Source organism: Zootoca vivipara, chromosome 3 (genome assembly GCF_965207765.1).
Source record: "Zootoca vivipara chromosome 3, rZooViv2.hap1.1, whole genome shotgun sequence".
In the NCBI taxonomy this organism is placed as follows: domain Eukaryota; kingdom Metazoa; phylum Chordata; class Lepidosauria; order Squamata; family Lacertidae; genus Zootoca; species Zootoca vivipara.
The window spans coordinates 31,116,339-31,260,517 of record NC_142586.1 but is presented as its reverse complement, the minus strand read 5'-3'; the positions used below and the strand labels follow the sequence as shown (position 1 = coordinate 31,260,517).

At 41.6% G+C, this 144,179-nt stretch overlaps 3 protein-coding genes across 17 annotated transcripts; 1 reads left to right on the top strand and 2 right to left on the bottom strand.

The window, feature by feature from the left end:
• Positions 1-47,225: 47,225 nt before the first annotated feature.
• On the bottom strand, positions 47,226-117,439 carry PRIM2 (DNA primase subunit 2). Of its 8 annotated transcripts, none has more exons than XM_088665812.1 (14): positions 116,308-117,439; positions 115,295-115,463; positions 114,909-115,012; positions 113,181-113,260; positions 110,880-111,000; positions 100,616-100,711; positions 99,589-99,726; positions 69,236-69,303; positions 68,015-68,087; positions 66,232-66,417; positions 60,706-60,832; positions 58,234-58,316; positions 52,247-52,315; positions 47,226-47,773 (listed from the first exon to the last, which is right to left on the bottom strand). In XM_088665812.1, exons 2-14 carry the CDS (start codon positions 115,446-115,448, stop codon positions 47,546-47,548), a joined length of 1,527 nt encoding a protein of 508 aa, XP_088521938.1. In that variant the 5' UTR covers positions 115,449-115,463; positions 116,308-117,439; the 3' UTR covers positions 47,226-47,545. The 8 variants fall into 8 exon arrangements, with proteins under 8 accessions (XP_088521938.1, XP_088521936.1, XP_088521937.1 ...); XM_088665810.1 differs by having other exon boundaries at positions 116,797-116,950; XM_088665811.1 differs by having other exon boundaries at positions 116,215-116,829.
• Positions 117,440-120,965: 3,526 nt separating this feature from the next.
• Positions 120,966-134,884, top strand: RAB23 (RAB23, member RAS oncogene family). 8 transcript variants are annotated; one of them, XM_088665818.1, is made up of 8 exons: positions 120,966-121,013; positions 122,400-122,489; positions 124,163-124,376; positions 125,604-125,689; positions 126,798-126,954; positions 128,558-128,640; positions 129,972-130,064; positions 131,451-134,884. In XM_088665818.1, exons 3-8 carry the CDS (start codon positions 124,222-124,224, stop codon positions 131,588-131,590), a joined length of 714 nt encoding a protein of 237 aa, XP_088521944.1. In that variant the 5' UTR covers positions 120,966-121,013; positions 122,400-122,489; positions 124,163-124,221; the 3' UTR covers positions 131,591-134,884. The 8 variants fall into 8 exon arrangements, with proteins under 8 accessions (XP_088521944.1, XP_034965601.2, XP_034965607.1 ...); XM_035109710.3 differs by having other exon boundaries at positions 120,966-121,134; XM_088665819.1 differs by lacking the exon at positions 120,966-121,013 and adding an exon at positions 121,188-121,350.
• A 912-nt stretch (positions 134,885-135,796) lies between these two features.
• Positions 135,797-143,899, bottom strand: BAG2 (BAG cochaperone 2). The gene is made up of 3 exons (XM_035109717.3): positions 143,117-143,899; positions 137,575-137,684; positions 135,797-137,016 (listed from the first exon to the last, which is right to left on the bottom strand). Exons 1-3 carry the CDS (start codon positions 143,482-143,484, stop codon positions 136,616-136,618), a joined length of 879 nt encoding a protein of 292 aa, XP_034965608.2. The 5' UTR covers positions 143,485-143,899; the 3' UTR covers positions 135,797-136,615.
• Between the last annotated feature and the right edge of the window lie 280 nt (positions 143,900-144,179).

Here is a 144,179-nt window from a genome sequence, read left to right as displayed (position 1 = left end):
CAGACACTTCAGGCAGACAATCTCAGCTGAGTTTCAAAGGAACTTATGCTCTTCGGTTCAGTCTGAAAGCCTTTATACAACTAAGAGGCAATTCCTAAGTGAATCACACAAGCCGTCTTAAACTGCCAGATTCTCACAATATGCACTCTGGTTGTTTATTTCCAATTCGTGGGTTTTTTTAAAAAAAAATGAATGTTTTAGTTCAATTTCTTATTAGGCAGTTTTTCAAAGACTGTCAAAACTTATTCAAGAGCTTCCTGTTTCTGGCGGTGAGAAATGGCTGACTCCCACACAATCAGACCTCAGCCATGCCGGTAATTCAGGGTTGATATGGGGGTAATTAGCCCTAGCAGACTCCCCAGGGTGGGGGAGGACTGTCTCATAGACCCACAGATCGTCCAAGATTGTCAGCTGGCATCAAAGTGCAAGCGGCAGGACGCTTGGGTCCCAGAGCACGGCATGGCTGGCACTCTCCAAAGTCACTCTCACAAGCCGGAAATATCTGTTTGATAAAATAATTAGATTTGGGCAATAAACAGACCTAGTCTGGACCGAAAAAGACTGAGAAAAAAATCTGCAGAATTGCAGTCCCTGGTGTTTAAGCTTGGACTTCAAGGAGATTCTCATCACGGTGTTTGGATTTACGGAGGTGATTGGTAGATTTCTACTTATAATTAAGTATTCAACTGTGCAGCTTTACTTAGACTTGATAAAGATAAAAGAAGAAACAAGATGGTGCTTGTTAGTATGACACAGCATGGAAAAATGAGAATTCCTTCCTTTTTCGAGGGAAGTGGGAAATACTTGCTAGCTGACTTTATAATGACTTGAGATAACAATTTGGGAAAACATACAGTGCATCTGTTTGCAGAATTTCTTCATTATGAGCGAGAGAGAAGGCTAAGTGGATGACTAGCAGCTCCCCTTCTAGGGCCTGGGGGGGTCTCCGGGAAAGCTGGTTGATCGCTAAATGACTTATATCTGTGGAATACAGTTCATTTACATTGCAATATTGCAAACAGTATGCTTGACAATTTAACATTGGGAAATTATCATGAACAGTTACAATTTAGCAACTTGGGAGTTACTGCGTCATTAAACTTCAGAGGACAGGCTTGGACAACAGCCCGGATTGGAAGATTGGAATGAAATCAGGAAAAGCTGCGCTGGCAAACAGACAGTTGAAAAAATATATATACACAAATAAAGCTGTACCCAATGGATGAAAGAATATATGATTTTTCACATGACTGAGAATTGCACAGCCAGGGACAGGGAACTTTAAAGTGTCAAAATCGGAATGCGGAAAATATGAGAACAACAAGAAGGCAGAAATGAAAATATTGGAGATATGCTTCAGAGGTCCAGACTATGGGAAGCCCAAAAAAAATTAATAACTTGGATTGTAATTTGGCTGTTTTTTATTTTATTTTATTATTTTTAATTGGATTATGATTTGATGGATTTGTTAATTGGATGTTTTTATTGGAAAACTAATAAAAATGATTTTTTTAAATAAAAATTTTTATTCAAAATTGAATTTTCTCTAGAACAATCCTGCACCTCTTTTGACCCACCAAGACAAATGCAAGCCACTAGCTAATTATCACAAAATATCCTGGCTTTGCTACCTTTCTGTGACTACAAAACCAGGTGAGCTGTCAAGCTTTGCACAAGTCAGAATATATTGCTGTTGTGCCCAGCCTGCTGGGATACAAACTGTGCAGGCCTGATTCAGGCAGAGGTTTTCAAACATTTTATCTCGAGGGGATCCTTCCCACAGATCCTCTGTGAGTCACAGAAGATTCAGAGTTTCAGAGGCATATTTTAAAACAGAGACTCTACTTTACACAGCAGGTTGGCCAAGCCACCTGGAACCTCACTGAGAAGATACTTTGCGTTTCCATGGAATAGTGGACAGCAGGACAGGTAGCATACTATTTGGTAGAAACAGAACTGCAGAAGAGTAGAACCAGCATTGATTGTAATGAATAAAAGTTGGAATAGAAATCACTGTCTTCCTACATCTGGGAATTCAAACTTTCTCAAGTAAAGTATAGTTCCACCCTAATAAATCAAGAATTTTTTCTCCAGAGGAGAAAAATAAGTTTTAAGAGTAACTCACCTTTCATGTAATGAGATATATTATTTATAATAACAATAATTTTTGTGTGCATATATGAAATAGGATAAATATCATCATATCAAATATGATAAGTATCAACATTAACTATGGGCTGCATAATCTTAATCCTTGGAGGGTTTAGCACATAAACATGAATTCCTTGGTGTGTGGTTTATTCATTTGTTTGCAGATTTACAACAGAAAGCTTCCAAAGCAATGTACAATAAAACAAAGTAAGATAAAATATAAAATACAAAAAAATTACACACTCAGTAAACTAAAGACAATAAAACAATTTCTACAATTATACAGTTATTATTCTATATAAAATGCCTGGGTCACACTTCAGGGAAAGCCTTCTTGGTAAAGGCTGTTATAACCAACTTCTGAAATCCAAACCATCCTGCCACTGTATTTCATATCCCCTTAGTCCCTTTTTACTCAAAACCAGAAAAACTGAAATAGCCAATGTATATAATATTACCCACTCTTCACAATGGTCCTTTCCTGATATAGTGCAGTTATTATTTCAACACGCACAATCATGCTGCACCCTCAGTGCTTTCAAAGACATTTCTGGCAGCAGAATTGGCCTTTAAATGACTGTTTAGATTGCAGGCTGTCCTATGTGAAATGCTTCAATTGTCTTTGCATAACTCAAAAAGTTTGCCTGCTGGCTATTCCTAGCAAAGAGTACACTGCAATATTCTTATTACCCTCAAAACTGGTAGGATTGGCGGGGCAGTCAATACCTACCCATTTTGGACATAAGCCTAAGGGGGGGGGGTGTATTGACTTGCTGTGATTATAGTGTGACTTTCCTTGTCAAGAACATCAAGGTTGCTTTGCTCTGTGCTGTCTGGTCATTCTGCAATGGTAAATACATGCACCTAGTAAGAATTGGCATTTCAGTTTATTCTTCTTAGAGACTTAGCCAAGAAAGACAGGAATTAAAATTTTGTGTGTGGTTTATTTTATAATCCTACGTCAGCTCTTGGAAACTGGATTTTATGGCAGCAATCTACAAGCTACCAGTCAGGGATAACTTTACTATGAAGTAGCATAAATGAGATTCCAATAGGGGACCATTTTTACTGCCTCAACTTATTCTCTCTCTCCCCCCCCCACACACACACACTCAAGCACTGAGACTCAACCTCACCCCCCAAATTTGGTGCAACATTAGGCATAAACAGTGTTGGACAAATATTCTTTATCTAGGCCACACACACACAAGTGGCATAGGAGCCTTTCCCCATGCAACAGTGGTAGCTGTGAGAATACTAGAGCCATGTGGCTGTGTCTAGTTGTCCTCACCCATGTATTTTCAGTATTCCTTCCTGTAGCCACTTTGGACTGCAACATGTGAAACTGCCTTCCATGCTGTCAAGGGGACTACAGAGTTGTAATTTTCGAAGGGTGTGTTGTGGGGGAGAGTCAGCAGCACAGCCCGGTATGGTATCTTAGCAAGCTATATATTGGGACCAGCAGACATTTTCTTGCAAATGGGACAGAGCAAAACATTACTGCCCTGCTTGTCATTTATAGCCGCACTTTTCACTGCAGGGGCATAATCTACTGGTTTCATTTCAGCAATAAAAGCTGATTAAATTATGTTGTTATGCAAAGCCTGCATGCCAACTGGACTCCCATCTATAGTACATATACTGTAGCAAGAAAACTTTGTCAGTCTTAGTTCTTCCATTGTGATGCATGGGTTTACAAATACAGTCATACCTTGGAAGTCAAACAGCCTGCTTCTCGAACGTTTTGGCTCCCGAACACAGCAAACCCGGAAGTGACTGTTACGGTTTGCGAACTATTTTTGGAAGCTGAACATTCGACGGGGCTTCCGATTGGCTGCGGAAGCTTCCTGCAGCCAATCAGAAACCGTGCTTTGGTTTTCAAACGTTTTGGAAGTCGAACAGACTACCAGAATGGATTCTGATTGACTTCCAAGGTACGACTGCATCCCAAGTATTTTTAGTTATTAGATCAAATGTAATTTACACTTCATGGTCCCAGTAGCATATTCCACAGTAAACGCCAGCTCTTAAATATGACTCTGCAGAGTAGGAGCTTATGTGGGAATTATGCTGACTCCTTGTTTCTTTTGTATTCGTTTTACTTTTCTGCTGATAAACTCATTAGGAAGGAAGGATCAAATTGAGGCTTTCTGTTGCAACTTTCCATACTGTTCATTATTCTGTAAATTGGAATAGCAATCCTTGTTGAAAAGAAATTAGCGGTGTTCAACATTATGAATTTCCTGGGAGCCTTTAATAGAATGCTACAATTGCTGCAGGTGGTTAGGCCAAAATAATATGGATTATTTCATAATTTTTAAAGTCCCCTTGCAACATTCCAGTAGATGATTCAGTGCTGAGAGCGGGTACAGAAGAAATACAATCAGTAACAGAGTATGTCCCCTTTCGACCCTATATTCTGTAGCTACAGATGTTCTCTTTTGACCCATGATGAAATAATGTACCACCAGGCTACTTGGGTCTGCTGTGCACAAAACAATCAGTGTGTGTGTGTTTTCCTACAGAAAGAGCAATATAGTCTTTAAGTGCAAAGAGCACATAAGCCAGAGTTAATTGAGCACATAACAATTCCCGAGCCATAAGGTTAAGTATAAAAAAATAGTAATACAAAGACAAACAAATCCCAGACAGTGCATGACATATTTTTACTGATGCAATACCCTGTTCAGTGTTTCCTTGGAATGAAAGAATGCCAGGAAGTGAAATGTGGCAAATAATGCAATATGCTACATGAAACAGGAGTGGGTGCTTTAATTTGATAAAGTACACTTGCAACAGCAGTGAGCAAAATAGCTAGCACAGAATTAATACATGAAATTGAAAACAATTGGCTTTACACAAGCACTACAGTACTACAAATACAGTAGTACCTCGCAAGACGAATTTATTTCTTTCCACGAGTCAATTCGTTTTGCGAAAAATTCGTCTTGCGGATTCCCATAGGAATGCATTAATTAAATTTCAATGCATTCCTATGGGAAACCGCGATTCGCAAGACTAATTTTTCGCAAAACGAATTCGTCTTGCGAGTCACCATCAGATCACAAGATAAATTTGTCTTGCGAAAAATTCGTCTTGCAGGGCATTCGTCTTGTGAGATACTACTGTAATAATTCTGCATGCAGGTGTCCATTTCTGCACTGAACTTTGGGATAGGATTTTGGTTTGTTTGTTTGTTTGTAACGAGAATGCGAGAGAGAATCAGAGAGAATAAGGACATCACCTCTCCCTCACTATACAGAAGTCCTTTTGTGTACAAGACAAGGCTTAGTGCAGCTGGGAGAGCATCATCAGGCTGTGCTTAGCCTCACTCATATGCTCCCAGGCCTGCAGCATACCAAAGGAGTACGTACTGCTATTATTGAACTAGAGTACTGCTACAATGAACTCTGCTCCTTGTATCAGAGGAAGCTGAACATGGGAGATGGGAGCAGTGCACTCCAGGAATACTGTACCACCAGCTACGCTATGCCAACTTTCCTTTTTCCTTCTGCAACAGGTCCCAGAACCCATCCAAAATGAACAAGCCCTGAGCCCATTCCAGAACTGCTTCCACATTGATTAGAACCTATAATTCTGTCCTAGATCCAGGATGGGATAAAACCTCACCCTATCCCTAGGAAGAATACAAATTTTCTATAAAATTAACACACAATATGATTACATTTATCATACCTACGTTATCTCTCAAGCTACTGATTCTATATGGAATCTAATACACATTATCCCACCCTTTTGCCATTTTTCACTCAGCTGCAAGATGAAACTAATTAGACATGCTTCTCAGGAATATTGCAATAAATTAATGAGCCTGCATTCAGGTTGTGTAGAGCAACAAGCATCTTCTGACAGTCTGTACAGACATCCAACAGCATACTAATTTATTAATTTCAGTACACATACACCATTAAACTTAGAAAAGACAACAACATCTTCTTAAAATTAAGAAAGATAGCCACAACAATAATTGAAAGATAAACATTAGAAATTAGTGCCTCATCTGTCCAGATTTATGTTGCTTATTCACTTAACTTTCAAACCATGGTTGAAGGAGGATCTGTGCTAGAGAGGATGTAAACTGAAAGGGACATTTTTTTCCACATGTGATGGGAATGTGAGAGTACAGGAATTATCTCCCTCCCCAGTTTTCTATATTGTATCAGTGGAGTAGCACTCATCTCTGGCTTCTCTCTTCTCAGTGATTCTTGGCAGCATTAATAAACTAGCTGTATCTGAAGAAGTGTGCATGCACACGAAAGCTCATATCAATGACAAACTTACTTGGTCTCTAAGGTGCTACTGGAAGGAATTTTTTTATTTTGTTTTAGCTGTGATGATGCAATTGACAGGCATGTTGTTGTTGTTGTTGTTGTTCTTTTGTAAATAGCCATGGGGGAGCCTAAATAGCATTGGGACCACAACGAGTGAGGAGAGAAAATTTAGTATTTCCCCACCACCACTCTCCAGGGCCCCAATGAAAATCCCTCCCCTGACTGCTGTTTGCCTCAAGAAGGAAGCCTCCATTGGTGCCTGCAAACCAAGAGAAGGAAAGGATTCTGATTTCATAGTAAAAGGCTTCTCCCCGCCCCACTGTTCACAGCCAAAAATTAATACCAATTTAAGAATTCAGCTAACCTATAATTAATATAGTTACAGGTAGGTAGCCGTGTTGGTCTGAGTCGAAGCAATTTTTTTATTTTGCTATAATTAATATGTTAACTGAGGTTAATGTATTGTCATTCTCTGTACTGAATGATCTCACTTCTGAGCACATGCTCAATGAAGAATGCTTACAAATGCTTACCTACAGTGGTACCTCTACTTACAAATGACTCGACAACCGAATTTTTCGACTTACGAATAGGGCAAATGGCGCTTACGAATGTCTCGACATCCAAAAGGAAACCGCGGCGGTTTTAGATAGGGATTTTTCGACTTACGAATTTTTAGATAGGGTTGCTTCAACTTACGAATTTTCCCGTTTCCAATGCATTCCTATGGAAAATTGCATTTCCAATGGCGCTTTCCGACTTACGATTTTTTCGACCTACGAAGATGCCTTCGGAACGAATTAAATTCGTAAGTCGAGGCACCACTGTATTATCAACCCCATAAGCAATATCAATGTTCCATCTATCTTACTTGTGCTTTCTGCTTACTATCAGCAAGCAACCTTCCTTTTTTATAGAATGGTACAGATTATGATTACCAAGAAACGAAACGAATAACAGTTGAACCACTCCATCAAAGTGAACAGTGTTTTAACTGATACAGCTGTAGCACCAATAACTACAGCAACAACAACAAAAATGTGATAGGGCCTGCAACTGGAGCAAAATGTATTTGCAAGACAATACTCAGCCTCCTGCATGCTAAAGTACCCACTTGAAGCAGATAAAGGGTGTACATGATTATTGCTTGGAGCATGTCACTGGTGAGATGGTATTACTGGGACCTCAACCCTGGATAGTAATTGAAAATGCCTGACTCATTCATAGTCTCTTTTGAGAGAGCCCAGCTGTGATATGCGTTCCAGTTATGCTGTTCGGAGCCAAGTCATTCTTCTCATTAGCTTCTCTAAACACCACCTGCCCTTGCTGAGAAATTATTCTGGAACAACCAAAACTGAAAAGTAACATGCGGAAAACTTGGGTTTAAAGGGTAGAGAAAAGCGGTGAGTGTGAGAAAAAGCTAGTGGCATTTCACAGCAGGATTATTTATTTATTTATTATTCTTATTATTTGTTGTTGTTATTGCTGTTACTACGACTACTATTGCTATTACATGCTCGCCATCCTGTTGTCTACTACCAGGTGAAACCCAACACAGTAGAAACAAATAGGTCATATAGTCAATTGTATTTGCAGGACACTTTGAAGACCACCACAAAAATAGATGCATAAAGTCTTTTCCAGAGCAGAAGCAAACCTCAATGGTGGTGGTGGTTGTTTTGCACTGCACAGGCAAAAGGAAAGCATTGCTAGCTTATTTCATGCCACTGATAAATTCTGCACAGTGTCTCAATGCTCCCGAACAATGGTTTCTCTATTCTTACTTCAAATCACACATTCATAAAGAAAAAAGCTACACCAGAGTATAAGGAGAGTTAAGTTGTGCCTACCAGTTGGCACAAAGTAAGAAATATAGGGATGTACAAAAAACAAGCAACTCCAAAAAAACCCCAACCCAGTAGCCTGGAATACAACTAAATTTAGAATGACCGCTTTTCTTGCATCACCTCAGTAAGAACTGTGGCATCACCTTCCAGCTATATATAATTGTATAATTATAAAACTTTATATAATTGTACCTCTCTGTCTTCATTCCAACGTGAGAGCAATTATTGTCTGAGAGGAAGTTTGTGAAAAATATATTTAGAAATAAGCTGAAAGGAATAATCAAGGAAAGTCGGTGTCAGGGATTATATAAAATCAAAGTAAGCAAAGGATATTAGAGCAAATAACATTTAGAGCGGTGGGTTACCTCATACGTTTCAAGGCAGCTGCAAATAAAATGCTGCTTTGAACAACTCAGGAGCAGTTGTGGTATAGTACTTGTGATGAACCTTGTTGACTGGCCACTTCATTCACCAAAGTAACATAATGCCATTTGTAAGTAAACACAAATGCATGTGGTCTCACAGCGCCACCACTACCACATTCTCCCCTCCTCCCATTATATGTTTTCATTCGTTTCCCCCCAAAAAATGAAACACAAATGAACAAATGAACAGTAACAAGGATAAAACACAAAAAAATATACAATTTTTTTTAAAATAGACCCAACTCTTCCTCACCTTGCTAAATTTATGTTCCAAAGGCTTAGGTGAATAATATTGTTTTTGCCTCACAATGGCGCCTCCCTGGGGAGAGCATTCCATAACCAGGAGGCCACCACTCAGAGGGGGAACATGGAGTGAGCAATAACTTCCTACTCAGTTGCCTTCTTCTGTGGAACTGTAGAACTACCGTAATAATAACCAGTAAGGAATTCAGACTTCGTGATCTGGTTATTGAGCCAATTCCAAAAACAAATGTGAAGGTGGAGACATGCAACTTATGAACCTCCATTATCAAAGGGAATATATCTGTGAACACTAATGAGGGACAAAAATCAGGGGAGGGCTATTGCCTTCATGTCTTGGTTGCTGCCAGAATAACGTGTCAGGCGACTGCTGGAAAACAGGATGTTGGATTAAGATGGGCTCTTACTCTGAGGCAGTAAAGGCCACGCTTATGTGCTCTCTGAAAGTTAATGTCACTTTAACTTTTGCAGACACTGGGGCTGCTAAATTAACACTGCAATGCTATCTGTAAAACATTCTTCCTGCAAAGAAAAGAGGCATCTTTCCATTGCCTGTTCTATCCCTATCAACTGATAGAAATGCAAAGTTAAACAACAGAACCCTCCTTTAATTTCACAGTCTGTGATTTCTTCATGAAACTTTTAAAGATCAATTATGTCCTATCAGTGTTGGATCCAGGCTGAACTAAGTGATTTATGCATAAATAGCCTCAACACACTACCCTACTGTAGATTGAGTAACTTATCTATATTAAATGTGAACTCAAAGGATTGTTATTTTTGGCACTGTTTAAGCCTTCATAGTTTCTGCCCATTTTTCTTTCCAACGTCCAACATTTCCTTCCATTAAAGGTAGGTCATAATATATGGCAGATGTGTGGTATTGTGAGACTTTCATAAAGAAAATGTGGCTAGAATCAATCTCTTTAATGACAGGGCCACTGCTACCTGGTGGGGTTAGTGAGGTAAGGGAAGGGGATGGACCTGCATTTTCTAAACCAGGCTCTGGTCGCAATCCTGAACTCAAGATCCACTTGCTTTTTAAAAGGGCATAGGATTTGGTAGAAGGCATGCTACATTGGCATAATGCAGGATACGTCTCCACTAAGAAAGAAAAAACTAGTGGGACGGCTAAAACAGGGTGGAGTTGTGAGCAGAACAGGGGAGGGGGCACATCCCTTGCTCTTCTCGACCGGGGGGGGGGGGTATGTTAGCCTTCAGATGTTGATGGACTACAACTCCCATCGTCCCTGACCATGTGGGCTGATGGGAGTTGGAGTTCGACATGTGGAGAGCCACTGGTTTCCCTCTCATGCTGTATGCTCTATCAGGCACAGTCTTTCACATTATCCACTATCTAATCCCTGATTTTGACTATGTCTAAGACCGTGCAACTTTATACCAGAGCCAAACCCAACACAATAAATTTCTCCCTAACTGACTTCAGGTAAAGGATGGGATTATAAAGCTGTTCCTACATCAGCAACCTCTCCACCCACGTCACCATGACAGGGCTTAAGACAAAATGTAATTCAACATCTCACTCACCACACACCACCACCAGTATATAAACTCCTCACAGTCAATCATAGCTCAGTATGATAGTGTTGCGGTAACTGGACATGAAAAGGGGTTAATTTCCTTCATGAGTGTAAATCACCCCATGGATGAACTAATTGCAAGTGCAATTTCAGCCAAGCCAGTTGCTATGGTAAAAACCTTGTGCCCCAACTATATCTGTGATTGAAGCATGTCCGCTCAGGGGTGAGTGTCTATTAGCCTGCAGTTAATATGTCAGTTAGCCATTCAGTGCTACTTGTCCAGTGTTATGTCTTGAATTGCTGAACTTATTTAGAGCAGCAATATACTGTACTTGTATGTACCTGAATACAGTGGAACCTCGGTTTTGGAACATATTCCGTTCCGGAAGACCGTTTGACTTCTGAAATGTTCGAAAACCGAAAACTGAAAGTGGAAGCCTCAGTACAATAGGGAAACTCAAAACAGAAGCCAAATTGTTCGAAGTTACTTCTGGGTTTTCGACGATCAAAAGCCGAAACGTACGACTACAGAAGCAATCGACAACTGAGGTTCCATAATATATCGGTATCAAAAGCCTACATGCTGTATATATATACATCGAGAACTGCTTTACTGAACCTTATCTTCTGCAACAGTAAACTACCAGAACCTTTCTCTGCTTCCATGTGATGACTGGTACTGAGAGCAACTTCCACTGCGTGGGTATCTCACCTGAAATTCCAAATAAATAGGGCATGCATCATGGGGTTCTACCTCTATGGCTACCCTTCAATAAAGCAAAAAGCCAATAAAACAGTAACAATGTATAACAATGACAACATAAAATATCCTTAAGACACACAAGATCAGCAGATGATGAACAATTTCAAACTGAGCAACTCATTACAGTACACACACACACACACGGTAGAGGGTGTGTCAACATAGAATTTTGTTAGGCAGTCTCCTACTTAAAAGGTTATTGGGAATCAGTCCAAACAATTTTGTATCTCTTTACTTCACGTGTAACAAGGTCCACATAGAAGCTGAAGCTGGTTGTCTGAACAGATCTGATGGGGAGCAGTTTCCCCTGCAATCACAAATCTAGCATGCCTTGCCTCTTGTGCTAGAGCCCATCTTATATGAAATCTATTCAGTGTAGAGCAATGGTTATGATTCACAAACTGTTTACTTGTGAATAATCCTTTCTGAAATCAAGACATATATTCATAAATATTTGCAGTGCTGAAGGAGAAGAAGAACCATTAAGTATGTTTTCCCCTTTGCCATGGAACAGACCATTGCCAGTCCTAACTCAAAGCAGCACAGTAGAAAGAAAAACCTTAAGCAACATAGAGAAATCGCATTAAAGCCAAGACGGATTGGGAAACAGCTAGCTAACCAACAACCAGCACTGTACGACATCTACATTCTTAAATCCTCCTAGAACTTAGCTCTGCTGTCATCCAGTGGCATAAATGACTTGAAGTATATCTCTAAAATCCTTGTGTAGAGACAAATCAGATTACTGAGAATGTACTGCTAGAGCACACAGCAGCAATAAGCTTACTGTTCATCTCCCCCTATTATCTGCAAGCACAAGGAGAAGCAGAAACAACATAGCAGCAATGAATAAAGCCACTCAGGAAGAGATGCAAAGTGGATAATGCCACCAGCTTTTAGGTGAGGTCACGGGTGACAGAAAGGCAAAATTAATTCCATTGCCATCGAAGAGGCAGCTATGTGCATTGTGCTAACATCAGACACTGGCCCTTATTCCTTACCACAAGTTTTCATGCAGAGTGAAAATACACATCTGCGTTACTACTTGTTGAAGTGTTTGTGCATGCTGTATTGCACTTGTGTTGTGTTGTTTGGTGCTTCATAGCATTTAGATGAGCACTGCTATGGAACAGAGGAAGCTTATTTAATTTGGTCCATATTCTAGTTCATTATTGCCTAGGCTAGCTGCCTCTCCAGAATTTTGGACAGATCTGTTTCCCCTGCTGTACCTGGAGATGCCTATGATTAAACCGGATTTTATTTTATTTTATTATTGTATGCAAAGCATCTGTTCTGCCACAGTGACAGGTTCATTGCTCTCATTTTATCCTATCACTTAGTTCTTCCATCTAAATGGGTAGTATCACTAGTACACATGACACTTTACAGCAGAGGTGATGATGATGATGATGATGATGATGATAATTTCTTATTTATATGCCACCCATATGACTGGGTTGCCCTAGCCACTCTGGATGGCTTCCAACAAATTAAAACAAATTTTAATGTAATGAAATGTAATGAAAACTTTTCTGTCTTCAAGTGTGCATGCTCCAGGGAACCCGTTTCCCCTCCAAATGATTGTATTTGCTATCCGCATGTCTGGTCTATTATCTGTAAAACACCAGCCAATGTGGTCACATGATCTGGTGGTGGGCACCACATTGACAACCCCTGCTTGACAGCGTACCGCCCCCAAAAATGGAGTCCATCAAGGCTGGGCATATAACATTTGAGGGAACACACTATGCAATCTCTATTGTATTGGGCGGTAGTAGGTGCACACATTTTCTTTTCGGTATATCACAGCCCCTTAGGCAACAAAGCAATGAACATTATGACAAAAGTGGGGAAACTGAGGGCCCACCCCTTTGTGAGCAGCCTTTTGATGGTTGCATGCTAATGGAGCAATGGATGTGACTCTTACCTTTATACAGTTGGGTCCATTCCAGCCACACATCAGAAATTCTCTCTCTCTCTCTCTCTCTCTCTCTCTCTCTCTCTCTCAAGCAGCTACCTTGGGCAGCAGAATCCATGGCAAGCAAGGCTTTGGGAGGGAGCGGGCAGCTTCCTGTTCCACCCTCAAGGCAGCGAAACAGGGCAGGCCGCCCCTGACTGCAGGTATGCCTTCTCACAAGTAAGGTGCAAGGACCACTACAGGAAACTCCTTTTCTCCCCCATCCCTGCAAGAATTCCCGAGAATGGTCCACAATCCCATAATCGACTGCAATAAAACTCTTGCTGACCTTGTTTCGCTACGATGCTATCCAACCTGAACCACTAAAAGAATTTATGCTCCCCAAATCCTACACTTCTGCCGAGGGGGCGGGGAGCCTTCTTGTCTTTGTAAAGGAATAGAACACTAAGCATCTCCTGGGGACTAAAAAAAAGAAAGAAAACTTTAAAACCCCGGAATTGAAAGGACCTCTGGGCCAGCTGCTTGGCTGCTGCAGGCTGCAAAAGATTTGATGCTATTGAATCACAATCTGCTGTGGCTGAGGGAGGCAGCAAGGGAAATGCCAAACTTGCAAGCTGATACCACCAGTTGCTGAAACATCCCTTTGCAGGTCTTTCATATCAACTCCCTCCCTACCTCACACACACTGAGAAAATTACAGTATAGCTAAATTAAGTAGATCAGGTGTTTTTTTTAAAAAAAATGCTTATTACATATATTATATTAACTTTATCTTAACTGGCATGTTGACCCTGGAAGGAATTGTGTATTTTAATTATATGTGCTTACAGTAATTGATTTTACACTTGGTAAGCAACATAGAAGCCACATTGGTAATGTGTGTGTGTGTGTGTGTGTGCGCGCGCGCGTATGTATATATGTATGTACAGTATGTATAAATAAATAAATGTTTACAACGAAGTGTTGTGGATGTGGTACAAAGTTCCAGTTCGCCAAGATAGAACATACATATGGAAATTCGTAAATAGACTGTGCCTAGGTGCAAGATGCATATTTGCTTAGTGACCAGTTTAACTGCTAGTAGCACTAGAAATGTGTAGGGGGCAGGCACAGAGGGGGCAAAACGCATTTCTGGGTAGGCAACCTATGTGCCGCATTAGTTCCTGAAAGAGAAATAGCGGTTGTTTAACCCTGTGAGATAAGCAAGACTGTGAGTGACCGGCCCAAATGAGTGGGAATCTGAACCCTGGTCTCTCAGGTCGTAGTCTGACACTCTGTCCACTACAGAAAACAACAGATTTGTAAAACTGGTGGTGAAATCTATACTTTTACCCAACTTCTCGGTAAAAAAGACGTCCAGGGGTACTTCAAGTTCAAATCTTTCATCATTGTGAGCAAACCAAAATGCTAATTACAGCTTCAGAATAGAATACCAATAGCGCATTGTGGGAGGAGGTTCATGATTCATTAACAATGGGCATTCTGCTTATGTAATGTTGGAAGGAAGGGTCTGAACTCTTAACTGCTCCTGTATTTGAGGATTTGTTGATTTGGTTTCCCTCGCCAATCAGTGTCAATCTCAGCAACAGTGGGAGGCCTCCCCCCCCCTTCCTGTGCTCTCTGAACTTTGCAATTATAAGCTGGCTGCAGCAACCTTTGTATTTTTCTTACCATGGTGCATTTGAGCAGCCAAAGCTTAAATAAAGAATGTGAAGTAGGGGAACTTGTGTTTTGCTGAGCCTGCATTAAAGTCCTCCTATATAATCAATCTACTTTTGTGTGCCTCAGTAACTTTTCTTTTCTCCAGCATTCCAAATTCATATTCCCCCCCCTCTCTCTCTTTATTTGCTCTGTATCTTTTAGGCCTTAACAACAGCACATTTTTAATCTTCCCCCATCCCGTTTTGTGAGGGCAGTTACAAAAAACAAGTAAACCTATTTTTAACCTGTGAACTCCATTGGTCACCAGTTCTGGGGACTCTCTCATTCTGCCTGTAAGAGACTTTACAAAACTGATGACTCTCTCAGGTTTATTACAGGGAGGGTCAGAGTCACTGAGTTAAGATCCAGATGGAGAAATATGAAGGTAACCAGAGCAAGGCAGAGGAGAGGCGAGGAGGAGGAAGAAGAAAGCATTTAGCAAAAACAGTGGCAAACTTTGGGCTTTAAAATTTCAGCAGTGTCCCATGCAACGCCAAAATTGGCTGCCAACTTCTCACCTTCCATTGTTTGTCACTGTTGCAGCGTCCCCTGCAATGCCTTCTTGTCTCGGCACCCAGTGCAGGTGAAGCGCTCACTCTCCCCTAAATCCACCTCTGAACACAAGTAGGAGAAGAGAAAGGAAAATGCAAGTTCATGCTACCACAAAGGGCTGCATCAGCTCCATAGCAGGTGACACATAACGCCACTATCTGATATATCCTTCCAATACCTGTTGATATTGCATTAGAGTGGAATTGTGAAAACTAAAATAAAAATAATTATTAGGAAGTAGTTTCTCTCCCACTTTCTTTTCAAAAGCAAGGAACTTACACACACACACACCCTTTGTGGTGTGGTGAGGCATTTTAGATTTAATGCAGAAAATAGTGCTTTTAGTCCGTACTGTGTGGAACCATCATTTTAATTCAGTTTCCAACACATCGTGGAACAGGAATTTATTTTCAGTGCTGAAAGGTCGTTATGGAAGCAGCCAAAGCCTTTGCTTTTCAAGTTGCTGAGGTAGAAAGGTTTTTATTCAGTAGTTTGATCTATACACGATTCTCATACACACAGGTGATCCTTTTACAAAGGACAAGTTCTTGAAATGATGTCACTCTTATACAATTAAACCGTGCATTTCACAACATGTCTCCCCCTCCCCTCCTTAAAATTTTAATCCTGTCTGTGGTATGCATAATATTATTTCGTGGTGTTAAGATGTCGGTGTTTCTTCCGTTTGAATCTGTAAGCCACTCTAACTGGATGGAAAAGATGCAGAACACAAGTGAAATATTATATGATTGATAAACAAAACCTCTGCTAAATGCCACTTATACGGTATATATATTGTTACTGACCAACCCAATCTCTACCAAGAGGTGCACAAGATTGCGAGGGGTCTTGGCACTTAACTAGGGTCTGTGTTCCTTTAGGGGAAAACGAGGCAGTGTGGAGTATACAGTGTCTTTGAAATATGATTTATTTACACATATTGATTTTCACAGAATTCACATCTCAGAGGGAGCCCGTAATTCACAGCAGCCCAGCATTAAATTCTCCCCCTCCTTCCCCAACCTCTAAATTTCAAAAGAATACATTTTTCCCCCGTGTGACGTCATGGTTCCTGTAACATCCCCTTCCCAACTCTTCTAATTACCCCATGCTTAGGCAGAGTGTCAACAAGTGACCATTGTCTGGTAATTACAAAATGGTGGTCCGCCTCTCCAGGCGATTTCCTGGTTTAGCCTGCATTTTAAACCTAACGCCTTGCATCTTGCCTTCAATACTTCAAATATTATCTAAATTCTACCATATTTATTCATTTCAAACACTCCCCAACTTTAGCAGTTATGGGTGCCCTTGCACTCCTAAACTCTGTTACCCTGGAGCTGCAATAATATATTGCCAAGCTCCCACCGCACCTTTGGTGCCAGATTACTAATTTCATTTCTGCACCACTTCATATTTTAAAGAAACATCTCCAAGTGGTTTACGACACATTGAAACATCAAATAAAACTTGACTTATATTGCTGCCCCATAACAGGAGAAAGACAGTGTGGTGCAGTGGTTACAGCAGGCTTCCTCAACCTCGGCCCTCCAGATTTTTTTGGCCTACAACTCCCATGATCCCTAGCTAGCAGGACCAGTGGTCAGGGATGATGGGAATTGTGGTCTCAAAACATCTGGAGGGCCGAGGCTGAGGAAGCCTGGGTTAGAGGGTCAGACTAGGACCTGTGAGATCAGGGTTTAATTACTGGACTAACACTTCAGCCAGCTGGCTGAATATGCCGCCTTATTTAAAACACTTCCTATACATATCATATTAGCACACCAGGAGGAAGGTTCTAGGGTAGCCTTCTCCTGACATGTTATTTTTCTGTGTGCAGAGGGGCTTGCTTAAAAAACACACACACACACACACCACAGAACGAAGTATGCAACAAATATTAAAACTCCCCAACCTGCTCTCGCAAATATCAGAATCCTATCAAATTAGTTTGCTGGTCATATGTTTCAGCAATAATGGTTTTTTTTTAAAAAAAAATGTAGACATGCCTTTAGGGGCAGATTTGGTAAATGCAGAATGGGAAAAACATTGCTGCTCCCAGAACTAAGTTCCAGCCCTAGTTCAACAGAGCAATAAAGAAATTCCTGTATCGCCTGCCAATGAATTAGGTTAAAGTCTGTACTGAGCACAGTTAGGAGGCACCAGGAAAAAAAGGCTGTTAAGTTTTAAGAACATAACAGAGTTCTCTGCTAACCAGCCAACTGTGCTGCAGTGAATGAGGCAGCCACCCTCCCACCCTGGCTGTTCTTCCCCGAAAGGGTGGCATCTTTGTCCTCAGATTCCACCCTTGCAAACAGATCCAGCACTTCTGCTCTAATGCCAGCTCCACTGGCCAGTTTTGTGAAGCGAGACACTTAATCCCTCCACCACTGTAATAAAGAACCCATCTAATACAGCCTGGCACATTCAATGCACTGCACGGAGTATTTTATTTGCCTCTGCATTGCCATCTAGTGTACTACTGTGGAAAAGCACTGAAGATTTCAAGAACCAACAATCATTTTAAAAAAAAATCATTTCTGAGCTGTCAAGAGATTAGAAGTTTCTTTTCACTAATTTTCTCTTTGTAAGGAGTTGGGAATCTTCAGCCTTGCAGATGTCATTGAAGTGTTGGCTCCAGACAATGCTACAAAATACCTAATGTTATGTTCCTTGTTGAAGAACACCCAATGGTGATTTGTGCAGCCTGAAAGCTTGAAATCACACACACACACACACACACACACACACACACACACACATGCTTTGCCAGTGTCATAACAGCCATTTCTATGCAGGATCGGGAAGCAAACCTCCCACTTGTATATAGAATCATAGAATTATAGAGCTGGAAGGGACCCCAAGAATCACCCGGCCCAACTCCCTGCAATGCAGGAATATGCAGCTGTCCCATACGGGGATCAAACCTGCAACCTTGGTGTTATCAGAACTACGCTCTAACCAACTGAGCTATCCAGACTCTTTAGCGTACACACCATGATAAAACTAGAGAGAGTTCCAGGACACTGCTTTCAGGACACTGCTACTTAAATTCAGAAAGTCCTCTCACTTTCCAGAAAAACTATTCCTCTTCAAATGGTCCTCGCACAAAGGCAACCCCCCCCCAAAAAAAACCCCACCACCACCTGTGAAATAATGGATTCGTCATTCTATATTTCTGATGTTGGTCTGTGTTTGGAGTAGGGAGGAAGCGTTTATGTAAAAGTGGACTAACACTGAGAAAGAAGGCGGTCTTTACATTTGCATTTGAGTTCCCTGGATTCGCTGATTTTCCTTGAACCTCTAAAATGGTTGAAATGTATTTTATATGTAATTCCTTTACCATACGCTGCATATGTGTGAGACTTACCTTGCAGCCTACAGCATGGTTCATTTTCTTGAGCTATCTGCTCTGCGTGGACTTCTAGTTCTGTCTTTCTGATTGTAGCAGAGTTGTGGACCAGATTGTGTCATGATCTGCGGGCAGGAAGAGGGGGCTGATAACATACGTAGGTGGTTTTGCTTAATGCCAAAGGACTTAAAAAGAAGATGCAACACTATGCAGCTTAGGTGAATAAACACACTTTTGTGCTAGGCTCTGAACCTCCTAGAAAATCACAGAGCTATGCTCACCTATCAACATTTTTTTATTTCACGTGTTAGTAATCTTCTAGTCAGCGTATCCTGCTATATGCCCTTACTTTGCAAAACAATACTATGTACTCTAGTACTTTATGAATACATATAAATCCCATCCAGGATTTGTCTCTACTGGTGGAGCACTTCCTCCTCCTACTATTACTTTAGACCAGGCATTCCCAAACTGCGGCCCTCCAGATGTTTTCGCCTACAACTCCCATGATCCCTAGCTAACAGGACCAGTGGTCGGGGAAGATGGGAATTGTAGTCCAAAACATCTGGAGGGCTGAAGTTTGAGGATGCCTGCTTTAGACCCAAATTTATCGTGTCATATATTATACATCTGCTCAGCAGGGAGTTGTGTGGGGAGAGACCACATTGCCTATGAGAAACTGGACTATGCCTTTGCTAATTGAGAGAGCCCCTTCAGACATTCGTTCATTGTAAAGTCTTTAGCACATCAAATCCGTGATTATTGCTCGCAAATCCGTGCGAGCAATGGTTACCTAAAGGAGGGGTGAGGAACCTGCGGTCCTCCAGATGTTTTCTGGATTCCAGTTTCCATCATCCCCAGCCAGCATGGGCAATAGTCAGAGATGATCGGAGCTGGAGTCCAGCAACATATGGAGATTGGAAAGTCACCTCTCAGGGATGCTACACTATTGGGTTTATCCTATTCCTGCATCACAGGAGGTTACATTAGAGGACCTTTGGGGGTCTCCTTGCAATGCTATGCTTCTTTGCTGAGATGTTTTTCTTATAGTTCCATCCTATATACCAGGTTTGCAAAAAAGATGCAGGTGGGGTGTGGGGCTAAATATATGAGCACACAGCTTCCTGGGGATGAACTCGTCATTCTCCCCTCTAATAGCATTGGTTTCCTATTCATTCTCACTGTTGAAGAAAAAGAGGGAACGGTAAATAGGAGAATAAATGCTACATCTACATTGGCAAACAGTGTTGAGTGGTCTGATAAAACATGAATGAAAAGCAAAGAGATTCTATTTTTGGAAAAATAGTAGCCAGCATGCCAAAGTGACTACACTTAACTTAGGAAGTTCAGATTCTCCTTTGCTTTGTCCCACAGTGCACTGCGGCCATCAGCTTGTGACACAAGACCCATAAGCAGCCAGCAAGTCTTTGCACCTCACTTCCAGGCCAGGAGTGGGCATCGATCCATTCTGGAGACAGAATTCCAGGGAATCACTGATTTGGTGAACAAGCAAAGTGTCAACACTCACAGCAGCTTATTAATAATTTGTGTTGTTTTGGTGCTTGTTTTACAGATCTAGAAACTAATGGAAATAAGCTTCCATGTTTTTAAAAAATTGATTATGTTTTTTCCCCTCATACAGAGGTTTGAAAATGCTAGGTGAATGTGCACACATGCACAAACAGTGTCACTTCACAACATTCAAATTATTGGAATTACACAAACAGTTGTAGTCCAGCAACACAGACTCCCCAACCCTATTTTAAAGAGAAATTAGTTTCATGACTTGCCTGTCATCAAATATTAGTCACGATAATTGAATTAAACCTTTCTGTACAGAAGCAATACCCCTCTGAAGATCAAATGCTGGAAATCAACTACAGAGATTTTTCAGTGTAGTAACTGCATCTAAGTTATACTGTATGATAAACAAAGAATGCCCAGAACCTTTGTGCCTGGTTTATGAGCTTCTAAAAACACCTGGCTGGCTTAAACTGTCCTAGGGTCATATTGCAAAAGGGTCAGAAGGCACAGTTTGGTCACCCCTATACTATAAAGCTGGTCAAGGCAAATACACGTAAGACAAGGTGAAGACAGCTACATTATTATTATTTTTTCATTTTGCCTGGCACATTTTCAAAATAATTTTTAGCACCCAGGAAGAAAGGGGCATTGGCAAGATAAACCTGCCGTTGTATGTAATGCTACTGCCCCCAAATAGTGGCAGAAAGAAAAATTCAAATACTGTACTTTTTCTTGGGGAAAATATTAACTTTCGTGTCTCAGAAGGAAACTTCTAGTTTTAGCAGAGTCATGAAAAACTTAACAATGAGGTTTTTTTAATGTACAGGGAGTCTTTTACAGACAGATATATGTTCTGAAGTCTAGCAGAATCCCCCCCTCCCCCCGGCAGTACTAACTGTGAAGAAATTCTTAATAAACACTTCTTCGTTCCATAATAAAACAAAGAAAATCTTAAAAGGCTGCAGAAACCCAAGGCAAATTTCCATCTTTCTTTCTTTTTGCTTTATTGAACCCAGCTGAAAATCTATTTGGATAAGTGGTTCAGAAGCCAATTGTGTCTCTTTTTAATAAAGCAATTGCCTTCCCAACCTTCTGAACAGTTGTTGCTAGTTACTTGTCATAAATTGTTTGTTCTCTGTGAAGACATCTTAATGGGATTTTTGAGTTGTGATAAATAAATAAAAAATGTTCCGGCGAGGACTGGCGTATTTTTGGCCTGCATAACAGCCAGAGCACTGTTATAGTCATGTTTTGCGAGTATAACCTCAGCAGTTCCCCAAGCTAGATTGTTGTGAAGTACCGGTAGATGGGCAATGCGGCTCAGCCTGTGTCTGATGTAGGGGCTTGGCCAAGACATTTTGGCACCTGAAGAGGACACCAAAATGGCATCCTCCCTCCCCACCAGGGAAGATGGGGTAAGGGAAGATCTACATCAGGAACAAAGGGAGAAACAAAGGTCAGCATGGTGATCTGCTGCCTCGCTGGACTGTGGTGCCTGAGGCTGTCGTCTCACTTGCCTCATGGGTAGACTGGCCCTGAGACCAGGGTGAGCAACCTTTTTTCTCTTGTGGGCATTCACACCAGCAGTGGGAAGAACTAGAGGAAAAAGTGTTGGGGACTTGCTAATTCAGGATAAAGTCTGTCTTGCTTCAGTCTTCAACATATCAACCTTGGGATTAGAATATCCCAGTCCTATGCAAGACTACTCTGAAGTAAGCTCCAACAAAGAGGACTTTTTAATTTCTTTAGTACAACAGACCAATACAGCTACTGTTCTGGAAAGCAAATAAAATTCCTTTCTGATTTAAGTGCCCTGCACACACACAAGTATTTCAACTTACATTGTTAATTTAATTTAGTTTAATATATTAGATTTATACACCGCCTCTCATCATAAGATCTCAGGGAGGTTCACAGAATAAAATACAGGATAAAAACAAGTAAATTAAAAACAAAACAGCAAAAAACAAGTAAATTAAAAACAAAACAGCAAAACAGTAGCTTTAAAAATAATAATTGTTTCTATTTAACATCCAGGGAGCCAGATGTTCAAATCCATTTCTTTACTGGCAGGCTTTCCTGCATCCATTCTTATAACAGGAAGAGGAGAGTGTAAGTTGAGTAGTGAATGTGCATGAATAACAACTGGCCACAGACCACTAGGCAGAGCTAACCCCAGGAGGAGCATCTCCTTCTGAAATGAGTGGATGCAACAACCTTTCCTCTACCTGGAGAAGCTCTGGTGGACAACACTGCAGGGGTGCAATGGTGGAGGCAAACAAGTAACCTCCTTGCCACCAACACTAGAGTTTAAAACTTTATTTCCCCCATAAACATTCTGAAATACATGTTACAAGTCAGTTCTGGCCTGTGAAACCAATAATCAAAGTGTCTGATAATAAGTACCACTTGGGAGGCTCTGAAGCAGAAATGCTTTATCAACTTGGAGGAAAAACCACCCACTTCCAGAAGGGAAACAGTAAGATGTTTGCTTCCACTTGTACAAAGGGCAAAGATACTGGACCATAAAACCGTGACATTTTAGGTATCCCACCAAAAATCCATTTTAGATCATTTTTAGATTAGTTCACCATTCCATCTGAAGTTAACTCTAAACAGGAGCAAAATGAAAAATAAACTCTCTTATGCTGCTAAACTACTTTGACTGGAAATCACCAAATGCTGGCCCCAGATGAAGAAGTAGTTTTAGAGACCTTTGTTTTATACGTTTTAAAAAATAGAATTTAATGAACTGTTTCTCAAGACAGCTTCAAACCAATCTATAGTCCTCAAACCATTCCTAATCCCACCTCTTGAACACCTTTCCAAAAGTCTTCACTTAAGCTGGAGGTGGTCCTACGTGGGTGATACCAACACGGGTGTGCCTCTATAGCTAGTTTTAATGTGTTTCTTTCCCTTGCTGAGCCTGCTTTGCTTGAACCCTGATTGGAGCTCAATTAACTCTGACTGCCTCCGCTGTCAGTTTACTGGTAATCAGTGTTTGACCAATCAGATTAATTTATTTCCAACAGTGAATGTCTGCTATTAACCAAGTCCCTTGCATTTACTACCTGATGCCATTTGAGTTGGGTAGGGGACCCTTTATGCACAACACCATTTGAGTCCTACACAAGTTAAACTGCTATGTTACCTGCATTTTCTGCAATTCATTGACTTGGCCCCTTCTTAATTACATGTGTTTTGAGCCATAAAGATTACCTGAAACCTGCCTCATTGGTGTTCTGAATCTAAGAGGTTTTTTCAATTCAAACACCATTTGAGTTCTGCCATTGTGTCCTACCTAATGTAGCCTTATTATGCCAACATAAACAATTTGCCTGACCCTACAAGTACACATCAAACACACAGGCTGTAAAGACATCCCTTCCCTCTCAACACTCCTGGTGTGAACACAAAGAGAAATGAAGCTATCACTCAGCCCAGACTCTGACATCAAGCACTGGGGGGCCTTCTGGTGGTTCCCTCACTGCGAGAAGCAAGGTTACAGGGAACCAGGCAGAGGGCCTTCTCGGTAGTGGTGCCCGCCCTGTGGAACGCCCTCCCATCAGATGTCGAGGAAATAAATACCGTAACTATCTGACTTTTAGAAGACATCTGAAGGCAGCCCTGTTTAGGGAAGTTACAGGTAGGTAGCCGTGTTGGTCTGACATAGTCAGTTTAGGGAAGTTTTTAATGTTTTATCATGTTTTTAATATTCTGTTGGGAGCCGCCCAGAGTGCCTGGGGCAACCTAATCAGATGAGTGGCATACAAATATCATCATCATCATCATCATCACACTAATTAAGTCATGTTGATGTGAACAGCTAGGGAAGGAAGCACAATCCCCCCCCCCAATAAATTTACAGTGCTCTAAGGTAGTTGGGACGCGGGTGACGCTGTGGGTTAAACCACAGAGCCTAGGGCTTGCTGATCAGAAGGTTGGCAGTTCGAATCCCCGCAACGGGGTGAGCTCCCATTGCTCGGTCCCAGCTCCTGCCAACCTAGCAGTTCGAAAGCACATCAAAGTGCAAGTAGATAAATAGGAACCGCTACAGTGGGAAGGTAAACGGCATCTCCATGTGCTGCTCTGGTTCGCCAGAAGCGGCTTAGTCATGCTGGCCACATGGCCTGGAAGCTGTACACCAGCTCCCTCGGCCAATAACGCGAGATAAGTGCCACAACCTCAGAGTCAGTCACAACTGGACCTAATAGTCAGGGGTCACTTTACCTTTTAAGGTTGTAATGTGGACACACACCTGGATTCAAATTGCCACTCAGCCACAGAGCTTACTCAGTGACAAGTCAGTCATTATCTCATGTCCTAGCCTACCTCAGAAGATTGTTATGGGGGGGGATTAATATACAAAATAGTGGTATTTTTATGTAAGGATTAAATGTTGTCTTTAAATTTAACAGTTTAAAATGATTTCTGCTTTGCACAACTAGAACCTGAATGCACTTGCTTGTGTACAGTAAATTATTTTTGAACAGATTTGTTCATTTTTCCAAAAAAATATATTATTTGACTCATTGGGGCAGAGGGGGCATAGACATGGCACCAATGTGACCACATTGCCCCACACAATTCAGTGCATATTTCATGGCTACAGATTTACCCATAAAAAAGGAAACATTGTAGTGGGGTTTCCACACACACACACACACACACACACGTGTGTGTGTGTGTGTGTGTGTGTGTGTGTGTGTGTGTGTGTGTAACAATACTTTAATCAAATAACCAGATGGTGAACATCCTCACAGCAAGAATAAAAACCTGTCACGTTAAGTGATCTACGTCACAGGGGCCTTCTATTACTACTACTTTTGATCCACAGGCTCCTGCAACAGTAAAAAGCATGATTGAAGTCAGAGTTTCTTTTGCTGTGGGAAAATAAGAGGTCTGAATTATTTAGCATACAAGACTGAAAGGGGAGCAGTGCAAAAGGCCAGCAAATGAGATCAATTACAATATTAAGCTGCAACACAAGCTGTCAAGGATCCCTCGTCCCTGGGGGCATGAATAAATCTGGTGGTCTCTTAGTTCATCAGGAATAAAGCGGCCTATGGTGTTGCTCTCCCGTTCTCACACCTAAATGCAGTGCTAGAAATAATCAAAAAGTGCAGGCAGTCATATTATAAAAATGATGTATGTCTCCCCCACGGTTTGAACACTTAATTCTGATGAAATGGTATTTCCTAAAAATGAGGGGGTTCAACAACATGGTCTTTCTGGGCAAAGCCCCCTCTACGTATTCCAAGTCGCTCTTGTGTGAATGAACCCGGCAGGGGAGGAATTCAACATCACGCTCTTCTGATTGTTCCAAGAGGGCAAGCGTTTTGACTTGCCAGGCAGTGTGAGCTCTTTCTCTCCCCCCCCCCTCTCACATGCACTATGGAGGGGATGTCCTCCTGATCTCCTCCACAGCCAATTTTAGGGGTCCATGGGGGGGGGGAGAAGTGAAGAGCCCTGTTGCACAAGCAGCAATATTTGCACAAAGCTTCCATTGACAGAATTCTACATTTGAATCTCCAGCTATGGAAATTATCGCCGTCATCATTAACCAGCCCTTCACCCTAAGGTCCCAGAGAAGGTCACAACATCAAAACACAGTTTAAAACAGTTTTAAACACCTTAAAAATCACAGATTGTGAGGATTTATACACAAAATGTAACCGTTCCAACCTTAATCAAACTTTACCGGCATGTCTCGCATCAAGCACCTGCTTCCATCCAAGCTGCTTGAATGCTCTGGGATTTTGGTTTGTTTGCTTGTTTTAAGCCTGACTAATCGTATGCAAAATTGTGTGCAGAAATATGCATGTGTTGTACATATAAAAAGAGTGTTACACCATGTGGTACTATATTTCTGCAGCAGAACTGTATAAATATTATCTGTTTAAGAAATCTGGAGTGTATATGCATCTAATATGGATAAATGTGCATATAATGTTATAGTGATACTAATAATAAAATATATAAAATGCAGAATTCGACCACACTTTCAATGGAATTAGTAAAATAAAATATGCTTCTGACCAAGATCAAGGAGTGAGATGAGCAGGCTGGATCCATCAGCCCAGGAGCACTGTAGACAGATCAGTGTCAAGGACACTGTCCTGAGCAACTGTCTAGGCTCCGACTCAAGAGGGACCAGTCCAATCCATCCATCGAACAGCCATGAAGGACAATCCAGTAGCAAAGTCTGAGAAAGTATGGCCAGCCCTGAGCTCTTGAGCCTTGTGCTTCTGTGAGTACACTGGTATGTCAGGTTAAGTACTTAATTGGTTCCGGAAGTCCGTACTTAACCTGAAGCAAACTTTCCCATTGAAAGTAATGGAAAGTGGATTAATCCATTCCGGATGATGAAAAACACCACCTAAAACAGCAATTTAACGCGAATTTTACTGTCTAATGAGACCATTGACCCATAAAATGAAGGCAATAATCAATGTACTGTACTATAAAAAAATAAGACAGTATTGTAGATGAAAAAAAATTAACATTTACAGTGGTACATCGGGTCAAGTACTTAATTGGTTCCGGGGTGCCATTCGCACCCCGAAAAGTACTTAACCAGAGTGGTGATAGTACGTGTGTGCGAAGCGCCGATAGAGCACTTCTGCGCATACGTGAAGTGCGCAGAACGCTTCTGAGCATGCATGAAGCGCGCAGATCGCTTCTGCACATGCGCGCGCGGCAGAACCCAGAAGTATACACTTCCGGGTCCACAAAGTACTTAACCTGAAAGTACTCAACCTGAAGCGTACTTAACCCAAGGTATGACTGTAGTATGAATTGACATGCTACTTTAAAAAAAAAACTAAAACTTAATTGTTTGTGTTTGTTACTTGTAATCACCGTAATTTGCATATATTTTCATGCAAGTAAAAACAACAGCTCTGAAGGAAAACAAAACAAAGCATAGATGATGCTTGCATGCATTATAGCAGGGCACCCTCAAATATGAGACATTCCTTCCTGTATGAGACAGAAAAGGTAATGCCTTTTAAGACGGTGCTTTCCAACTATACCAGGGTTTATCTGGATGGTTGGCAACAGTGAGAACGGTATGCCTTGCCCAGGGTTTATCGCACGATGGGGACTCTGTGACCCTCCAGATTTTTCGGGGCTACTGCTCCCATCATCCCCTGACCATTGAGTCATGCTGGCTAGGGCTAAGGGGAGTAGGATTCCAACAACATATGGGGGGTTGCAGGTTCTCTACCCATGCTTTAGTGGGTTCTTGCCGATCCTTTAACCTTACAGCCAATTGCAAATGTAGATTGGTATAGCTAAGCATCGGAAAAGATGCCAGCATGAGGGAAAAGTGTAGGTTTTATCACCTAAATTTCACCTTGAAGCGTTTAACTTTTCAAAACAATAAAAGTACAGACGGAGCTGCTCTTTTTGTACAGCACAGCATAAGGCCAGTGCTCTGGGAAGAAGAAAGGATAACTTGCACTCAATACAGATCAATATTCAACTGAACAATAAAAGGGGGGGAAACTGTCAAGGGGGGAAGGAGTGTGACATTTTACAGCATCAAATAAGCTAGCTGTAGAACAGTGGATATAAGTGGAAGAGAGATGTTGCAACCCACTACTAAAACTAGAAAGGTCACTAGAATAGCTGTAGAGAATATTCAAGGGGAACCTTGATTAATTATACTAATTAGGCATACTGAAAATCCTAATTTAATATAAAAATAAATATAAATAAACCGAGCCATAAAGCACCCTCTCTTTCAATTCTGAACTAATTTGCTTAGGGAATGTGAAAGCCCTATTGTTTCTAAATTGCGATTAAAAGCCTCAGAAGAATGAGGGAACTGATCCACCCGAGTTGGACAGAGAGGGAAAAGTGGGATATCCTTGTGGAAGGTTTCCCAATCACAAATTCTAGAGATTAGCTGCTTTCGCTTTTCTGGAATTCTTAAGAGTGGCTGCTGACAATGCTATTAATTCGATCTGTGCCCTAATTCAGCACTGTTTTTAAAATAATAAAAACACCATATGAAGAGATTCCCACACAGCCCCAGGAAAAAAATGTGGAAATGTAAGAAATGTACAAACAGTAACACCTTGACACACACACAAAAAGCTGTAATCCCACACACACATATACACCTGAGAGTAAGCCCCATTGGATTCAGTGGGGCTCACTTGAGGGTAGGCACACATGTGTAAGAATTGCAGGAAGGAGCACTGGTGCAGCCAAACCCTGGGAATGACTGATGGACCACATCATAATTACCCTTTCATGTCTGGTAGATTTTCTTGTGAATCATCCAATATTGTTCATAGACAGACAAAGGAATACAGCTTAGGGAGTCATTCATCTGACAGATTTACGGGACATTCTCCTCTCTGGTGTGTAAGTGGAAAGCCAGACCTGTTTTCTGCTTCTCTGTTCATTTTAAGTTAAACTGTTGTAATTGTCATTCACAAAGGAATAATAGCTTCTCATGCTTTGCTTAAAATGCATCCGCGCAAGGGAGCGGGTGAAGGAAAAAGCACAGCTACCAATATCATAGCACAGGGCGGCTCCATTATCACCCTCAATGCACTAGCCCATGTACAAGAGATTTTCATTGATTTGTCACTGAATACTCCCAGGGGCCCAATGAAGGCACAGATATTGTGACCATATGTTTCAAGCTTGCCCTTGGTTGGATAGCAAGTGACACTTCCTGTGCAAGCTTTGGAATATAGTCATACCTCAGTTTAAGTACGTCTCAGTTTGAGTATTTTCAGTTTAAGTACTCTGCGGACCTAATCCACTTTCCATTACTTTCAACGGGAAAGTTCGCTTCAGGTTAAGTACGCTTCAGGTTAAGTACAGACTTCCGGAACCAATTACACTCATACTTCGGGTTAAGTACGCTTCAGGTTGAGTACTCCGTGGACCCGTCTGGAACAGATTAATCCACTTTCCATTACTTTCAATGGGAAAGTTTGCTTCAGGTTAAGTACGCTTCAGTTTAAGTACTCCACGGACCGTCTGGAACGGATTAATCCACTTTCCATTACTTTCAATGGGAGAGTTCGCTTCAGGTTAAGTACAGACTTCCGGAACCAATTGTGTTTGTAAACTGAGGTATCACTGTACAGTACAGTGGTACCTTGGGTTACAGACGCTTCAGGTTACAGACGCCGCTAACCCAGAAATAGTACCTCGGGTTAAGAACTTTGCTTCAGGATGAGAACAGAAATTGTGTGGTGGAAGCGCGGCAGCAGTGGGAGGCCCCATTAGCTAAAGTGGTACCTCAGGTTAAGAACAGTTTCAGGTTAAGAACGGAGATCCAGAACGAATTAAGTTCTCAACCCAAGGTACCACTGTACAGACACAGAGAGAGAGAGACTGTATATGTCTCGAAGCCATAAATTGATTTAAAGTAATTGACTGAGATGGGCTCTGTCGTTAAGGAAAGGTGTGCTCTGCATATGTAGTCAGCCATAAACTAATGACATGTAAACACCTTTTATTTTTTTTACACTGCATTGGTAATATGCTATGAAATAGCGACTCTGTTATTATGACAAAGGAACAGAAGCAATGTATGTAAAGTAATTCTCTTTGAAACCATTTTACTTTGCTAATTAATTCCCACATCTTTGATCCTGCATTTTCTAAAATCCAGAAAAAGGCAGAGATTTGCAGATCACGGGCAAGTATCTGAATTTATTCTGTTACAGTCTGAAAGGCTGATCTCTTTTTCCTGTTGCATCAAATGTCATATCCAAAACTTGGATAAGCAGAGCAAAGCCACTGGAATTTCTTAACTCACTGAAATACATTGCAGTTTCTCTTTACCCTTTATAGTTTTTTTGATGCAAACAGTATCAAGGTTTCTTTTCCTAAGACTGTACCAATACAGGTGGGAGGCGAGGCTGGTGTTCATTGCTCACCAAGGTGATAAATCTGTATGTGGACTGTACTTTATACTGCAAATTAGACATCTTCTCCAAAGCATTCATTTTCTGTGTATATGTATGTTTTTGTGAGGAAGCATTTCAGCCTATAAGCTTCCATCTGCGGTCTGAAGTGATAAAGCAACCTGATGTCACTGTCCAAATAGAAATGGTTATACAAATCTTTCACTAGTCCAATGTGGCATCTCTGGCTGCAAGATCATGCTAGTGTACATCACCCTCTCCCAGAAAACAAATATAGATGCACAAGAGCTAGCTCCGAGGGCCTTCTAGCATTACCCTCACTGCAAGAAGTGAGGTTACAGGGAACCTAGCAGAGGGCCTCCTCAGTAGTGCTACCGATCCTGTAGAATGCCCCCCCCCCATCAGATGTCAAGGAGATAAATAACTACACAACCTTTAGAAGACATCTGAAGGCAGCCCTGTATCAGGTACAGTGGTACCTCGGGTTAAGAATTTAATTTGTTCCGGAGGTCCGTTCTTAACCTGAAACTGTTCTTAACCTGAGGTACCACTTTAGCTAATGGGGCCTCCCACTGCTGCCACCGCCGCACGATTTCTGTTCTCATCCTAAAGCAAAGTTCTTAACCTGAGGTACTATTTCTGGGTTAGCGGAGTGTGTAACCTGAAGCATCTGTAACCCGAGGTACCACTGTAGTTTTTTTAATGTGCAATGTTTTATTATGTTTTTATATATGCTGGAAGCCACCCAGAGTAGCTGGGGCAACCCAGTCAGATGAGCGGGGTACAAATATTTGTTGTTGTTGTTGTTGTTGTTGTTGTTGTTGTTGTTGTTGTTGTTGTGCTGCCTTATACCAAGTTACCTAGCTCAGTTTTGACTGGCAGCAATACCCAACATCTTGTGCATGCAAAGCAGATGTTCTGCCAATGAGTTATGACCCTTCCCTAGATATGCCCTAAAAATGTTCATGTTGCCATAGACCAAAAAAAATTAATATGGCATGCCTGCTGGTGGTGAGGCAAAACACTAGCAGATTCAACACAAACCAAGCACGAACTTATACAGGCCACAATCGACTGAGGTCCTCAGCATTTAGTATATTACTGAACAGCTTGCCTAGAGCAAGTGACCCAAATTCTAAATTGTACATTCTCTCTAGGCAGGATAGAAAATTATTCTGTTCAAGATAGGACATTTAATTCTATGCAAGGACTTTAAAATAAATAAGTAATAACACTCTCAATGTAAGACAGAAAAAGGTGGCTTTTTTTTTTTTACCTCCATCTCCTCCAGCTGAGAATCTGTTTAGGAACGAAAGAAGACACTGTCAATGGAGATCACTGATGTTCACACAAAGGTTTGCCAGTGTGCACAGGAATTGCTATCCTGCTGAGTCAAAATTGCATTGTTCTGGAAAATATAGGGCGGCAATATTAAAGCAGCTCACCTGGAAACAGGATGTAGCCTGGATACTAGCTAGAGAGTATTTCAACCTTCCTCTAAGAGGGTCACATGAACCATTTTAGGCGGTGATAAGTGCACTGATCAAATGCCATTTAGAGATTTCTCCACTCCCACCTCCCGGCACACTGTGATATGGTGGCAACTTATCACTTCACAATCACGTTTTACCATGCCATCCACTCAACCCATATTCCAGATTCTTTTTTTGGCAATGCAAGTCAAAGCCTGAAGTGGTTTATAATAATAATAATAATAATAATAATAATAATAATAATAATAATAATACCACAAAGGCAGAGAGAAACCTCTCTGCAGTTAGCCATAATAGTTCTCATCACCTAAAAAGAGCTAGATACCGGTAGCTAAGATCTGAGAGCTGCAGATCAAAACAAACATACCAAGGACCTACGTATTTGTTTATTAGGCTAGAGGCTGTCCCCCACCTGCCTGTTCTGCTTGCCAGCCCTGCCAACACTCCTTCACTTACACCTCTGTTAACACATTTTATATCCCAAGCCCTTTTCCTCACAGTTCACCACAACACCCACCTTATTTTAAAGGAAGGAGGAGGGTGGGCCATGGTTTGCCTGAGAGTGTAATGGCAGCCTAGTGTCAAGGCTCTGCTTACCCACAGGACAACTAAAAGATAAATGGCCCCAAACAATCTTTTTTCACCACAACAAGTGCTAAGGGGGCACATTTCTGGAACTCTGCTAAAATCCCTAGACTTCGTAATAACAAAGAAATAAGCTATAGTTCTTCTGAGTTTTCTGACAGTGAATTTCCAACCCAGCCAAGGCGGCAGGCAGTGGAAGGCGGAGGCCTCCTGACTATCCAACAAAGAGTTGCATACAATACTCGGGGATAATTTACCATTGGTTTGATCCATTATTGGGCAGTGCCACCAAGAAACCTTGAATGGTTTGTTAGTAAGGTAGCAAATAATATACAGTGGTACCTCGGTTTATGAACACAATTGGTTCCGGAAGTCTGTTCATAAACTGAAGCGTTCATAAACTGAAGCGAACTTTCCCATTGAAAGTAATGGAAAGTGGATTAATCCGTTCCAGACGGTCCGCGGAGTAACCGTTCATAAACTGAAGCGAACTTTTCCATTGAAAGTAATGGAAAGTGGATTAATCCGTTCCAGACGGGTCCGCAAAGTACTTAAACTGAAGCGTTCATAAACTGAAACATGGGTGTAATTGGTTCCGGAAGTCTGTTCATAAACTGAAGCGTTCATAAACTGAAGCGAACTTTCCCATTAAAAGTAATGGAAAGTGAATTAATCCGTTCCAGATAGGTCCGCGGCGTTCATAAACCGAAAATTCATAAACCGAGGTGTTCATAAACCGAGGTTCCACTGTAGAACAAAACAGGAAGCACTCTACACATCGTTTTACATGGGATTTGATGGGTGAAACAAACGGTGAAGAGAGTATGGGAATAGTGTTTCTTCTCTCAAGACAGTGGTTCCCAAAAGTATTTCAAGGTAAAATGACACATTTATCTTTGTTTGGGGCTCACCCACCCACATCTGGTGCCATTTTTGGTGCCTCACTGCCCCTGTACTACTTCCTGCCAACCTTGCAGTTCAAAAGCACGCCAGTGCAAGTAGATAAATAGGTACCGCTGTGGCAGGAAGTTAAACAACTACCAGACTTTTATAAGACACCTGAAGGCAGCCCTGTTCAGGGAGGCTTTTAATGTTTATTGTGTTTTATTTTTCTGTTGGAAGCCGCCCAGAGTGGCTGGGGAGACCCAGCCAGATGGGCGGGGTATAAAAATTATTATTATTATTATTATTATTATTATTATTATTATTATTATTCCTTGCGCTCTGGCATTTGTAACGGTGTTCCATTGCGCCAGTAGCAGTTTAGTCATGCTGGCCACATGACCCAGAAAGCTGTCTGTGGACAAACGCTGACTACCTCGGCCTGAAAGCGACATGAGCACCACACCCCATAGTCGCCGCTGACTGGAATTAATCGTCCAGGGGCCCTTTACCTTTTTCTTTTTTACTTTGCTGCTTCTTAAGCTTGCAGCTCCCAGTGGCACTAATGCACGCCCAATCACATACATACATGCATGCTTGAGGTTGATCCTGTGGGAGATGGATTTGAGGGTTAAATTTGTAGATTTGGCTCTAAACCTCCTACCCCACGTTGTGTGGGAGAGATACAAAAGTAATCTGACTGCGAAGCCTTTTTAGCAGAGTAAAGCGCTTATAAGTTTTGCAGCTTATTAAAGGTTAGGAATTAGGTAACTGCAACCTTCCACCCCTTTCATTTGTAGTCCGCTGACCTCCCCACTCTTCACCCCTACTGCAGAGAGCGAACCACACGTGTTTAGTAAGATAAACGAAGGGGGGGAGGGTAGTTTGCTTACATTTCAAAGCAGGAAGCTAATATAGCAAGGGCATAAAAATATTTCTAACTTACAGTAAAATAAAAGTTGGTAGTTGTAGCTAACATGGCTGAAGACCATGGTGAAAAGAGTGTCTCCTCACAGACAGAAGGACTTATAAAAGTTTGTTGCCTTTGTTACACAGTTCCTGGCTAGAGGTGGCAAAGGAAGTGACCTCGCAGAGTCCTCTCTAGGAAGTTCAAGAACTCTGTGTACTAGCCCTGCGCTTAGCTAAGCAAAGCACGCGTTTGTGATTTTGGCTGCAAACCTCACAGATCTAAGTATCAGAATGTATCTGTAGTTGGACCTGTGCTTTTAAAGTTCTTCCTAAACGATCTGGAACTTTGCCAGATTTGTTGTTGAAGGTGGTGAAAATGTAAGGGGATTGTGAGGAGCTATAAAAGAAGCTTACCCTAAAACTGGTAGGGTTGCCATATTTCAAAAACCAAGATTCCTGACACCCACAAAAAGTGAGCTTTTTGAGCTATTTTAAGGAAACCAACAAAGTTGTTGAGCTTTTGGGGGGGAACAAACCCAAATTGTTTGGGAGGAAAACCCAAAATAGTGATTTTAAGCTTTTGGAGCTGTTTCCGTTGCTTTTCCCACCACATGGGTTTCCCCCCAAACCAGGACATGTCAGGAATTTTTCTGACATATGGCAAGCCTAAAACAGGAAAATGCAATTTAATGATGTAAAGAAGTGTAAAGTGAGGCACGTGCAGCAAAAATAATAACAACATATGTGCCAATGGGATTTGAAATGGCAGGAAAGGAATCCGGTGTGTGTTGGCGCAATGTTTGGTAGCTGAAAAAAAGAATGAATCCCATGTTAGAGATAATTAGGAGAGGGATTGAAAATAAAACTGCCAGAACCACAATTCTGTTATACAAATATATGGTGCAGCCACACTTGAATACTGTGTACAGTCATACCTCATGTTACGTTCACTGCGGGATACGTTTTTTCAGGTTGCGAATGGGCCGAACCCGGAAGTCCCGGAACAGGTTACTTCCGGGTTTGGCATGCGCACATGCGCAGAACCGCTAAATTGGGCTTTGCGCATGCACAGAAGCGCCGAATTACGTCACGCGCCTGTGCAGACGCAGCGCTTCAGGATGCGGCCTTTTCAGGTTGCAAACGGGTCTCCGTAATGGATCCCGTTCGCAACCAGAGGTACCACTGTACAGCTTCTGGTTGCTGCATCTCAAAAAGGATACTACTGAACTGCAAATGGTGCAGAAAAAAGGCACCTGGAATGATAAAGGGGTTGCAACTCCCCTATGGGGAAAGGTTGCAACATTTGGGACTTTTCAGTTCAGGGGGTGGGAAAAATCAATTTCTTGTTTCTTTTCCCTTTGACTTCATTGTTAAAGTTTTTTTCTCTCTCTCTGCAATGCAGAAAACATGAAGAATAATTAAAATGAGTGTGCCCCTGAGTGTGTGCAGAGTTCCCTTCGTTGACAATGTACACCTTCCAGGCAGACCTGAGTCCTCCCACTACCTCTCATTTTGGCAATTAACATGGATTTTACGCACCCGGACGACAAGTTTACAGGATATGTTTAGCATACAATTTTAAAGAAAACGAGGCTCCTGCAAGAAAGCAAATCCCAGCTGAGAAACATTTCCTTGCTCAGCTTTTCCTCTGCTTCCAAATTTAAGATTTCTATTTCACTTCCCATTATATAGCATCAAGTATTGCTGAATACAAAACAAAAGGGATAGGGACACATACATACACCAAAAGAAAAAAAAGGGGGGTGGGGAGCTTGCATATAGCAATCTTGAAGGCCAGCATCTGACCACCACTTATCAAAGCATCAACCCAATGGGGCTTAATGATAGCAATACAGAAATATTACAGAGAGCAGAGGCCAATTGCTTCACTTTCATTCTGGAACAATTTGCAAATATTAGACATTGCATTTCACTTGCACTTGAAGCTTTCACATCTTCAATAAATAAAGAACATCACAGCTAAGAAATCCCCCCTGCCTTTCCCCCCTTTTGTAAAACACTGTAATTTCGACGCAAGGAAAAGAATTGTGTGGCCATTTGGAAGCAGACCATTGTATAAAGCTGTTAGCTTTCCCTGCAGCCCATCAAATTGCATGCTGCCCTAGAAAAAGTGTTTAACATTGAGCCAGTCCCATATTATCTCCTGCTTTCAAAGGCAGATGCTGAACTGGAATCATTTGTCAAACATTAAGAGACTCAGTTAAACTATCAAGACGTCAAGGGCTTTCTTACAATGTCAGCACAATATGTTCCTTTTTTAAACACACACAGTCTTTGCAATAAAGTTAAGGTGTTCATTCTGTATGCACTGGAGTGTTATGACCCATCTATGACATTTGTAAAAATATTTGTTTGCATTTGAAAGTGGGGGGGGGGGGGCGGCTGGCTATAAGGAATAATTGCTCTTCAGAGAGGACAGCCCACTGAACTTCAGAAGGGCAGCACCTGATATCCTTCAGCTTGGTCGATTTTTCTGTCTAACATGCATACCAACATCTTGCGGGATTCCTAGAACAGGTGGTTCATCATGGGCTCTGGGAATTAAACTGTTCAGTGGGAGGCAGAGGTCTTAATGAAGCACAACTGAGTGTACTGCAAAAAAAAAAACCTCTGAGGTGTATCCCCTTGGGCCAATGTTGGATGCATCTGTCCAACATTTTGACCTAGTAATATGGAGCAAACATGGCCCCAAGAACAATAGAACCCTTCTGGATCACACCAAAGGCTGATCTAAGTTCAGCATGCTGTTCTCATAGCCTATGGGAAGCTCACAAGCAGGACCTGAAAATGCAACACTGTTCTCCTCACTTGTGATACTCAGCAGCTGGTATCCTGAGGCATACTGCTTCCAACAAGTGGAGGTAGAATATTTTCTTAATATGCATAACATGGTTCTGTTGCTGAAGGTAAGAAGGTCTGACTTTGTGAAGCTTTCTGGGTGGGAATCACATGAAAGTTCTCTGGAAGTTGAAAGCAGACTTGGATCCAAAAGTGTTTTGCATGAGCAGAAAGGCTGTTCCTCTCGTGCAGGCAACGCAACCCTATCACATTCTTCCAGTTTCACCATCTCGTTTCAAAGGGTCCTTTGGTCCTCAGCAGTGGCTTTTGGAGGATACAGGAGACTGCAGTCATGGGGAGGAATTGAGAGACCTCCACCACATGTGTGGAGCTGTTTCCTCTTCTCTGGATTCCACCCATAACATTACAGAGGTGGCTCTACTGCTCTGTGGACAGACCTTTTAATTGGGGCACACACACACACCCACACACCCACACCGGTGCCCCCAAAATGTTTGCATAAATATCCTACAAAATTGACAATGCATGAGACTCTTTGATCTTTCTGCTCAGATCCTGTTTGCAGTGGTTCAGCCTCACCTATACTGAATATGCCCCTTAAAACATGCACACATTTCATTGGATGCCAGGACTGGGCAACCACCCTCCCTTCAATTCTGAGCAGAGAAGAGGAACAAAGAGCTGCTCTCTTTGAGCAAACACAGCAGTGGCTCATGTAGATGCCTTTTTGTGTTACACCGCACCCCCTGCGGCAGCCATTTTGTGAGTGGTCCAATTCCAATGGTGCCCCTGAACCCCAAAAGACTGGTATCTCCTAGAGTGCCTGTGTGATCATCAACACTCATTTTCTCCCTCACTCCCACCCCCAGCAATTTTGCATTTTGTGTGTGTGCATTAGGGGTGAGGATAGGGCAAGGCAAAGCATAAATAAGCACATAAACAAATGTATGTTGCTTTAAGAATGTAGGCTTTGTTTCACAAGGTCGAAAGCCTGCCAAATGCAGAAAGGGATAAGCGGCACAGCATATTGGGAGCCTGTCGAATACAAGCCACAAAGCTCAGCTTCTCTTAGGGACGACAAAGTGGCTGGAAATACTTTTAACATTTCACATCCTCTGAGGAGGATCTCAGGGTGAAGAACGTAGAAGCATAAGATATATTTTACTGGACTAATGTTATTGACAGTTTGGGATGGAGGGGACAAGTGGAGCAGAGCTTGTTCAGAAAGGTTCGAGCAAGGTTGTGAGAACGATAGGCAAACTGATGTGCACAGGGATTCCAAGACAGGCACAGAATCCAGAAGGGAAAGGGCAGAGCAAGTCACTGGACAGCCAAGGCAACACAACAATCGACCCAAAAGCAAAGAGCAGGCAAGGAATCCCTGTTCGTCCTCCCAGCAGCCTCTTCCATGTGCATTAATGTTCCACTGAGACAAAAAACAACAACCCAAAAACCCAAATGATGACTGTGTACATTACTGTGTGGGGAATTGCAGGCATTAGAGAAGCATTCCAAATGCAGTAATTTCCCCTGTGCCATACCACGGTAATCAATGAGCATGCTCAAGAAAACACAGATTCTAACTTTTTCAGGTTTTAAGTGCAGTTTTCAACCGTTTCTTCTTCTTTTCCCCCTATTAACTGAAACTAAAACTAAAACAAAAATATGGCTCAAAGCTGGTTCTGGATTTCTTCATTTTGGTACCTAATAAAATGTAGTCGGTAGGGAATTCGGGGGGGGGGGCTGGTATTCATTCATCTTATTCAAGAGGAAAAACTGTTTCTTGCAGCATGTGGGCAAGCAGGAATTAAAACACACTGTCTTCAGTCGGAGGGAGCCTGTGCTGTACTCACACGTTTCTAATTACAGTGTCTGGTTTACATCTATAATACAGTACTGTACAGGCATTCGCCCCCTTGGTGGCCAATTGAAGAGGACACATTCTACTAAACTGCAGCTTGGCGTCTCAAACCAGTTCACAGGCAGCTGGCTGCTCAAAATTGCTGACCCCAAGCTACTTTTCTCCCCAATCGATAAAAGAAAAAGGGACCAATATCTTTTATTCTCAAGGAGGAAAGCGGCTTTGGTGTGTGTGTGTGTGTGTGTGTGTGTGTGTGTGTGTGTGTGTAAAGAAATGGGTTAAATAGCCTCTTTCATCCACACACACACCAAGTCTTCAGCTCAACCTGAAGCCATCCAGTTATTTTCCATGGTAAAATAAAACCACGAGGGAAGGCCTAACATGGTACTGTACCTAATGGGTGGTGCCAGCCTTGAAGGCAGTGGAAGCCAGTGGCACCTTGATGGTCACTTGGGTGGTACTTTGCCTGAAAGAGGCATTCTTTTTCATTAGTCCTGCCACAGACGAGAACACCACAGAATCCAAGGGTAGCTCCAGACTATATTCTGCGGGACAGATTCAAATGCAGAAGGAACATTTCGTTTTCGGCAATTATAATGGATCAAAGCACTCGGTTGCCCCAACACAACAAATTCCAAAAGACCAGACTTTTTTGTGGTTTGGTTAAGTGACAGGGAAATGCGTGGGGAAAACATGAGGTGCACAAATGACTAACTGGAAAATGTAAAAACGCCCCTCAAGCAAATCAGGACACATGGCCATGGTCCTGTAAGCTTCCCACAAGCTAGCTAGAATCTCACCTCCATGTAAACTTTGTGTGCAAGCAAATCAGGATGAATGCCCCAAGTGACAGGCAGCAAATTTCTTCTTAGAAAGCTTGCCCACACCATCCAAACTAAGCACTGCAGAGGATGAAGCAGCTTTTGAAGCAAGAGTCCATTTAAGCACATTCTGTTTTTTAAGTAAAATCTAAATGAAGAAAATAAATCAGCCAGCAACGAGATGTGCAAGTTAGGAGAACCACATAAATGTCAATACTGAGCTTTGTTCTTCCAGGAGGGGCAATTAATTTCCTCCTCTAAAAACATGTCCCTCTAACAATAATGGAGAAAATTCTATTGTAATCTCTCTCTCTCAGTAAACTGCAGAGGTGACTGCAAGTTGCTGCAACTGGACTCAGCCTCCAAAAGGAGAAACCATTTGCAGCACAAAAGAACAAGGAGGGGAAATTGCATTGAAGCTGCTGGAAGTACCGTACCCCAGTTCCTGCACTGGTGTAAGAGTTCTAATTTCTTTTCATACTACAAATGTCAAGGGTGCTTCAGCCAATGGTGGTTCTCCAGACACCCAAACAATTGACAGAGATGGCTCGAAGAATGCCATTTACAAGGAAGAACACATTCTAGATGGCTAACATGTCAGTTTTAGCCCACTGATGTCCCCAGAAAAATAGAGCCTTGCCTTTTCCAGGGGTCGCTTCCTGCGCTCCTGGATGTGCGCTTTGTTCTTACCAGTTTGGCACAATTAGATGCATCACAGCAACTGTTTGGAGCGGTACAATAGGCAATTTCAGGGCAAGGTTGAAAAGTTGTTGCTATCAGAAGTTACAAAATAGCATCATAGCAGCGGGTAGTGCACACCAAACACTTTAAGGAGCTCAGGCAAAATTGGCCAAATCGCACTCTCCATTCATCAAAGCTCCCGTAGTTTTCCATTAGGGAAAGATGGATGATGATAAATGTTGTGCAAACCCATTACGTGCTGTTCAGGCCCTTTCCACCAGAGGGACCTGTGCCGACTTCATAGGAAAATGCAAGATCTGTTTAGGGGGGGGGGGGACCTTTTCCATTTCCAATAATTACAGTACACATGGGGGACTGATCAGGGAAAGTTAGGCACAGAATGCACTGGGATTTAAGTTCACAGCCATTTCTGGATAGCACCCATTTGATCTGCCGCTGAAGAGCTGAGAGGCATGCTTTATGCAATTAACTAAACTCAGAAGTTGAGAGCTAAGCTTTCCCTATGGATCTGTGCTAAATCCAACAATGTTGAACTTCTGTTGTACTGTATAGCTTGTGGAGCTGCCTGGGCAACTTCCTAGACTCTACATAACGGAGCAGGGGTAGGGAACCTCTATTGGCACCTTGTGGGTTAGCTCTGGCAGGGTGGGAGGACCACCCACCTGCCAATCACATGCAATCATTAAGGTGTCACTTGACTGGCAGGTTCACTGTCCCCACCTGTCATAAACCTTTGCGTAGGGTTCCCAAGCACCCTGCAGCCACTTGGCTGCCAGGCACTTGGGAACCACAGAGCAAGGGGCCAAACACGGGGCTGGAAAAGTGATTTTTCTTCCGCCACCCCCACCCCCCGAATCAGCTGGTGGGAATGGGAGAAAGAAGCCTGTGTTTTCCAAGCATTTGGTTGTGCGCGGGAGGAACCCACTTGTAACTAACGTTTGCAACACACACACACACACACAAAAACACCACCACCTCGGGGCTGCTTGCTTTGGCTGCATACTTCTGCACTTGGAAGTCAAAACTGAGCTGGATTTCACACGTGCACACGCTCATCAGATGAAAAGCAGGAGTTAAAATCCTGTTTTGGCTGCAAGCACCAGCTCCCTGATGGGAATAGGCAGGTGCGGCCAAAGTAAAATTGATATGTGCCCTCCCACCCATGAGTTGACATTGCACATGATGCCAACTGATTTACAGGTAAAATAGAAAAAAATTCCTTCAGTAGCACCTTAAAGACCAACTAAGTTTTTATTTCAGTATGAGCTTTCGTGTGCATGCACACTTCTTCAGATACACACAGGTGTTCATGGTTTTAGGGAAGACAGCCTCATGGGCCAAGTTCGACCTCTCGGTGGGCCAAGATTTGTCCTCAGGCCAGAGGTTCCCCAACCCTATTGTAGAGCAAGATTCTGCCACCATTTAGTGTGGATTTTTTTTCCCCCAGCCCAAGTGTTCCGTTCCTTTCTGGGTGATCTTCTGAGGGCCACATGTCAGTAGTGTGTATGGCCAGAGGTAAAGGAGCAGAATAACACACAATCCCACATCCCTCTGTATATTTTATTCTCCCTCTCGAAGAACCAAGAGGCATTATCAGAATTCAAAGACTCATTCCAGCAATTCCAGGGAAGCATGGGGCCTGGGGAGCATTCCAGAGGCCAGACAGAGAACCCTAGAGCAGGCATCCCCAAACTTCGGCCCTCCAGATGTTTTGGACTACAATTCCCATCATCCCTGACCTCTGGTCCTGTTAGCTAGGGATCATGGGAGTTGTAGGCCAAAACATCTGGAGGGCCGCAGTTTGGGGATGCCTGCCCTAGAGGGTCACATTCGGTTCTGAAGCCTGAGCTCCCCCTGCCTTTAATCAACTGAATCCTAGCTTATGGTTTCGATGCTGCTTTTTACCCGTTTGCAAAGTTCGGCTATTTTTATTCTGTTTTGACTTTGCAGAGGGGGTGCAGAGCACTGTGGGAAACTTGCTTGAAAGGCAATGGCACCATTTTTACAATTTGTAATAACTTTTTTAAAAAGATATTGTTAAAAATAGCATTCAACTGACAATTAACCAGGACTATAATGCTGCAGTTCATTAATTTGTGGTGTGTTATAATTGTTTTTGTTGTTGTCTACAACCCAGAATGAGAGAGAGAAAATGCACTAGCCTAATGTCAACACACCCATCCTTGTTATATCTTGGGTTGTAAGCAGCTGAAATAAATTCCAGGTGGAACTTTGTCTTCAAGGCAAGGGGTGGAGCTGGATGGGGAGTGACAGCCTCAGAGGATCGGTCAACACTCCAGAGTTGCAGCCCAGACTTGCCTATCAACCGATCGGCATTCTGTTGTAGGTAAGAAGTGCCAAGCAAGCCTTCTCTCGGGAGCAATTAACCTCAGGCTCTTCTATTTCCCCAAACACTGTTCTTCTAGTATCTCTCCTTCAGCTAATGGCTGCACAAGCATGAAATGTTAAGAGCCCAGACAAAAGGTAATGCCATTTCCAGCGTAACCATAGTATTTCCTCTTCAGCTGCCCGGCTGAAGTACAGCCAAAGACAAAAGATGCTCCTAAGGCAGCTTGTCAACAGAAAAGCTGAAAACATGACAACCCTTATAATCCCACTGTTTTCCTACTACATAGGCATTGAGGATGAGGAACAAGTGAGCTAACTACTCGAAGAGACAGCCAGGCAGCCCAAACTGTTCTCTAAAATTAGAAATTCTATCAAGCATCTGGAGACGTAGGGGTTTTGATTTCACAGGGGCCAGAGGATGAGAAATAGAAAGCCAACACTTTGAAGAATTGGACTTGCTTAACACGGCACTGAATTAAATATAGCAAGCATTAAATGCAGGCGTTAAATGCAATGTGATACTGCGCAAAAAAAAAAGTAGTTCTTACACGAATGAAAGAGGTCAGGCCCCTGCCCCAAAGAACTTAACACTGTAAAATCCGACAGTAGGGCATTCCATGGCAGAAATAAGCTTCAAAATCAAACTTAACTATAAACAGCTTAAAACTACAAAACCTTAAGACATTGACAGCAACCAAAACATACAAGATCCTCCATACATCTTACCTTTCCTGAAAGGCCTGAGCAACGAGATACACCTTCACCTGCACCTCCCTGTTGCCATAAGTGGATTTGCGGCTTCCGCTGCTTTTAGGGAAGCATCTTCATTGTGCCACCTTATGATTGGTGGGAGTCAGGGGTGTTGCCCTTGTAGTTGCGAGTGTCATTATGTTCTGTGAACGTAAGTATAGCCTGATAGATCAGGCCACTGGCCCATCTAGTCCAGCATCCTGTTCTCACAGTAGCCAACCAGATGCCTCTGGGAATCCTGCAAGCAGAACATGAGTACAAGAGCACTCTTCTCTCCTATGGTTTCCAGCAACTGGTATTCAGAAGCAACTGGTTTCTGGAGTGACGTTTTCCCCTTTGGTGCTTGAAATATATATGATACCAATGGGAGTTTCACCAACACTGCAGTGTTGCAAGTGACCAGCTAGCATAATGGTGCCAAGGACAATATGGGGACATCCCTAACTGAAGGATTGCAGTCCAAATTAATAGATGATTTTCTTAAGTTGTGTGTGCTTTACACTAAAGGGAAAGGGTAACTAAAAGGAGAATGATAAAGGACTCAGGCAGAGGGTATACAGAAGGGGATTAATTCTATTAAGCTTGCCTACCAAATCCACAAAGATTACCATAATCGTACAAAGATTACCATAATCAAGGACAAAAGTGGTAAGGACCTAACAGAAGCAGAAGACATCAAGAAGAGGTGGCAAGAATACACAGAGGAATTATACCAGAAAGATATGGAGGTCTCGTACACCTCAGGTAGTGTGGTTGCTGACCTTGAGCCAGACATCTTGGAGAGTGAAGTCAAATGGGCCTTAGAAAGCATTGCTAATAACAAGGCCAGTGGAAGTGATGATATTCCAGCTGAACTGTTTAAAATTTTAAAAGATGATGCTGTTAAGGTGCTACACCCAATATGCCAGCAAGTTTGGAAAACTCAGCAATGGCCAGAGGATTGGAGAAGATCAGTCTACATCCCAATTCCAAAGAAGGGCAGTGCCAAAGAATGCTGCAACTACCGCACAATTGCGCTCATTTCACACGCTAGCAAGGTTATGCTTAAAATTCTACAAGGCAGGCTTAGGCAGTATGTGGACCGAGAACTCCCAGAAGTGCAAGCTGGATTTCGAAAGGGCAGAGGAACCAGAGACCAAATAGCAAACATGGATTATGGAGAAAGCTAGAGAGTTCCAGAAAAATGTCTACTTCTGCTTCATTGACTATGCAAAAGCCTTTGACTGTGTCGACCACAGCAAACTATGGCAAGTTCTTAAAGAAATGGGAGTGCCTGATCACCTCATCTGTCTCCTGAGAAATCTCTATGTGGGACAAGAAGCTACAGTTAGAACTGGATATGGAACAACTGATTGGTTCAAAATTGGGAAAGGAGTACGACAAGGTTGTATATTGTCTCCCTGCTTATTTAACTTATATGCAGAATTCATCATGCGAAAGGCTGGACTAGATGAATCCCAAGCAGGAATTAAGATTGCTGGAAGAAATATCAACAACCTCAGATATGCAGATGACACAACCTTGATGGCAGAAAGCGAGGAGGAATTAAAGAACCTTTTAATGAGGGTGAAAGAGGAGAGCGCAAAATATGGTCTGAAGCTCAACATCAAAAAAACCAAGATCATGGCCACTGGTCCCATCACCTCCTGGCAAATAGAAGGGGAAGAAATGGAGGCAGTGAGAGATTTTACTTTCTTGGGCTCCTTGATCACTGCAGATGGTGACAGCAGTCACGAAATTAAAAGACGCCTGCTTCTTGGGAGAAAAGCAATGACAAACCTAGACAGCATCTTAAAAAGCAGAGACATCACCTTGCCGACAAAGGTCCGTATAGTTAAAGCTATGGTTTTCCCAGTAGTGATGTATGGAAGTGAGAGCTGGACCATAAAGAAGGCTGATCGCCGAAGAATTGATGCTTTTGAATTATGGTGCTGGAGGAGACTCTTGAGAGTCCCATGGACTGCAAGAAGATCAAACCTATCCATTCTTAAGGAAATCAGCCCTGAGTGCTCCCTGGAAGGACGGATCGTGAAGCTGAGGCTCCAATACTTTGGCCACCTCATGAGAAGAGAAGAATCCTTGGAAAAGACCCTGATGTTGGGAAAGATTGAGGGCACTAGGAGAAGGGGACGACAGAGGACAAGATGGTTGGACAGTGTTCTCGAAGCTACGAACATGAGTTTGACCAAACTGCGGGAGGCAGTGCAAGACAGGAGTGCCTGGCGTGCTATGGTCCATGGGGTCACGAAGAGTCGGACACGACTAAACGACTAAACAACAACCAAATCCACACTTTCTGAAGCAATTCGTGAACACAGCCATCCTTCAGAATCCAAATTTAGTGATGCACTTCTGCAGCTGAGTCATGTGCACAAGAACGCATTTAACATGGGTAGTGTGTATAAAAAATGAACACATTAGTGAAAGCAACATACAAAATGTAGAAAACACAACTATTCTAACTAAACTTAAGAATGGAAACAGAAGAAACAAAAATTGGTGGATTTGGTCATCCCTAATAGGAGATCGTCTGCAGACAAACACCAGCTCCCTTGGCCAGTAAAGCAAGATAAGCGCCACAACCCCAGTGTCGTTCACAACTGAACTGTCAGGGGTCCTTTACCTTTACCTTTAATAGGAGATCACACATCTTTGTTTGGCTGAGCTTGACTACCACCCCAAGTGAGCTGCAGTAGACTTTGGAGTTGCTGTACATGAGTCCTCTTACCGTAGTTCCTGTCTTTTCTGAGTGGCAGTAACAACTGCAGCTTAAATCAGGACTTCGCCCAGCCTGCCTATGTTGGGCTCAGCTAGTAGTGTATATGAGAACTGAAAAATAACAGCAGTATCAAAACGTAACAGGCCCAATGAGTTCTATAAATAAGCAAAATAAGCAAAATTTTGCATCCTAGTGCTGAAAGCGTGGGCCTGTCCACTTCTCAGTGGCACTGAGAATCCTGCAGGAGCAATATCTAAGCAGCATGAACCCAGTAACTGGGGCAGCTCTATAGGATTGTGCAGGTCATAAAAATATTCATAGAAAGAACGGCATATTGTTTAGCTTTGGTTCGAATTCAGTTCATAAGATGGGGTAATCTCCTTTTACACTCTCTGAATTTGTTATTAAACAATTTGTTCTATCAAAATACACAGACACAGAAATTGTCCCCCCTCAAAGCTGAGAGACGATGGAAGTCCATGACGTGAAATACTTTTGCGGCAGGTTAAGAATGGAGCTCCAGAACGAGTGGTACCTCTAGTTACAAACATAATTCGTTCCAGAGGTCTGTTCTTAACCTGAAACTGTTCTTAACTAGTTTCTGCTTTCACTAATGGGGCCTCTTGCTGCCGCTGTGCCGCCAGCACATGATTTCCGTTCTCATCCTGGGGCAAAGTTCTCAACTTGAGGTAACTCTTCCAGGTTAGCGGAGTTTGTAACCTGAAGCGTTTGTAACCTGAGGCGTTTGTAACTCGAGGTACCACTGTACATGTTTTTCATGCATAAATTTTGGTTGAAGTTTTATGGTTTCAGATACAAAACTTTCTTGCTACACATGAAGAGGAATCCTAGATAGAGCTTCCAGGGTGGATGTGAAGCTCTTCATTTTAATTATGGTGGCTATGACCAATCCACCCATTTAAGAGTAAATATATTTGGCATCATGCAGTTAAAACCTCGTTTCTTTTTCAAACAGCAGTCTTTGCTACTTTAGATCACAGCAAGACAGCTTTTGTATATTTCTACAAGCCATTCATAAGCTGTTATGGATTGCATGTAATGCTATCTAGCAGTTATCACCTAAAAAACGCAAGCAATGCATCCACTCATCTACATTTCAGAATCCGCTTTATTAAGAAAAATAGAGAGGGAAATAAGCTGCACGGTAACAGAGAGCCCAGGGAGGAGGTGGGAGGTTTAGCAACACAGAGGGCTTTGCTCACAGAAATGGAAATGCACAGTCGTTCGATCTTGCAAACGACTTTGCCATTTTCTTTTCAAAACTGATGCACGAGTTGGATGCTTGACAATACGTTTTCCTTTTTCTGTTTAAGGCAGCATTCAAGAGGCCTATGTACACCACAATGCCAGCTCCTGACCCTCAAAAGAGCTACTTCAAAATATATGTTGCAAAATGGAAACAGGTGCTTCTTAATCTTCAGCAAAGTAGTCATCCAGTCCCTCCAGTTCCATTTCCTCTGTTGTATTTACAGAAGAGGAAGTGGATGTTGTATTTGTACTTGTCTGGTTGCTGTGCTTTGGGTGGGAGCTTTCAGGCTGCCTTTGTTCTTTCTTGATATCCTTGATGCCACCGAGTAGCTGCTGACTCTCTGCAAAATACTGATTTGGGTGGTTCAAAGAAAACCCAGTATCATTGACCTGTGCAAAAAGAAGAAGGGAAAAACATGTTCTGTCACCGTACTTCACACACCCTTGAGTTGAAATGCACGCTAAAAACTTCACTTTGTTCAAGCTTTGAGATAGCCAGCGTTGAGAGGAAAGCTATGCATTAGTTCAGCCTCCGTGAAACATTGCTCGATAAAAGCTGCTAAGAGCCAAAACATGTTTTGATACTCAGTTTCCCTGTCTTGTTCAACAGCAACCTAAGAGGACAGGTTTGTTTGTTGTTGTTTTTTAAGAGACAAATACACAAGCCACAATCCAAAGGGGCAATTGCATAATAAACTGCAGGTAATGCTGAAGTTTCAGTTAGCTTTTTGGCTATGGGAACCACAAATATTCACTCCAGCTGTAAGTAATAATAAAAAAAACCAAGTATTTGCTCAGTTGAAGTAGCACACCAATGAAAGAAAAAGGAAAAGTCCTAAATGCACACTCACAGCACAAGCCTATGCATGTCTACTCAAAAGTAAGTGCCACTGAAATCAATGTGTCCTACTCCCAGGTAAGTGGATATAAGGTTGCAGAGTGGCACATCCAGAGAATGGCCTGTTAAGAGAACAACTTCTCTTAGTGTTAGGCTTGCATCTTCTTTCTACTCAATTGTATTTGAGCATGTCCAGGTTCAAATTCTACACTTCTCTGTGGGGAGACAACTAAATCACCAATACGGTAGTTTTACAGATCAAAACAGAGAATTCTTGCCAACAAGTCAAATGTGGAAGCCATTACAAACATCAGAGCTACCAAATTCTCATGGAAATAAATCTATATTCAGAACAGTTTTTACACACACACACACACACACACACACACGCAAAAACAAAACAAAAACAAAACAAAACACATTCAAGCTATGATTAAATTAGTTATCTTTGAAGGCAAGCCCTAGCTATTTTATTCAGAGAAGGCTACTTCTTCTGTGGAGAACCTATTTTCAAAAGATATTTTTTATTTATTTCACTGCATTTCCAAATATCTTCCTTTGAAACCTCTTGGTGATTTAACAAGTAGCAATAAAAATAAACTTCTGTTTATAACATGTTGCATAAAGCATTAGTGCTAAGATATTAAGTAAAAGCTCTACTTTAAAGATGATTGATGCTTGGGCATTTTTTTTTTGGTGGGGGAACAAAGTTTGCTAACTTATCCTACATACTTTTCAAAAACATTTTGACCTTAATTTCTCTCGAAAGAAAAACCTGAAAAGGCATTTAGTTTTAAATGGCTCCTTCCTCCTGCCCCACTCTAGCAAGTCAGTTCTAAGCATGACATCTGAGGTAGAATTCTTGCCAACAAGTCAAATGTGGAAGCCATTACAAATATCAGAGCTACCAAATACTCATGGAAATAAATCTATATTCAGAACAGTTTTTACACAGGGGGGAGGGGGGGTCCCACATCATTTATCACGCCCTGTAAAAAACAGCAACACCCCAGCAAAGCTTGTAATCTAAACTGACATGAGGTAAAGGACACTGGATTTAAAAACAATTCTCTCTATTTCATCTGGTCTGTATTTCATCTACTAAGGCCTCAAAGCTTTCCTCAGATTCTGTTCATTCTAAGCAGTGTCCTTCCTTCACACAAAGCCTGGATTCCTTTTGGTGTTGTATTGTGTGGTTTTACTAAGGATCTGAAGCAATGGTGTTGAACCTGTGTGATCTTGGGGTTTTAATCAAGAAGCGACAAAGTGGCAAGTGATAATGAGGCAAGCTGCTATTACAAAAAAAAATAAATCCCACAAAAAATATAAAGCCATATGGAATTATTTCAGATACTGTATGCTGCCTTGCTATTTACACGCTTTCTTTCTCTCTAATAACTTGCTCTTAACTAAATTTTGACCACCGAGAAATCAAAAAAGCAAATCAATCCTTTTGTCTATAAACATAAACAAGATGTGTATTTCCTGGAAAAGGAAAGCCATTAGAAAGACAACAATAACCACAATATCAAACGCATTGGTCTTTGTGAAGCTACATTTGCAAGTGGCAGTTTCATTTTAACCCAGGGATATGAGCATTGCCCATTTGAATGGAGTCGCTCTAATTATATTGTTTGCAACCAAATGAGCTTGACAGCTTACTTAAAAAAACGCTTCAGCACATCTGTTTTATTATCCTTATTAATAATGTTGGCTCAGCCAAATCACTCATGATAGCAAAACATTTATAGCTATCAAAGCACAAAGAGCACATTTATTTAGATATAAAAAGGTGCCAGTTTATTAGTTAGGACAAAGAAATAATTGACACACGAACAAACAAAAACCCGAATGGGAACAATTTGTTTGCCAACAGTTTGCCATAAGTAAGAATAACAATTCATTCCCTCCATTTGTCCCTACAAAAACTATGAATCCATTGGTCTCTGTGACTCACAGAGGGCACTAGAATTGCAAAGCCACCAATATTTTTTCCTTAACCATGTATTAAGCTATAAATTTAATCACTTATATTTTGTGTTGGTTATATCATTGTTCTGTCTCCTTTTAAGAACACCATATTGCTATAGCTGTAACAATACAAGTGATAACTTAAGTATTTCACCTTATAGTCTGACTTTTGGGGCTCAATTTTAATATTTTGGCACCAGAAACTAATTCCCTTATATTTAAATAAAACTTGAAGCTCAATGTGGCACCAACATTCCCAATTTCTCGATACCTTTCTAAGTAAAATAATAATATGCAAGTAACAAAGAATGTACTCTACATTAGAAAGCATAACCTGGAATTTTAATGCTTTGCTTAGCATTCTTCTATATTTAAATTCATTTTTTCCTCTTACTGTATTCATAAATATTTTCATTCATCACCAGGGGAGACAGATGACTGATTGGTTTTTGTGGCACAGGGCAACAGAAAAAGCCATCAAATTCTAGCATCCAGTGGACAGGAAGACTTAGAAGCATGCTTAGAATGTCTTCCTTTTCAGTAAGGCCAAAAAAAGCAGGTCTAATCAGGCCCATGGGCTAGAGCAGGCATCCCCAAACTTCGGCCCTCCAGATGTTTTGGACTATAATTCCCATCTTCCCCGACCACTGGTCCTGTTAGCTAGGGATCATGGGAGTTGTAGGCCAAAACATCTGGAGGGCCGCAGTTTGGGGGTGCCTGGGCTAGAGGTTCCCTACAAATGTTCTACGCAGATGAACTGACCATGGTTCAAATCCAAATGCAAAACCTACCAAGAAAGGCAGCAAACCTAAATCCAAAATGACCTCCAAAATGTTTGCTAACAAGGACAGCACTATTATCAAGATAGCAATTCGGGGGGGGGGGGCTACCACACCACACCCTTTCATGACGAACAAGGCTATTAGTGATTACAAGTCATGATGGCTATATGGTACCCTCCAGGTTCAGATACAGGAAGCCTCTGAATATCAGTTGCTATGGGAGGGCTATTGCCATTATGCTCTGCTTGTGGGCTTCCTAAGAAACAGCTTGTAAGCCACTGTGGAGAACAGAATGTAGGGTTATATAAATCTTTGGTATTGCCCAACAAGATGGAGAAGTTATTGGGTTTTTAACAATATGTTCTGTATCTTTAACATACAGAAATAAACTGATCATCTATGCTCACAAACATATTCAAAATCCCCTGCTCCCAGGGCAAATGAAGACAGACAAAGACGTGAAATCATCCCATTTTATAGTTTCTCCCAGTTGATGGGAAAGCGGCAGGGAAAAGGTGTGCAGGGTTTTTGCCCTGTAGATGGAGATGGACCCTTGCTACTTGTCCTTCAAGAGAAATAAGAAGGGAGGTGTAAATTACAAATAATTCCCCTTGGTTATGGTCAGGCAAATTGAAAACACACCACTTTGGACTTTTGAGAGGTGTATGACTTTTAAAATATGTAAACAGATATGGCTTTCTCCTTCACTCCAAGCCACTCTATGTGGAATAATGCAAACCACTCTAAAAATACAAGAGCTGGAATTAAAACATATGGATTGATGCTGTCTTTGGACAGAGGTGGAGTTTGGGGGGCGGGGGAGAGGTTTTCTGCTAGCAGTATATTTAATCAATCTTTATGTAATGTTTTTCAATGCAACTTGGAACTGTGTCTTCTTCCAACCTGTAAGAGGGGAAAAACTGGAAGGAAAAAATGTAGACATCAAGTGTTATTGCTTTATCTCCATTTCGTTTGCTAGGACCAGTGAAACACCACTCCATAAATGTAAACAGTTTTGCTACAAAATAAAACAGCATAACCTCATAACATATTTGTTGATTATGTATGCACTAAACAGTTAGCAAATGCAGAGTGTTGATCCATACATGAAATGAAAGACATCTGCTATATACTCATTAACTCAGCGTAATTAACAAGGATGGTGGCACGTGGTGAATGTGAACAGAATGTCTGAAGTTTCGCACAGGGTTTCTGCCGCCAGTCTTTCCAGTAATGAGACACATTATCGTCTGATAAATAAGCATCACTTACGTCATGGGTCAGCTCAAAGTATTTCTGACAGGCCAATTGATAGTGCATGCCCTTCACCAGTTCCAAAATCTAGAAAAAGGAAAGTGATCGATATATTTAAAGGGTTTTTAAAACAGCTGAAATGTTCTGCAATGTGAACATATGACCTTTACAATTTATGGCAGGGTTTGACATAATACAAGAATCTGTAGTCTTATAAGATACAATGCTGCTGACATTTTCCTCCCACTTAGAATTGAAGTCAGATTATCCATAGACAGAGAAGAGGGTCTGCCTTCACAACCAGAAATCAACAGTTTTACTTCACAAATGAGGAACGGTGTGCACTGTCAGAACATATTGCGCTGCAAAATCTCTTGCATTATTTCAAATAAGTATCTACCATTTGAGCAACTGAAATATGAACTAATCAAGTATATGGTTATAATTTATTTTGGATAAAACTTGCTCAGATGTGTGAGACATAATACAACTGTGCTCCCAACTACAAATTATGGTGGAACTAATCCAGAAGAGAAGTTGCAGAAAGAACTACATTTCTACCCTCTCTAAGATCAGCTCTCAACGTTAAGTTGTTTCTAGCAATGCCCCTCAGAACATGAAAGGGAAATCATCTGTTTTGAATTCCTATTAGAAAAATCTCTCTATCTCTTGTAAATACAATTTGCTTTCCAATTCTACCTCATGTAATCTCTTCTGTCCTGCATAAAACATTCATTCTTATCAGCAGAATGCAACGCCATTTGAAAATTTAAGTTGTATGTCATTTCCCCCCTCTGCTGCTATATAATTAAACTGTATATTCCCTGCTTATCAAGCTCAGGAAACCGCTGGAACTGAGAGATAGCCTCAGTCGAGAGAAAATTCTTGAGAAATGCAAATTCACACTCCTTTTCAAAAGTCTGACCTTTCCATGTCAAGCACAGAAATAAACTCCGGCACAAATCCCTACTGCCCTCATTATTGGAGGCTGCCTTATAGTTATTGACAGATGTACAAATATTTGCTGAATATATCAAGCTACAATGCTGCCAAAGAAGTGCTTACTGGGTTTGTTTTGCTGCTACAAGTGCAACTGATTAAATGTCTGCCTTTCCTGTCACATCCTGTTACATATCTTGTGAAAAACAAATCAACTAGCCAGAAGAGGCTAAAGTCTGACATGGTCTATGTGCTTTTGAAATGGAACAGATAATAAAATGCAATATATAAACAACTTGGCTGTGCTAATTAAAAGTGTTTGTTAATGCTGCTTTAAATGATACTGAAATGGTACCTAGCAGCAGCACATTTTGTAACAGTGCATCAAGTTTATGTTGTACATTTGATCATGTAAAAAACTTATTTTGGCTAAAGGATGGATGGATAACAGCACCTTTTTCTTTTTGCGGAATATTTTATTAAAATAACACTGATCAATTTCAATAAAACTTGTAGAGTGTTGCATGCTTACAGCAGTTACATTTGAGAAGAAAAATTGAGCAGGGATGCTGTAAAATAACTGAATCATTGAATGCATTGCCAAAGCTTCAAATGTATGTGACACAGCCTCTCCATCAGTAAGCACGAGTGTCTGGAGGTCTAACATTAATGCTACAGTCGTACCTTGGAAGTCGAATGGAATCCGTTCCGGAAGTCCTTTCGACTTCCAAAATGTTCGGAAACCAAAGTGCGGTTTCCAATTGGCTTCAGGAAGCTCCTGCAGCCAATCGGAAGCCACGGAAGCTCCGTCGGACGTCCGGCTTCCAAAAATAGTTCACAAACCAGAACAGTCACTTTTGGGTTTGCGGCGTTCGGCAGCCAAGATGTTCAAGAACTAAGCCGTTCGAAAACCAAGGTATGGAATGTACTTCTGTTTTCATAGCTGATATATGAGGACCATACCTTGTCAAAACGATCATGCCAATCTTGGCATCTTAACAACCCTTCTGTGTTGCCTCAGATACCCAGAAAAAGCCAGACCCCAAACCATCCCATCAGAGATGTACTTTTGGGGTACTTTCAATGGGTGGTGATCAGTGCTTTTCTTCTAGGAGAGAAAGGTGCAGGTACTCAGCATGTAACTCAGTTACAGTTAGTGCCACACTTAAAACCAGCGCTTTTCTTCTGGAAGAAAAGGTGACTAACCTTGAGTACCCCCAGAAAAAAAGCACTGGTTATGATCATATTACTCATTATTTCTATTTATTAAATTTGTATGCTGCCCTTCACCTGCAGATCTCAGGGTGGTTTGCAACATAAAATTACAATATTAAAAAACCCACACAATATACATAGTAAAAAGTAAAAAACGAAAACAAACCAATAATCCCCCCCCCACAACACATTTAAAAGGACATTGGATGTCAATCAGCCAAAGGCCTGGGTGAAGCGGAACATTTTTGCCTGGCACCTAACGGTGTATAATGAAGACTCCAGGCAAGCCTCCCTGGGGAGAGCATTCCACAAATGGGGAGCCATTGCAGAAAAGGCTTGTTCTCATGTTGTCAGACCTCTCATGGAGGAAGCACATTAAGAAGGATGATTGTGAGGTCCGGGTAGGTTCATAAATGGGCAGCAGTAAACAGCAGGGCAGTTGGGCCATTCTGTATAAGGAGAGGGTCTAGATTGGGGTCTACTGACTTAAGGGCCAAAGCAGGGATTGGGTTCAACGGCTGACCAATAATATTAGAAACTACACCAAAAATACTGTGCCCATACTCACACCATGAACGTATGAGTATGAGGGTTCCTCTCTTGTTACAATCCTGGCAGCATTGGGATGAAGTCACACAGGTGATATGAAATTTAAACTATAATCCCAAGTGGCATGGGGCTTGTTTTACATGTAGTACAGTGTTGTTTTTTTACCAAGAGCAGCTCACTCTTTCATTTCCATCTGCTTAAGAGGCCAACTCAGATGCCCAAGAGAATTTAAAATATAAATATCAGCCTGGGAAGCCACTGTTAGGAAATCCCCCCATCCCTCCAAAAAAAAGTGAAAGAAAAGAATACAGGATGCTCCTTTGCATGTGCAAATCTTTAAAGGGCTCTTTGCCTAGCAGCCTGGAACACCATCCTCAACGCAAAATGATTGCCAGGTTTTCCTCAGCCCCCGTAGGAAGCATCACAGCACAGGCCGAGTTCCCTGTGGCAGATTTTACCATGAAATTGGAAACCTCTCTAGCCAAACAAAACTTTTGTGATTATTGGCTTAGCTATGCAACAACCCTGAATCCCACCAAAGTTCATGTGCTTTTCATAATTAACACTGGGAAATATGGGCAGCAATGCTTTGAAATGTACCTAATCCCGTGGCCCAATTTTGTTTCAATGGCAGCTATGATCCTGGGAATCCCCAGATGTAGGAAGTGTGGTGATAGATATTCACACTGCGGGGGTGGAACAAACTGGTCCTCAATCCTCCGAAAAAGATTTGACATCTGAGCTGTTAAATGTTGCCTTCTCAGCATTGCCGAGGAGCATACCTTTTTTGTTAATCACTGTGTGATGCACTCTAGCACAAGGAAACTGTCTGTACCCAAGCAAATATAAAACCACTTTTAATTTGTGGCCAAATGAAAATATTGCTATAAATCACACCCCTACCCCCGTCCCTTTACTTACTGAAACATTGCATATTATTTCTCTTGTAGCAAAGGAAGCCAAGGCTTCTGTACCTTTAATAATTGCTCAGAAATTTGGCAAGTGCATCTTGTCAAGGAAGGAGAAAATATACATATACTGAAATTGTCTCTTCTAAAAAGCTAACAGAAATGCTGGAACCCTCACCTTTCCATTACTTGAGAGACTGCTAAACAATTTCTTAGCACTGTAACTCAAAAGATATTGAGATCAGATGATGGGGCACTACTGCCACACACAAGCTTAAAATAGTTAATTGGCTTCACCTTCCTAATCACTGATATTTTCAGGTATGCAAGGTCAGTTTGAAGCCATTTTCAAATGAAATAGTTCTTTCTGTTCTTAAAAGACTCAATCTTTGCAGCAAAGAATTTGTTGCATTTTATCTATTTCTAACCTTCATTTTTATTTCAAAGGTGACTTAAAATGTGATTGAGGTGCAGCTACTGGAACATGCTTAGCAATATTCCCCTAGTTCCAGGTCAATTCCGCAACACCTCAGCTTGTTCTCTTAGGGCTTTGCAAAAACCTTCATTTATTAGTTTATGTGAAGCAAGCCGCTAGTGTCTTTCTTTGTGCATTTTATTTCTAACATTTAACATGAAAGATCTACAGGAGCTCTACTTTTGATAGCCTATAGGGATTCAACTCACTTTTTTTACAAAAAAAAAAATCACCCCAAAATAAATTCATTTTTTGGCCAGCATGGGGCTGGGCAGAATTTATACATGTCTGGCTTCACACTCCTAAGGTACATAAAGGGAATAGAAGTTTTGGGGCTTAGTGATATCCAAGTGTTGTGAAATACTACATTACTCCATAGCCAAAGATCCTAAAATAGCTCTCCTGCAAATAAACCTGTAACCTTCCCCAACCCCCAAAGATCTGCTTTTCAAGCTCCTTCTGGCAGCAAGAATCATGAGGTCAATGAAATGCAAAGGAAGTATCAAAGCTTCTTATACGGACTGAATTAATAAAGTCTGGGTAATTATATTTACTTAGAAACCTCAATGTGTTCAATCAGACTTACTTCCTATAAGGCAAGCATAGGCAAACTCAACCCTCCATATGTTTTTGGGACTACAACTCCCATCATCCCTGGCCACTGGTCCTGTTAGCAGTTGTGAGAATCAGAATACCCTGATGGCAAGCCTTAGAGATGTATACTGATAAATCTCACAGCCTTCTGGGTCTGCATGACTGGGTGCTACTGGAAATTAGATCAACACTGCAATTCTAAAATGAAACAAGAGCTCCTTGAATTAAGCATGGTTTAGGGCAGTGGTTTTCAACCAGTGTGTTGTGATGGTCAGGGGTGCCACGGGCAACACTGGCCTCTGGCCTTCTTTCCTTCCTTCCCTCCTCTGATGCCCTCTTCCCAAAGGCTTGCACGGCAGTAAGAAGCAATAGCAGTAATGGTCCCACTCTATTCTGCCTTGGTCAGACCACAACTGCATCCAGACCTGGGTGCCACAATTTAAGAAGGATATTGACAAGCTGGAACGTGTACAAAAGAGGCCAACCAAAATGATCAAGGGTCTGGAAACCAAGCCCTCTGAGGAACAGTTGAGGAAGTTTGGTATGTTTAGCCTGATAAAGAGGAGACTAAGAGGAGATATGCTATCCATCTTCAAATAACTAAAGAGCTGTCAATACATCGAGAATGGAGCAAACTTGTTTTCTCATGCTCCGGAAGATAATAATAATAATAATAATAATAATAATAATAATAATTATTATTATTATTTATGTATACCCCACCTATCTGGCTGGGTTTCCCAAGCCACTCTGGGTGGCTTACAACACATAAAAATGCTAGGAACCGAACCAACGGATACAAGTTACAAGAAAGGGGATTCCGACTAAACGTCAGGAGGAACTTTCTGACAGTAAGAGTTGTCTGAATGTAAAATGGACTCCCTCAGAAAGTGGTGGAATCTCCTTCCTTGGAGGTTTTGAAGCAGAGGTTGGATGGTCATCTGTCATGGATGCTTTAGTTGAGATCCCTGCATTGCAGGGGGTTGGACTAGATGATCCTTAGTGTCCATTCCAACTCTACGATTCTATGGTTCTATGATTCTAAGCTGCATTAAACTAGACTGATCAACGCCCTTGATAAAATACAGGGGGGGATGGGGATGGATTACAATAACGAAAAACAAAACTCTCAATCTGCTTGTCAGCATTGTGAAAAGAACACTTTGGGGGTGGGGGAGAGCACCATTGAAGCAAATACTGCAACCTGGTTTAAAAGGCATTTTTGCATGCATTGTCAGTCACATATTATACATCAGTATTAAACTAAACTGAAAGGAAATACCCAATGCCACATTGCTGCTGTAACGGAAGAAAATATTCCCTACCTGAGAAATCCCAGAGGCAGGGATTTTATATGACTGCAGCTTCTGCTTCAGCAGCTCAGGATCACTGTGACGGAATGGGCACCCTAACAACAAAGAAGAGAGGCAAGCACACAGACAAGACTATTTACTCAGAAGTTAGTACAACAGCACACTTGAGAGCCTGGCTAAGCAGTCCTTAATTATCTAGCAGCAGCTTATTAATACAAAAGTTAATTGCCCCCCCATGTGTGCAATTGCTTCACGCTTCTTCCAAACGGCTAGTTCGCTGTATGGTATCATAGCACGAATAGGCACAAAAGTTTAAAGAATGTGTTACAAAAAAGTAGGCCAGGATTCTTATTCACTTGAACAGAAAGCTGCTTTAATTAGATTCCACACCAAATGAGTTTGAAAATTCACCCAAATATTATAGTAGAGCTATAATACCGTTTCTCCGAAAATAAGCCATACCCCGAAAATAAGCCATACCACGAAAATAAGCCATAGTGATAGGCAGTAGGTTAAACCAGGCATCCCCAAACTTCGGCCCTCCAGATGTTTTGGACTACAATTCCCATCATCTCCGACCACTGGTCCTGTTAGCTAGGGATCATGGGAGTTGTAGGCCAAAACATCTGGAGGGCCAAAGTTTGGGGATGCCTGGGTTAAACTGTACCATACTTAATATATAAAAAAAAATAAGACATCTCCTGAAAATAAGCCACTGTGTTTTGTTTTGTTTTTGAGGAAAAACTAAATATAAGACCACGGTACAAACAGAAAAGGCTGAAGGAGTTTAGGTGTAACAATTTTTTTTTAAAAAAACCAGATAACATGTGAGCTATATTATTAAACAGCATGAGAATGTCAACTTGAGGGTCAGTGGGGTGCTGTGAGTGTGAGAACCGCTGCTTACAAAAATAATTATGTTGTAGCGGTTGCATCTAAGTGTATTTTATTCCATTGATTTCACTGGTTAAGCCCAAATATCGTAGCTTAGCTACTATACAAAATAACAGCCACAGTTAAATTACTGATGGTTAAATCACATGGGAACATTTTAAGTAAATGCATAATCATTAGTGTGTAAAGAGATCAAACTCCTATTATATGTCCTTAGTTTTTATTGTACGTCCTTAGTTTTTCAAAAGAATTGCCTCCTGAACAATGCAGTACTCTGTCTGAAGGCATCCAAGCTGTACATTCCAAAATAAATGAGATTGCAGAATATGCACTGCAATTAAGATGGAGCTAGGGAATTGTTTATTTACCTTCTTTGCGTGTTGAGACCCCGTAACCACCCCCGCAAGGGGGAATAAAAACACAAAGACAGAGGAATGCAAGCCGAGAGGAAGCCTCTTGGCTCGCGCCTCAGTTTACATGGGTCCCGGCCACGCCACGCCAGCTAGCTGATTGGATGGCCAATGGATGACATGCCCGGGATCCCCCGGGTGGCGCGGAACAATGTCCCCGCCCCCAGAGGAGAGTGGGTGGCCACGCGGTTCACCGCGACTCCTCCCCACTGGGAAGTGGAGCAGAGTTACCACACAGAAAGCTCTCTCTCTCTCTCTCTCTCTCTCTCTCTCTCTCTCTCTCACACACACACACACACACACACACACACACATTCACTTTAACACAATTAACAAGGAACCTTTCACACAGAAGGGTATTGGACTTAATTGACTGTGAAGAATTGGAGGTGAGAGTAAACAAGTCTCTGTAACTGGCTGGTGACTTCTCTTGGAGCAGATTCCCCACTAGCCGCTCTCTGGGGGTGGGTGATGGTGGTGGATGTCTCTTAATTCGACCATGTCTACCAATTTTAAGGTCCCATTCCTCCAAAAGAGTCCCAGAGACTGGGGGCAACATTAATATTTTTAAATGAAACCAAAGGTTTCTGTGGAACATTACTTTTGATTCCTGCTTAAGAGGAAAAGCTGAATATGTGTAAAGAAACCTGCTTCAATGCCAAGTAACTTTCAGACAAGTCATAGAAATATGCTGCTTACCCAATTAGTGTTTTATTCTAGTGAGATCATAAGATTCTATATATGTCATACTATCCCAGAGAGTGTTAAGCTATTAGAAAAAGCCTATGATTTATTACTGTTTTAGAGCAAAGCAAGAGCATTGATTGCAAGCAAAGCAAAACACTGAGGAACTCTGTTGTTTGTCGAGAGACATATATTTTTGGGGGCGGGGCGGTCTGGGGAATAGAAAAGAAGCAGAAGAAGCAAGAAGAGAAATAAAAAAACTAAACAGCTTGGTGGAGTGCACGTTGAAACCCTGCTGAATGAATCTCTCTTGCTTGACCTAGTTCTGTAATAAGACAAATCACCAGAAGAGTAACCGCACACTAGGCTTGACAGTGATGACTGCCATAAGCCACAGAAAACTAGCTTCTGCCAGTAATACAGCCAGCCAATCAGCTGGCTTCCAAAGCAGTTTGGGTTCCCATGCATTGTGAACATGTCAGGTGCAAGCACTTACCGTGATAATCCCCTTGGCCTGGTGGGTTGGACATTATAATTTTCATGCAGCTGTATGGAGTATAGTCAGTTCTCTTGCCTTCTTTTCCATAGGAATGCCGGATGCTGTAGGCATATCCTTTGTCAAACTAAATAGAAATAAAAACAAAAACTGGGTGTCAAGAGATTTCAGCTACTATAAAGGATGAAACAATTGGATTTTGAGTGGTTGTATTTGACTACATTTCCTTGCTAAAAAAATTAAAGTTAAAAGGTTAAAATTGAAACGATGTTATCAGCCAACCATGTTGTAGCAGTTACGGAGGACTCTTTTCATGGCACGATAGGACTTGGAAATCATTTCTGAGTATGGCAAGTTGGTCCTGCAGATTTATTCCTCAATTTTCTACAATAATTACCTCTTCTACTGGGCTTATTAAAAATAATCAAATTAATCAAAGCTAAACTGACAGCCAATTTGAGAACAAGCTTTTAAAACATTATCACTCTTATTCACAAAATGTCAGTTTTTAAAGTCTAAGCTCAGGGCAATCCAGAAGGCCCACTGTACCAAAATTACTGTTTCAACGGAGAGGCAGGTATGAACTGCAACCTAAAAGTGCACAAATATTTTAATGCAAAGCAAACAAAAAATTGTTGAGCAATGGTGCGCTATGGAATAATCAATGTAAGGCTGCATTAGTCACGCTGAACAAGAAAACAGGTCAGAAGATTGGTGCTCTTTTAAAAATAAAAAAGCATATGCTATAGACATGATTGACTCCTGTCACACCCACATCAAAAGCCAATCACGGGAGAGATCGGGTAAAGGACCACATAGCCTATTTTTAGCAGCTAGTGTTGGACATTTTGGACACCTTCTGCTTGCCACTAGAGATAGGAGAGGAATTTGGTTTGATTAGGATCTTAATGCAAAGCTACCCAATTCACACTCGCAGCAACAATGCATGAGCAATGCATGATCCTTCAATAATTAAGCACACGCCATAACAATCTAATTCTGAAAGTAAAATAAATTCCCACTGCCTCTCCTCAAAATATAAAGAAAGGGTTTTGCCATCTTGTTCAACTCTCATTATTCTTTCCTACCAGTTCAGTCCAAGGAAGAGGGAACAGGCCCTTCAAGGATCAGATTGGCTGCTACGTCAATCATGCAGTTAATGAACCTGTCTATCAAACTGACAGACAGGACATCTCAAAATACTAACAGCCCATGACACAAACCAGCTACTCAAACCTTGCTACACACCAGCACCTATTTTTCCACTGCATTTCTATGATGCAGAGGTTTTACATGAGACAGAAGATGGAGTGTTCCAAAGAACTTTGCTTTATTCTATAGTTAACTAAGAGGTGAAAATGGTGCAATGGCTTTTATATTTAATGGCATATTTCACAATACATGTTCCTTCTCTAAGCAAAACAGTGGGAGAAAAGAGTGAACAAATCACACAGAATTTTCTAAAAATCATGGTACTTGCATTAAAATACTTTGTAGACTGCCTCACAGCCTAGTTCTTACAGAGATCAACTATTCAAACTTTGGAAATGAAAATTATACCTCTCAAGCAATTACCTGACATTTAGAAGACATCTGAAGGCAGCCCTGTTTAGGGAAGTTTTTAATGTGTGACATTTTAATGTATTTTTAATCTTTGTTGGAAGCCACCCAGAGTGGCTGGGTTACAAATAAATTATTATTATTATTATTATTATTATTATTATTATTATTATTATTAACAACAACAACAAAACAGTTGTGCCTGTCACTATCTTGGATCAGATGAATATCAGATACACATGGCAGAAAATTCAAATTAATTCTGATGGAAATGCTTTATTGCTTTAAATGGCAGTTTCCACAGTGTGCATTCAAACACACATTCTGATACATGAAATGTCTGTTATGAACTAATCAGAAGGGAACATACAGCAGTCTGCTTTGTTATGTAAGACAAGGAAAACTGATATTTTCATAACAGACTCTTTTTCTTTAAAGTAATTGAACTCAGGCTACAATGATACAATTATAAGCTTGCAAAACAGGCATTAATAAAAATTACAATGGAATCTATGTAATATTGCAGACATCTAGCAACAATAAAAGTTGGCAATCTAGATTAAGGGTACGGAAATGTTACATAACATTATGAATAACTTTTGACACACATTTGTGCTTGAATACTTTCTGGAAATAGTTTAAGTTTGCAAAAGTGCAAGTTCAAGACTGGACAAGAGGCTGACAGACTAATTAGCCAAACATCTTGAAAAGGATAAGACTCCAGTGGACTGATAAAAGTATTAAGGGTAGACTCAAATGAATACATCAATGTAGGCTGACATCTCGAAACGAAATACAAATTTAAAAAAAGGAAGTTTCTTATCTTGCTCTTTGGTACTTTGAAACCAACAGTTAAATCAGAAAAAGGAACTTAATTTTAGCACAACTAAATTTTATAAAAAATGACTTGCACCTGAGAGAAAACCCTGCATTTCATTTATTTGAAGTTACATACCTCAATAAGGCATTTAAATAATCCAGTATTTTCATATTCCACAGAAGTGTATCGTGCTGACATCATATAATTGCCTGGGGGAACTAAGCTTTATTCAAAACTGTGTTCCGCCAAGACCATTAAGTTCCCCAACTGATAGGACATTTTAGAAACACAACATAAAATCTGATCTGCCACTATTCCACTAGTTTACTTAACCTTGGGTGTGCACCAACGAGCTGATAACTAATTTAAAACCTGAGGGGGGGAAAGAAATTTCAGAGGGAAATGCACAGAGGCATGGTTTAGTTTAATATGCATCTACATTAGCTACAGGGCATAATTAAAAGTACATCACTTCCTTAAATCTACATAATTATATCCCAAAGACATTCTCATTAGTATCTTCTACTTTGCAGCTAAACCAGAAGAGGCCTCAGGTCTGCAAGGTCAGACTTCTTTATTTTAAATGTAATAATATAACGCTGAAAATAAAACGGCTGATGCAAAGTGGTGAGGTTGGCCTTTATCATCTATGCATTATTATTGTGAACACAAGAATTCCCAGACCTCCATAAAAAAATAATCAAGGAGCCGAAACCTTGTTTTTAAAAAAAGCTGAAATCCATCACTGATTAATGATCAGGGCTAATTCTGAATATATGGAGCAAACTGACAAGCTTTATTAATTTATGCATTGTTTCATGGTAATAGAACTGCAATATTTATTCAAAATAATTTTCTTTAACTAGCAACTTGGCTCTTAATTCAGTTAACAGATGGATGTTCTAGTTCCGACAGCACTAAACAATCCTTCATATTAATTACCGCATTGTCCTGAGAGTAAGTATGCAATACAAAGACAAAGGGAGGTGTCTTTTGAGTCAAATGCCTACAGACTAAATACTGCTATGACCAATTCCACAATCTGCGGTATGGTCTAAAGGCTCTGAATGTGAAACATGATTAGAGCTACACTCACTTGACCCAGTCCCTGGTAGCTGGAATCAAGGGACATAACCTCCACTTACTAAGCTTGCTCCCAGAGTTAATTGAAAGCTTCTACCAAACTGAAAGCTATGTTGTAATAGGAAGCCTTTTTGAACGGGGTGGATCACTTGTCTTGTGGACTACATGACCCTGGGGGTATTTATGAATGGTTGCAGCAGAAAAGTGACACGGCGAATGAGGAACACTTATTCCGCACCATCAAAATTCTTTCCCGAAGCTGAAAAATACTTATCAAAAACCTTGGTAAAGAATATGCCAAAAATAAAATACAACAAACAATATTTCTACTTAGACTGATGTCTATAATCAGAGGCACCCATTTCATTTTAACAACTGACCTATCTAAAACATAATTTAATCAAACCGATGCTTTAATCAAACACATGACTCGCTAGACTCTCGACGACTCGTGCGAAGAGGAACGATCTGTTCCAGCGAAATTTAAATGTACTAATTGCCATTCTAGGGTATTGTGAATTATTCTTCCTCTTTCCACAAATTTCACAGTAATAAAAATTAGCACTTTGGATATGCAGTACATTTAAAAGCTTAAGGAGAAAGAAAGCAGCTTCATGGTGCCCCAAATTTCAGGGGGGGGTGTGTGGCGGTGGCAGGGGAAGGTTTAGTGGAGCAGAGGGACTGACCACCACAGAGGGCGGAGGCCTGCTTCCAGTTTCAAACCTCCCACTCCTTCAGAAGTCTCTTAGAAGCCAATCCCGCACCTGGTGTTGGGCCAAAGAGACAAACTGGAGATGCTGCTGGTTTATTGACCACTCTGCTGACCAGCAACATCCCTGGCCAAGCTGGCTGGAGTGGTCTATGGCATGTTGCAGGAGAACAACACTATTACAGGCGCCACATAATGCTCATTCTGCATTGTTTTCTAAGCATGGCAGCATTTAAACTTTGGAAGTCCCTGTCTATTTTTGGCACCGACTTAAAGCATGCCTTTAGGAGGCACTGGAAATGTAAAAGAAAAACCAACTGCACATTGGCATGCAGTTGCTACAGCACCACAATACAGCAATTGTGTAGAAGACCTCCTTCTATGCCTTTTAGGCATTATCATCAAGGCTCAGAGAAATGGCAAGATGATCTGTTCTCTTATAGTATAACTTCTACATATACTTGGAAGCCTTTTGCAAAGGACTTTGAGTGCCTGTTGGATTTCCCCTGTTTTACATGCTTCTCAACACTCTCAAGAACTCCAAAGAATCTGCCTTTCTTGGTGGCGAAAGGCTTCCTTTGTAGAAGCCACACAAATGGTTGTTCTGCAAAACTTGTTATTCGGTACAGTAGTCCTCTTAGGGACTATTGGTAGCTGTGCAGAGGCCTCAGGACTGTGAAAGTCAGCTCTGGCCACTCCAACCTGGCCTTCCCACGCAACTTGGGAAGAACATGGTTCTAAAGCCCTTTCCAAGCACACATTTTATAATGCCCAAAGTGGGTATGTAAGGCTTTCTACCCAATTACGAAGCACAGACAGGCCTATATGCGCTTTCCTCCCTCCCTGTGGTCCCCATCAACCCCTCTTTTAAAATTAGCGTTATGTTGGCTACCTTTCAGTTGGTAAGGAGACAGAACAAGGACTTCATTCAACCATCCTCGAAACAGAAATGTATCAGCACTTTGGAAAATATTAAGGTTAAGCACTGGAGGACAATGTATGGAAATATTTATAGTGGAACTTGGTCCTTTTATTGATTTTGAAAGCAAATATTGATATCACTGTATATACGTGTTTATCAATATTGTAAACAAGTTTTCTGACTTCCTTCTGTGATTTCTGCAAACAACAAAGTAAGTTAAGCAATATAAATTTATGCTGAGAGCAGAATTGAGATGAATATCCTCTGTGAGGAAAGGATGGGAAAGCAGGTGTTTTTTGCTATTGCTATTTATGTTAGACTTGTTTTAGTCTAAGCAGCCGTCCACAGTGCACATGGACAACGTCTGCAGACTTCGCAAATGTTTAAAGAGAACTATTAAGAACTGAATAGTGCTCCAAACAAGTAATTTACCTTGTCTGCATCCACTTTTCCTCTGATGAATTCAGATTTCCAGAACTGTAGAGCTTGTTCTAGTGTTAAACCGATGCCTTTTAGGAACAAACCATATTGCATACGGCCTCCATGACGGAGATGATGGTTATCACGCAGAGCTTTGTACAGTTGGCGCATGCAGGGAGGAAATGATTTAACAGAAAGCTGCAACAGGAAAACATATTATTCAATAGATTGACTTACAGGCTGCATTTTGATCACCAATTAAATCCATTTAGAAAGGTGAACAGCTTGAGGAGAGAAGGATATGCAGGGGCTATAGGGACTATGCGTAAATCTATTTTACAACTTCAATATGCCTGTAAGCATTTGAATCTAATATTTTTTTCTATACAAGAGAAAAGAATAAATGCAGCACAGAAATACAGTTATTAAAAAAAGAAATGGTCTTTCCTAATTCTAGCCAAAAGCATTAATCAGTATGGTTAATTAGTTACCAGTTTAAAATATGGATTCTGATTGTATATTAATAGTGGTTTTGTCCCGCCACCCCCCCCCCAAAAAAGTGTACTCTATACTTTGATGGCACTGAGCTAATGGGAATTGCAGCCCAAGCGATCTGGAGGGCACTGTGCCGGGGAAGGCTGGTGCATTGGTATATCTTGAATTTGTTTAAAACATTTTATACTGCCTTTCATCCTATCACAATTTAGGTCAGTGTATAGCAGGCTTACCCAACCTGGTGCACTTGAGATGCTCTTGAACTACAACTCCCATCATTCCTGACAACTGGCTATGCTGGTTGGAGCTGATAGGAATTGCAGCCCAAGCAATCTGGGGGGCACTGTGCCGGGGAAGGCTGGTGCATTAACAGATGCAGAAAAACAGCAGAGTGGGGGTCAGATAATGCATTTAAAACAAACTTAAATATTTTCAGATACATTGCTGGATGAACTTTAATTAAGTTTATTTTCCCAACTACAGTAGTACCTCGCAAGACGAATGCCTCGCAAGACGAAAGCGTTTTGCGATCTTTTTGTTGACTCGCAAGACGAATTTTTCTATGGCCGTGCTTCGCAAGACAAATTTGTTTGCTTTTTTTGCTTTGATTTGTATACATTGGAAAACCGCAAGACGAAATTTTTGCAATACAAAATGACTCGCGGAACAAATTAATTTTGTCTTGCGAGGCACCACTATATTACTTGCTTTCATTTCTTAGATATGATATGCCCGCTTTAACAACAACAACAACAACAACAACAACAACAACAACAACAACCAGCAGTACAGGCAGTGACCATTTTGCCCACATCTAATTAACATGTGGGCACTGATGCGCGGGTCATTTGGGACCCAGAAGAGGACAGAATTGGGGCAGAACAGGGCTGGCTTATACGTGTGCGGGGGCCAGGAACAAAGCCCCCCCCATGTAAAATGGTTGCTGCCTGTACTAAGCTACCGTAATTGGTTAACAATAAGGTGTTAATAGTTACAGTAAGCCTCTAGATCCACTCCTTTATATCACTTTTAAAAAACAAGCAGGACTTTTCTGCCACTGGTTTCCTTGAGGCACTATAAATATATTGGAATGGATTCAAATGAGGTTAGTTGTGCATTAGTGCATCACTGATTTCATGTTAGTCATAACCTTGTCTCAGATTTCAACAGGACTAATGCATGGCCAACTTCCTCTGGATCCAACCTATTATTATATGTAAAGGGAAGTCAGTTTCTTCACACAAACTGCATGCTGGACAAGGGCAATATGGAGTACAGTTCAAAAGCATAAAATACTCACTGTATCAATCTGTTCTAATGAAATTTTCCCAATGTTTCTTTCAATGCTGTAATCTGGACCAACGTACGCATGACTGTGGGGTAGAGAAGAAACATTTTTATGGTATATGAAACCTTCAAAAATTCAATTCTTGTTACCATGGGAACTTAAATACGCATTTATACGCAAAAAATATTGTTTTTGTGGATTTTAGGAGGAAATCATTCCAACATAACAATCCAGCAAATATAACTTGAACACACTAAAGCACTTTGAAACTTTTTTTATCCAACACAGTTCTGACATTTCACCACATGAGCACCTTGACAGATTTTTTTCGTGGCATTTCTTCCTGAGAAACACGATCAAAATCATAGTCTGGGGTGAACATTATGTTCCAAGTATGAGCAAAATACCTGAAACCTGTCAAAGCAGCTGCCCAAAGAAAGTAGTTCTAGCCTTCAGTTATAGATCCTTTACATTTTTCACATTAAAGGAACTGCTAGAAAAAAGTGTGCCTTCTTAAAATTTATCAGAGAATTATGACAACATTTCTATTGAGATACCACAGAGCTCCATGAGGAGACAACCCCAGAAAGTAATAAAATCATGATTGTGGTTTTAAAAAAAGGGTGGACTGAGGGAAGGAGAATATTCTGCATGAATTTCAAGTAGATGGGATCTCCCCCCCCCAAAAGGACAGAACATGTTTGTTTTTGTTTTTCAAATATAACCTAAGGGATAAGCTTGAAGTGTTGACTGAGATGGTGCAGGTGAAATCATGGCAAGAACAGCAGATCTCTACTACCCACTTGAACCTACCACCTGCAGTGAAAGATGGTCCAGCAACTTTAAAGAACAGGTGTACTGAAGCTGAGGTCGAGAAAGGAGGGTCTACATGGCTCTCCTGTTCAAATCACTGTTGAAGTGCAAAGAACAGCCCCTCAATGGGCTGGTCGGGCCCTTTTACTTTTCTGGCACAGACGGGTCCATAAGTTAGCAGTCAGAATGTCAGTGGTCCCGCCTGCAATGTAGCGCTGCTTAGGAGCTGCACCATATCAGGACCAATTAAGGCAAATCTCAAATAGTTGCTTGCTCTAGGCTGCAGTAGCAGCTGCCTGGGCACACCTTTGGAGGCTGCATATCTATTCACCACCCACAACCATTTCCTGCTGCTCACTGGACCACCCAGTAATACTGCTCCCCGAGAACTATTATAGAAAAAATATATTGATACATTACCTGAGATGACTGAGCAGAGGCTGGAGTCTCTCATCTGTTTGTACAATGGGCAATGACCGTGCTGTGAGCTAAAAGGGATTTGGGGGGTGGGGGTGGGAGACAAGTCACAAAGAGCCAATGAAATGCTGCTCTCTCTCTCTTTTTTAAGTACAAACTTCAGTTACTAATAATACAAATAAAATTAACTTATTCACCAGTTAAGTCTTCAAAAAAAACCCACTGGAACATTTGTTGTCTCTCACACAGTCACTCTCTTGTTGAGTCAAATCTCCAGAAACAGAAACCAACAACTCTTGTCATCTCAAAGATGTCCATTTGTTTATCATCTTTCTACCTCTTCCTATCAAGCTTATAATTTTATCAGCCTTCCACATAAGCTTTAAATCTATCGATTCAATCTATTATTAGATCAACACAATGTAGTTATTTCAACAAGTTCTTCTCCAGACCCATTAACCATTGCATTTAAACTAAGTTCTGTTGATGGCAAGCAGCATTAATCCACTCCTCTGCCAAATCCACTCCTGATGAAGAGCTGAGGAAATCAATGTTTCAGTAACTGTTTCCACAGAAGGCTCTACTACAACGAGCTCTCCGTATAGTTAAGTCTCACAAAACAGACTCCTTTCCATCAATTATGGTTGTTTCCTTAGATGAACATCTTTTGTCTTCTTCTGTGCTGCGGAAGCATATTAGCTAAGGTTTAGCCACGGATCAAGAAAGTGCCCCGTTCAAATCTACAGTAACTTCTGCCACTAAATACAGGTAGGTAGCTGTGTTGGTCTGCCGTAATTGAAACAAAACAAAACAAAAAAATCCTTCCAGTAACACCTTAGAGACCAACTAAGTTTGTTATTGGTATGAGCTTTCGTGTGCATGGTATCTGAAGAAGTGTGCATGCACATGAAAGCTCATACCAATAACAAACTTAGTTGGTCTCTAAGGTGCTACTGGAAGGAATTTTTTTATTTTGTTTCTGCCACTAAAATCAACAAATGGCTTTAGACGAGCCATTTTCAAGCTCAAGTCTTGCTGGACCACCTGCAATACGGACCTAACAGTATCAACCTACCTTAAAGGGCTGCTACAAGGATTACAAGGTAATATAATTTAACAAAATTTATATGCCATTTACCAGAACAAAAGAACTCCCAGCTACTTACAACAGACAGCCTAAAGTATTAATTAAGAATACCAGTAAAAACAAGTTACATTAAAAAAGAAAGAAAGAATGTTAGTAATTCCAGAATACTTGTGCTTGCTAAAATCTTGCGTCAAAATTACATCCTTGGGCATGTAATAATACTCATCATCATGCCTAGCAATGTCAGTAAGTAACCTATACCCCCTTTACCCACTGGCTGCTTTTCATTCAGTCTTCATGGTTTCTCACACACATACTTTCCCAGCATCCATCTCTGCCTGCCTAACAATGGGAGACCCTCATGGCTGCCTCAAGCCTACAACAGATTGGAGGAGAGGAAAGGAAAAGGGACTCCGAGAACATAAACCCTTTAACAGAGGCTCCCCATGAATGTTGAACATTCTAAGCATTAAGTATTATTTCTCTAATCTCAGTTATTCACCCATCTTGCAGTTCGTTGTGCAAATTGTTGTTGCTGTTAGCCATGGCTGTTAGCCATAACAAGCAGGAAAGGACGGAGCAGGGAATTCTACTTCACTGTGTTTGGAAAAGCTAACAACCGCCTCCGTTCATACTGTTTCATTGTTCAGATCATACGCTAAGCCCATCTCTGGATATAGTTCCCTTGGCAAGTATGATAATTCTGTTGCCAAAGTATGAGAGCAGGGAAGCAACACAGGACGTCTGCATCACATACAGAAACATGAAGCTGCCTTCTATGGGTCAAATAATTAGTACATCAAGCTCAGGAGCTCAGGAATGTCTATTCCAACTGTCAACTGCTTCCTAAGGTATGAAGCAGAGCTCTCTTTCCCAGTCTGCTGCCCAAAGATCTTTTAAACAGAAATGCATGGTACTGGACTGAGGACCTTGTTAAGCATGCAAAGCATGTATGTGTCCTACACCTATGTTTTTGGTCATCCCATACGTTCAGAGAATTAAGGGGGGGGGAGTGATTTCTACAACAGTGAAAAATACCTAGGCAGCTACTTTAAACTTGATCAGAAACTAGCTTGCCAGCTGTCAGGGATGCTATAGTAGTCCATTTCTTGCATTAGCAGAGGGCTGGACTAGACAATCTTTGATGTCCTTTGCAGTTCCATGACTTTTAGGGTTCTATAATAGATAAGATTCCAAAATAGAGAATATAATCAGCAAAACCATAAATGATACGGTTAAATCTGATGCCACCGAAAAGATGAAGAAAATGTATATTGTTTTTAACAATCACATCTTTATTTCCATGCAATACCCTTTTGTAAGAAAATAACATGGGTACTCATGCTTAGATATTGGCACATAATTGCATATCTATTAGGAGCTCCTTCCTACTCATCGCTGCTCTAAAGATATATCTGGGACATGCATTTGATTGATTGGCTTTCAATGTAAGTATTTCATGCTTTTTGGTGCAGTGATAGTACCAAAAAGTCTGGTTTGCTTAATAACCAGACAAGCAACGCACAAGCTTAAAGCAGCGGTCACCAACTTTTACAATTGACAATTCTATGCTTTATTATGGATTTTCTTCCAAAGAGAAGCAAAAATGTAGTATGTTGAAACAACATTCCACAACTTTGCATTGTTCTTACCAACAGAATACACACACTGTGTCAGTTAGGCCCGTCAGAATTATAAGGGTCACAGAGTTTAACCTTATCATCACCAAAAAGCAGCATCTTGTTGAATGTAACATGTGAACACCTCTATAGTTGGATTAGATCCATGCTTGAGGTCACAAGTCTGCTACTAGGCTAGTTTGGACCTTAAACTGGGGAGATACAGATTCAACCAGGACTCTTATTGAGAGACATTGGCCCAGTCATTACCTCAAGTCTAATGTAAACTGAAAATTCATTTAAAAAGGACCAATATACCAATCTCTAATACAGATCACACAATAAACCCAACTTACTTTATTTATTTATTTATTTATTAAATTTATATACTGCCCTTCATCAGAGGGTCATAAGGCAGTTTACAGTATAAAAACACAAAAATACATAACGTATCATCAGGCAAAACAATATAATAATATTATATATACACTGAATGCAATAAATAGGATTGCATTCAATGTATAGGATTGCACTGCCAATATTGCTTTGCCAAGATACTGTATTTGGTAGTTAACATAACAGCAGTTTTATATAGCTTAAAATCTATGCTTGCAAACAGCATCTCTTTTAACACAGCACAATTCCTGCTCCGGGCTTACATTTATATGCACACATACCTATACTTTTGCTCGGTTGTTAATATGTAATTCCAAATAGGTCACGTTGAATACAGTTGTATGGTGTGTACTACCAAAAGTGATTGATCAAGAAACAAGCACTTCGCTAATGTTGCAGCAAAATGTCACAATGCAAATGTTATGCAGCCAGGGAAATCAATATTAGATCAGTGTTTGCATGCTGGTATGTTGCCACAACTAGACAGCTGACATTTCAATGCTGATCAATTTTGAAAAAAGTTTGGTTTTAACCTTTAACACATTGCAATTCTAAAGAAATACTCAAAGTATGCAATCTTAGCAAAGATGTAGATATTATATTTTAGCACTATGGACATCCAGAGACACTTTTTAAAAAAACCTATCAAAAGCACTAATTTCATGTGAATAGTTAGCTCCCCCACCCCATTAACAGCTATCCAGCATTTCTTCACGTTAAAATATATCAGGTGGCTGCTTACCACTGAGTATTCCCATGGATTTATATCCCTTGGGGGGGGGGGTTGCAAGTAAACAGTTTGTGGTAGATTTCTTGTATTTGGAGCCTGCCCTTTTCAATAGAAAAAAAATCAAAGCAAGTAATAAAGAGCAATACACAAAGAGGTCAACCAAGGAAACCCGCAGAAAGAACCTTGAGCCCCCCTATTCCACCCTACACACCACAAAGCTGGTCACTACTTCAAGAGTTTAAGAGAGGAGAGGCCATGATCTAAAGAAGGAACATTCTTACAAATAGGAATGCGCTACTTCATGTAGCAGTAGTTTTGATTCCCGTTTTTTTGCCACACCGGTTCATGGCACTGTTTAAAAAGCAAAGCTCTGTCATATTGTTTGATCCTGCCTTCTTTGATCTCCCCTACTACATCGGAAAACTAATCACTTGATATCTTTTGCAAATCCCATGTCTCATTTGTTTCAACAGAACCTACTTGTACAGTACTTCATACACTGAGCACCAGGGTGTTGGGCCATTCCTAATAGGGTTACTATCATTAGATGGAAAATGCTCTCTGCAAGAGAATCATCTCATAGCTTAACATTTTAGAGACAAATAGGGCACACAACAAAATGTTATAGTGGATTCCCAAGTGAATGAGCATATCTGATAGTGAAGGTTTCTCCCCATTGCTAGGTCAGCTGGCCATCATGTGTTAGATGAAAAAGTGAAGGGGGATTGTTGGGAGATGCCAGGGAAGCAAAAGGTGCTAGCATTAAAAAGGAGTAATGTGTATGCCCCCCCTTCATGGATCAATGCCTTGTCGTGGCGAAGGGGCTTGAATAACTCAGAGAAGCTATGAGCTATGCCATGCAGGGCCACCCAAGATGGACAGGTCATAGTGGAGAGTTTTGACTAAACGTGATCCACCTGGAGAAGGAACTGGCAAGCCACTCCAGTATCCCTGCCAAGAAAACTCCATGGACAAAGACAACAGGCATATAAAAGTTATGACGCTGGAAGATGAGCCCCTCAGGTCGGAAGGCGTCCAACATGCTACTGAGGAAGAGCGGAGGACAAGTACAAGTAGATTCAGAGCTGATGAAGCGGCTGGGCCAAAGCCGAAAGGACGCTCAGTTGCGGATATGCCTGGAAGCGAAAGGAAAGTCCGATGCTGTAAAGAAAAATATTGCATAGGAACCTGGAATGTAAGAACCATGAGTGGAGGTAAGCTGGATGTGGTCAAAAATGAGATGACAAGAATAAATATCGACATCCTGGGCATCAGTGAACTAAAATGGAAGGGAATGGGCGAATTCAGTTCGGATGACTATCATATCTACTACTGTGGGCAAGAATCCTGTAGCAGAAATGGAGTGGCCCTCATAGTCAACAAAAGAGTGGCAAAAGCTGTAATGGGATGCAATCTCAAAAATGACAGAATGATCTCGATACGAATCCAAGGCAGACCTTTTAACATCACAGTAATCCAAGTTTATGCACCAACTACCGGTGCTGAAGAAAGTGAAATTGACCAATTCTATGAAGACCTACAACACCTTCTAGAAATGACACCAAAGAAGGATGTTCTTCTCATTACAGGGGACTGGAATGCTAAAGTAGGGAATCAAGAGATAAAAGGAACAACTGGCAAGTTTGGCCTTGGAGTTCAAAATGAAGCAGGGCAAAGGCTAATAGAGTTCTGTCAAGAGAACAAGCTGGTCATCACAAACACTCTATTCCAACAACACAAGAGACGACTCTACACATGGATATCACCAAATGGACAGCATCGAAATCAGATTGATTATATTCTCTGCAGCCAAAGATGGAGAAGCTCCATACAGTCAGCAAAAACAAGACCTGGAGCTGACTGTAACTCAGATCATCAGCTTCTTATAGCAAAATTCCAGCTTAAACTGAAGAAAGTAGGAAAAACCACTGGGCCAGTAAGATACAATCTGAATCAAATCCCTTATGAATACACAGTGGAAGTGAGGAACAGGTTTAAGGATTTAGATTTGGTGGACAGAGTGCCTGAAGAACTATGGATGGAGGCTCGTAACATTATACAGGAGGCAGCAACGAAAACCATCCCAAGGAAAAGGAAATGCAAGAAAGCAAAATGGCTGTCCAACGAGGCCTTACAAATAGCGGAGGAGAGGAGGCAAGCAAAATGCAAGGGAGATAGGGAAAGATACAGGAAACTGAATGCAGATTTCCAAAAAAGAGCAAGGAGAGACAAGAGGGTCTTCTTAAATGAGCAATGCAAAGAAATAGAGGAAAACAATAGAATGGGGAAAACCAGAGATCTGTTCAAGAAAATTGGAGATATGAAAGGAACATTTCGTACAAAGATTACCATAATCAAGGACAAAAGTGGTAAGGACCTAACAGAAGCAGAAGACATCAAGAAGAGGTGGCAAGAATACACAGAGGAATTATACCAGAAAGATATGGAGGTCTCGTACACCTCAGGTAGTGTGGTTGCTGACCTTGAGCCAGACATCTTGGAGAGTGAAGTCAAATGGGCCTTAGAAAGCATTGCTAATAACAAGGCCAGTGGAAGTGATGATATTCCAGCTGAACTGTTTAAAATTTTAAAAGATGATGCTGTTAAGGTGCTACACCCAATATGCCAGCAAGTTTGGAAAACTCAGCAATGGCCAGAGGATTGGAGAAGATCAGTCTACATCCCAATTCCAAAGAAGGGCAGTGCCAAAGAATGCTGCAACTACCGCACAATTGCGCTCATTTCACACGCTAGCAAGGTTATGCTTAAAATTCTACAAGGCAGGCTTAGGCAGTATGTGGACCGAGAACTCCCAGAAGTGCAAGCTGGATTTCGAAAGGGCAGAGGAACCAGAGACCAAATAGCAAACATGCGCTGGATTATGGAGAAAGCTAGAGAGTTCCAGAAAAACGTCTACTTCTGCTTCATTGACTATGCAAAAGCCTTTGACTGTGTCGACCACAGCAAACTATGGCAAGTTCTTAAAGAAATGGGAGTGCCTGATCACCTCATCTGTCTCCTGAGAAATCTCTATGTGGGACAAGAAGCTACAGTTAGAACTGGATATGGAACAACTGATTGGTTCAAAATTGGGAAAGGAGTACGACAAGGTTGTATATTGTCTCCCTGCTTATTTAACTTATATGCAGAATTCATCGTGCGAAAGGCTGGACTAGATGAATCCCAAGCCGGAATTAAGATTGCTGGAAGAAATATCAACAACCTCAGATATGCAGATGACACAACCTTGATGGCAGAAAGCGAGGAGGAATTAAAGAACCTTTTAATGAGGGTGAAAGAGGAGAGCGCAAAATATGGTCTGAAGCTCAACATCAAAAAAACCAAGATCATGGCCACTGGTCCCATCACCTCCTGGCAAATAGAAGGGGAAGAAATGGAGGCAGTGAGAGATTTTACTTTCTTGGGCTCCTTGATCACTGCAGATGGTGACAGCAGTCACGAAATTAAAAGACGCCTGCTTCTTGGGAGAAAAGCAATGACAAACCTAGACAGCATCTTAAAAAGCAGAGACATCACCTTGCCGACAAAGGTCCGTATAGTTAAAGCTATGGTTTTCCCAGTAGTGATGTATGGAAGTGAGAGCTGGACCATAAAGAAGGCTGATCGCCGAAGAATTGATGCTTTTGAATTATGGTGCTGGAGGAGACTCTTGAGAGTCCCATGGACTGCAAGAAGATCAAACCTATCCATTCTTAAGGAAATCAGCCCTGAGTGCTCCCTGGAAGGACGGATCGTGAAGCTGAGGCTCCAATACTTTGGCCACCTCATGAGAAGAGAAGAATCCTTGGAAAAGACCCTGATGTTGGGAAAGATTGAGGGCACTAGGAGAAGGGGACGACAGAGGACAAGATGGTTGGACAGTGTTCTCGAAGCTACGAACATGAGTTTGACCAAACTGCGGGAGGCAGTGCAAGACAAGAGTGCCTGGCGTGCTATGGTCCATGGGGTCACGAAGAGTCGGACACGACTAAACGACTAAACAACAACAACAATGTGTATGCCCTTGAATTTATACAATGGGCAGTGTGACACACTAAGCAGGTTATAAGTCAAGAATAATTTGATTTAGGATGCAACCCCCATGCAGAGGAGGGTCTTATTTCCAAGTAAACATGTGTAGGTTTAGGTTGCACATTTGATATTAAGCCCGACTGTGTCAAATGTTAATCCAAATGCTAAAGCGTAACTTTGCATGTACGTAAAACACTCCACTTAACTGTTCAATAATGATTCAGGAAATAAATAAATAAAAGAAGCTATTTCGGTTTCCCCTTGGGTCATAATCTCACACACATTTTGAGGTCACACTGAACTAAGTGGTAGTTCTGTGTTGAGTTGACCCACATTACGTTCAGGCTGCCAGGTAAATTTTCAGAATCTAGACCTTCTTTTAATTCAACTTGCAAGCCTCTACTTTACCTCTTTTCCGCCAATCAGGAAATCTTCAACATTGGCCTGCAGTGCCCAAGAACGTTCGGGTGGGTGGGGGGCTTGTTTACAACACTCTTTTTCTCTCGGGGAGCTCTCTAATCCACATCATCACTCCATGGGCATGCTTGCATGTGCCCTTGATTTACTTTGCAATTTAACATTTCAATCTGGAAGTTTTTAGTCAGAAGAGTTCTTAAAAGTGTTGATTCTTTAAAGTATTTCAACCTAAACGTCCTAGAAATGTGCAGGAACACTCCCTTCTTACCAGATCTTTATATGACTGTCATATTCCTAAAGTGAGGAGTGGGAAGCACAAGTTACCTTAAAATGTGCATCTCAACCAGTCTTTCACTGACTGGCATGGCTAGAAGATACAGCACAACCCTTTGGGCCTTGGTGCCATATTATGACAACACTATAGCTCAATGTCTTCCAGATTTTAAACTGTGGCGTGTTATTATATACAACCCTGGCAGTTTTAAAATTCTCAGCTCCAATGGGAGGAGCTGAAAGAGCAGTAAGCACAGTTCAATGCATACAATGGGGCTTTTCCACCACTTCCTGTTGCAACCCTTAGTTCCCCCACCCCCCATGGTCACTCCTAAATATTTCAGGCCCTCTACAACAGTGTAGAACAAGCATCCCCAAACTGTGGCCCTCCAGATGTTTTTGCCTACAACTCCCATGATCCATAGCTAACAGGACCAGTGGTCGGGGAAGATGGGAATTGTAGTCCAAAATATCTGGAGGGCCGAAGTTTGGGGATGCCTGGTGTAGAATATGGAGAAGCAGGCAAGAAGACAGGTTGAACTGGTGGAAACTGGGTTGGCCTCTCTTTGCTTGAGTGGAAGCACGTTTTACTCATGTAAGGGGTTCTCTGCTTCATCTTACCCTGCACTAGGATACAGCTGCTACTGAAAACCCAGCTGAATAGGGTGACTGGATTGGTGCTAGCAGAGAGGGAGGGCTAAACAAAGCTATCTTAGTGGCTACAATAGTTGGGGGGGGGGAATGTTACACAGTTGGGTAGGTGCTGCAGTCACCTGAAGTCGTTTGACCACCTGAAGGCTTATTGATGGTCCAGAATGGCCCTGTGACCACCTTGCTTCTCGAATTTAATCCGTTCTGGGAGTCCGTTCAACATCCGAAACGGTTCAAAAACCAAGGGACGGCTTCAGATTGGCTGCAGGAGCTTCCTGCACTCAATCAGAAGCCGCGGAAGCTGCGTCGGACGTTCAGCTTCCGAAAAATGTTTGCAAACCAGAACACTTACTTCCGGGTTTGCGGCATTCTGGAGCCGATTTCTTCAGGAGCCAAGCCGTTCAAGTACCAAGGTACCACTGTATTAAAGAAAACCAATTTGCTTCTGCGACTCTTCCTATTATAATGTCTTCTTTCCCCCTCAATTGTTACCTGCACCACCAATATTTCTTCTTCAGTTGCAGCAAGTGACTTCCAAACAAGTACTGTATAAACAAAGTAGCAACACAACTCCTTACTCTTCCAGAAGCTTTTTCAAAATGTTGTGATATTTTAAAACTAAACAAGAATTGAAATCCATAGATGGTGACTGTACTCATTAAAGTGTGTTTGAAAGATTTTCTGAGTGCAGTTTGTCACAACTTTTTAGCGCTTTTTGTACTAAACGCACCACTTGCGTGATGGACAGTGAAGCAACACAATTTCCATTTAATTGATTTAAATAAGGCTGAATAAATCTTCACCTTTATGTGACAAGCAGTCAAGACTGACAAGTGATGGTAGGCAGGTAAAAGTAAATGAACAGAAGTCTGAATTGCCCTTGCCATTTATCTTGGTCTTATGTGTCGTAAATCCAGTTTGGGAGAGAGACATTCTGAATTTCACTATTCAAGCACTAAATGAAACTGTCTCCTTCAAAATGATAGTTCCACTACAGCAGTGATACATATCCTTGTTTTAATTAACCTAATGGTCTATTCACCCACCATACTTGGAGGCCTATTTCATTACCCTAAATTAACATTTTCTTTCCATTAAACATCAGATAAAAGATACCAATTGCATGCCTGGTTTACAATACATTCAATCAGTAGCATTATTTGCTTAGTAGTAGCAACGTAAAAAAAAAGAATTGAAGTACCAAAATGCACGTTGACCAGATTACTAATAAGCAAAGGAGACTATAAGTAATAAGACACAGATATTACACTCTTATACTTCAGAATACCTGTTCATTAACTAACCCAATATGGCCCTAGATCCTTTGTTGATACTCTAAACTTTTTCTAACTTTAGTGACATTGACAGAGTAAATGTGTCACCCAAAGTACCGTACCTCTTGGTTCTTGAGTTATTATTTAAGAAGCATAAAATTGAAATTATTTTAAAGGTCTAGAGTTTTCACAGCATTATTCTCTCATCAGATCCACTACCTCACAATGTGATACATATTCCAAATCCTACAGTTGGATGAAATAAGACCCAAGGATGCATCTTCCTTTTCTCCTCCTCTTTGTCTTGTATCTTTCCCCCAAAATATCTACTGTTCTTTACCACTGATAAGTTTCCACGGAGGTTTCCACTAGAGATACAGCTGATACGTACCAAATAAAGCACTTTTTGCGTGGTAGTTATGGAATGCCCTCATGGGGAAGGCGCGATAGGTTCCTTCCCTTCCCAGTTTTAGACACACTGTACAGTCAAACCTCGGTTTGCGACTGCCTCTGTTTGTGACCGCTTCGGTTCCCAACCACCGCGGACCTGGAAGTGTTTACATCCGGGTTCCGCGGCGCTCGGATGTGCAGAAGCGATCTGCGCAGCGCGCGTGTGCCCAGAAGCGTGCATCGGGGAGCGACTGATTCGGGAAGCGACCGGCTCTGCGGAACGGATTGCGGTCGCAAACTGAGGTATGACTGTAAAGACTTTTCTTATCAGGTCTGCATTTGATTCATGTTCTCCTCCTAACTTTAATTGTTTTTTTATATTGCTTTACTGGTGGCTTTTGTTTTATTCTTGTTTTCTTACATTTTTTAGTAATTTGCACTCATGCTTTTACCCTATGCTGCTTTGCATTTTTATGTAGAAAAGCAGAATACAAATAACATGAAACTAGCAAGTAAGTGTCCTTACAGGAGACGTAACGACACAGGATGGAATTCAGCAATGTCTGCTAGTGGAATGAACACCATTAAGAGAATGGGCTCTCCCCCTCACCCCATAGTTCCCTACACCAAAATTAGAAACTCATTTATATAAGCTAGGCACCAAGTGACGCCTTAATCTAGGGTTACAGTCACCCAAAACATAATGTCTAGTTGCCATTTTGGGGCAAGGCAGCTCTAAAGTCTTATTTTTCAAATGATGGGCTGACTGTGATTGATTCTTAGTTAAACATTTAGCTAGTTCAATGACAATCTTGAGCTGGATTAAGAGCTTTGAGAACTTAAATAAGGAAAGTCACTTGATCCAGGGACAGTCCTTGGGAGTCGAACGTTCCGGCTCCCGAACGATCGAAAACCGGAAGTGAGTGTTCAGTTTTTCGAACGTTCTTTCAGAAGCCAAACATCCGACGGAGCTTCCGCAGCTTCCGATTGACTGCAGGAGCTTCAGTCGAACGTTTAGGAAGTTGAACGGACTTCCAGAACGGATTCTGTTTGACTTCCGAGGTACGACTGTATATGAGTAACAGGCTTGTATTTTAGAAGTTATGAGAGCAAAATGTAGTTCTTGCGAGATGCTGAAAAGGGAGGCATTGACAGGAGCTGACAACTCCTTGGATGCAGGAGAATGTAAGATGGTCCATGACCCAGAACCATCAGTAGGGAAGGACCATCTCCGACAAACAAAAAGCTGCGGAGGTACACAATTTTTGTACAGCTTCATATTCACATTTTCCATAAGCATGACAATAAAAAGATCTTCCAAACATGCCAGAGATCTTAAATCATTTTCTTTCTGATGATTTAAAACCTACTGTACCAGTGTTGAATAAAAAGAGCTTGCTAAACAGTATGAAGAACAAAGCCAAGAGCCATTTATTTCAACTTTCTAGACCTAAAAAGTTCCCTCACATAGAAAGGTAAGCTTAAATTATGCTAGAGCTACAAATTAGACATAGACTTGGAAATCACAGAAGTAATTCTGTCTCTGTGTGTAAGTTATGAGGCTAACCAAAGTGCTAACTCACTTGATATAGTTCAAGAAATGATTATTACAACCCAGTAAGTAATTTGTCTCATTGCAGTAGGATGCAATAAGGCCATTTCTCTTGTATATATAAGTCCAGAAGAGACAAGGATTGCTAGTCCTCTTAATTTCATTTATAATCTGCTTCAAGGAATTGACTTTTTAAATTAAACACCAGAAAATAGATATTTAGAATAGATATTAATTCGTCGTGAGGAACATTAAAAGATTATTGGTTTTATAACATCTTATATCACTGATGCAAAGAAATTAAGTCACTCATTACAGTACAGCAGATGTGTACTTTTGGTATTTGCAAAGTTTTTACTAAGTAACTTACCATAACCCTGTCACGTCCGTGCAAACTGTGCGGCACAATCCTATGCCTATTTACTCAGAAGTCCCACAAAGTTTAATGGGGCTTACTGCTCGGTTGGTGCATATAATAGCAGCCATCAAAATATTATTTACAACATTCTCTAGCCACTCCATAAAGTCCTTTTAATTTGGGTGTATAGAGACCTAAACAGTAAAATTAAAACACAGGGGGGAAATACAAGAGACAATGGATACATTCACATGTAACACCAAACCATGGCTTAGCACTGCATAGGCATGTCCATATGAGCCTGAGTGAAGCACTGGGGTCACACATTCCCCCCTCCCACACAACTTAGGAGAAACAAAATATAAAAAAATTCCTCGCAGTAGCACCTTCAGATAAGAAGTGTGCATGCACACGAAAGCTCATACCAATGACAAACTTAGTTGGTCTCTAAGGTGCTACTGGAAGGATTTTTTGTTTGTTTGTTTGTTTGTTTCGACTACAGCAGACCAACACAGCTACCTACCTGTAACTAGAATTTAGGAGAAAGTCAGAGTTTAATTTCACTTTTACAGAATCCCAATTTAGTGTTGCATTTGAACCAACCAGGGATCCTTATTTTAAACGAACTCTGGTGTGTTTTTATAAGCTGGCTTGCTATGAACACTTGAGCTTGTTTTAAACCAAGTATCATGCTCCAGTGAGTCTCCTGAGAGGCTGGGGCCCCAAATCCTAAGGAGGTTTGAGTCTCTTAGCAAAACACTCGCCAAACAGGGCAGGGTTATAGGTGCAGCACCATCAAAACAAACCATGTTCAAGCATGGAGAATCAGTCTAGGTCTGAAGTGTGATCCAGAGACAAGGCTAAGCAACCGTCCAAGGTCAGTATGACAGGAAGCTCAGACAAGGTACAGTACAACATAGCAAGGAGGGAGAACAAGGAGCCAGAGACCTGTGCTGTTTCCAGCAACCAGGTGGTTCAGGATACGCTTGCCTCCTAGACTACACTCAAACCACAGCTACTGGTAGTAAAGGACTTTCAGGGATTGTTAACTCACAACAACCCCTTACTCATGACCTATGCAAAGAATCTGGGTATGTGGATACATTATATGTTGTTGCTTTTCAGCCTGGACAGCTTCAAGGATTCTTTAGCAGGTCTCCCCCACAGAGGTCCCCCCACAAGGGATCCTCAGCACTGGTTCCAGGGGCCGCTGCCTGCTTCAAGGTCTCCAACCTACAGGGTGTCTGTTTCATCATCTGAAGACTCCATGTCTGGCACATATATGGGCTAGACATGACACAAAACCACTCTGCCTAAGTCTTTCTCCAGGCAAGAGAGTTAAACACTTGGAGTCATTATAACAGTGTTAAATCATGCTTCACTGTTACATGAAAACACAGCTATTGAGAAATGTCCAGGCAAAAGGAATAAATGGAATATTTATATCGCACCCAGGAGACTTGAGAGAGATCATATGTTGGCAGCACTCTTAAGAGAAATCCAATGGGACACATCACTGCATTGCAAAATCAGGAGAGACTTCTCGCCTATTGGGAATATTCAGGCCGGTAGTCTACTTGTTTTTGTTGTTAAGCAGAGACCTGGATTTCCAGAACAGCATCCAGCACTGAATATGCACATACAAGACAAGAACTACTACTAATAGTCCAAGGGACAGCACAGAGATATTTTCTGCCTTTTTAAAGAAAAGCCCCTAACAGGAACTCCATGCACCACTTGACAAACTATTTCTGAAACTATAGTGAAATTTCCTAGCAGCTTTCACAGTACGGTGCAAAGAGTCACTACAAGGCAAAATGGAGTCAAAAGCTCTATGGATACACAACCCCAGTCTTTGCATACCATTAAAGGTACACTTTGGTTGACAGCCACTCTACACATATGCACATGGTACAATCTTCAATGATGGGATGAAGAAGCTAGTTTATATCCCTAAATTTACGTTACTCATCCAAGAGCAGATCAGCCACTGAGTTCTGGCAGACAAGTAAAGCTTCTCTTCCCAGTAATAGTCTGCATCTAGTAATAAAAAACTTAACAAAATTGAAAATATGCTTCTCATTGTCATTCTGCGTAACTAAGGTTTGAGGAGGAAGTGGGGGCAGGAGGAACAGAGGCATGCTGCAAAACAGAAATTAATTTAACGTTTTAAAAATTGCTATGCTGCAGGTTCACCTTTAGAACAAAGTAGCTCTCAAGCAGTAAAGCTTTAAGTGGCAGAATCCGCTCGTGCAATATTACGTACAAAGCCTTCTATAAAGCCTCTTTCAATAGCATGGCTGTTTCTCAATAATAGGAAAGCCTTGAAAATGAGAGGAGAAATCACTTGCACACCTATTGGCACAATGCACTAGTAAATCACCGAACCAATGTAGTGTAAAATATAACCGAGGTACTTCCATTTACATGGCATTAGAATGGAAATAGGATGATATAAAAGTGTACAAACATCAATTCTTTAAGCAGAGTATGATTTAGAACAAAATTGACTTGGCTAAAGAAAATAGTGTGTGTGTCCCCATATAAGAATTCTGGTTTCATTTCACGAAGCCATTTACCTGCTCTCTTTGATCTCACTTGAAAGGTACTTAACTGACAGTTTGATGTCAGGATTTTAATAATATCTGCATGCTAGAAGCAATTGCAAAACTAACCTAAGGAACATGATCTTGGAAAAGTTGAAGAGATAATGGCAAGGGGAGAAAAAGTTTTGGAACTGAGAGCTACTGCAGTTAGACAAAGGAAGTTGTTGCAGCAGCAGTAACTGAGATGAGCCTCTAGATTCTAGAACCTCATCAAAGTTACTGCTGCAGAGTCTTGAATAAAAGACCATTTCCCTAAAACCAATTTGTGGAATGGCACAAGTAGCAGGCTACTTACTACAAGCTCAAAAAATATTGTGCGGCTGAGGGGCCTGAAGACATCCAATAGACAATTTTACAACGCAATCCCATATACACCTACTTTAAGTCCTATTTAGTTCAATCAGCTTACTTCCATGTAAGCAGGTGCAGGCTTGTATACAATTTTTTTGTCTTACTCAGGAGTAAATCCACCGAAATGAAGGAACATGGCTATCTTAGGTTTATAAATTTCAACGGGTCTATTTTGAACAAACATTTGATGGATTTTTGTTTGTTGTACCGGTACCTAACAAGAGCCTCTTTTGCTATTCAGGATGGTAATTATCCTCTGCTTTTGAAACCAAAGCAAACCAACACTATAGGAAAACTGAACTGCTCTTTTTATATTCAAGATGTATGAATTATTCAAGATGTATGCATTAATGCTAAAATGTGTTTCTTCCCTAACAAGACACTCTTTTCATAGTAGCACATTTATACTACGGTAAGTATGAATATTGCCTAGTTCACAAAGTATTCTAAAGATTGGTACAAAGGGATCTAGAATCTTCCTCCCAGAACTCTAAGGGCTATTTTTGCTTAATTTTACCATATGGGAATTACATGGTCCTGCTTCTCAGAATGTTAAAGCACATCTTACTATAACCCCAAACTAAGACTCCCCCACTTTAGACATACTTTTATAGCAAACTAGTATCATTAAGCCCGTTAAATAAACGGGCGCTAGAACATATGTGGTGAAACATTTGTAAGAACAGACTGGTTATAGTGCATAATAAAAAAGTGGACAACCATGCAGTTGATTTGTATTTTATTGTATTTATTTTTTTAGAATTGTTAAAGAAGAATAATTTGAAGAATTTCTTTTTCTTTTCTTTTTTTGATGTTATAAACCAAAACAATTTAGGTATGGTAAATGTTTCTTAAGTGCAAACCTTGTCAAACAATTGTAAATAAGCAAAATTAGTGGGTTTTTTTAATTTTTGATTTTGTGTTTTTGGTAGGTTATGTTGAATTTCTATAAAATTTCTTTATAGACAACATTCCTTGTGAATATTTTGTCACAGTTTTCCAACAGTTTGCCTTGGTTAGGACCTTCTATGACTTTCACCATGACATCATTAAAACTACTTACTCTTGATAATGCAACATATAACTGACCATGGCTGAATACTGGTTCCGGCAAGTAAATTCCAACTTTTTCCAAGGTTTGCCCCTGAGATTTGTTAATTGTCATTGCAAAAGCTAATGTTACTGGAAATTGTCTTCTTCGTAAGATAAACGGTAAATCAGTTGTTGTTGGAGCCAAATCCATACGGGGAATAAAGACTATGTTTCCTTCCGCTGAACCTGTTATTACTTGAGCAATTATGATGTTTTTCTTAAGTTGTTTGACGATGAGACGGGTGCCGTTGCACAATCCTTTTTTAGTGTTTAGGTTTCTAAGGAGCATAATTATAGCGGCCTTTTTAAGGTTGAGTTTATGCTTAGGCATACCTGTTGGAGTTATTTCATTGAGGAACTCAATTGGATAGTTTTGAATATCTTCCTCACTTGAGTCATCAATTGAGTTTGAACTGAGGTATGTCACGGTCTCTCCTTCTAAAATGTTAAGTACCTCTTCATTTATGGAGTTTACATCACAGTTCTTTGGGCAAAGAATGGATTTTTTTGCTAAGTTAGGGACATCTGTAACAGGAATTTTGTCTCCAAAAAAGTTTTTTATAATATCTCCTGTGCATAAAATTTTGGAAGGTATTTCAATTACATCTTCAGGCAAACCGTCAATGTGTGGTGTATCACCACTGCCCACTTTGATCAGCCAATTGCTGAATTCAGTGTCTACTGAGCGTATATTCTTTTTAAGTTTAAGGACTTGGAAAATACTCCACAGACTATTATTCTTAACACAGGCCTCAACAATTTTTGTACGGTCACCGTGAGGTACTACGGGAAGTGTTTGCCTGAAATCTCCTCCAAGTAAGATTACTTTTCCTCCAAACGGTTTGTTGTTGTCCATTATTTCTTGGAGCAGTCTGCTAACCACTGCAAGAGCTACAGAGGGGGCCATAGTACATTCATCCCAAATTATTATTTTTGAATTTCGTAAACGTTCAGCATCAACAGAATTGAGTCGTATATTTGATGTTGTATTCTCAACTATAGGCACAGGTAACTTGAATTGGGAGTGGTATGTTCTTCCACCCTCAAGAAGATTGGCTGCTATACCTGTGGAGGCTACAGGTAGTGCAATATTTCCTTGTCCACGAAATGTGCTGAGCAGGGTCTTGTAAAGATATGTTTTACCACTACCTCCTGGGCCATCTATGAAAAAACAGTGGTTACTAAGGTTGTCATTTTCAGTTGCTTGCAATATTGTTTGTAAAGCTGTTTTTTGTTCTTTGTTTAATGTAATTGTCATTTCTTCTGCTTTTTGTTTTTCGAAAACTTGGTTGTAGTTATCAGTAAGTAAGTTTGAATTTGGTAGTATAGGTGGTAACCCAAAATCTTCACATTTTTTCCCATGGAGTAGTAGAATGTTACATATTTCCTGTAACGCGATATAACGGCATATTGTGCATTCATCGTTGTGATGGATATGTTTTTGAACGATATCTTCGGTGAGGTACTGTTCATATTTTACAAAAAGATCATTCATGTTCTGTAGGGAGGCAAATACACAAATGTACGCAAATAACTCTCTTAGTTGTTTTGGCATGCTGTATTGGATAGCATCTTCTAAAGTGTTCTCCCACACTTGATCATCATTGATGAGGCCTCTTTCTTTTGCAGCATCTTGGAAACTGGGATAGATATTTCCATTGACAGTTCTCAGATCTTCAAATGATATTGCACCGGGAACATGTAGCAATAGGAGACGCATGCAGTAGCGTTCTGGATCTGATGATAAATTGACAGAATACATTCGTCCAATGATTTTGTCTGCACCCCGCTGTCGTAATTTCCATGTATTGGTTTCAGAGTCAAATACATAGTGTATTGGAATGTCTGAATATAAAATTTTCCTTGCTTGCTCTTGCTCTTGATTTAATTTAAACCAAGCCGTCAATTGAGTATTTCTTGTTGAAGCTCTCTGGGCTGCTGTATTGATGTCATTCGGATTGAAAAATACAGATTGTTCATCAGGCAGATGCACTGCTAACCTATGGATGGTATGTGATTGGTAATGCATTTCAAACCCATTTAAACGCCATGCTGCTTCTGGAGCGCTGACATATCTGGAATCCATGAAGGTCTTAATTTCATCATGATTTAAAGTGCCTTGTTCTTGAATCACAACATTTGCACAATCATGACCTTTGTACACATATTTAAAAAGGTATTTGACACTTTTTATGGATGCGCAGACTTCAACATTAATGTGGCAATTGTACTTTAGGGCAAGATGTGGATTATATGGTACAACCCAATGGTTATCTATTGTCCTGCCATTCACAATTGAAGTTTGGTTTGTGTTTCGTCTTCTATATTTTGGATAACCATTTGTATTTGCTGATGTTTTTTCCTGGAATGGTTTTGGAAATTCCTTAGTGCATTTGTCATTTGACATACATGGTGAATTAGGGTTGAGTGGTCCGCATGGTCCATGGATCATATGTTTTGTAACAATTGCATGTAAGCGTGGAGTGTTGGTTATATTTGGAATTTCAGCAGATACTATTTTGTCTATCAGTTCTTCGGTTTTGGGTTTGCAGTCATCTTTAAGAATAAGTAGTATGTGAGCATGAGGTAAACCCCTCTTCTGAAATTCTATTACGTAGACCATTGCTTTTGGTACTCCAAAAATATGTTTTTTACAGAGATCTTCAATTAAAGCTTTCAGTTTTAGATGAAATACTCTTGCAACTAAATCAGGTCGAGCATCAGTAGTTTGGCCATGTTGTAGGTTTTCAACAATCTCTTGCCATTTGGGGTTGCACGTCATTGTGATGAAAAGATCAGGTTTGCCATATTTCCTAACAATTGCCATTGCATCTTGATAATTTTGGAGCATGTTTCTTGGGCTACCTGCAAATGAGGATGGTAATATGTATGTTTTTCCAGGAATCAGGCCTTTCTGATTGGATTCATTAATTAAGTGGTCCATCAATCCTGAGTATTTTTCAACTCTCAATTTTTGCTGATTTTGTCGTACATAGTTGAGTCTGTTGGATTCAGTTTTTACATATGCATCAACTATATACTGTTGTGTAAGGCGGCCAGCATTTAAGAAGGGGTTAAAGTTGTCTCTGATGGAAAGACGATACCCATAGTATTGCATTTGTGTAACTCGAATTCTAGGATTTCGTGTTTGATTTGTTAAATTTTGTAACGCTTGAGGTCTGTGTTGCAAAGGTATATCAATTCCCCAGCTTTGATCACCATAAGGGAAGAGTAATGGATAAACCATGGGTTCCAGATTGGGGTCAAGGACACTAATCCTTTGTGTTGTTCTTTTATTTATATCATCTGTACTTGCTTTGCAGTGTATTAGAAGATCTCTTTCTAGTGGTGGTTCGCCATCATCATTTTGAAAAACGAATGCAACCTCATTATGTTTTGGTGCATTATAGCGTCTTTGGTCATTTCTTCGATCTTGCACTATTGTCATGGTCACTTCCTTAATAATGTTTCCAGTTGTTGCAGCATCCTCCTCATATTCTTTTTCAACTTGGTACAACATTTTGCAGGCCTCTGCAAATGGATTTGTTTGAGCAATGAGTGTGCTTAGTTTTTTTATAATTTCTGGATTTATTCCAGTATTTGCGGAATTTTGCATTCTTTGCTCTGCTGCTTCAGAAGGATCTAAAATATATAATTGAGCAAACTGTCTGTTTTGTCCCTGTTCTGGGTGCAGTGTGCCTGCTCTGTGACAAATTGATCCGTGGATCCGGAAACAATATGGGCCATTGCCAGGTGGTGGAGTAATGTTTGCTCCCATGGAGGCAAATGCTAATGCACTATTTATAGATCTAATATTGTTGAAGAAATTTTTGCTGTAGTAATGTTGTCCAGTCATGAGCTGTTGGATTAATGGATTTGTACTGATTGAGGGAAGATTTACTTTTCCTTTTGAACAACATTGTGAAAATTTTCGATCAGAAGGTCTTTCAGCTTCAAAATGTTTAGCACTACAAAACTGGCATATCTGATCTAAATGTCCACACGTGTGTGTTTTAATGATGTCCTCATTGAAGTTTTCCAATTCATTCATAAGTGTCATTGTTAGTTTTGCAGGCCTTGAGTCTTGGTTTTGTATTGTTTCTCTCTCTATGTTTTTCCTTTGTCGTAATTCTCTTTTCCTCTGTGTTAATTGTTGTTTCCGTAATTGGCGTTCATCTGGAGGCAGATGTGTTAACCTTTCTCTTTCTAGTGTGGCATGTCGTTTACATTGTATTTTTCGTTCCTCTGGAGTTCTATTTGCTCTCCTTGCTTTTTGTCTTTCAGCATCTTGCTGTCGTTTTTGAATTTCTTTTTTAGCATTTCTATTTTTCTCTATATAAAATGTTTTGTTTTTTCTGCGAGTTAGTGTCTTTGCATCTTCATGTAAATGTCTTTTATCTGTTATACTGTCATTCTTGTTTGTGTTTTGTTTCTGATTTAGAGGTTGTCGGTCATTATGAGTTAAAGTTGCTCTTTTAGATCTTTTTCTTTCAGTGTCTTTCTTTTGATTTTTTACCTTTTCTTCAATTGATCTATTTACTCGTCTTTTTCTTTCCCTTTTGCTGTTTTGTTGACGTATTCTTAGTTGTTCATCTGGGGTTTGACTTGCTCTCTTAGCTCTGCGTCTTTCTGTGTTTTTATTTAGCTCATTTTCGTCTCCTTTTTTTGTTTTTTGTGCTGGTTTTTGTCTTTCACTTTCTGCTTTTTGTTGTCGTAAAGATTGTAGTTCTTCAGGAGTCAGATTTTCCCCTCTTTGTTTTACATTTAACATGCTTAGGGTGTATACCTCAGAGGAGTGCATAGTAGTGATATTTGTGCAGGTTGTTTTCAATTAAACTGACGCTTCACTTGGGTTTTTATAGGTTTTTCATATGACTGGTTTGATGTACACATATAGTATTTACCTAACACAGACTGACAGGACTTTGGATTTGGGACAGGCTTCCCCCCACAGCCCTTATAGGAAAGAGTTTTGAAGTGAATGAGTGGAATGGATCACTTAGTACTGCAGTTGTCGTAAAGATTTTAGTTCTTCAGGAGTCAGATTTTTTCTCTCTTTTTTTACATTTAACATGCCTAGGGTGTAGACTTCAGAGGAGTGCAGAGTACTGACCTTTGTGAGGCACAGTTTATTCAGATTAGCTTTTGGTCCACTCACAGTAAATGGGGACAATAAAAGTTTCAGAACAGGCTTGAGTTGCTACCAGATCCGTAATGAGTGTCAGTTTACCAACAGTCCCTTGCTTCAGAAACCAATACTGATCAGGAGATTTACATGTATTTCAGACGGAGAAAAGATTTCCCAATCTGTAAGTAGGTAGTGGTGGGGGAGGCAAGCAGAGCTGCTTTGAGAAAGTAAGGATATGTTAGGCAGATGGGTGGGTGTGGGGAGAGCTCGCACGTGTGCCGCTTGCTGCTGGTCGCCTAACAAAAGCAGCCTCCTTCTCCTCCCGTAAGGAAACGTTAGCAGAGGGGTGGGGGTGCGGAGAAGCGAAAAGAAGCAGCCTCCTTCTCCTCCTGTAAGGAAACGTTAGGCAGAGGGGTGGGGGTGCGGAGAAGCGAAAAGAAGCAGCCTCCTTCTCCTCGTGTAAGGAGACGTTAGGCAGAGGGGTGGGGGTGAGGAGAGCGCCTGCGTGGAAACAGAGCGCGCGCTCGCACGGAAACGTTAGGCAGAGGGGTGGGGGTGAGGAGAGCTCGTGCTTTGAAGCGAGTGCGCCTGCGTGGAGACAGAGCGCGCGCTCGCACGGGGCTATCTTGCAGCCTCATCCTCCTCAAGCTGCTGTTTTGAAGCGTGTGCGCCTGCGTGGAGACAGAGCGCGCGCTCGCACGGGGCTATCTTGCAGCCTCATCCTCCTCAAGCTACTGATTTGAAGCGTGTGCGCCTGCGTGGAGACAGAGCGCGCGCTCGCACGGGGCTATCTGGCAACCTGATCCTCCTCACGCTGCTGCTTTGAAGCATGTGCGCCTGCGTGGAGACAGAGCACGCGCTCGCACAGGGAGCTGCGGTTGGCGGCCTCAGGTAGGTCGGGAGGGGGGGGAGAGCGCGCGCGTCCAATCCCTGTGTCCCTGGTTGTCTCTCCGTCCAATCCCTGTGTCCCTGGGGGACATGCGCAGTGACCCAGGGACACACGGGACATCTGGACGCAGGGACAACATGGACATTATTATATAGGATGTGCTGCCCTCCAAATGTTGAACTCCATTGTCATTGGTCATGTTGGCTGAGTGTTAGAATCATAGAATCCTGGAAGTTGGAAGGTACCCCAAGGGTCATCTAGTCCAACCTCCTCCAATGCAGGAATCTCAGCTAAAGCATCCATGACAGGTGACCAGCCAACCTCTGCTTAAAAACCTCCAAGGAACGAAAGTCCACCACCTCTCATGAGAGTCTGTTCCACCAACAGACTCCCACTGCAACAACAACTGCAGAGCTCCACTTTTACTATCCCTGCATGTAGTGTTTATTTTCCTTCTAACTTTTCTATCTTACCTTGCAATGAGAAATAATGAAGTGCCTATGTATATTGCTGCAATGTTATGGCAACCCACTCCCCACAACTCCAATTTTGACCCCTTCTTTCAGTGGTTTCACTTCAGTAAATCGTCAAAACTTTAACACTAAGTTCAGATTTTGAATCAGAACCAGTACGAAGCTATAACTAAGGCAATAAAAAAGCCCAAAGTGTTATGCGGCAAACAAAAGTACTTTGTCCTTTTTAACAACTTGCCATCTGTGAACATTTTTACCAGTTAAAAATAGATGGTTAACTCAAATGAATCTATGAGAATACAGTACATCGTGCACAACAGATGGCTTCTTTATACAACAGTTCTGGGGAACATATTTGTTACAGCTTCTTCTTAGTTGTTTCTTGTGCCTATAGTCCAACAAAATATCTGAAACACCCCATCATTGCTATATTAGCTCTTTAACCACCAGGGGGGCGAGGGATGGGAAGGCCGAAGGCAATGAGAATCTAGAACATATGGTTGCAGCCTTTAGGATGTCACAAAAGGCTGTGCTTCAGCAACTTGAATGTGTGTTTTACAAAAGACATAAAGCACCATTTCTACTGCTGCAGCACAAGAGATAAAATACTGCTGAATTTTTGGTGTGTGAAGGTCATTTTATCTGTTCTCCATCTTTGCTTTTTAAATGCACTGCATTTTAATATATTTATATATGTATTTTAATATTTTGTGTTGTATTGTATTCAATTTCAATTGCTGTAAGACTCCCTGAGTAGTGGGTTGGCACCAGAAGGAGAAGGTAGCATGTGTGTGTATCTTAAAATAAACCACCTTTTCACTTTAGCAAAAATCTAGTACAGTACAGGCATAGGCAACCCTGGCTCTCCAGATGTTTTGGAACTACAACTCCCATGATCCCTAACTAACAGAGCCAGTGTTCAGGGATCATGGGAGTTGTAGTTCCTAAACATCTGGAGAGCCAAGGTTGCCTATGCCTGATCTAGTACCAGGAGACCCATTATTTATCCCATATTTGCTAACAGGTAAATTTTGAAATAAGAGTGAGAGATGCATCAGTATCTCTGATAAAACTTAAAGAAATATGCATCACCAACAAGGTCACAAAACTGGCCTTGTATTTAAGCACTCACTGGCATCGAAGAACTGCATGCAGGCAAGTGAGTGAGCTGGTGGAAGAGGATCGGAGGGATCCATCCCTCCTCCAAGCCTTGTGGAAACTAAATGGTTTGCCATAGGAGAGAAGTCCCCTGAAAAAAAAATGTAAAGGATGCAGAAGAGGGATGAAATTGTGAGTTTACAAGTAGTGGGGTAGGAGAGCTGGCGGGAGGGGGGGATCACATCTGGCAACCAATACCAGTTTCAGATAGTACATGGGTAGATGAGTGTAAAAAGTCCAGGACACAAATTCTCACAGCCCTCTAGTGGCTATGGTGGCTCATTTACCAGAAGTAATATATTTAGCATTAACTCTGGAATTGTATACTTGATTCAGACCAAACTAAGCCTCCGAGAGCAAAATATACATCAGCTTTATTAATGCATCATTAAGGCTAACTGCACACTGTCATCTGCCAGGTGAAGTAAACACAAATTGATATACTAGTTAGTACTAGCAATCAAGATCAAATGAAACTTAGACCTTCCATTTTCCAACTTAATTCCTATGCACTGAAATACTACAGGGATCCATATAAGCCCTGTATTAAATACTGAGTCGACGACACAGCGATTCATCATAAACTGCTCTTTATTTGGAGGCTAGAACAGAACTGACTTACTGCTGAGCCGGCCTGCTTTTTTAGAGGCTGGCTCAAACAATGTTACAAAACATAATTCGAAGATCCCTCCTAAAGTTCCCAAGAATAAACTTGTGGGATTACATCACCACAGTGATTCTCGGTCTCCTTGAGTTCCTGGGCCAGACCCTTGAAACTCAAAACACACCACAATGAGATAAACATTACTTTCCTTCAAACAATTCCCATACATTCCCAGCCAGCGTGCAACTGATTCTCACTTCTACTGGATTCTAAGTTCTTACAGCATCACTATGTGAAAGACAGCAGACTAAAACCTTATTGGAGCTCAAGACAAAGCGATAAGGCCTCAGAGACGCAACAGCCTGAATTACATTGTACTTAAAGCACTCTCAATCAGAGGGGAAGGGAACCCATACCCTGTTTCTCATATTTTAAGACATACCCATAAAATAAGCCATAGCAGGATTTTTAAGCATTCAAGGAATATAAGCCATACCCCGAAAATAAGACATAGTGATAGGCGCAGCAGCAATGCTGGCCGCGGCAGGAGCAGGAGGAAAATAATAATATATCCCTTGAAAATAAGCCATAGTGTGTTTTTTTGAGGAAAAAATAAATATAAGACGTGTCTTATAATATGAGAAACACGGTAATTCCAGATGTGGGCCAGAACCACAGCTGGTTCCCAGTGAAGGAATCCAGGAGAAGGGGAAAGTCTTCCACTCAGTAGAAATGACCAGAAATGCTTATGTGTAATTTCGGTCCATCTCAAGTGCCTTCTCTGTAAAAACAACAATTCTCCTCTAAACCTATTTTGACTTTGTTTTGACTTATTCACTGCCAGAAGCATACCTCAGACAGTGGCCTTGCAGGAAATAATATTTATGCACTTCACTGCGCAGTGACTGAAATTATTAAAAATATTTCAGGAAAATATTGCGAGTACCTTGAACTCACAAGCAATGCCAGACATCTTCTAACTGCTCTGTAGTATCACAAATGGGAAAAAATAATAAATGGCAAAGAAATAATAGAAAGGCATTAAACGAAATTATACTAAAATGAAAGCACTTTTCTGCTGCACTTCAGCACGAAGCATCCAGAGGACAAAGTCATTTTAATCATGTTTTATACTGCACTGTCAAAGTTATTACCTTACTAACCTTGTATATGCATATTATAAAAATCATCCATTTATGTTACAGTGAATTACTTTGGGTTAACACTCAAAACTCAATACCTGAAACGAATCTCAAGTGACAAGACCTTCATTAATCACAATTTTCTGATATTTAATGCCACAACACAAAGCCTTCTTCTTCACAGTTTGAAACTTCAGGTGATCAAATATTATTGAACACCATCTGTATCAAATTGCATACTCCCTCTCTCATTCCCAAACAAAAATTACTGCTAGGAGCCACATGAAAAATGGTGTTTACAGATTTGAGTAGTGGAGGAAAGGTGAATCCTTGAACAAAAGGCGTAAAGAAGCATGGTTTCATACGTAGCATATCCACACTTCTAAGAAGACTGGTGCCTTCCCACTTGCACAACAGAAATACACTTGTGAATATCTCCACCCCCCCCCCCATGCCCTCAAAGTCTGTTCTGAATGGGTCTCCAACCTTCCAGAGCAGATTTATTTTTTAGGGGGTGGGGGCAGGGAAGCTGAAGCTGCAAAGCAGAGGAGAAAGAGGAGCCCCACTGAACAAGCAGACATCTGCTCTGCTTGCGTAACGGAGCTCATCCAGAGACTTCTGAATCATTTTGTCTGGATGGATCAAAACAACCATGAGTTAATCAGCTCCCAGTTCCATGTTATAAGCAGGAAGCGAGAGTGCCAACCAAACTGAAATCTATTCTGGAATTTAAATCCAAACATTCTAGAAGAATATACTACACATCAAAATAATTTTGCATAATGCAGGCTATGAAGCTTTCTGGAATGAACACAAACATGTTAACCAGTGGCAACTGTCCCTCCCCGTGGATGACACACACCCATTCATAACACAAAGATATTGTCTTATCTTCAAGATCCCAATGAGAAAAGAAAGGGGTCTTTCACTGCTCTGGGCATGAGACCAACCTTGCCCTTCCTGCCCACTTCACCCAATACTTCAAATTATCTGTCAATGTAAATATGTAGAGCAATGGTGTAAATAAATGCAAAGTCAGATTGGGCAGGGTATCTAGAAAGGAGTGGAAAGTGTTTCCTTGCCTCTCGAGACAGACAGATGTCAAGAAAAACAACAATACCTTTGAGGGACTAGGAAAGTTATGGTACCAGAACAGATCTGCACAACTTATGACAACCCCTAGATATGATTTCTGCTCCTGAACAAGACCTTTCAAAATAGTATTTCAACCACTTTTTAAATCAGAGCCCAGCTTAACCATGGATTTTCACCAGGGGTTTTCACCCATGACCTTGGTGCCCCCCCAAAAAAAACCTATGTTTTCCATGACTATGCCACCTTTCCCCATAACCCGATTCTTGTTCCTGAGCTTCCGCTGTACCTCCAAAATGAAACGTTCGGTGCAGGACAACTTTCTGCTATCCTCCGCATCTCCATGCTTGGGAAGAGGAGGCAAGATTCCATTCCACATAATGTGTAAACAGGCCTCTGCTCACCCTCCGCAGAGGGCAAACACCAGCAAGCCATCGCACCTTCCTCTCCCCAGCCCAAGTCAGAGTGCAATGGGGAGGCAGATTTGGTTCTAGATTTGGCTCTGCACTGAACAGGTTCTCCAAGTGCCCCCAACAGCAAAAGAGGTGCTAAAACAAACCAATGGCTTCTTCTCAACTATGGGGAAACCCCTCCCCTGCAGCTGGTCAAACTCCACAGAAGATGACAAGAGAACTTGTTTTATCGATATATTAAAAAGCTTCTTAATTGGAATTTATCCGCATTTAGTTGCATCTGATAAAAGCAACTTTAAAACCCCACTATCCAAACTTCAGCTACTGTGAAATGTTTCCCAAACCTAAATAAATAAACATTCAAAATAATGATTGCAGGTTACACTGGAAAATCTTAAAGTGAAAGTTTATAAGGATTTTTGTAGTCTCCAAGAACAGTTTTATTATACAAAACTGAAAAAAAACTTTACAAGTACGAAAGAAGCTATTTCAGTGTTCTGCTGTCTCCTAGCAACTAGGATCTGCTGATGTCTTCTCATCACAAGTAGGCCATTTGTATAAAATCTGTTGTGTTTCGGGGCAGTCATGTGTCAAGCAAAGCAATGGTATGCACAGCAAGAAGCTTCCAGCTATAAATAAAATAGCAATGATAGTATTTCTTATTAGGAACCTAAGAAGCTGTCTTACACCAAACATCAGAGCACTGGTCCATCTAGCTCCATATTCTCAACACTGACTAGCAGCAGCTCCCCAGGGTTTCAAGCTGCGAACATACACAAACCTAGAAGGAAATGCAGAGGACTGAACTTGGGGCCTCCTGCTTACTGAGTAGATGCTCTACCACCAAGCAACAGACCTTCCCAAAACAGGTAATGCAGCATTGAAGAAAGGTAATTCTGTTCGATCACAAAATAAGCTGGAGCAGAATCATGCTACTTAACAAAAACTGGAGGGGTCACTGGAAATGCTATCCGTGCAACAGCACCAACAGACCCAAATCATTTGCATGTTATCTGTACAAATAACCTTGTAAAAACCTTGTAAAACTACAGGCTTCCCAGTTCACATCTCAGCCTTTTAAGTCGCTATGATACACTAGCGCTGTAAAAAACATCAAGTCTTATGCCTGAAGGAACGAGTTAATTCTGAAGCACAAAGAAACCTTGGCCACGAGCAGAGAAACAAAGAATAAGATCCTCTTCAAAGCCACTTCCATTAATGCAGGCACCGGAGAACCGTTATATTGATTTGAACTTTCCACTATAGCTCCTTATGTTTCAGAAACTATCTCACCTACTTCTCACAGTGTTTGGAATTTCTTTTTTAAAAGCTATTAATACATGATGAACAAGCAAGAAAGTGGCTAAGCTGCAGAAACTACTTTTTTTAAAGGTTAAATACTAGCAATCATTAATGCATGATGGCTTGAAAAACTGCACTTTAAAAAAAAAGAAGTCACATTTGCAGATGATAGGAAGATGGGAAGGACCGGCTCAAAACTGGACAATGGGGATGACGGCAGAATGAAAACTCGAGACAAATTGTGGACTGCAATTCTCTCCTACATGAATTTTATAGAATTAATGACTAGGTAGCCAACACTTTTGAGAATGGCCAACTAAGGAAGAGTCAACACTGGTGCTGTCACAGAAATGGCAGGTTTCATTTTTTTTTTACTTGTAGTAACAACCATGTTTTCAAGACACACACACAAAAACCAGTTATACTCAGCATCACTACAACCTTGGTTTGGAAGTTCTGGACACTACAATTCAGGATTGCATTAATAAGTTGTTGTTGGCATCCGTCTGCCACAAGGTTGGTGGTTCAAATCCCCGCGACGGGGTGAGCTCCCGTTCCTCTGTCCCAGCTCCTGCCAACCTAGCAGTTCGAAAGCACATCAAAGTGCACATAGATACAGTAAATAGGTACCGCTCCGGCGGGAAGGTAAAAGGCGTTTCCATGCGCTGCTCTGGTTCGCCAGAAGCGGCTTAGTCATGATGGCCACATGACCCAGAAGCTGTCTGCGGACAAACGCCGGCTCCCTCGGCCAATAACGCGAGATGAGCGCCGCAACCCTAGAGCTGTCTGCAACTGGACCTAATGGTCAGGGGTCCCTTTACCTTTTAAGAGTAATACAGCTGACTGAATAGCAAGCAAGTTGAAAAACAAGCATCACTATTTAGTATTACTGTATTGTTATTTATTAAATTTGTATACCGCCCTATACCTGCGGGTCTCAGGGATAAAAATCACAATACAAAAAATATATATTTCTGCCCCTGTTCCTCTACCTGTTCCTAATATTATTCTGAAGTTTGCTGAAATGGAGCGAGCGGAAAACTGCTTGTCGATAAGAACTGCCATATAAAACCACTGTGTATTTCTAATACCATCTCAAGCAGAAAGGTTCCAATTTTACATTGTACAGTAACGTGAAGTCTTACATAATGAGGATAAGAAGCTTTAAAAAGAGAGAGAGAGAAAGATGAAGTTGAAGTACTTCTCAAAACCTTAAAGACAAATCCCCATCACCTTCCACAGGCTGAATGGAATGTTACCATTTATAAAAATGAAAACCGAAAAGGGAGGGTAAAACACAGAGCAAATTAGGAAGAAAAATACTTACTGCCAGGGCTTTTGACAGTTTGGTTCTGTAATTGTTCAGAACAATGGTAACAAAATCTTGCTGAGGTACATAGGCATAGCCACCATGAAGGTAAACTTTTCTCACACGGACTAAATCCACAGCATCACAGAAAGGAACCTGGAAGACAGAAAAAGCAGGTGTAATCTCTGAAAGGGACAGGCCGGGCCATTTTTGATAAACAACTCTTTTTTATCTTTTTCTTTTTAGCATACTCATTGGTCCTGAGAAGCCTAAGGTGAAACAACAGTGCTTCCAAGTCTAATTTTGGGAAGATTCCTTTAGCAATCACTTAGGGTTGCCAGACTCAATAGAGGACAGGACTTCTGTGCCTTTAGTTGCCCTGTTCTCTTTTGAGTCTGGAAACCTTAAAGAGAAACCAGCAGACCCTTTGTTTAATTTCCAAGCAAAGGGTCTGCTGGTTTCTCTTTAAGGTTTCCAGACTCAAAAGAGAGCGGGGCAACTAAAGGCACAGAAGTCCTGTCCTCTATTGAGTCTGGCAACCCTACAATCACTTCACAGAAAGTACTTTCCTTCTGGGTATAATGGCTGGGATTCAACTTAGCGCTAAGGAGATTGCTTGCCTTCTTCCCTCCAATCCACATGTTGTTCTGGAAGTTCTCTCAAGCCTCTAGAGTGGATCTGAGGGAGATACGAGAAGCACAGGAAAGACCCATTGCATTAGGAGGAATCCTTGTGCCAGCTTCTACTAACAGAATAGCTTAGTCGAATGCAGCCCAGTATTCGTTTTACCCAACTTTCAGCAAGTAAATACATCATCTGCTTAACTGCACAGATATTTGCAGTTTAGGATTACTGTATACATTGGCAAATCATTTCCTTTAAGGTAAGTCATATATATAAAAACTGTGAGCAGAAGCAATTAGAAAATGAAGTAGTAGCACTATTTGCCCAAATGGGTTGGGAAATTGAGGTTATGAGAATGAAAATACAGATTATTTTCATTTATACAAAATGCCGCCGCCGCCACCTCGGCCTGCTCACTTACCTTATAAAAGACAAACTCTTCTATTTTAACACCACCCAAACCAGGAGTTGAGTTTCGCAGCTTCTCTCCAATGTTCATCTTTTCAGATTTTGGAATCTAAAACAAAAGTCATTGACTTTGAAAATGACTGAACACATTGTAAGTGAAGATCTCTTAGTTACAAGGTTAAAATAAATGCGGCATCTAAGCTAAGCCTTGCAAAAATGTGGAACTCGGGTGTACTACTAAAGGAAAAGGAATACAAAAGAATGAAAAAGGAAGAAGACTCATCCGAATGAGGTAGTAACTATTTTAATTTGGTAAATGAAGTATGAAGTGTTAAGAAACAAAAATGGAAGTAGCATTAAGAAGTTGTGTTCTCCCCCCCAAAAAAACATCCTCCATCCTCAGAACTAAGCCTTTGAGTAGTAAAAGCAGAAACCGAACCTACCTTCCCATAGTTCACATTGTAAAAGGAGCCTTATGCACCATTAAGCAAGCTGGAATGGAATAGAACCCCGTAAGGAAGACCTTTAGAAGTTCTTCCATGGTTGCTTCCCAAGGCTCCTGGATATTCCACAATTAGCAGTCCTGCCATCACCCCAAAATCATTTCAACTAACCCAACATCATGAGAAGATATGTTTAAGATCTTCAGACGATACCCTGTTGACTGTGCTGCAGCCTAAGGAACTCTACCTTGTGCTAGCACAGAGGTGAACATTCTCCACACTAGCATCTTTTCTTCGTGGAATAAATTCCCCTCACCCTCACCTCCAATACCTGCAGGTGAGGTTTCCATCATTTATTAAAACTTAGTATTTCACTCAAGCACTGCCCGACCATCAATACCAGTTTTAAACTGCCTTCTATAGCATCTTGATATTTGGAAAAGTTAAGTTATTTTGAAATGAAGCCCTTTCCAAGGAAAAAAGAAACTAGCATGGATGCCAACTTTATTTTTAAATGTACCAACAAATTTCAAGAGCCTAGTGTCTAAAATCCTAATAATTCTTGTAATTAAACTCATAATTTTGTTTTCTAATCACATTGCCATTTTTGTAGGGCTGCAAGCTTAAATCAACTAATTGGTGCAGTCCACTGCTAAACCATTAATCTAGGATTAGATGTTTCTCACCATCATTCAATGAGGATGTTAATTACAGTACTTCAGGGCCTCTCTCCATTGCCCATGACATTTCTGGGGCTGCTTGGACAACTGTCACTATTACTCTTTGTCATTTGTCTTCCTTCTAATTAACATTTATTCCCCCATCCTTTAAAATTCACTGGGGGTTGGGAAATGCTTATGGAGAGGAGCCCCGAGAGGAACGGAACGGCAGGCTAGCAGCCACCACTGTTGGTGAGCAGTTAAAATGGAAGGTTGCTAGGCAGCTCACAAATGAAGTTGCGTATTGGGCTGCAGGGGGTGGCAAACTAGGGGAAGGCGATTGTCACTCCTTCAACCCCCACCTGTTTGCTTGATTTTTTAAGAGAAACAAGCCAAAATGGAATGGAGACACGGCTGCGGGATGCTGGGCAGGTAGCAACTGCCACTGCTGATGAATTAAAAAGCAAAGTCCAATGGCCCTTAATGAATCTACTTATGGCCCTTGGTTAGTCAACAGAGAGTAATAAAGATAGATGAAGCATTGGAAAACCTAGACCACTACAATTGCTTCCAGAAGGTTGGTGGCTCAAGCCCATCCAGGGATAGATGCGGGCAGGATTCCTACATTGCAGGGAGCTGGAGCAGTTGATCTTCTGGGTCCCTTCCAACTTACAATTTTGTGATTCTGTGTGATTCTTTTTTACCTAGACTCCATCTTCAAGATGTGCTGTAAGCCACCCAAAGTGGCTGAGGAAATCCAGCCAGATGGGCGGGGCTATTATTATTATTATTATTATTAAGATCAAACACTTTCTTCTTTGGCTTTCTGGCCTATTTTTTCATGTCAGACATTTGCATTACTTATTTATACTTACGTGCTTTCCAAAACGAATAGAGAAGATTCCCATGGGAATCAACAGAACTCAATTCTGTTTCTGGGCTGGGAACTGGTTCACCACAATAGGTTTAAGGAAACTCCTTTTCTATGCCTCTGGCTGGGCTTGCCCAACCTGTCTGCACCACCTGGCCAAAAAAATATGGGTAGGGCATCTTGCTAAAAATAAGGTTTCCTAGCTCAAGTTCCCACTGAATTGCTGGAAATGAGTGAATACTAACAGCTGCCATTTTTAGAAAGGTATTATAGGTAAAGGGACCCCTGACCATTAGGTCCAGTCGTGACCGACTCTGGGGTTGCGGCGATCATCTCGCTTTATTGGCCAAGGGAGCCGGTGTATAGCTTCCAGGTCATGTGGCCAGCATGACTAAGCCGCTTCTGGCGAACCAGAGCAGCGCACGGAAACACCGTTTACCTTCCCGCTGTAGCGGTACCTATTTATCTACTTGCACTTTGACGTGCTTTTGAACTGCTAGGTGGGCAGGAGCTGGGACCGAGCAACGGGAGCTCACCCCATCGCGGGGATTCAAACTGCTGACCTTCTGATCGGCAAGCCCTAGGCTCTGTGGTTTAACCCACAGCGCCACAGTGACACTAATCTCCAAAACAAAAGCAAAAAAAAAACCTCCATCATAAAAACCAAGTAGTTTTGATCCAACTACTGGAATTCAAATACAGGTTAGAAGCCACACTTCAGCTAGGCAAATCAAAGCACAGGAGATACCAGGCACTTTAAGCTTTTAATTAACTGCTGTCAAAGCGCAGTTATCCTTTTGTGGCTTTCACAGAAAGTCAAGAACATTCCATTCACTGAGATGCTGAATTATCAGTGTGCACTAATATCCCTCTACTACTCAATTAGAAAGGTTTGAAAGTGAAATAAAATGAAAGATGCCCGCTCTTTTCAGAACTATTCAGTGATAAAAACAGGAAACTGAAGAACTGCCATTTGCACTACTCAACAAACCTCTCCAAAGACTTTTTGTTGAAAATCACAACAAAATCAAAGAGCAGCTACCTGGGGGAAAACTGAACTTTACTGACTTCTGCTACCCACCCTTATTTTTCGGCACAGCCGGCCAGTAACTGCATTGTAGAGCATTAGCTCCTCCATCTGACTATTCCAGGACACCGTTTTTCCTCCCTCGATATTGCACTGGAATGTACTCTTAGCAAAAAAATAGTGTGTGTGTGTGTGCGCGCGCTTAAATACAGGTGTATTTAAACACAAATTCAGAAGTCAGTAAAGTTCAAGCAGTAGACTGCCTTATGGAAGACATCCAGTCAATATCCCAGAAACAATATTAGTACCAACAGAACTATAAACTTCAATTGTACTGTACCTTGCCATTTTCACTGGCTACAATCACAACTGAAAAAGTTTTAAAATGAAAAAAGGAGTATCCATGTTTAATAATAATAAATAATAATAATAATAATAAAGTCTAGTTAAATAAAAAAATTCCTTCAGTAGCACCTTAAAGACCAACTAAGTTTTTATTTTGGTATGAGCTTTCGTGTGCATGCACACTTCTTCAGATACAGTGAAATGGAAGTTTCCAGGCACTTATGTAGAGAAGGGGTGGGGAGGGGTGGGGATGGGGAGGGGGGATCACTCAGAAGGGTGGTGGAAATGGGTGATTGACTGACTGATAGCTGTTGATGACCGCAAACGACTGCAAATGGTTTTGCATGAAAAAGCAAGGGTTGAGATGGCTGAAGATCGCTTATCATGTATAATGAGATAAGAACCCGATATCTCTGTTCAAACCAGGTCCCTCCATGGTTTTGAGCTTGGTGATAAGTTGCAATTCAGCAACTTCTCTTTCCAGTCTATTTCTGAAATTCTTTTGTAGTAAGACAGCTACTTTGAGATCTTGTATAGAATGTCCTGGGAGATTGAAGTGTTCTCCTACTGGTTTTTCTGTCTTCTGGTTCCTGATGTCAGATTTATGTCCATTTATCCTTTGGCGTAGGGTTTGGCCTGTTTGTCCAATATAGAGAGCTGAAGGGCACTGTTGGCATTTGATGGCATACACAATGTTAGAGGATGAGCAATTAAATAGTCCTGAGATGGTATGTTGGATGTTGTTGGGGCCAGTAATGGTGTTGTCTGGGTGTATGTGGCAGCAAAGTTGGCATCTGGGTTTATTGCAGGCTCTGGTACCAGTGTCCATGTTAAGTCTGGTGGTTGTATTATTGTGGGTGAGGAGTTGTTTAAGATTGGGTGGCTGTCTGTAGGCAATGAAAGGTCTTCCTCCCAGAGCTTGAGAAAGGGAGCGGTCATTGTCCAGGAGAGGCTGTAGATCTCTGATGATGCGTTGTACTGTTTTAGCTTGGGAGCTGTATGTGATGACTAGTGGTGTTCTGTTATTTTCTTTTTTGGGTCTGTCTTGCAGCAGGTTCTCTCTAGGTATCTGTCTGGCTCTGTTGATCTGTTGTTTAACTTCATCAGGTGGATATTTTAGTTCTAAAAAGGTTTGCTGTAGATCTCTTAGGTGAGATTCTCTGTCTGTAGAGTTGGAACAGATGCGGTTGTAACGTAAGGCCTGGCTGTATACGATGGATTGTTTGGTATGTTTGGGATGGTAGCTAGAAGCATGTAGATATGTTTGTCGGTCAGTTGGTTTTCTGTATAAGGTGGTGTCTATACGTCCATCCTGTATTTTTATAGTAGTGTCCAAAAAATGTATTTCTTGCATAGATTGGTTCATTGTTAGGTTGATGGTGGGGTGAAAGTCATTGAATGTCTGGTGGAAGGTTTCCAGGGTCTGTTGTCCATGTGTCCAGATAATAAAAATATCGTCAATGTATCGCAGGTACAGGAGAGGTTTGAGTGGGTAGGAGTTAAGGAAACGTTGTTCTAAATCTGCCATGAAGATGTTGGCATACTGTGGGGCCATGCGGGTGCCCATGGCTGTGCCGCTGATCTGGAGGAACAGGTCATCACCAAATTTGAAGTGGTTGTGGGTAAGGACAAAGTGGCAGAGTTTGGTAGCAAAGTCCGCTGTGGTTTTATCTGAAATGGTGTTCCTTATGGCTTGTAAACCATCATTGTGTGGGATGTTGGTATATAGAGATTCCACATCCATAGTAGCTAGTATAGTATTGTTAGGAAGATTGTTCAAATATTGTATTTTCCTCAGAAAATCTGTGGTACGTAGCTGGGAGCACTGATAGCATATGGTTTCAGAACAGAGTCCATATAGCCGGAAACACCCACTGTAATGGTGCCAATACCTGAGATGATGGGGCGTCCTGGGTTTCCTGGTTTGTGTATTTTGGGTAGAAGATAGAAAGTTCCTGGCCGAGGTTCCGCTGGTGTGTTTGTGAGGATCTGTTCTTGGATGTGTAGGGGTAGCTCCTTAATAATCTTGTTCAGTTCTTTTTTGTATGCTGAACAAGATTATTAAGGAGCTACCCCTACACATCCAAGAACAGATCCTCACAAACACACCAGCGGAACCTCGGCCAGGAACTTTCTATCTTCTACCCAAAATACACAAACCAGGAAACCCAGGACGCCCCATCATCTCAGGTATTGGCACCATTACAGTGGGTGTTTCCGGCTATATGGACTCTGTTCTGAAACCATATGCTATCAGTGCTCCCAGCTACGTACGTGACACCACAGATTTTCTGAGGAAAATACAATATTTGAACAATCTTCCTAACAATACTATACTAGCCACTATGGATGTGGAATCTCTATATACCAACATCCCACACAATGATGGTTTACAAGCCATAAGGAACACCATTTCAGATAAAACCACAGCGGACTTTGCTACCAAACTCTGCCACTTTGTCCTTACCCACAACCACTTCAAATTTGGTGATGACCTGTTCCTCCAGATCAGCGGCACAGCCATGGGCACCCGCATGGCCCCACAGTATGCCAACATCTTCATGGCAGATTTAGAACAACGTTTCCTTAACTCCTACCCACTCAAACCTCTCCTGTACCTGCGATACATTGACGATATTTTTATTATCTGGACACATGGACAACAGACCCTGGAAACCTTCCACCAGACATTCAATGACTTTCACCCCACCATCAACCTAACAATGAACCAATCTATGCAAGAAATACATTTTTTGGACACTACTATAAAAATACAGGATGGACGTATAGACACCACCTTATACAGAAAACCAACTGACCGACAAACATATCTACATGCTTCTAGCTACCATCCCAAACATACCAAACAATCCATCGTATACAGCCAGGCCTTACGTTACAACCGCATCTGTTCCAACTCTACAGACAGAGAATCTCACCTAAGAGATCTACAGCAAACCTTTTTAGAACTAAAATATCCACCTGATGAAGTTAAACAACAGATCAACAGAGCCAGACAGATACCTAGAGAGAACCTGCTGCAAGACAGACCCAAAAAAGAAAATAACAGAACACCACTAGTCATCACATACAGCTCCCAAGCTAAAACAGTACAACGCATCATCAGAGATCTACAGCCTCTCCTGGACAATGACCGCTCCCTTTCTCAAGCTCTGGGAGGAAGACCTTTCATTGCCTACAGACAGCCACCCAATCTTAAACAACTCCTCACCCACAATAATACAACCACCAGACTTAACATGGACACTGGTACCAGAGCCTGCAATAAACCCAGATGCCAACTTTGCTGCCACATACACCCAGACAACACCATTACTGGCCCCAACAACATCCAACATACCATCTCAGGACTATTTAATTGCTCATCCTCTAACATTGTGTATGCCATCAAATGCCAACAGTGCCCTTCAGCTCTCTATATTGGACAAACAGGCCAAACCCTACGCCAAAGGATAAATGGACATAAATCTGACATCAGGAACCAGAAGACAGAAAAACCAGTAGGAGAACACTTCAATCTCCCAGGACATTCTATACAAGATCTCAAAGTAGCTGTCTTACTACAAAAGAATTTCAGAAATAGACTGGAAAGAGAAGTTGCTGAATTGCAACTTATCACCAAGCTCAAAACCATGGAGGGACCTGGTTTGAACAGAGATATCGGGTTCTTATCTCATTATACATGATAAGCGATCTTCAGCCATCTCAACCCTTGCTTTTTCATGCAAAACCATTTGCAGTCGTTTGCGGTCATCAACAGCTATCAGTCAGTCAATCACCCATTTCCACCACCCTTCTGAGTGATCCCCCCTCCCCATCCCCACCCCTCCCCACCCCTTCTCTACATAAGTGCCTGGAAACTTCCATTTCACTGTATCTGAAGAAGTGTGCATGCACACGAAAGCTCATACCAAAATAAAAACTTAGTTGGTCTTTAAGGTGCTACTGAAGGAATTTTTTTATTTTACTTCGATCCAGACCAACACGGCTACCTACCTGTAACCAAAGTCTAGTTAACGGTCTAGGATCAGTCAATCCACAAGCAGTCAAGCACCCTTCCTGGAGTGCTGCAACACTCTGAAGCACTTTTAGGAACTGAAAGTGGAGTGGGGAAAAAAGCTTGAAAAAGGAGCAAGGTAACCCTTTGACACCTTGCGCATTTAGGCTTGGTGGCAACCCATGCAGGCAGTGGGAAAAGCTTCCTTCCCCTTTTCTAACCTTTATTCAACAAGTCTCTCCAAAGTTTAAAAGAAAGGTTAGAAAATGGGAAAGGTCCCTTCCCCATTGTCTGGCAAAAACAGAGGGGGAATTAGTCTCTCTTCTGTTGAGTGAAAGAGAGCGGGCCCCATTTTCCCTCCACTTCTTAGTTAAGTCCGGGTAGGCCCTTAGAGTCCTGCCCACCTAGCAGTTCGAAAGCACGAAGTGCAAGTAGATAAATAGGTACTGCTCTGGCGGGAAGGTAAACGGCGTTTCCATGCGCTACTCTGGTTTGCCAGAAGCGGCTTAGTCATGCTGACCACATGACTTGGAAGCTGTACGCCGGCTCCCTCAACCAATAAAGCGAGATGAGCGTTGCAACCCAAGAGTCGTCCACTACTGGACCTAACGGTCAGGGGTCCCTTTACCTTTACCCTAGGCCCTTAGAGAGCACCTTGTCTGGGTTGCCCTGAAAATAGTGATACTGTAAATACTGTTCCAGCTTCCCAGGATGAGTGCTGCAACTCAAAAAGATAAGCTGCACTATGGTTTCTACTACCCCAAAGGGTTTAAAAATAAATAAATGTATTCTGCCATTTGTCAAAGGATTTGAACTGAAGGCTCTCACATATTGTTTATCGGGTTGGTTGCTGTTGGGAGGGTTAACCTTTCCTTAAGAAACACAGGTATAACCAAAGAGAAACCTTTGTACAAATCTTGTTAACCTTCACCATTCTCTTGTACAATTCTGTAGCAATTTTGTCAGCCAAACTAACTGTTATGTACTGTACTAAGTTTGGATCCTAGAACAATAGGCAAGTAGGAGCCTAGAATGCAACAACTGATTGGCTTGCAGGAAAAGACCAATCAGGCTCCAGGAGGGAAGCAGAATCAGCCAACCAGACGGGACTTATTGTGTAAATAATGTATATAAAACCCTGAGGTTTGGGGGGCAATTCAATCACTGTTTTACAAGCTGCTATAAAGAGCATGAAATCACTACAGAACTCCGAGTATATTTCACTGTCCTTCGCAAACTTCATTTTAACCCATCCCCTTCACACAACCTTTCTCAAGCACTTTTTTTTTTGGGGGGGGAATGATTTCTACTTGGGGAGGAATCCAACGGTTTGCTTTGTTGACCATTCCATCAGTCTCCCTGCATGCTGCTCTGGGGTCTCTGCTGACACACACCCTGAATTCAGGGGGCTCACAGGAAGGGAAGCCCCACTGAACAAGCTGAAGTCCTTGTTCAGGATTCCACTGATAGGACTCATGAGTTGAATCTCACCCTTAGTATGCAAGGATCAGGTGTTAGCGTACACTGGGCTAATTCACACGTCACACTAAGCCAAACCGTGGCCTAATGCTAACACATGACCATACAGGCTGCAGCCACTTCGCTCCTCCCTAGTCCTTTTTTTGCTATCGTGCCATGCTGAGCCAATCCAAGGTTTGGCTTAGTGTGACATCCCAACTGGGGCTTGTGGATAAGCTCTCTCCTCATTAAGTACAAGCTGTGTGATGTGGCTGGACCCAACTGCCATTAACTCTTGACCACTGGTCATGATGGCTGGAGATGCTGGAGTCCAGTCAAGTCCATAAGGCCAGAGGTTCCCCCCCCCATCCCTACTCTAAACTATCTCCAAGACACCCATCACTCCTGTAAAATGATGGCTGCCTGTCAATGTGGTACACACACTAATCAGTAAAATTAATTAATTAGGTGCATCATCTCTATCATTCCCTTCATAGGTGAAGATTATGAATTAGGTGTATCCTCTGTATCATTCCATTCATAAAGGTAAAGGTAAAGGGACCCCTGACCGTTAGGTCCAGTCGTGACCGACTCTGGGGTTGCAGCGCTCATCTTGCGTTATTGGCCGAGGGAGCCGGTGTACAGCTTCCAGGTCATGTGGCCAGCATGACAAAGCCGCATCTGGCGAACCAGAGCAGCGCACGGAAACGCCGTTTACCTTCCCGCTGTAGCGGTACCTATTTATCTACTTGCACTTTGACGTGCTTTTGAACTGCTAGGTGGGCAGGAGCTGGGACCGAGCAACGGGAGCTCACACCATTGCAGGGATTCAAACCGCCGACCTTCTGATCGGCAAGCCCTAGGCTCTGTGGTTTAACCCACAGCGCCATCCGCTGTCGCTTCATAGGTGTCGCCTATTAGCACAGCTTTTTCAGTGAGAGCATTCAACCCTGTATTACGTCTTAAGAAAAAGACACCTAGTAAATTCAAAAACCCCAGATAAAGCTGTTGTCAGTGTGCATTTTACAACCTAACATGGAAGTGTTTTTCAACCAAAAACAAAGCTTTCCCGTAGAAATGAGTTGATCTGTTTGGGATGCATCTTCACAAAGGGAACATCAATTTGTAAAACTCAGAGCCAAAATATGGATTTGAACAGCTGTATAGCATTTGGTCTGCGTACTACATAGTCACATCTTTTCTGCTGTCGTACCAGGAAGAACCATACTCAGGATCCTCAGAAAAGCAATAGAAGATTCTTTATGAGGCATGAATGGAGACCAAGTGACTTTCTACCGACAAGCACAGCAGCCCAAACATGCATTATGGTAAAAAAGGAATGGTGGGGTGTGGGTGTGTGCAGGAGAGAGATTACAAACTTTGTTCAGTCTTCCATTCAGATATTAAGCATTTCAACACTACCACACACACTGTAATTCAAAGTTGTGAAACTTACAACATCATATGACAAGCTGACATTTTCAAGGAACTTTTCAGTCAAGAGGCCACTTAGCTGAGTGAATCTGTAGCGGAAGAGATCCATTTCTTGCTGGATAAACCACCGCCTAAGCTCCTCCCTGCGGTGGAACATGAAACAAAGCTGTTTTTAAAAACACATAACCACAGTTCTCTACATAGTGCTCCTTTGAAAGTCAAATAAACAAAATGCAACCTGAAATCTTCCTATAACATTCCAGTTTCTACTTCTGGATCAGCATTTCCTATATAATTTATTTCTTAACGAAATAGTTTTCATTGCTCCTTATTATGCTATTTGCTTCTCTTACGTTCCTCTACCTGGACAAAAGGAGCCTCTTCCACTCCATGAGTGGCTCCTATAACATTTGAGAACATCCAGGTGCATGTTCATGTGTGTTGGCCAGGTCAGGCACTGGCTGAGAGATCCATGGATGTTCATGAGGGCTCATCACTAGCCTGACCCAGCTGCATCACTACACACCGACTTCCACAATGGACCCCAAAGCAGCTGTTTTATTACAGAGAAATTTCAGGAACAGACTGGAAAGAGAAGTTGCTGAATTGGAAATCATTACCAAGCTTAAAACCATGGAAGCACCTGGGATGAATAGAGACATCGGATTCTTATCTCATTATGCATGATCAAGCTTTCTTTAGCACCTCAGCCCAGGACTAATTGCAGCCATCAGCAGCCATTAACAGCCATCTACAGGTTTACCACTCCCATCAGCCCATCACCCATTCCCACCCACCCCCACCACCCTCTGTATATATATAGGGTCTGACACTTCTGTTTCTAGTGTATCTGAAGAAGTGTGCATGCACACGAAAGCTCATACCAAAATATAAACTTAGTTGGTCTTTAACAGGCATCCCCAAACTTCGGCCCTCCAGATGTTTTGGACTACAATTCCCATCTTCCCCGACCACTGGTCCTGTTAGCTAGGGATCATGGGAGTTGTAGGCCAAAACATCTGGAGGGCCGCAGTTTGGGGATGCCTGGTCTTTAAGGTGCTACTGAAGGAATTTTTTTTATTTTCCATGGGTTCTGAAAAACATAAGAGAAAAGGGCAATGTGTTCTGACAGAGCCAAGCGATAAGAGATAAAAGAGATAAAAAGACATCAGCAATGCTTCTCTTCTCAGCTCTTCTGTTGTTCAGCTGCCCTTGGCTCATGCCACCAGTTGAAACTTTGATATGTTGAGAACCGTACAATTTAGAAAACTGGAAAAGGGGGGGGGGCAAAAAACCTGGAAAATATTTGTGAATAAAAGGAGTGATAATGCAAGCTTTTGCCTCTTGGTGGCACTATTGGACTACTAAAATCCAGCAAGTGAACCACTTTATTTTTTCATTACCATCATGCCACAAGATTCACTGAAAAATAATATCCAAAGTTACCTCACCAAGTTGACATAGGATGAGACAGGATATGTGGCTTTTAAAATAAAGATCATTTTAATGCTTTTATATAAAGACTTCAAACTTTTGCAGAAAAGTCCAAGGCTAACACAGCTAACATCAATTAAAATATAATAAACTTGCACCTTAACAGACCTAGATGGTCACTGATTAAATTGGAAATGGTACCCGCTTCTTAGAAACAGTCTCTTTAAGAAATCTGAATGCCTTTCTCTTTATAATAGTTGTCAGTATTTAAGTGTAACACCATATTAACATGTACAGTATTTTATTGATAAGTTGTGTTGCTGATTTTCCCCCTTAAAATACACACACAACACTATACAAATATATGTCCTTTTTAACATATTGCAATTTACACTTGCTTCTCCCACAAGCAATGCTGAGAAACAGGCTCAATTCAGACAGCTCAACAAGTCATGGCTTTCGCTAACAATAATTTAGAACCCAACTCATGGTGTGAACAGGAATGAACAGGGAAACCATGGTTTGGAATTGCTTATCTGCTTAGTTTTCCAGTCTTTTAAAGTTCAGGTTCATAAGCTCACTCCCTTCTCCATGGTGCAGCAGCCTCTGGAGATGAAGTGATAGCTTTAAGTATAGTTTGTTAATTTGGGCAACATGCCAAACCATTCTGAAGCATTTGTAACAATAACTGGATGGGATGTTTCAACTCGGCCATTATGATTTTCATTCTGAAATTAGCAGCTTTTCCCAAATAAGATTAATCCTAAAAGATATTGGAATGTAGATCAACAAATGGTTACAAATACACCTTCTCAAATCTTAAAATCCACAACATGATGTTTGTGCATATAACATGCAATTAAACAGTAACGGGAGAAACAACACCTACGATTGGCAGTAAGCAAGGCGCAATATGAAATGAGAAATGTGATCTTTTCTTCTTGAATCATAATCCTCTTCAGCCAAAGCCTAAATTACAAAAAGCATGTTAAAAATAATCATATAATATACTGTAACAACAAAAAATACTTTATTATAAAAAACTTTTAAAATAAAAAGATGTGCAGCACAATCTTATGCATATCTACTTAGAAGTAAGTCCCTTGAGTTTACATCCAGGCACATAGATACTGTATAAGGATTGCTGCCTCAATTCTGTAACTGAAAAAATGAACCTATGCTGCCAATTCTCGTAATAGACTGATATGAAATAAGCAGCACAAAGACGGCACACAAAAAGCTACCACACTATTCCACGTTCTAAATCTAATGTTAATGATCCAAAAATAGAGAGAAAAATGTACAAAAACTGTTACAGAAGCCACAAACAGACAACACATACACATTTTGTCCAAAAGGAAATTTCAGTCTTTAGACTTCCTTAAGCCAGGCTCCTGTAGATATCAACGAAGGTAAAGTTGATCAAACAATGTGTCAACAGTATTGCGCACAAGAGTTACACAGGGTGCCGGCGTTTGTCACCTGTTTCAACCATGAAGAGTTTTGGGCTACTTCAGTAAATTCTCTCTCAAGGTTTTGATATATTTGTACACATACAAATTCGTATGTTACATCTCATCTTGGCTTAAGCTACGACGTTAACATTTCTTTCTTCAGAAAATTCTCCCTTAAAGTTTTAGTATACTGTATATACATTCAACCTCATATGCTAAGTTCTTTCTTGGCTTAAGTCTCAATTCTATAGGCTAGTAGTGGGCACATTGCAGGCTTCCAGAATCTATGCTGGGATTTTTACTACCAACCAAAATCCATCAACTTGATCAGGGACAAAATCATGTCCAGATGCAAAATTACAGGAAAGCATACAATGCATTCTTCATGATGGGACATAGCTTTTGGAACGCTCTGCCCAGAAAGATTTATTCCTTCGCCTTTCTGGTAGTACTTTGTCACTTGAAGATGCCTTAATTTCAGTAGGCATTTTGTTTGTTTGACAAAATCTGGCTTTCTCGATTATTTTTTCAACTGACAGTTTTTATCTGCCACTGCCCATTTCATTTTGTTTAGTATGTTCTTTCTATGTTGTCACATTTTATATGCATGTTATTAGACACGTCTGGTGGTATTTTGTACAGGAAAGCCTATGCAGGCCATCAAGAACGTCTCCAACCCCATTGTTCAGCCTGGACACTGAGGTCCAGCTCCGAGGGCCTTCTGGCAGTTCCCTCACTGCGAGGAGTGAGGTTACAGGGAACCAGGCAGAGGGCCTTCTCAGTAGTGGCGCCCACCCAGTGGAATGCCCTCCCATCAGATGTCAAGGAAATAAGCAACTATCTGACTTTTCAAAGACATCCCAGTATCAGGAAATTTTTAATGTCTAATGTTTTACAATTTTTAATGTGTTGTAAGCCGACCAGAATGGCTGGGGGAAACCAGTCAGATGGGCAGGGTATAAATAATAAAATAATTATCATTATCATCATCACCACGACCACCACCATCATACATGGGCAAGGGCCCCCTGAAAAGACCTAGTGCAACCATTTTAACCTACCAGTACTACTATATCTCTAAAACTATTTCTTCCAGTGGCCACAACTACACAGAAATACAGTATGAAGTTTATATTCAGTGTTAATTATTCAGTTTTACTTACCTTGTAAGGAAATTTAAGAGCCCGAATTTCAGATGCCAGCCTTCTATTATATTCCTCTGAACCTTTCACATAACTGACACCCAAGTTCTCTACTACTTTGAGTACTGCAAAGAACAAGACAATGACAGCTTTGAAATGTAGCACTGAGTATCCAAGATATATCTGAAAATACATATCTGAAAAATGGTTGAGGGGAAATAATTTGACAACTAATTATAACTTACATAAAAGTATAACTAATAGCCATACTGGAAATAACGCTTCAATGTCTCTATGATCCTGAAAATGTTGAGGGTGAGTAAGCATCACATAAGAAAATTTCACAGAAACACATAAGCAACCATTCTGAAAATTCAAGGTTTGTTCTAGTCTACACGTTTACTCACATTTGAGTCTGTCAACAGCAAAACTTTCAAATTCTATTAGAGATATATTTTCAGTGGGAGGCTGCAGGTAGAACTGAAGGCTAAGAGGGTATTGATCCTGTCTATCAGCCACCACCTTCAACAACTTCCGTCTGCTGCCTCCAGAAAACTGCATTTTCTCCCTGTAAATCTGTAAGAGGACAAACAGAATCACAACAGTGTAGGATATAACTAAACAGTAATAAAAGCTGGTCCAAATGTTAACCACACTTCAGAACATAGATTCCAATGATACATTTAAAAAAAGACTTGCTTTTATTTATTTTAGGTCTACAGACAAAGTCAGAAGAATTTCAATATTCAATTTTTAAAGATGTATTAGCTGCATCACGTGCACAGATTACAGGTTGTGGTGGGAGAGATGGAGGCAAGATAACATATAGATCAGAGGGAGGAGGACCATGGACTGGATTGAGTCTGTGATCCTTATGCGCACCTGCCTGAGAGTAAATCCCACAAGGAATTGATTGCAGCTTTACTTCCTTTTTTATAATTTTTTTATTTCGACAAAGTAACAATCGTAAATAAGTAAGAATAAAAACGTGCACCCCACCCCTGATACCATTCAACTGTATCTAATCCAATCTCCCAAAATTTCAACACCTCTTGCGATGGTTTGACCCCTTTTATGTTTTAACAGTGCAAATTCCACAAACAACTTCCATATCTCCTCAAAAATCATTCTTACCTTAATAGCACATGTTAATTTATCATTAATACCTATGTACCAGGCTTGCTTCTGAGCAAATGCGCTCAGGAGTGAACTGTTGGGGCCTGGGGACATTGGGCGGGGGAAAAAATCGAAGAGGAGAAGCGAAAGAGACAAAAAATCATCACACACATACATACCAGAAACCCGCTCCTCTAAACCCGCCACTCACCGCGCAGCCCCTTCAGATCAACAGCCAGCAGAACCCAATTTCCCGCGCGAAAGTAACGCTCGCCACGCCCCCACCGTGACGTCAGCGCCTCACTTATTTTGTTCTTCCGCTCGTTCTGATACCGCCCTTCCGAATTCGCCTCCTTCCGCCGGCTTCTTGCGGTTGCCATGGCGACGACGCCCCCCCTTTTTTTACTCCTTCACTTCCGGAGCCGGAAGTAGGAGGAGCACATCTCCGTCCTGTGGAGAGAAGGCCGCTCTTCCCTTTTCTTTCGACCTCTTATTCGGCTACAATGCCGTAGATATAAAGCAAACGCGAGGGTCCAAGCGCAGCAACCGACGTCCGGTTTCCTAGCGCGACAGTTCCGGCGTCTGAAGAAGTGGGGGGGTGGCATGGTCACTTCCGGCACAATTCGTCCCGCGTCCATTTTTTCCCGTCTCCCTCTCCTGCCTTCCCTTCCCCCGACCCGAAAAAGATGCAAAGGACAGAAGCTTGTGCTCCGATTTGTTGTCTTTTTTGCGTGCGGAGAGAGACAAGGGGGAGGGGGGGGATGTTAATTATTAGCCAAGACTAGAGCATCACCTTTGACATCTCCGTAAAAGGCTTAAGTCCTCCGAAGTCACGCAAAAGAGGCTGCAGAGACATTGCTCCTTTCCAGCATCCAATTTTATGCGTCTTTAGCTGTTTCTATTTTAGTTGTAAGCCGCCTCGAGTCCAGTTAGGGGGGAAAGGCGGGATATAAATAAAATAAAATAAGACAATATATGTTGTATTCATGTAACATTTTTATAGGTAACTCTGCATTTTTGTAATATTTTGTTTAAGCTGTCAAACAAAATATTGCTTACAGTTGCTTACAGTTGTTGCTTCGTTTTTTTGTACGCAGCTTAGCAATATTTTTAATACATTAAGCAGTACAGAAATTAAATAAGCAAGCAAGCAGCAAGCCAAACATGAGTGGTATGACCTCTGCAACATCCACAGTCCCACTGCTTGCACTGGGGAAGAAAAAAATCCTCTTTCCAGCATCTGGATTGCATCCATTATCTTCATGGATAGCAGCAGGGCAGGTTCAAGATCCAGTGGAGGGACCCCTCCACTTCATTTTTTTTTAAAGCCCATGTCTGTAACTATTGCAAGTGAAAACAAGCATGCAAGAGAAGAGGGAATGCTCCCATCTCATTGCCAATCCTTGATGGTCAGTGCATCTGACTCAAATCACTATATTTAAGATGCTGACAAAAGGCCCATAATACCATCAGGATTATACGAAGTTGGCAGAAGGATGGGGGAAGAGACTGAGCAAGCATTAATTTCTGAATTAATAGAACTGGAAACAGAAGATTCATACTGACAGATGGTCTTTAATAAATCATTAAGTGTTTTACTGCAGTTTGAACATCTTGTATACAGTGTAGGTAGGCTGTATTCTTAATGTGGGAATGTAGGCACAAGGTTGTTCAGTGCATAATGCCATCTGGTATTATACTACTTTGCAAATTTGTAGCGAGTGTATCCTTGTTGATTTTTATTTTAATGTGTATTTAATGGGTTTCAACACACAAAGGGGCAGGAGCACTATTCTCATTTTCAGCTTGTTACCTTTCCTCCTCTCCCAGTAATCAAGAGTCTCCTATGGCTGTGTAACAGTTTTTACTCTGCCGCAGCAGAAAACACTGATGAAAACCAGGCTGCTTGACAAATTACAGTTCTACTCACTGCTTGAAATAGTATTTTGGGAACAGGCACATACTGTAACCTGAGATTATTGTCTTTAGATAGGAAAATATCTTCTCTGCTTCAATCAATAGAAATAATTACACTGGATATGCAGAAGTTAATTACTACTGCTAAAAAAATTAAGCAAGTCCTGTTCTCTCTGGAATTCCCTTCATATAACTGATATTGCATATGAGTCATGGAAGTACTCTCCAGTGCACAAGCTCAATAATTACTTTTTAATGTACCGTAACTGCGCTTGCACATAGCTAGGTTAATACTAAAGACCTTTTTCCAATTGCAATAATAGCAAATGTATTAATTTTTAATAAATAGTGCCATGTGTGATTGTACAAAGATCTTTTTTTTATCATGAAATAAATAGATCAAACGCTTTTTCTTACAGGTCCAGACAAAAAGTTAAACCCCCGCCCCCAACACTAATAATCCCGCTTCAGAATTAGAATTAGTCCTCTTCTGTGGCAACTGTGTACCATCAAGTTTTATTATGATAATGATATATCAAAACAAAACGGTGCTGCCCCCTCCCTGCTAGTGTGGCTTCCTTACCAATTCCTATTGCCAAACTCTGTGTAGGTCCTGGGTCATAGAGCAAAATTTGCTGTAAGTAGGCAGTCACTGGAGCTCCATCACAGTGGCATTCAAGTTTGTTCCACACAGCAGTGAACTTTGGTGGTCTAACCACAACCCCAGTTTGCCGAGTCTCCATCATGTCCTTGCTTCCCTAGAAGAAGGGGATATCAGAGGTGGAAACAGTTCTCTGGCTTCGCCCTCAGCCCACTTCTTGTTCTTGGCTTCCTTTGCCATCTGTTCCCTTCACACATGGTGGCTACTGCACTATGCCAGCATGAATAAGGCACCAAGTTTGAACTCAGCTGGGAGGACTCAGCTGGCCTACTTCATGGCAGGAACTCCAACCACTCGTAGCCCCTCAAAGGCCCAGCTGTTGCCTCCCTTTTTTGAGGGTGGAATTCTGAGCATCTCCCACAGAAACCCACAACTGCAGCAATGACATTAAAAATGGCTACAGCAGCTCCTTCATTTCTAGGCAGGGTGAGTTACCTTAGCTGTGCACTGCATTAAGCTGAAGCAACACTGCGGTTGGCAAAAATTCGCACATCTACCTAAGTTCTCTGATGTTGTCTTTTCTTCTTTGAAAAGGGAAGGTAATTTTTGGTGGTCTTTTTATGTAGGAGGGCACATGTTGAACACAATAGTGCTTTAATAATGTAAAAAGGATCCCACTATATCAGTTGACACCTGAAATGGTTATTCTGCAATGGCATTAGAAGCTAAATAAATTATGATAAACCAGCATTGTGGTCAACAGAGAATGCCACAATTTGGATGGAAGGAATGTTATCTACATTTTTTTCTACTATATTTGACTTTCACAAAAATGCCCAGATATGTTTCAGTTTGAATGCAACATGAGAAGCCTTTTTATTTCTTTGTGTGACCTGCCACTGGATTAGAATGGTTACCAGGCAATGCTTTTATACATTGCATGCATATGCTTCCCCAAGTTCCTCAAACAAACTTCTGACACATATCTACCAGTTATGTAACAGCTGAAACCTACAGGCTAAAACCAATAGTTGCAATCCCTGTTTGCATCTTCTCCAGCACTTGTCTGCCCATCCCACTTTCAGATTCTAAAACGGGCACCCCCAAACTGCGGCCCTCCAGGTGTTTTGGCCTACAACTCCCATGATCCCTAGCTAACAGGACCAGTGGTCGGGGAAGATGGGAATTGTAGTCCAAAACATCTGGAAGGCCGAAGTTTGGGGATGCCTGTTCTAAAACAATAAAGGACCTCATAATTCAATTCTGCACATATAGAGCTCTATCCTAAGCACCCTGGAACAAAGCTGGGTCACTCCAGCAACTCCAAACTGTGAATCTGATTTTCAAAGGGAATGCAACTAACTCCATATACGGCATGCTGACACACTATCCCTAGCTCAATCCTTCTGTCTTTCCAGGAATTAATTTCAGTTTGTTTACCTCCATCCAGTCCATCATTAACCTCAGACCTATTCAGAATCTCCCCCATCTTCCCAATTTGTGATGGTAAGAAGAAATAGAGCACATACGGTAACCAATGACAATCATCTCTGCACCTCCATATTACCTTTCCTAGCAGCTTCATGCAATGTTAAATAAAGCATTCACAAGGTCAAACCCTGCAGGACACCATGGTTAGGCCAAAGGTCAAGGTGTGTAATAGGAGACCTGTAAATGAATATAACAATACCTACAATGAACTGCTTGCTCCTCCAAACAATTTCTACCCAAGTTGCCTCTGACTACTAATCTGTAATAAGGAAGTCAGTCAGATTACTGAGTTTAGTGTGACTGTCAGTCACACTAAACTCAGTAATCTTTTGCCTCCAAAACATGCTTCAGAAGTCCAGCTAAGTGAGGATTTGAACTCTCATCTTGTTGGGTGAAGTAACAACGCTTTAGACCAGCGTGCTCAGGAACCACAGCTCCTTCATCCCTGCCTTAACCCTTCTATTGCCCTCATCCCCACAACCCTATATTCTGGTGGACTTACACCTCGGTAGGCATGCATAGAATTGCACTGCAACACCCTTGATCCTTATTAGGATTTGGGGGGTGGGGGTGGTATTGGCGTCCTGGGCGCTGCAGCAAGCGAAATCACCTTCACCACCATGTGAGGGCTTGCTGCTACCTAGGCGCCAACCGCGCTCGTTTAGGAGCAATAATACCCCGTTCATCTCCGCGGGGTTTTTTTTTCCTACGTCAGCCTGGGCTTGCATAAGGATCTGGTTGCACATCCAGGACGGAGAGCCGCCAGGCCAGGGCGCTTCGCCTGCTTCGCCCGGGCCGAGCTGCGGCTGGCGGATCCGGCGCCTCCCAGAGCCGAAGGGGCTGCTGCTCCTCGTCGCATGTGGCGTTTCTCCTCCTCCTCCTCCTCTTCCTCCTCCTCCTCCTTTTGCAATCTCCCACCCGGGCCAGCGAAACTGTTCCCGCCCACCGAGAGCAGAAGCGGGCGGCGGAGCCGGGGACTCGGTCGGCGCTTGCTCGGGGCGGTAAGCGCCTGTCGCCTCCTAAGGAAAGCGGAGCCCGGGAAGGGCGGCGGCCCGGGATGTGTTTGCCATTAGGAGGAGGTGGCGGGGAGAAGCCGGGATGATGATGGGCGTACGCTGCTGGGTAGGGCCGGCCCTCCGCTTTTCCCGGCTGCCCGTCGCCGTGGAGGCGCCTTCCACGCGCGCTGCCGCCGGTTAGCGAGGCGCCGCTGCTGGGGTGGCATCGGGAAGCCGGCCGGCCAGAGCCTGCAGCTCGGCGGGGCCCCGGGCGGGAGGCTGTAAAGCGGGCTGGCTGCTGTGGGAAGGAGGGAGCCGGGCGCCTCCGCCGCCGGGGCTGCTGGTAAGGTCGTGGAGGGAACGGCCTGGGCAGGCGACTTGGTGTTGGCTTGGGAGGCTGCAGGGAGAGAGGGGGAGCGTCCGAGGCGCGCAACCTGTGCGTAATGTGCGCGCGTGTGTGGTTGGAATTGCAAAAATGTCCCGTCCCCCCACCCCGGTCCGAGTCTCCGAGCGAGCCTTTCTCCCTGCCTGAGCTCCCCTCCTGCCCGGCTCCCTCCTTTTTTCTTCTTCCCACATTTGTGTACATTTCCTCCAGGGAGTTCAGGATGGCAAACCTTGGTTATCCTTTTCCCCATTTTAACCGTCACAACAAACCAGTGGGGTGGGTTTGGGCTAGGAGACGGTGACTGTCCCAAAGCAAGGTGAGCTTCATGACCGAGTGAGGATTGTCTCTGACCCTCCCCCGGATTCTAGTCTGAATCTACTACACCCGCTTCCCTTAACAGAAACGATGTTCTTTCGGCTGGGTTCCTGCCCTATAAAAGGATATTACAATTATTTATTAAATTTGTATACCATCCTCAGATGGTAGAGAAGCTGAAACGGGCTTCGAAATCCTTGGCTATGAGCTCACATTTCAGAGAGTTGTGATGACATGGCACTCAGTACATATACTCTGGGTTTCTGATATTTTTATTGCTCTCCGATGGTCCAAAGCAGAGTTCTCAGTCAGATTTAAACTTTGTTCTTCCAAATTGCGGAGATTTTGCAACCATGGGGTGCCCTGCATTACGAAGCAGCCCTTGCAGTTATATTGGTTGAAGTTCTGCACTGATTTGCCTGCCTATGTGTACCTGTCACTTGGCAGGCCTAGTATACTACTTATCTTAGATGGTGATGATGTGCATTTTGTCTGAATAGCTAACCGTTCCGTTAGTTACGTTTAGGGTGAGACTTGGTACATACAAAATGATGCCCTGTGAAAACCACTTACCTGATATCTGAAGAAGTGTGCATGCACATGAAAGCTCATACCAATGACAAACTTAGTTGGTCTCTAAGGTTCTACTGGAAGAAATAATTTTTTTTTTGTTTTTGTTTCGACTACACCAGACCAACACGGCTACCTACCTGTAACTGATATATTTGTTAAGTGTCAGGATGGCTTCATTTTTTGAAGAATACTAAAAGCCATGTGAACAGGTCTGTAAACATGAGTTTCCCTGAATCTAATATGTAAATGTTGCTTGGGGGGTGGTGGTAACTCAAGGTGGAGGTACCAACAAGTTTAGGGGTCCTGTGGTACAGTCATTGATCTTAGCTGGGCTGTACATGCTTACCGTGGTCTGCTGCAGTGGCTGTATGTCTTGGAGGGCCTTGCAGAATCCAGGTGTGCAAATTTACAAAATCCTCCAGAAATGACCCCTAGTCTTAGTCAGTTTACAAATCATCTTCTTCACCAGGTGACTTCCTCAAGCGGTGACTATTGTATACTGCACCATTGGCCAGTTGAACCCGAGCCCGCGCCCCCAACTGCATGTAGAGTCACACTAGTATTGCACATTCCTGGTGGTGAGTTAGGGGGGCTTCAGAAATACAATGAAGACATGCTCTGGTGAATGCTATATGTCACAGCCCTGGGTGGAGCTACCACCCTTAGAAATGTCTTGGTGCCCCATTGTTCCTCCCCCCACCTCTAATTATGGCCTCTAATTACAGTGTAATGTCAGAATAGTTGCTCACCTAGGGAGCTTGGATAAGGCCAACCCAGAGAATAGATACTTTAATTATGGTATATTAGGAGTAGAATTTGACTTGGGAGGTTGCTTCCCAAGGCAGCCAATGTGTATGATGTAGGAAAGAGCTGAATAGTTTTTTTGTGTGTGGTTTTTGTGTGTGTTGGAGATTTATGAGATGAACTTGAGGCTGGAAGGAACATTACACAGGGTGGGGAAGGAAACAAGCAACAGATCATACTGAATGGAATGAGGCTAAATCCTCAGAGAGTTTGCACACTGACATCTGACTTAAACCTGGGTGTGTGTATCTTTGGAAAGGCGCTGGTGTAGACATGAAATGCCTCGGAAAACTGCAGCCTCGGGTAGGAATTAAGACGTGAAGGGACTGTAGTGTGATAATGTGCAGCCGTAAGATACATATTGCTGCTGCAGACATTGTAATTCTGAAACAATTAGAGTAACTCTCCTTCAGTTGTTGTATTTGTATGGGCTACTTAACCAATCTTGATTTTACCCTCTTTTCAGATAATAAACAAATACTTTTATGGGGCACTGTTAAGAGAATAAATTTCTGTTGTGCATGCCTGGTAGGAAAACAAGCCACCCTACTTAAAAGAGCACTTGTGGTAACTTGTTACAATTCAAATAGGTATTTTTTTAAAAAAAACTTTTGCTTTCATTTCTTTTCATATTACAGTACTGTTCGCCTTGGAATTTGAGAGTTAATGATGGTGTTAGGTTGATGCAGCTTGGTAAGAGCAAAGAGCTAGAAAGAATAGACACTCTGTATGAATCTTCCTCCTCAGGCAGCAAAATTCCGCAGCAGGATCTTTGGGCATCTTTGCCAGCCAGGCCACACGGAAGGGCTGGACCAGGGCTGCCTGCAGACCACTGACATGTGTTATGGAAGCTTAGTATCTGATACAATTGACCCTGACTATCCTAGTTGTCCATGGGTTCAAGGTATATGTGCTGACACTGAATAGTCAACTTGAGTGCATTCAGCTGTATAGTGAGATATTATGCCTTGGGGGGGGGGGGAAGACAAAGGCAGGGTCTACAAGCCACTTATCTCCCATATCACTGTAGATCATAGAAGCTGGAATCTTTAATAGTATTTTTACTCTTTCTCTTCAGATACGGGGAAGATCTAGCTAAGACTGTGAAGTAACTGCAGACTTTTGGGATTTGCCAAGATGTTGGAGGAAGATCTGGAAGTGGCCATCAAAGTGGTGGTGGTTGGAAACGGAGCTGTTGGGAAGTCCAGTATGATCCAGAGATATTGCAAAGGAATTTTCACGAAAGACTACAAGAAAACTATTGGAGTTGATTTCCTGGAAAGAGAAATGCAGTATGTGTTTTAACATATGGGGGGGCACAGTTCCTTCTTTTCACTCTTTGTATCTCTCTCTCCCCCATGTATGATGCTTTTTGTAAGGGCTGAGCTAATGTTTTCTTGGAGAAAAGTGTTGTGACACTATTCTTCCTTTCTTTAACAGAGCTGAAAGTGAGGCATTTATATGCTAATTGTATTCTGCAGACTTTCCATAGAAGTGCCAGATTTGCCAACTTGAATAATAAATGCAAAAAAATGCACACAGTGTAAAAGACCAGCCCTTTTAAGGAAAGGGCTCATTTGTCAGATGAGATAGAAAGGTTGTGTGGATGAGTGAACAAGTGGGGAATATTTCTGACAGGGAATAGCAGTATGTTATGTAGGGGACAAGAACATCACAGTAAAAGTAAGCTGGAATATTAAACTTAAAATTTCACTGACACACAGTATTGAAGCCATTTTCACAAAGTAAGAGGGGAAAAGTAAGATGCAGGATGGTTTTCAGTTCAAATCAAGCCAGTGTTGTTGTAGCAGTTACAGCAGTTACTTCCCAACCTTGGGTCCCCATATGCTGTTAAACTTCTGTTCCCATCACCCCTAGTCAGCATGGTTGATCGTTGTAGGGTGACGGAAGTTGTAGTCCCACAGCCTTGGGTCTCCATACAATGATAAACTACAGCTCCTTAATAATCAGCCATTCTGCTTGACAACAGTGGCAATTGTAGTCAAACCAGAATCTGGGGACCCAAGGTTTGACAGGCTGTGTTGGATTAGAACTCAGGAAACCTGGGTTCAATCTGCATTCAGCCATGAAGTCTACTAGGTTACCTTTGGCCAGTCACGCTCTTTTCATTCTCACATACCACGCAGAGTTGTTGTGAGATAAAAGGCAAGGGGCAAGAGCAGGCATCCCCAAACTGCGGCCCTCCAGATGTTTTGGCCTACAACTCCCATGATCCCTAGCTAACAGGACCAGTGGTCGGGGAAGATGGGAATTATAGTCTAAAACATCTGGAGGGCCGAAGTTTGGGGATGCCTGGGCAAGAGCTATTGTGATAAAAAAATGAAATTTTTAGAAAAGGCATAAATAATTTGCAAAGAAGTAGGATGGATTTAGGTGTTCCTGAAAAGACGTGGGGTGTAAACGCTACTGCCACGAATGTACTTTAAATAACAAATGTATTTTGCTTTTTATATTATGATCAAATATTGAGAATGTATGCTGTTGATTTTTTTTTTAAGAGTCAACAATGAAGATGTCCGACTGATGCTGTGGGACACAGCAGGTCAAGAAGAATTTGATGCAATTACGAAAGCTTATTACAGAGGTAAATAAAATTACTAGCATATTGACATGTCAAATAGGAAACTGGCAATGGTTCTAGGCTGTTTTGATGTCTCCTAAACAACGTGCATTGTTAGATTCCAGCCGGAGAGGATAAGAGGAGATGATCAGTTTTAATTGTGAAGCTTTTTAAGGTGGCTTTACACATGGTAGCTAGAAAGAAAGAAAGTCTAGTTCCTTCTGGTGAAAATGTAACCGTTTGCTCATCTACATCTATTTTAATTTTTTTTGTATTCTACCTCTCCAAAGTTTGACAGGGATTAATTAAAATAAAAATATATAGCAATACTCTATAACTGCTCAAAGTAGCAAGTAATATCCTTTAAAGTAAAGCCAGAACTACTTAAAAACTTGAAATAGCTGAGTCTGGCATATTGCTCTTTGAAAATTAATGTAGAAAAGGCCCGACATATTTGATGCTGCCATAAACATTTAAGCTATGGGGTAAAGCTATGTTAATTACACTGTTTTGATAATTGACATTCCAGCTAAATGAGAGAGGACCAATTCATTGGCATACCTGTCAAGTGTGACCTAGCAGGTATTCTCTACAAACCCAGCATCTAAAAACTTTGGCTAAGGCATAGACTATTGGGTTTCATTAAGTACACAAGGTTTCGTACTGCTTACAGTACAGGAGTGACTGCTCAGAATTCAGGTAAAATGCTTGCCAATGTATATACTATTACCTTCCATTCACTGTTGGCTAGATAGAATATCATGAGTAACTAGTTCTTATAATAACAAGCAGTGGTGTTTTTTTGTTCAGATTCAAGTATTTGACTCCTGATAAGGGGCTCATTACATGGTTCTCTTTAAAGTGTAGTATAAACAACCCTAAGGAGTGATTTTGACAACTAAGACACCTGTTTACTGTGCAGCCCTTAACACCCGAGTCAAATGTAAGAACAAAGTCTTTGAAGCCATGTTATTCTGGTATAAGTCCCACTGTGTTCAACACAAAACACCTGGAAAATGCTTGCTTTATTTGAATAAAGTAGGAAAAAAACAGTCCTGTTCCAGCTTCTTAATAGGTTTGATGTAGCTAACCAAATTTATCAAAAAAACCGGTGCTTAATTGTGACTTTTAGGAGCCCAAGCGTGTGTGCTTGTGTTTTCGACTGTTGACAGAGAATCTTTTGAAGCAATCCCTACTTGGAAGGAGAAAGTAGTATCTGAAGTCGGAGACATCCCTACAGTGCTTGTTCAGAATAAGATTGACCTCCTAGATGAATCTTGTATAAAGAAGTAAGTGCTGTTGCAATGCTTCATGAAATCAGTTTTCAAATCGCTTAAAGGACTTTGTAACGGTCACACAAAATGCAAACATTCAAAGAAGCGGCAAGTATTCAGTTTGATAATGGGCATGGATGTATATGGTCCATTGCGGCTAGCTACCAGCATGCAGGCCACAAACTAAATAAATATAGCTACATGTAACTAAAATACATAGTAAAACAATCTCATCCAAACACTAAAGCATCAATAATTAAAATGTATAATAAACAAGCCCATTAAAACAACATAAGAATTAAAGCAGGATTTAGAGGAGAAGGAGAAGGAGAAGAAGAAGAGGAGGAGGAGGAGGAGGAAGAGGAGTTTGGATTTGATATCCTGCTTTATCACTACCCGAAGGAGTCTCAAAGCGGCTAACATTCTCCTTTCCCTTCCTCCCCCACAACAAACACTCTGTGAGGTGAGTGGGGCTGAGCCCAAGGTGAGTGTGACTAGCCCAAGATCACCCAGCAGCTGCATGTGGAGGAGCGGAGACGTGAACCCAGTTCACCAGATTACGAGTCTACCACTCTTAACCACTACAGTACACCACACTGGCGTAGTAGTGTATGTAGTGAGTACAAACGCAAATGGGGTGTATAGTTGGTGGTGGTTAACTCCCCAGCTCACAGTTTCCTGCCCCCCCAATCCCACTGGCCCCTGCAATCTTACCACTCCCATTCTAACTCCAGTGGTTGTTTTTCTTGTACTGAAAGTGAGCCTGGCTTGGGCAGGCTGGGGGGCAAAGAGGAGTAGTTCAGCACCTCTAGTCCATTACCAATTCCACTTTAAAATCATTCATGCCCCATTCTCCAGTTCACACACTGGTAGGATAGACCTGTGTCTCACGACACAGACCAGGGCCTGCCACTCTAGGGTATAGTTTGGCTTGTTTCCAAGCAGTGACTTTTAAGTCTGGAATGCCTATTAAACTTGGGTGGTGTAGGGGTTAGAGTGTCAGACAAGGGTTTGGGTGATGAAGGTTGAAAATCCCCACTCAACCATGAAGCTCACTGAGTGACCTTGGGACATTCACTGTCTCTCAGCCAAACCCTCTTCACAGGCTTATTTTGAGGATAACATGGGGAGTGCCCCACTGAGCTCCTTGGATGAAAGATGGAATATAAATTTAATAAACGAATGAAGGGGATTTAGTTTAACTTGGTTTATGTATGCAAGAACTATGTTTTTTTCCTGTTATGGCAGATAACAGATGAACTTTGAATCTCTTTCTTTCTTGCTTGCTTGCTTGCTTGCTTGCTTGATTAATTGATTGCATATATTTCATAAGGTGCTGTGATGGTTTATAACAGACTACTGTAAATATTTTTTAGTTACGTTTGCCCGCCCACCATCTCTTAGCTCCACCTCTTCAGTCCTTGTAGCAAATAAACCTAAGGCTACAATATTGTCCATAGCAATCATCTGCTGCTCTTGCATACAGTTACATTTCAGTAATCTAATCTACTTCCATGAAGGTGATTGATTAAATTTAATCTAAATTAATTGTGTCTGTTGTACTGGGGGGGGGGGGGAAGAACCAGGGTCTGAAACAATTTTCTGCTCCGATAAACAGTGAAGAAGCAGAAGCGTTGGCAAAAAAGCTAAAATTAAGATTCTACCGAGCATCTGTAAAGGAGGACCTAAACGTAACAGAAGGTAAGAGTTTGCTGTAACTTTTCCAGAAGGGAATTTCAAATGTTGTTTGCTTATTTCAGTGATGGCCAAACTTGGCCCTCCAGCTGTTTTGGGACTACAATTCCCATCATCCCTGACCACTGGTCCTGTTAGCTAGGGATGGTGGGGGAGTTGTAGTCCCAAAACAGCTGGAGGGTCACGTTTGGCCATCACTGGCTTATTTTCTTATTTTCCAGCACTAATGTCAAGCCTAGTTCTTGCCAAAGTGATAAACCTGTATCCATGCTTGTCTGCAACACCTAATTTTTAACGTTCAGGGAATCTCCTGTGGATGGACTGAAGAGCATTTGGTCACGCAGATCTCCATCTGCCGTCTAAAGTGGTACATCCCAGTGACCTCTTTACCACTTCAGTGAGAGCTAGGCCCAAGTAAAGTAACTTCTCAAGCTAAATTCAAATTGCAAAGGGAATTGCTGGCAGCAGAGATGTATGGAAGCAACCATACCTTGGTAGTAGAACATGGGGTATGCAGGCAGAGGGTCCCTAATATTGCCAGGTAAGCATAGGAAAGGCTCCTGTCTGGCACCATAGGTATGACTTGACAAAAGGCAGCTATTTACATTCCTATAATCATGATGACAAAGGTATTGGTTTTCATGTCATGGAGCAGGGTTGGGCAGCTTGTTCAGCACAAAACAAACTGGGTGTACATATTTAGCTGTAGGTCATTCTTATAAATATACCAGGAGTTGGTTGTCCAAACTGTTCTGATATTGTCTTTCAAATCAGCCCTTGACAAATAAAGTGCTAGCTTAATAATAATAATAATTTATTTATACTCCACCCATCTGGCTCGGTTTCCCCAGCCACACTCTGGGCGGCTTCCAACAGACTATTAAAATATTCATCAAATATTAAAAGCTTCCCTAAACAGGGCTGCCTTCAGATGTCTTCTAAAAGTCTGGTAGTTGTTTTTCTCTTTGGCATCTGATGGGAGGGCGTTCCACAGGGTGGGTGCCACTACCCAGAAGGCCCTCTGCCTGGTTCCCTGTAACCTCACTTCTCGCAGTGAGGGAGCCGCCAGAAGGCTCTCGGCGCTGGACCTCAGTGTCCGGGTTGAACGATGGGGGTGGAGACGCTCCTTCAGGTATACATATGATTCATTCTGACCTGCAATAGGTCTCTTATCTTGCGTGTGACCACCTTCTGAGACATTTATGTGCTTGGATTTTCCTTTTTCTACGGTCGGTAGGAGCTTTGTTACTTCGAAATCGGACCTGGATTAGTATCTTAAAACTGTGCATGTCGTTTTTTTCTTAATGCCTGAAAGTTTCTTTATGTATATTCTGCAGTTTTTAAGTATTTGGCTGAGAAGTACCTTCAAAAACTCAAACAAAGAATAGTTGAAGATCCAGAAGTAGTACACACAAGTAGTAACAAAATTGGTATGTATGCAGCCAGGCTGTATTGCCTGCTGATAAAATGTACTGTTAACTATAGGGTGCCTGTTCTGTTCCTGGTGCATTTCAATGAAAGTGAAATAAAAACAACAACAACATTTAATTTGCCAAATAGCTGTAGGGGAAATGTACTCTCTCTGTGTGTGTATGTGGCTATGATTACTATTCTAGAATGTCAAACTACAGTACTAATGAAGCGAGGGCATGTCAGCCACTTTTCTTAAAATCTTGTGTACTGAAGTTATACAAAGAATGGACAGTGCAAAATTCCCTACATATTGGCAATGTTTGAAAATATATAGCTCCCATTAATGCTAATTATGCCAGCGAAGATTTACAAGAGATGGCTGTTTTTGTTTTGTTTTGTTTTAAAGAAAAAACTGGCACCTGATGAAAATAGCTTTGTAAACTGTCTTTTGTACATAGACACTGAACTCTTGTATGCAGCTCTTCTTTAAAGTATTCCACAGTCGGTTCAACTCTGCTCCCCCACCCCTTGTCATTTCTTGTGTCTAAAAGTAAGATTTGTTGTGGCAGGGTTATGTCTCTGCTGTGCTTTAGTTGCCAAGTGATGAGTGTGAGTGCCAATGTCTAATTACTGAGGGTGAAATTCAACATACAGTGGTACCTCGACATCCGAACGATTCGACTCTCGAAGGTTTTGGCTTCCAAAGTCTACAACCCCGGAAATCTTTTCGTGGCGCGCACAGTCAGCGCATGCGCAAAAGTGCAAAATTGTGCTTCGTGCATGCGCACAAGCGGCGCTTCGACAACCGAAGACTTCGACTTACGAAGACGGCCGCGGAACGGATCGTCTTTGTAAGTCAAGGTACCACTGTAGCGTTAACTGGAGTATGTGAGCTTCCCTCACGCAATGGGACTCCCTGCCCCACACCCCCTAAACTTGGGGCTTCCCCTGACCCTTTAAGGGTCACAGGGAGAAGAGAAGGAAGGGAAATTCCATTGCATGAGCAGATCTCATTCCAAGCAACAACTTAGTTGAATCCTGCCCTTAGGTTTGGTCTCAGTATTAAAAATTGACATTTTTGCAAAAAGATATATTAAAAGATTGACAGTAGCATGAATTAATTTTATTTAATTGTGTGGGATCTCGGCTTATGAAGTCATTACCGGTATTTGATCAGGCACACATTTCTAAAATGGAAAAACTAAGGATAAATTGTGCATGATCCATGCTTTTACATTAAGTTGTATTTCTATCGATCGATCGATCGATCGATCGTCTATCTATCTATAGGACAATGTTCGAGATGCTCATAATTTGAATGTTAAAATCTCTCATATATTTCAAAGATGGTCAGTTTGCATATATGTAACTCCATTTTTGTGCCCTTGCTTAATTTCAAATAGGTGTTTTCAACACAGCAGGTGGAAGTCATTCTGGGCAGAATTCTAACTTGCTTAATGGTGGTGATGTCATCAACCTTAGGCCAAACAAACAAAGGACCAAGAAAAACAGAAGCCCTTTTAGCAACTGCAGCATTCCCTAGCGCTCCCACATAGAGAAGAAAAGATGGTCTGAGACAGCTGCTCGACTGAAACCCATAAGGGACACAACTGGCTGTAGAGGTGTTTTACCAGTGCTTTAGCAGATGTTGCACGCATTGGATTTTGCATTGATAGTGGATATTCCTGTTGCAATGAATTATTATCAGTACATAATGAGACCCCCGGCAGCACAAAAAAATAGAACCGTTGCCCCCATGCATTCGTTTTACATTCAATAGGACAACTTTCCAGGCGAAAGATGTGTTGTATTAAAGTGTACAATAGGTTTCACTTTATTAAAAAGAAAAAGAGAAAAGTTCAGCTGAAATGCTTAAATATTGGTACCGTTCAAGAGAAAATGCCTTTTCCTACTCATTTGACCACATAGCTCAGTTGGGATTAATAGTTTGTTAAACTACCCTATGCACATTCTGGCAATATTGGTGGTGCAATATTTATATAGCTTATGAATTCTAGCTGCAATGTGTGTATATAAAAACTTGGCCAGAGATTCGGGATAATAAAACAGATACTAGGCCCAATGATATGTTCCTGATAATTTCTGAACTGGCATCCTAGAGATGACTTTCATTTTTTAAAAAAACCATTGAACAAACCTTTCCCAAATGGTATTGTGCATGCTTACATTCTCCCTACTCTGTGGGCCTTAACTTTTCTTTTTAAAAACTGTACGGTGCCAAAGGCAAATACTTCTGCTGCTACACCTAGATGTTTTAGTTAATTTAGTGTCATATGTATATACATAGATATTCTAAATTTTAATGAGGCAAGCAGGTGATAAATGGTACAGCCAGGTAGTTCTATTTTCAATCAGCTCTGTTTTTGAAAAAATAGAACCCTATAGCTTATATATTAATGGGAAAACATGGCAAAATATAAAGAGGTTTTTTTGTTATTTTAAATACATGCTTGTTCTTAATCATGCCATTGTGGCTCTTATGCATGGTCTTAGAGCAAGACCTCCCAAGTTCATGGGTCAGGCTTTAAATAAATATGCATAGGATTAAATTGTTGGCCCATTAATGGTGTAAAGTGGGTTGGAGCCAGAGCTGAAGGGTACATATTGGGACTTGGGGAAAACTGACTTCCATACCCCTTCCTCTCCACAACAGCCTCCCTGAACATGGTCCACTAACTTTTTGGAGGCTGAATGGGGTAGGGTTATGAAGGCTCTCTCTGTGGATTCTCCCTCAGCACTCCTATGCCACAGCCCACCCCATTCATCAGGATGGCAGCATTTTCAGGGCAGTTGGGTTGAGGGCATTGTTTTAAAAAAATCTCAAGCTGCAAGATCATTGGTAAAACTTTAACCCTAGTTTTCTTTGTGGAAGCATGCATTTATAAGATTGCTTTCTGTTTACATGTTGTTTAATGTTTCTACAGTATTTCTGTAACTAAGTTCTGTACTACCAAATTACTCTTATTCTAAACTTTGGATATTAGTAGCTGAGGAACGTAATTATATCCAAGGGCGAATACCATGACCTGGAGCTCAGGCAGCTGAATTGTACAGTTCTTTTGAATAATGATCTCATTTCATGAATGTTACTTTTCAGCTACCTGATAGATTCCTTTTAAAACTATATCCCATCAACCTTGAAATATTGCATTGTCCATCCTAAGAGAACACCCCACAGCAAGTGTTATATTTTGAGAGAGGGCTTCTGAAATTCCATGAACATGCATATGCTAAAACTAACATATGTTTTTCTTCGACGGGAGCCTTTGCCTAGCTATCTAGTAACATGGAATGAAAAGCATATAGTTATACATACAAAATGAATAACATAGAGGATTCCTTTTGCTTTCATAACCATTCCCATTGCTGGCAATGAGTTGGGCATTGCAGTAATCAATCCCTTACTTCATTATGAATTGTTGGATTAAGTACCTTATTTTTAAACAAGTGCATTTACTCACTGGATGGCTGTAGATGTTTGGGTCCAAACTGTATTAAGTCTTGCTTTGTTTTGACAAATGCAAGAGCATATAAGCAAGTTACCAACTGTCCACTGTCAACTCAATCTTACTTAAATATCTATGGCTCTGTGTGCACATTATTTTTATATGAAAATTTTTACATTAAACTAGTAGCCTTACATGTTTTGTACTTGTGAACAGAAGAAATCTGATCTCAGTGATTTTTTTACTTGTTTGCCTTTGTATAAAATAGTACAAATGTAATGTGTGTTTATAACATGTACTTGTGCTGCTGTACGTTGAGGTTTGAGCACATACTGTTTTCAGAATTTAAAGCTTGAGTTGAGTGCCTAAAGATTGATAACTGACCATCCTAGATATCTCTAGGATATCTTTTCTTAACACCAGAAAATTATTACAGAAGTCATCTGTAATACATTTTCAATATAGTTGTATGAAGTACAGAAGGAAGATGCACTACTAGTCATTTTTGTATCATGTTCAACTGCAAGTCCTGTTGGCAGAAGCGCTGCACCAGGATTTCTGCTTGCACAAGGGGGTTCCCCCACTTTCCCTCCCCGCTTGCACCGAGGGAACAGTCAGAGTACAGTGCTTAATTCCTGCCTAATGAGCAACTGCGTTAAGTGAAAGTCATTGCTAGATCTCTAAGCAATAAGACTTTTCATGCAAAATAAAATAAAAAAAAAACTCTGCATATGTTACTAAATGCATGGGTAACACTGCCAGCTTTGATAGTTGTGATAGGTGGCCCATTTTGAAGCAGGAAGGAGGGGAGTGGGTCCTGCTAACACCTCCACAGTGGTGATTTGCCCTGTTAACCATCTATCTACCTTGCTCTTTGTCTACAGTCCCAGGCTAGAAAACATCATTTTTCATGCAGTGCTGGATACTGGATGTGTATCTCTCTCTACTTGTTCCTTTAAATGCACAAAATAGACTCCATTGGTATCGTCTGTGTGCCAAAGCCTATTTCCATACCCCTGTTAGGTGAATTGGAACCTAAGGATTTTAACCAAAAGCTGAGTTTCCATAAAAATTGGCATGCAGTCAACTGGTCTTTACTAACATTCCTTTCCTAAATCATAATATAATGCAGCGTCTGCCGGGCCAGTTAAAGGTGCCAGTTATGTTGTAGTGTGCCTGATTCTGAGTTATGTTTCAAGTCTTAACTATTGTAGGATAACAAAAGTGACTGGTATTCTGTCTGTTTACTGCATTTATTAATAAGTTGTAGGCAGATTTTCATTTTTTAAGAAAGAAAAAAAACCTCCAGAGCTGTTTACAGTAGTAAAAACTATGCTAATGAAGTAATAAACATCCCTCAAACAGCCAAATATCATTGCAGTGCTGGAATTATTAAATCAGCATCAGTGGACAAGGGAAATGTCTTAAGTGAGGAGGTATGTTTTAAACAAACCATTGAAACAATTGCGCCTGCTATATTGCAGAGGGGAGCTTGTTCTAAGGGGTCTGCCTCTGTTGTTCCCAGGTGGAGTTCCACTGGTCATAGCATAGCCCTTTAATGGCACTTCTCCCACATAATGATGCCTCAACCTCCCCTCAGACCCACCTGCATAACCCTCAACATCTGGCTTGAATGAGCCATGGTGAACAACGGTCAAAAAAACATACTGTGATTGGACTACGGAAGCATCTTGTCCATGTTTCTAGGATGAAAAAAACAAACTGGTGCCACCAAGCCAAGCATTGGACACTTCACCTGGACCTGGAAATAATGGCAGGACTCCATTCCTATGAAGGCAAGCCATTTGATTCTCTATGCGCCTAGCATTGTCACAGCAGGCTTCCAAGAGTTCCTTCCACCATCTCATTTGCAATGGTAGATGCCAATAAACCCCACTGGGTGGGCAGGTCAAAGATGCATTGGAGGTGACTAAGCAAGCTTTCATTGCTTCCACCACAATAGGGTGCACAACAAATGTTTGGTCAGCTTCGCAGCGAGTCTTGACTCCCATTTGTTTACCAGCTATCATTTGGCCTTCCTCACTACCCAGAGCGCTGCAGAAAACTGGGGAGCAATTTCCACAGCCATAACAGAGATGTAGCAACTGGTGACCAAACTGATACCTACATGTTAAGATTTCCGAGCAGGTGGAATAATAGAGGGAGTGCGACTAGAATATAAAGTTTCTCACAATTTGCCTTGGTCCAGCAATTTGTAGATCTATAGATAAAAAAATAAATATAACCTTTACAAAAAAAAGGCTATGGAAGTGTTTCCAATGTAGAGTGCAATCTACTTTTATTAATTCTCAGCAAGAAAAAAGTGCACATCGTTTTCTTCGCATCTACTGCAGCAATTTCCAGAATCCTCTCCCTATGCGATGTTCATTTACCTGCCTTTTTTGTTTGTGTGTGAGAGAGAGGGGAAAGGAAGTGTGCTACGTGACATATTTGCACATGATGGTAGACACTGAAGCTTTCTAGAGAACAGAGCAAAACACGGATTGAGGAGCTTCTGGAATTCCGCGGAGGGTGTTTTTTTTAAATAACAGAAGTATCAAAATACTAAAACAGTTAACTGTACGGGAGCAAACCAAATACAGCTTATGAAAAGTTAAATCATTGGGACATCATCAAATGGCTACATTTTAATACTGATATCAAATATGGCCATAGTTACCTATTAGTATCCAGCACGCTAATATTCCCCACACAGAGTAAAATAGACTGGATAACTTTGTGGGAAGAAAAACAATGGATTGAAAACTGCTGGGTGTACATGTGCTTCTATAGTCCTATAGCTGCTTAATCCTGTATCTGCCACAGAGTGAGTAAGCGCTTCATATGAGCCCATTTTTTTAATTGGTAGCCTTCTCACTGAAGGTAAAGTAAGGGAATTTTTCCAAGCTTCCCTTCTAGCTATGCCTCTGTGCTCTGAACGCCCAAGGGTTGGTTTAAGGGCTACATATAGACAATGCAAGGTCCTCTGGTGTTGCTCTCCTCCCTCCCCCCAAATTCCAGGGAAGCAGCAATTCTTCGATTTATTTGATTTCGCTTACTTTATGAAACTATTTATTCTTATAGTAACTCTCCCACAGCTTTTAATCTTTCCCATTGTTGCAGAGGTGCCTTGCGGTGGATTTATGGTGCTCCAAAAGCATGATAGATTTTTCAGAGTTTTCTATGTTTCTGAGAAGAGTCTCTAGCCGTCTTTTGATTTTCTTCTGATCTTCTATCGCGCATCCAATTACAACAGACTGGAATTTTTGGTTCACAGGTGCAGCTGGCACTTCAGATGTACAAGCACCATAAAGCGACATTAAGCGGCTCTTGGAGTCTTCCAAATCATCCAATAGTTTGCCAACTATTTCATCGATCATCCGTGTGGCATGTAATAGGGACTCTTGCTGCTGGGGATTTCGGATGGTTTCTACTGAAACCTCCACCGTGAGGGTTCTGCCCATCAAGCGTTTAGCAGTCAGACTGAGTTCTTCCCTTTCACCTGCATTTTGGAAGTGAAAACGTTTTGGTTTTAGAGCTTTGGAAAGGTCAAGCTAAACTAGTAGTATTATTTGTATAATTGCCTCTTCTACCGCACAACATAGAAGCTGGGAGTGCAATCATAGTTCTAGTGGGCCTGCAGAGAGATTTTCTCTCTTGGGAGAGGATTTTGACTTGGCCAATATTGCAGCTATCCATGCAAAATACTATAACAGGTGTTTCACCTATCAGGCGAAGGGGCTCAAACATTGTATGGTGCGTTTTCCAGGAGTATGAAATTATGAGTTTTATGAATGGTATACAATGGTGTAGCTCCACAGATAGAAGGCACCCATCAACAATAACAGTGAAGGGAATAATTTTGGGTGATTTTGCCTGCCTCCTTGCAACCTTCTATTCCTCACCCCAATATGACTGGGATATCTGCATTTTGGGAGCTACAGGGAGTAAGGGAATTTGCCAAAAATAGCCTCCTTCTACCAATTGGCTACTACCCTATATATCTTTTTTTTCATTTACCCAAAGTGAGTGAGTGATTCAAGAACTGCTGGACTCTTACCTTCACTAATGCTCCTCATATCCTGGCTGTTTTGTATGCCATGGATCATTTCTAGAAGTGATTCCTTTTCCTGCTCCATTGAAGATGCTGTATCGCGCAAAGCTTCAACCCTGGGAAGAGGAAAAACCAAATAGGAAGAGAGTTCGTAAACAATCAAATGTTGCCCGTACTGACGTTCTCTAGGAAATAACTGAAAATAGTTGCTCATTCATGGCGGTGCCAATTCATTTTACAATTAGAGTAGATAACTAAATTACTTGCGCTGTCCATATTTTTTCCTAGCATGCAAATAAGGGCGGAGGAAGGCCGTTGCTTCTGAGAAAATGGCACGTTGAAGAGATTGACCCACTTGTGGAAATTGCTGATTTGGCCTTTTTGAACAGAATTCAACTATTTAAACACACACACAGAGGACTGCAATTGTGTTCCTGCAGGAAGGTTTAAAAACATTTTCTTGAAATTGGTTTGGGGTTTGCTTTATTATGCAATGAGAGCCAATTGGGGTAATCTCCCTCAGAAAAGTGGTGCGGGGAAGGGGTTTAAACATGACATGGCATGGCTTTTTTTTATAAAACTTTTGAGACTGCTGCTCATGGATCTGCTGAGTCATGTCTGTTCAATCCTTTGTTTCAGCTCCAGAAGAAGTGGTGTATTCAGTCATGAATGTCTACAGAAAGACATTTGCACTAACAAAACTCTCAGTGTTATAAGAACTGAGTTCCCTGCTCCTGAAATATTTAATGGGTCCCTTCTACTGCAACGTATGAAGAGGCTTTTATGGGTCAAATCAATGCTGTGCTCTCTCTCTCTCTCTCTCTCTCTCTCTCTCTCTCTCTCTCTCTCTCTCTCTGGGTGTGTGTGTGTGTGTGTGTGTGTGTGTATGTAAGTGTAACTGTCATGCCCACTGTTACATTCATTCACATATCTCATTAGAAATCCCATTAAAATATTCAGAGCCAACCTTACCAGCAGGACTAGAATTCATACAAGTGTGGTCTTCTGCTTCCAAAGAAGTAACTTGTTATGTTGGCGTTAAAATTAATTTCATTATCTTGTCGATCGCCTACATTCATTCTACACCTACAGTGGTATGGTTGTGTGTTATATATGTGGTGTTCGGTGTTTGAAAACAGAGAAGTCTGTATTGTTTTACACCTGTCTTTTTCCAAACTGTTAACAAAAATATTCATGAAGCTAAGCTAACAGAAAGGCCTTGAGCTTAGTTCTGTGCTTGCCCTGTGCCTCTTCAAACTGCTGATGGGTGTGCACATGATGGGGTGCTTTTTCGTACAAAACAATTATTCATTAATTAATAATATTACATTTATATCCCACCTTTCCTCCAAAGAGCTCAAGATTCCCCTCCAACCCATTTTATGCTCGCAACTACCCTGTGAGGTAGGTCAGACTGAGAGACACTGACTGGTCCAATGACACCTAGTGAGCTGCTTTCTGCTCACTGAAAATTAGCATGGTGGAGAGAAAATAAGGCTAGAACTCCTCTCGGATCTCTAGCTCTGCATGCAGGGTTTGTTCTGTCAGGAAGAGTGTTTTATCAATTGTGCAGCCACCTCGTTGAACACTAGGCCTCCATCAACTAGCTGAACTTCCACAGCCAAACTGTTCACCTCGGCCCCATCCACTTCTAGGAAATTCTTATTTTTCTAAGCTCTCTGGCTTCCTTTTTTGGAGATGGAATATGTGTTATGAAAGGCAACAGCAGGAGCAGCAAGCTATTTCAGCTTCAGCAGGATTTGAAGGAGATCGCTTTAATGCTCTAATGTAAGATTGTTTTCTATTTCTACTAAGCAGCAAACTAGTACTGTAGCATTCTCTCTTATTCAATAGGATACAGCTCTGGCGGGGTTTGTTTGCTACCAGTGCTTTTAGATGCAAAAATTAAGTATGTGAACCCTTCCCCTTCACTTTATCACAGGAAAAGCTTAATCGGCTAAGTTCCTTCAGGTCACACTCTTTTTAAGTCCCCAAACAGGACTGCGGGGGCGGGGGGAGGGAGGCTTAATTGTGTGCCCTCGTTTGTTCCCAGGTTTTATTTTGTAGAGTCTATTTTTAAAAAGGTGTCCTGTGAATTCTTCAAATGGTAAGAGCCTATTTCCCACCAGCTATGCACACACCTGGATGTTAGCAGTCAGGCAACTCAACTGTGTGGCTTAAGCTCTGGGGAATGGAAAAGGATTGATAATGTTTCTGGTATAAAGATTTCTCTGCCCTAAGGAAGTGGAGCTGGAATGGAAGGTTCTCATGTTGAATCGCATATTCCTGACAAATTAAAAGTAAAACCCTAAGCATATTTAGCATTGAGCTGAGTGGGGCTTAGAATCCTTAGGGCCCAGCCATTGCCAACAAAAAAAAATAAGGTGTTCAGACTCCATATGGTTTGTGGAATGACAGCTGGGGTTGCCAGGTCCCTCCTAGTTTGGAACTATATATAGGCCTCTCCCACCATGGCACCTGTGTACATCACTCATAAAGCTGGACCATCTTGCAGCAGCAAATTTCTTCCTCATTCTTACACAGATACTGAGGGAAAGTGTGAGGCAGCTGCAACCGGCTATGAAGTTAAAGTGCCCCAACATCCAACATGAGGTTGTAGCTCTTGGAGCTATACATGCACTCAGTTACTGAAGCATAAAATAATTGCTTGCATGAGTGAAAAAAAAAGCCATTTCAAAATAAACACGCATGTGCAAGTATCCAATCATATGGCACTATTCAGATAAAAGCGAGCTGGAGCAGCGAACAAATATCTAAAATAAATATTTAAATATTCAAATCAGCCATCAATCATATCTGTAAAACTCAATAAAAAAGGAACAACAGAGAATAACAAAGGTCACACTGAACTAAAACAGTTGAGAAATCACAGAAGAAAGCAGCCTAGGCAACTTTTATTTATTTTATTTGTTTATTTTATGTTGACAAAGTCATCATCATAAATAAATGAGAATAAAAATAACTTTTTAAAAAATCTGTTGCTGAAATGACATTAGGCAGAGAGAGAGAGCATTCCAGCGTCATAACTTTTATATGCCTGTTGTCTTTGTCCATGGAGTTTTCTTGGCAGGGATACTGGAGTGGCTTGCCAGTTCCTTCTCCAGGTGGATCACGTTTAGTCAAAACTCTCCACTATGACCTGTCCATCTTGGGTGGCCCTGCATGGCATAGCTCATAGCTTCTCTGAGTTATTCAAGCCCCTTCGCCACGACAAGGCATTGATCCATGAAGGGGATCAATAGAAGGGCAAATAGAAGGGGAAGAAATGGAGGCAGTGAGAGATTTTACTTTCTTGGGCTCCTTGATCACTGCAGATGGTGACAGCAGTCACGAAATTAAAAGACGCCTGCTTCTTGGGAGAAAAGCAATGACAAACCTAGACAGCATCTTAAAAAGCAGAGACATCACCTTGCCGACAAAGGTCCGTATAGTTAAAGCTATGGTTTTCCCAGTAGTGATGTATGGAAGTGAGAGTTGGACCATAAAGAAGGCTGATCGCCGAAGAATTGATGCTTTTGAATTATGGTGCTGGAGGAGACTCTTGAGAGTCCCATGGACTGCAAGAAGATCAAACCTATCCATTCTTAAGGAAATCAGCCCTGACTGCTCCCTGGAAGGACGGATCGTGAAGCTGAGGCTCCAATACTTTGGCCACCTCATGAGAAGAGAAGAATCCTTGGAAAAGACCCTGATGTTGGGAAAGATTGAGGGCACTAGGAGAAGGGGACGACAGAGGACAAGATGGTTGGACAGTGTTCTCGAAGCTACGAACATGAGTTTGACCAAACTGCGGGAGGCAGTGCAAGACAGGAGTGCCTGGCGTGCTATGGTCCATGGGGTCACGAAGAGTCAGACACGACTAAACGACTAAACAACAAAGAGAGCATTCCAGAGTTGGGGTGACACAAATGAAAAGGCTCCATCACAGTCCACCTCGCTTCTGCATACAAAGGGGCCGCGATGAGGACTCAGGGGAAGATTAATAAACAGGGATGTATTTGTGGTCTTCAAGGTTCCCTGATCCCAAGCTATTTAAACTTTAAAAGTGAAGCCTAAAATGAACCAGGTGCCAGCGTGCAGTTTGTGAAATGTGTTTCTATGCATCCAGTTTCACTTACTGTTCTATTATTAACTGTATTAACTTCTGTTAACAGCCCCACGGACAGCAAGCACCTTGCAGTAAGTTGCAGTAATATGTTATCACCTCCGTCCCCTATGATATATGGCAGCAGAAAACCCATATCTTCCACAGTCTCCTATCTGACCTAACCAACTCTCCTACACACACCACCAGAGCACCTCATCAGATGTCAAAGAGTCCTTAGATTCAAATGGCAACTCAACTAGCAATTCCTTGCAAAAAGCTTCCATCAAATCACTTCTAATCAACCTCTGTATTTTACATCCTGACCACTGGCCAGGATGGGGGTAATAGGTGTATCACCCATCAAGACCACTGATTTATCCCATTTAATACGTTTTCGAAATGCTGGCTTCCATTTAAGGAACAAGGCCTTGTTTTTAAAGTAGGAAAATATCCAGTATGTGTGTATTAGCAATTACAGTACCTCTCCCCAAATAGTAATGGCAGAGGTCAAAGTGCCTTATGGTAGACCCTGTCCTACACAGATGGGTCCCCTGAGGCATATCCAGTAGTGGCAGCAGTTGTGCATCAAGGGGGGGGGCCTGAGAGATGGCATTTTAATTCTTCACAGTGCCCCAGAGTGCCAAACTCATGTCACTCTGGAAAATATAAATGGTGGCTTGCAGTGACATGCTGGGTGAGCCCTGACAGCTGCCCCAGGATGTCAGGTGCTGAGGCCTGCATTTAACTTACATGTCTCTTGACACAATACACAGATATTAAAACGCACACGGTTTGGTGACAGAAGCAAGCACCCTTCACATATTAGGCTGAAAGTGGGAGAGCAGGACTGGGTGTTGCATCTCAACCCAACTTTCATAAATTCAGCTCAAGGAGAACAAATATTCTTCACTCCCCCCCCCCAACCCCAATGTGAACCTTGCTTTTCCAACAGCAGAGGGGGGAAAAATCCATTTGAAAATAATAATCCTATGTGCATAGGATCTAAAGACATAATGGCCAGCAGCAAGGATGGCACACAGGATCCTGCACTCCCCTCATTCCAGTTAATATGTGAAAAGTGCTAGGATTTCAGAAATCACTCTGGACTGTGAAGCAATAATCGCTGCTTTCCCATGCCTGACACCACTGAAACCATACCTGAACAACAAAAGGAAAACGGGCTGTGGGGGCTGAAACACCAGGGGGGGGCGCTAAGCAGCACTTTGCAAGTTTGCAGAGCGATTCTAACCAGGGGGTTATTAGAATGATAGATTAGTCAGCATCCCTCGCACGGGGTTTAACAGGGAGCCTGACAAGCAACAAAAACCAGCCCTATAAGGAAACCATTCAAAAGGAAGACACGCGAACCCCGACGGGGAGAAGAAGATGTCATATTCTGATTTGACTCTGCTTTTTAATGCCGAGCCCGGCGGGTATTACCTCCTCTCCAGCTGGTCCAGGCACTCGAGCAGGCGGCTGGATCGGTCCGCCATGGAGGTGGAGCGGAAGAAGCGGCCCCGCAGCTGCCCCCCACTCGCTTGCTGCTGGCCGCCGGCTTCGGCGACGCTGGAGCTGCTCCTGGAGCTGCTGATCTTGGCCTGGGCCATGGCAGGCCGAGAGAGCCAAGACGCCCGCTGCTTCTTCCCCGCCCGCCGCTTGCCTGCAGAGCGTCCCCGCAGGCAGGCAGACTGCAGCAGGGCTGACACCCGACGCGCCGCCAAAGGAGGAGGCGAGCCGCCCCCTCCCTTAGGAGAAGAGGGGCCCACCCCGCCCCTGCCCGCGGAGGGGGCGGGAAGCGCTCTGCACATGTTCAGAGGCGCTGCCGCCTCGCAGAACCCACCGCGTTCTATCCTTGCCTGCTGGTCGCCGCCGCACTGGAAACGGGGTTTAGGGCGCGCTCACCTGCCTGTGGCATGGCTGTCAAGTTGTTCTCCCTTTTTAAAAGGGAAATCCCCTTATGCTGAATAGGCTTCCTCGCGAGAAAAGGGAAAACTTGACAGCTATGGTTTGTGGCTTAAGCTGCGCCCTAGGGGTGAGGGGAGCCCAGTGGTATGTCATTGGTATTTATAAAGGAAGCCCTTTTTAAAGCTGACTCCAGCCTTGGTGAGAGACGTGGCTCCAAATTAATGCCTTAAGCTTAGAAGAAGGGCCATTTGTCTTCGTAATGGGCAAAGGGACCGGTGTTGGGTCAATCAGCAGCCCTCCTCCTCCTCCCTCCCTCCCTCCCTCCCTCTTTCGCGCCTTGCACTGGGAGCGTCATGGGGCGCCATCCCTGCTTCCCATTAAGGACATGCTTCTTGGTGCTTTCCTTTCGCAGCTCAGCTAAACGTGTCCCTCTTGCTGAGAAAGTGGCTAACCTTTTTTTCTCCATCCTGACGCATATCCTAAAGTGGAGAGGCTGTAGGTTTTTGTTTTTAAAGGGGGGCACTGCAGTCTCTTGAGCTGGAGCCAAAAGTTTGACAGAAACATTACTCCCATTAACTGCACTGCAGTTGTCTCTCAA

Coding starts and splice junctions, on each gene's coding strand:
- PRIM2 (XM_088665810.1), bottom strand. CDS start 116,859: ATGTCTCTGCAGCCTCTTTTGCGTGACTTCGGAGGACTTAAGCCTTTT. Junction 115,013..115,294: donor TGCTGTTGACAGACTCAAAT/GTGAGTAAACGT, acceptor TGTTCTTTGCAG/TACTCAAAGTAGTAGAGAAC. Junction 100,712..110,879: donor TCAGCTTGTCATATGATGTT/GTAAGTTTCACA, acceptor CTTTTGTTTTAG/ATTCCAAAATCTGAAAAGAT.
- RAB23 (XM_035109716.3), top strand. CDS start 124,222: ATGTTGGAGGAAGATCTGGAAGTGGCCATCAAAGTGGTGGTGGTTGGA. Junction 124,377..125,603: donor TTCCTGGAAAGAGAAATGCA/GTATGTGTTTTA, acceptor TTTTTTTTTAAG/AGTCAACAATGAAGATGTCC. Junction 128,641..129,971: donor GGACCTAAACGTAACAGAAG/GTAAGAGTTTGC, acceptor TATATTCTGCAG/TTTTTAAGTATTTGGCTGAG.
- BAG2 (XM_035109717.3), bottom strand. CDS start 143,484: ATGTGCAGAGCGCTTCCCGCCCCCTCCGCGGGCAGGGGCGGGGTGGGC. Junction 137,685..143,116: donor CTGGACCAGCTGGAGAGGAG/GTAATACCCGCC, acceptor TCCTCTTCCCAG/GGTTGAAGCTTTGCGCGATA. Junction 137,017..137,574: donor TATGAGGAGCATTAGTGAAG/GTAAGAGTCCAG, acceptor TCCAAAATGCAG/GTGAAAGGGAAGAACTCAGT.